General features: G+C 36.6%; 8 protein-coding genes across 20 annotated transcripts; 4 read left to right on the forward strand and 4 right to left on the reverse strand.

Annotated features, from left to right (window-relative positions):
- The first annotated feature begins 25,696 nt into the window (after positions 1 to 25,696).
- Positions 25,697 to 42,692, forward strand: LOC132645229 (2-alkenal reductase (NADP(+)-dependent)-like). 11 transcript variants are annotated; one of them, XM_060362107.1, is made up of 7 exons: positions 25,698 to 26,850; positions 27,431 to 28,745; positions 29,996 to 30,088; positions 30,526 to 32,252; positions 41,648 to 41,749; positions 42,016 to 42,102; positions 42,210 to 42,692. In XM_060362107.1, the coding sequence occupies exons 1-4, from the start codon at positions 26,278 to 26,280 to the stop codon at positions 30,588 to 30,590; spliced, it is 2,046 nt and encodes a 681-aa protein (XP_060218090.1). In that variant the 5' UTR covers positions 25,698 to 26,277; the 3' UTR covers positions 30,591 to 32,252; positions 41,648 to 41,749; positions 42,016 to 42,102; positions 42,210 to 42,692. The 11 variants fall into 11 exon arrangements, with proteins under 11 accessions (XP_060218107.1, XP_060218090.1, XP_060218081.1 ...); XM_060362098.1 differs by lacking the exon at positions 42,016 to 42,102; XM_060362124.1 differs by lacking the exons at positions 41,648 to 41,749; positions 42,016 to 42,102; positions 42,210 to 42,692 and adding an exon at positions 33,345 to 33,625 and having other exon boundaries at positions 25,697 to 26,850; positions 30,560 to 32,252.
- A 2,321-nt stretch (positions 42,693 to 45,013) lies between these two features.
- Positions 45,014 to 48,994, forward strand: LOC132645278 (zinc finger CCCH domain-containing protein 62-like). Its single transcript, XM_060362185.1, has 9 exons — positions 45,014 to 45,401; positions 45,667 to 45,788; positions 46,198 to 46,312; positions 46,397 to 46,458; positions 46,833 to 46,884; positions 47,035 to 47,146; positions 47,349 to 47,447; positions 47,534 to 47,661; positions 47,802 to 48,994. Exons 1-9 carry the CDS (start codon positions 45,244 to 45,246, stop codon positions 48,727 to 48,729), a joined length of 1,776 nt encoding a protein of 591 aa, XP_060218168.1. The 5' UTR covers positions 45,014 to 45,243; the 3' UTR covers positions 48,730 to 48,994.
- Positions 48,995 to 49,767: 773 nt separating this feature from the next.
- Positions 49,768 to 60,515, reverse strand: LOC132645285 (protein PHYTOCHROME-DEPENDENT LATE-FLOWERING). Its single transcript, XM_060362195.1, has 12 exons — positions 60,081 to 60,515; positions 58,509 to 58,551; positions 58,319 to 58,383; positions 58,152 to 58,232; positions 57,003 to 57,083; positions 56,114 to 56,275; positions 55,940 to 56,038; positions 54,506 to 55,863; positions 53,071 to 53,294; positions 52,838 to 52,986; positions 52,017 to 52,055; positions 49,768 to 51,926 (listed from the first exon to the last, which is right to left on the reverse strand). The coding sequence occupies exons 1-12, from the start codon at positions 60,237 to 60,239 to the stop codon at positions 50,379 to 50,381; spliced, it is 4,008 nt and encodes a 1,335-aa protein (XP_060218178.1). The 5' UTR covers positions 60,240 to 60,515; the 3' UTR covers positions 49,768 to 50,378.
- Positions 60,516 to 63,504: 2,989 nt separating this feature from the next.
- On the reverse strand, positions 63,505 to 69,351 carry LOC132645290 (oligouridylate-binding protein 1B-like). 2 transcript variants are annotated; one of them, XM_060362206.1, is made up of 12 exons: positions 69,125 to 69,351; positions 66,605 to 66,666; positions 66,283 to 66,385; positions 66,083 to 66,159; positions 65,948 to 66,009; positions 65,695 to 65,782; positions 65,416 to 65,491; positions 65,306 to 65,336; positions 64,999 to 65,118; positions 64,732 to 64,814; positions 64,376 to 64,552; positions 63,505 to 64,075 (listed from the first exon to the last, which is right to left on the reverse strand). In XM_060362206.1, exons 1-12 carry the CDS (start codon positions 69,230 to 69,232, stop codon positions 63,815 to 63,817), a joined length of 1,248 nt encoding a protein of 415 aa, XP_060218189.1. In that variant the 5' UTR covers positions 69,233 to 69,351; the 3' UTR covers positions 63,505 to 63,814. The 2 variants fall into 2 exon arrangements, with proteins under 2 accessions (XP_060218189.1, XP_060218184.1); XM_060362201.1 differs by having other exon boundaries at positions 64,732 to 64,817; positions 69,125 to 69,350.
- Positions 69,352 to 87,920: 18,569 nt separating this feature from the next.
- Positions 87,921 to 90,956, forward strand: LOC132645303 (exocyst complex component EXO70A1-like). 2 transcript variants are annotated; one of them, XR_009584090.1, is made up of 2 exons: positions 87,921 to 90,256; positions 90,398 to 90,956. XR_009584090.1 is itself a non-coding variant. In XM_060362218.1 (1 exon), the coding sequence occupies exon 1, from the start codon at positions 88,251 to 88,253 to the stop codon at positions 90,075 to 90,077; it is 1,827 nt and encodes a 608-aa protein (XP_060218201.1). In that variant the 5' UTR covers positions 87,921 to 88,250; the 3' UTR covers positions 90,078 to 90,391. The 2 variants fall into 2 exon arrangements, 1 of the variants encoding a protein (XP_060218201.1); XM_060362218.1 differs by lacking the exon at positions 90,398 to 90,956 and having other exon boundaries at positions 87,921 to 90,391.
- A 2,182-nt stretch (positions 90,957 to 93,138) lies between these two features.
- LOC132645314 (sm-like protein LSM1B) lies at positions 93,139 to 97,600 on the reverse strand. The gene is made up of 5 exons (XM_060362235.1): positions 97,215 to 97,600; positions 95,287 to 95,355; positions 95,094 to 95,209; positions 94,918 to 94,980; positions 93,139 to 93,655 (listed from the first exon to the last, which is right to left on the reverse strand). Exons 1-5 carry the CDS (start codon positions 97,273 to 97,275, stop codon positions 93,578 to 93,580), a joined length of 387 nt encoding a protein of 128 aa, XP_060218218.1. The 5' UTR covers positions 97,276 to 97,600; the 3' UTR covers positions 93,139 to 93,577.
- A 1,091-nt stretch (positions 97,601 to 98,691) lies between these two features.
- Positions 98,692 to 101,681, reverse strand: LOC132616647 (protein DEEPER ROOTING 1-like). The gene is made up of 4 exons (XM_060331196.1): positions 101,676 to 101,681; positions 101,494 to 101,566; positions 99,907 to 100,523; positions 98,692 to 99,298 (listed from the first exon to the last, which is right to left on the reverse strand). Exons 1-4 carry the CDS (start codon positions 101,679 to 101,681, stop codon positions 99,068 to 99,070), a joined length of 927 nt encoding a protein of 308 aa, XP_060187179.1. The 3' UTR covers positions 98,692 to 99,067.
- Positions 101,682 to 116,646: 14,965 nt separating this feature from the next.
- On the forward strand, positions 116,647 to 117,842 carry LOC132645321 (uncharacterized). Its single transcript, XM_060362247.1, has one exon. The coding sequence runs from the start codon at positions 117,088 to 117,090 to the stop codon at positions 117,577 to 117,579; it is 492 nt and encodes a 163-aa protein (XP_060218230.1). The 5' UTR covers positions 116,647 to 117,087; the 3' UTR covers positions 117,580 to 117,842.
- Positions 117,843 to 144,179: the final 26,337 nt, after the last annotated feature.

A 144,179-nucleotide genomic window follows, 5' to 3' on the forward strand; every position in this document is an offset into this window, starting at 1 on the left:
GGAAGATATCTCGGTCCCTGCTTTGGACGCCGAGGTTGTTGGTCAATTATTGGACCATTCTGACGATGATGATCAGGCATTGGGTGGGCATCATCTTGTTGACGAGCTCCTCGAGCATAATTTGACCGGTTCTGTTGTAATCACTCCATCTTTTGTGGAAAGCTCAAGTCGAATTCCGGCTGAGTCGAGTGGTATCTCGAGGTCGACAGACGCAGGGATCATCGGGGCCTCCGATCATACTTTAACTCGAGAAACTGAAAACTGCCAGCCGTAGCCGCTGGATCGAAGGCAACCTCATCGGTAGCAGGTTGTAACGTACCTACTATTCCGCCTTTGTACGGTATTGGTTCCGTCCTTCTGATACAAGCTGTGGCCTCATCTGAAATGATAATTTGCATACAGGATTCTCCGCCGCCATTGGTGGATATTCCTGTCGATGACGAAAAATCCAAAGGCAAGGTGGCCGAGCAGAGGATAGCCGGTCATGAGGGTTATGAAATACCTGCTCCGGGTATGTCAGGTTTTGAGCAGTTGGCCATCCCCATGGCCGATCGTTTCGGGGTTAATTTCGGCCCTAGGTTGGAGAAGCGATTTCCTGCCCCTAGTTCCGACCCAAATCGAAAGAGGCTGATAACCTTTAAGGTGCCGGCTGACATGAACATGCTGTCGGGGCCAGTCAGGGTGGACAACTATTTATACCCTCTGGTGTCCAAGAGGACCGTAAAAAAATGGACGAAGCCAGCGAATCATGCTTTTTTAACGAGGCCCAGCAGGCATTGAACCGGGTAAGTTTTGTTCCTGTGTTTCTTTTATCTAGTTTTAACTTCATGCCTTATTTTACAATCGTTCCTCTTTCTCTCTTAGGCCTCCGTGCTTAATTATTAATCATGCCTGCTTTCACCGGCTTAGGCATAAAGTGGGTCGGCTCAAGGAGGAGCTTAAAAGCAAAAATCAGGGGGTGGACGAGCTCATGGATCTGTACCAGCAGAAATTGCAATACATCTCGTCTCTTCCAGACATTTCTATCCTGAAGTCGGACTTAGCGGTGGCTCGAAACGAGTCTGCTGAGGCTAAGCGGGAACGCGATCAGCTGGCAGAGAAGGTAAGGGCTTTCGAAGTTTTCAATAAATCTTTAACGGCCGATGCTAACGCCCTTCCTTCTCAGGCCCGGGCTTATATTAGCCAGATCGATCAACTTCGGGCAGAGCTGGATGGGATCAAGCCCGAGTTTACTGTCCTCCACGAAATGACCATCGGTGCTGTGGCCGAACGTGATGTTCTCCGGGAGCAACTTCGGGCGTCGGTGGAACAAATGAATGGCCTTATCTCATCACTTGCTACGGCCGAAGCGGAACAGGATTGACTGAACCGGGTCATCACCGATCTGTAAACTGAGCATGGAAAGGCTTTTGATCAGATCTCAGGTCATGATGACATGTTAGAGCAGTACAAGGCCGATGTCATTGCTGCCGAAAAGGCTAGTAATCTTCGTGCTGAGTACGAGCGATGCTTATCCCGAAGGAAAACCTTTGAAGAAGTTCAAGCCACTGGTGTGGACTTTTCAGATCTGATCGAGGAAGCCAAGAAGCTTAAAGCGGAAGCAAAGGCTGCGTTCGATCCTGAGGATTCAGATATCGATCTCGAGTTAGCCGGTGAAGAGGCCGAGGGGTCGGATGAAGATTAGGTTCGGGGCCTTGTGTCCCTTCTTTGTTTATACACCTTTGTTTTGAGGCCACTATTCTGAGCCTTTATAAATCTACTTTATGTATGTATGAATCAAAATTTGTATTTGATATTTGCAAAGTACTCCTAGGTTCATTGTTTGTTCGGTTTATGCCTTCATTATAATTTTCCATATTGTTTCGGCCAGAATTTCAAATGGTAACGGCTCATGATTGGGTTTTAGTCCGTGTTGACGTTAGTCGTTGCTTTATTCATAATTTGCACGATAGACTCGATCATGACATTTTTGCATTCTTAGACCGTGGTCTTTAACTGTTTTAGGTCGCAGCTTTCGAGCTTGCATATGTTTTTAATCGTAGCTTTTAGACCGTGGTGTTTGACCGTTTTAGGTCGCAGCTTTCGAGCTTGCATATGTTTCTTAGACCGTAGTCTTTAACTATTTACGCCATAGTTTAGACCGTAGTCTTTAACTCTTACGCCATAGTTTTCGGTAGTTGGCAACATCAGATCCTTTTGATCGAAGTAAGCTTTTTATTGAAAAAACCGGCCAGAGATGCATTCGTAATTGTTGCCACGGCAAGAACAAACTAAGTGTCCTTACATCTGGTCCTATCGTTCAGGCCTTGCCTTTTACATAGTTATCACCTAACTCATGGTAACTCATGGTCTAATAGTACCCTAGTATTTGAGTCCGAAGTATGAGGTCTCGGGTACTATTAGCCCGGTATGTGCAGTCCCCGGTCTTTGATCGGTATGCTCTATATGCGTAGCACGCTGTTCGGCGCTGCCTCATTAAAAACCTTGCCGAAAACCCACTTCGGGACAAAACGGTCGAAGGAAAAAAGAGTGCAGCACGTGCTTTCAGTCCTAAGTCTATGACTTCCGAGCATCCGTTGTGCTGTTTCATTGTCCCTCGGGCTGTATCCCTGCATGGTTAGATCGAGAGAGAAGAAAGCAAAAGAAAAGTTATTCGTACCTTCAACAGTAATATCGTTTTAGGTGTGCTACATTCCGGTTGTTTTTCAGCTGTTGTCCGTCTTCATTCTCGAGCTGATAAGAACCTTTTCCGGTTATTCCAGTGACTCGGTACGGTCTTTCCCAATTCGGGGCTAGTTTCCCTTCGTGAGGGTTCTTCGTATGAAGTGTGACCTTTCTCAGTACCAAGTCCCCAATCTGAAAATGTCTGAGGTTGGTCCTCCGATTATAATACCTTTGCATCCTCAATTTTTTTGTGCGGCTATCCGGATATGAGCAGCTTCCCCTCTTTCATCCACGAGATTCCGATTGACGGAAATTGCTTCATGGTTCGAGTTCTCAGTGGCATAACGGAATCTTAAGCTTGGCTCACCAACCTCGACGGATATCAGGGCTTCGACTCCGTATATAAGGGAAAATAGAGTCTCCCCAGTGCTTGATCTTACCGTTGTGTGTAAGCCCATAAAACCTCGGGCAGAACCTCCTTCCATCGGTGCTTAGAACCGGCCTGTCTCTTCTTTAAATTCTGCAATATGGTTTTATTAGTAGACTCGGCCTGACTATTCGCGCTCGGATGATACAGGGTTGATAGGATTTTCTTGATTTTGTATTCTTCGAAAAACTTGCTAACCTTGCTACCTATGAACTGCTTCCCGTTATCTCACGTGATCTCTGTCGGTACCCCGAATCGACAGATTATATGATCGTAAATGAAATCAATGACCTCTTTTTCCCTAACTTTCTCGAGTGCTTGTGCTGCGACCCATTTAGAGAAATAATCGGTCATAAGTAAAATAAATTGCGTCTTATCTGGGGTCCATGGCAAAGGTCCTACTATATCCATGCCCCATTTCATGAATGGCCATGAGGAGAGGACCGGATGGAGCTCTTCCCCGGGTTGATGTATTGAATGGGCGTGCCTTTGGCATTCATTACATTTTCGAACGAACGTTTTGGCGTCCTCCTCCATCTCGTTCCAGAAGTATCGTGCTCTGATCGGCTTGTGGACCAATGAATCGGCTCCTGAATGGTTTCTACAAGTGCCCTCGTGAACTTCTCTCAGAACATAGTCGGTCTCCCCTGGTCCTAGGCATCTCGCTAAGGGGTCGTGGAATGACCTTCGGTACAACTGGCCATCGACCAAATAAAATCTAGCTGCCTTGGTTCGGAGGGCCTTTGATTCCTTGGTATCGGACGGTAGCTTTCATGTTTGGAGATAATCTATGTATTTGTTTCTCCAATCCCAAGTGAGGCTGGTCGAGTTCATCTCGGCGTGGCCGGTCTCTATGACTGATTTTGTCAACTGCACCACAGCTCCGGAGGGGAACCCTTCTGACGCAACCGAGGATCCCAGATTTGTCAAGGCATCTACCTCATTATTTTGATCTCGGGATACGTGTTCCAGCGTCCACTCCTTAAACCGACGAAGGACAATCGGTAATTTTTCTTGATATCTCCACATTCTATCATCTTTGATTTCGAAGGTTCCGTTCGTTTGGTTAACCACCAAGAGAGAATCGCACTTGGCCTCTATGATCTCGGCTCCCAAGCTTTTAGCCAGTTCTAAACCTGCAATCATAGCCTCATGTCACGACCCGTCTAGGGGCCGCGACGGAAGTGGTATCAGAGCAGTTCCGTCCTAGGAATTGTCTACGAGCCGTGTCTAGTAGAGTCTTGTTTATGATGTGTTGCGCGCCATACTAATAAACAGGAAGCTACCGGGCATTTAGGAAAAATGACCATCCTTCTTCTTATGAGATCGTGCGATTGAGCCATGTATAAGGTTTTACCCTCTCTAATAGTGTGTTGTGATTTCAGAAATGCCGCCAAAGGGGAGGGCTATAGTCGCCCAGAAGGGCAAGACTACGACAAAGAGGCGGATAGAAAGAGAGTCTCCAGTGAATATTGGCGAGGGCGAGTCGCAAAATGAGACTCCATCTAGCACTTCCTCCACCCCGCCTAATGTGGAAGAACAAGGGGGAGCTCCAGCTCCCATTCCTCCGCCAGCTGCTTCGGGTAAACAAATGACCGAGGCCATTCAGTTATTGACGCATTTGGTTGTCACCCAAGCACAACGACAGAATGCGGGCCCGAGTGATCGATTCGCCAGTACTAGAGCCGGTGATTTCATGACTTTAAACCCTCCGGAGTTCTTTGGGTCGAAGCCGGATGAGGACCCACAGAGCTTTATTGATGAGGTACTGAGGCCGTTGAGAATTATTCATGCTTCTAACACTGAGTCCGTGGAGTTGGCCTCTTATAGACTTCGAGACGTGGCAGTTTTATGGCATAATAACTGGGTGCTATCAAGAGGAGAGAATGCGCCTCCACCTGTATGGCAAGAATTTATGGATGCTTTTATCCGTCACTACTTACCACCCGAGGTCCGCCGAGCTAGGGAAGATAGATTTCTGAATTTGAAGCAAGGGAGTATGAGTGCTCGGGAGTATAGTATGCAGTTTAATTCCCTTGCCAGGTATGCCCCGACTATGGTGGCCGATATGGGAGATCGGGTGCACAGATTTGTGAGTGGTTTGGGACCGCATTTATTCAAGGACTGTTTGACGGCCTCGTTGCAAACAGGGATGGACATTTCCCGTATACAAGCCCATGCTCAGAATCTAGAAGGACAGCAACCTCCGCAGAGAGGTGATCGGGATGTTGACAAAAGGCAAAGTAAGAGGGCTAGATCGATGGGAGCAAGCAGTGAATATAAAGGGGGATCAAGGGAGAATTATTCTAGGGACTCAGGCCAGTCGGCGACAAGTGCGCCTCCCAGATTTTCAAATATGGGATTTGATCGTTCCTTTAATTAAGGACAGGGCCAGAGTTCGTGTCACGCCCCAAAACCCACCCTAGACGTGACCGGCATCCGACGTCATGAACAACATCGGAAGAACCTAAACAACACAATAATAATAATAATACTTGAACCCGCTAGGTTCAACATTCGCCTCCAGCAATTTATAAATTTAAATGTAATAAATCATGAATACATGATCTAATTCAGCGGAAGTCCTTATTATCATAAAAGTTAATCAAAACGTGACAACGCCCAAGAGTTAACAAAACTCCACAACTACCCACAAGAATATATACTACTGAGCTTCTAGGATAAAGAGGTAATAGTTTGACTCATCGGGACGCAGCCCGGAAATCTAGAATAATAAGCGAAACAGGAAGTGTCCCACCAACAAGGATGTGGGCTCACCAAATCAACAGCAGCTGCAAGTCCTCCTAAGCGTCGAGAGTATCACGAGCCTGCTCTTCTCCGTTACCTAACATAGCATCAAAAACAACAATGGTATGCCTGAGTACTTCGTACACAGTGAGTGCCTCGGGGACAACAAGTACTATGAAAATAGAATACGTAATGCATAAGGAAATTAGTCTTGCCTATCAGGTAAGAGCGATATAAGAACAATTATCCAGTTTATGTATCTCAATAATGAACATCAAAACCCATTTATAAAGCCTCTTGTCAAGATACAAATCTCAAATATGCCTTTTTAACCAATTAAGATAAAATATCTCACATGCCAATACAGACCAAAGAACCAATCACATCGAAGGGATAACCGTAGAGGTTCCCTAAACACTGTGCAATACACCGAAATATGGATTCACGGTGGCTACTCTTCCTCCCGAATAGCAAGGCCATTAATACACCCCAGGTAGCGAACCCGAAAGTGGCCATTCTTCCTCCCGAATGGCAAGGCAATTAATACACTAGGATCCATAGTGGCTACTCTTCCTCCCGAATAGCAAGGCAAACACAATAACAAAGTCCATGGCATAGAAGCCGATTCACAATTTGTCTCAAAGTAGTCACACCATCAATAACATTAAAGTTCATTATGCCATATCGAAAGAATAAGTCATTTCAATCAAAGTTTTGAAACGTATAACTTCTTTACAAAAGATTTCCATGTCTCAATTCATCAATGAGAATGTCATCACCAACTCTTTACCATCATTATCAAGCATCTCTCATAGAGAAAAACATTCATAATATCTTATACATATATAGGGTTTGTTACAATCTAGGTTTAATGTGGTTTTGTCCCCTCACACACATTAAACACCATTTAGACATGAATTAGAGTTCAAGAAACATAAAAAGATTGCTTTTCCTTTCATTCATTAAGGAAATCTTGAATAAAATTTATACTTCCAACAATAGTTTCAAATAGTGATTTTAAAAGGGAGACATACCTTAATTGCTCCAAAACTTGAATTAAAGACTTAAATTTTGGAGAAGATTTCCTAAATCTTGATTCTTGAATCTCGAGATGGGTTTTCTTGAAAACCCTAGATTAGGAATGATGATTTCTTGTTTAAATTACAAGGATATATGTTAGAATGAAGTTGGAATAATTAGAATGGACTTACCTTGGTGTTCTTGATGTTGGAGGAGAGTAGGAGGTTGTTCTAGGGTTTGAGCGAATGAAAAATAATGACTTGAACTGATATGGACGAATATATAATGTTCTGAAAAATACAGTTTACGTCCAGCACTGTGCTGGCCGTATTTTCAGTTTACGGGTCGTAAACTGACGTAAACTGACTTTACGGGTCGTATTTTGCACTCGGACTACACTGTGTTTCTTCAGTAAAATGGTCATAACTCTTTGCACAGATGTCTGTTTGACTCCCGTAAGATACCGTTGGAAAGGTATTTCAAATATCTACAACTTTCATCAAGGAAGTTTTCCCAAATTCCAAATACGGTTTGAAATACGGGCCGTAAAGTGAAATACGCTCCGTATTTAACCTTATGACCTCAAAAATGTCAAATTCCAGAATGTTCAGAAATTCTTGGTTTCAGTTCACGACTTGGTTTACGGCCAGTAAACTGAAATACGACCACTGTTCATGGGCGTAAACCACCATATCACAACTGAATGGAAAAATTTCAATTCCCACATTCTTTATCTGATTTTCTAAGTCTACGATCGTGGTCAAAACTTTCGTTAAAGGTACGGGGTGTTACAGTTCGAGGGCTTCAGGTTCTCAGTTCGGGGGTGATCATGGTCAGAGGAGACCACCAGTGCCACGATGTAGCCAGTGCGGTAAACTGCACTTAGGACCGTGTCGCCAGGGCACGGATGGTTGTTATGTTTGCGGACAGACGGGGCATTTGATGTGAGATTGTCCCTCGAGGTATGCTAAAGGTGGGATTCAGCCCACGGGATCAGCGGCTGGGTCTTCTTCAGTACGCCCGGCAGCACAGATTCCTCAGATTCCAGAAGGTAGAGGTAGAGACCGAGGGGGATCTTCTACTTCAGGTGCCACCCAACCCCGAGTGTATGCCTTAGCTGGACGACAGGATCTCGAGTCCTCCCCAGATGTGGTTACAGGTATATTGTCTGTATTTTCTCGTGATGTATATGCATTGATGGATCCGGGTTCTACATTCTCTTATATTACTACGCCATATGTTGCTGATTGCATCGGGGTGAAACCCGAACCAATTAAACCCTTTGAGGTACTCACCCCGGTCGGTGATCCCGTGATAGCAAGGCAGGTGTATAGAAATTGTGTGGTTGTGACATGTGATCGTCAGACTAAAGCTGATTTGATTGTTCGTTCTACATTTACTTTTCCGTTTCACACTAATCACGTCGTATTCTTTTCCTTGCTAGGCTTTACTCCTTTCTATAGCAATCCTTATAGTTTTCACATTACATCCTTTTCGTAATCTATCCTATAACGTAATACTTTTTAACTTTTTTAACGATTCTCGTTATGTCTTAATTACACTCTATGGACTAGGCGTACTTAACCCTTTACCCTTTCTAATCAATATTACCCTTAATATCTCACAAGCTGTATTATCAATATCGTCATCACTTGTCATAATTCTTCCTCCTCCGTACTCTTTTCTGCATCATACTACCACTCCTTCTTAACTGTAAATTCGTCGTAATTTATCCCTACTTATCGGTTCACTCAATATCCCAATAAAATATTTTTTTAAGGGTTGCCACCTTTTTCTAAACCATTCCTCAGTATCACAAGCCCTTCCGAATCATCCTTGCAATTCACCAACAACATATGAAATACATGACCCTAGACAGCCCACAAGTTTAAGTTTTCCTTCCACAGATTCCATCTCCAATTAGTTGATTGAGAACTAATAAAAGGTTACTATGGAGCATTCTCCATCCACCAGCAGAAGAAAACTAGAATTCTATAAGCACCACAGGACTTCTTAGTGCTTGATTCACATAGTTCACCTCCATATTTGTCCTTGGGTCGCGAGCGAACCATTTAGTTCACAAACTACTTGTTGTATGCTTTGTACTCTCCCAATAAAGTGAAACGTAATTGCTGGACGTTTTTGCCCTACAACATGAGCTTTTTCTAAGGCAAAATGTGGTTGGAACATATTCTGGTCCGTTCAAATGAATCGCGAATTCGCTGCTCATATTTGCTTCTTCAAAACAAGGTCTTCCAAATAAGAATGATGCCTCTTATGGATGACGTGGGGGTATTTCTTAAAGCTTTAATCCAACATAACAATTTACCCTATCAGTATCGATTTTCAAGACATATTATGAACTTATATCTTATTCTTTTTCTTTTTCCTATTTCTGGGAAAATTTGGGCAGAGTTCCTTCTGTATTTCTTACTATCCCAGAACCTGCACGCAGGAAATACCAACAGTGCCTCACAGGGCCAGCATATGTGTATATATATATATCATATCATATCACAGCCACACAGCGCTCCCAATACGACTACAATATGAAACTAATGAACTTACGTCGTATGTCCAACTCAAACTGCACCTGTTACACTTTCCTATTTACTTCCCTTTCAATCTTCAACTTTACCGTTCAATCGTGCTTCAAATACCTTGCCCAACATATATCTTTCGCATCGCTGCTTACCTGCGTACTTGTAACTTCCAATATCATCAGTCACTTCCCTCTGTCGATACCATTCTTCTGCTGAAATTAAGGGTTAGTATAAGGAATCTCATTTCCTATGGTTTGGCTCTATCGCACGATCTTAGATATGAAAGAAAGGTAACATCCTAAATGCCATGTAGCTTCCTGTTTATAGATGTGGTGCACAACGCACCGATAAACAAGATTCTACCAGGAACGGTCTGTAGACACTTCGAGGACGAACTACTCTGATATCACTTTTGTCACGACCCAACCCCGTAGGTCGTGACTAGTGCCCGAGCTGGACACACGTATACACCCCTGTTAGCTATATGATCGATCCACAACCAAACATAATATGGAACCCATAGGATCAACACATAGTCTCAGAACTGTCATATATATATCAAGCAACCTGTCTCCTGAGGAGTGACAACTATCATCAGATAACACAGTATATAAGCCGACAAGGCTGTCATAGCATGTGGGGACGTCCCAACTATATATATACGCAAGCCGGCAAGGCTGCCACTACACACAGCATCCCAAAACATATATATATATATATATATATATATATATATATATATATATATATATATATATATATATATATATATACATACGCAAGCCGACGAGGCTGCCACTATGAGTAGGAACATCCCAAAACATAAGTCTTACTAACACAGCTGGACAACATATATACATATAACCCACACACATGACTACAGACCTCTAAGAGTAACAACAGTAGCATATGACGGGACAAGGCCCCGCCGTACCCCTGTACCAAAAATCTGGGCTCCGGAACAACGGAGCTCTCCCAAAATAGCTGAGTAGGAGTCCTATGCTGAGGGGTCACCAACCGGCTATCTGTACCCGCGGGCATGAAACGCAGCCCCCCGAGGAAAAGGGGTCAGTACGGAATATGTACTGAGTATATAAAGCATGAAATACAGTAAAAAGGAACATAACTGAAATAGAGATTCCAGGAGACAAGTATGATAATCAAGAAATCACTATACCTGTGCCTTACGAAACCAAATCATACATATCATTAACATATACCGTACCCGGCCCATTATGGGACTCGGTGCCCTAATCATATCATCATATACATATGTATACCGTACCCGGCCCTCTAGTGAGGGACTCGGTGAATAAAGTCATCATATGCCATCATATCATCATATACATATACCGTACCCGGCCCTTTAGTAAGGGACTCGGTGAATAAAGTCGTGTACACGTATGTCGTACCCGGCCCATCATGGGACTTGGTGTCATAATCAATCATCATATACCGTACCCGGCCCTTTAGTAAGAGACTCGGTAAATAATGCAGTGACACTGTGCACGATAACATACCCGGTCCGGGACTCGGTGAAAGATGTAACAACAGTATGCACGAGTAGAGTAGTGGGTAACCATATGCATATAAATCATCTTTTGAGACTCAATAGATAAGTAGACTAATCAACGCTTGAGTTCAGGATGATAGTCATATTCAGTGCTCTTTGAATATCATTATGAACTATATCAAATAAAGTCTCAGGGATCATGGACGGGTATCAAATCAATATAAGACAGCTCATGAAAGTTAAGGACATTAGTCATTATAGAGCCTTTAGGAATAGAAACTTATACATACGATTATACCATCCAACATATAGAAAGCTCGAGGGCAGTAGCTTAACTACTTTAAAAGTTCTAACATCAAGAAGTGAATAAGAATCATGAATTATATTCGGAACTTATGAATGGAATTACCCCAAAGATCATGTCATTCATCACTTACGTCTAGGACATGCCAAAAGAAAGAAGGGACAGCTTTACATACCCGTCAGCGACTAATCGTGAATCCTTTCGCTTCGTCGCTCTTTTAGCCTATTTATATAAAAGTAACGTTATCGTTAGTAACTACATTTTCCAGTTCGCAAATCTATAGCCCATTCTTCTATAGGACCTATATTTCAGTTTATATATATTCTCGTTTACGGTTTTCTATTATCTAAAAATTTAGCGAAAATTCGGCAGCACTTCCCCTATATGTTCACCTATCCTAAATTTCCAATTGCTCTCCTGTTGACACAAAAATACCAACAACAACATATGGATACAATTATATTTCCAATTCCTTTAATTCAACAAGAATGACAACATGTCCATGAAACAACACAACTTTAAATTTAACCATTTAACTCCTCCATAATGCTACTAAAATCAATTCATCATCCTTGCTCAAAACACTCCCCTTACACGGCTCAATTATAGTTCAATATCAATATATATAACCCTTTAATATTCAACACACATCTACCAAGCAATAAAAATCTAACTACCTCCGAAACATGTAGGAAAGGATTGAATCTTACCTTAGAGACAAGTTCCAATTTTTACCACGTAACGTCTTCAAGGACAGCCATGGCCGTGAGTTGCCATGGCTGCCATGATCTCCACCTTTATCCTCCTCTTGATGTTAATATCCCGCTAATCAATGGCGTAGAATGAGCGGAGAAGGGACTGGCCGTGAGCCCCCTTGGTGGCTGCCATGGCCGAAACCACCCCTAAATTTCCAACCTTGGAAATGTTTTCCTCTCTTTGCCTTTCACGAAAATGGAATGCAAAATGTTGATCCTAGTCATATCCTTCTCTTTACATGGCATCCACAAAGTGCACACGTATCCCTTGCCATGACATGTGTCCATCTTTGTTGATGGCCAATCAATGCTTGCCACGTGTTGTGGGGCCCACTTTCAATAATTAAATTAATTAATCACTAATCCTACTTAATAATTTAATCATAATTAATTATTTTCTAATCTCCAATAATATTTTTACACTAAATAAAATTCATAAAGAATTTATGCTCTAATTTAAAATTGAAATTTAACTGTTTCTATCTCGTGTCCGAAAATGACTCCGCCTTTAACTTGAGTCGACTTGCTCGTGAATAATTTGACGTATAAATATACGGGGTATAACAAGTATGAAAAGAGACATAGCAGAGTTCGTAGCCCAATGCCCAAGTTGCCAACAAGTAAAGATTGACCACCAGAAGCCAGGAGGGCTGTTGCAAGCAATGGAAATCCCTACTTGGAAGTGGGAAATCATCAATATGGATTTCGTGGTGGGATTACCCCGTTCCCGAGGCAAATACGATTCTATATGGGTAATTGTGGACAGATTAACAAAAGCAGCTCATTTTCTTCCAGTCAAAACCACATACTCAGCGGAAGACTATGCAAGGTTGTATCTCAAAGAAATTGTGCGACTCCATGGTATTCCACTATCCATTATCACAGATAGAGGAGCGCAATTTACAGCCAAGTTTTGGAAGTCTTTTCAGAAAGGTCTAGGTACCCAAGTGAAGCTTAGCACGGCATTTCATCCGCAGACCGATGAACAAGCCGAGCGTACTATTCAAACTTTGGAAGATATGTTACGGGCATGTGTATTGGATATTAACGGTAGCTGGGATGATCACTTACCCCTCATTGAGTTTGCTTACAACAATAGCTACCATTCCAGTATCCAAATGGCTCCGTATGAAGCTCTATATGGAAGGAAATGTAGGTCCCCAATTGGATGGTTTGAAGTAGGAGAAGTACAGCTGATAGGCCCTGAATTGATTCAACAAGCGGTAGAAAAAGTCAAAGTTGTCCGAGATCAACTGTTAACAGCCCAAAGTCGCCAAAAGTCTTATGCGGATAACCGCCGGCGAGACTTAGAATTTCAGGTCAACGATTGGGTATTTCTGAAGGTATCGCCGATGAAAGGGGTGATGAGATTCGGCAAGAAAGGGAAACTGAGTCCCCGATACATTGGAACCTATAGAATTATCCGCAAGGTTGGTCACGTAGCCTATGAGTTGAATTTACCTTCAGAGCTGGAAACAGTTCATCCAGTCTTTCATATCTCAATGCTCCGCAAGTGCATTGGAGATCCTATGAGGATCGTGCCGGTTGGTGATGTCCAGGTGAAAGAAAGTTAGCATATGAAGAAGTACCTGTTGCCATTCTAGACAGGCAAGTACGAAGACTACGAAACAAAGAGGTGGCATCAGTTAAGGTTTTATGGCGAAACATCAACAGAGAAGAAATGACTTAGGAAGCGGAAGAAGGTATGAAGTCCAAGTATCCACACTTATTCCAACCCCCAGAAGAGGTTCAAGGTGAAAGGGCTGGCAGCGTAAGGTATGTATGCATTAAATGAAGTGTAATAATTATAGTATCTGAATACCCCCATTTCCATCATTACTCAGATATCATATCCCCTGTTTTCGGGAGCCGTGGTGGGTTTCCTTAAAGTTTAATTGTATTGTATCCCTGTGAGGCATATTATTATGGGCTGTTGTGACAGGATGGTAGCGCCATATTACAGGGGAAACTCTTGCGAAATTTTTATAGAATTCTGAGTACTCAACATTCGAGGACGAATGTTCCAAAAGGGGGGAAGAATGTTACACCTTGAAACTTTGGGGTTGTTGAGCGGTGAGGGGACCAACGTAAGTTAAGGTGAATATGAAGTCCCCACAAGTCATAAGGGACAATTAATAATCCTAATTAAGATTCCAAAGAAGTTAGCAGCAAGAAAGAACAGTTCGTCGAATGAACTCCGACACAGTTCAGTGAAAGGGGAGTTCGACGGCCGTCCCTTGTACCGTCGAACAAGTCGACGCTTCATCGATTGTGCCGTAAAGTTGATATGGGGTAAAGACCACTCGACGGACAGATCGACGTCCCGTCGTCCATATCGACGGACCGTTCTTCTCACCGTCAAAATGAAGAAAATAACAAATTGCTCACTGGAAATTTAACGTTATCGACGACCAGATCGACGCTCCGTCGATCGTTCCGTACATCTTGGCCGGGACTGATTTCATGAAATAATATAAGGCCCATCCCTCATTTTATTTCATTTCATTTTCATTCTCTCCACACTCAAGAACTCTCTAGAACTTTCTCCACCATTCATCCACTAGAAATCAAAGGAAAGTCATGATCAACTACGCCAAATCCATGGAATCAAGTGTATGAAACCCATCAAAAGCTCACCTAAGTCAAGAAATTCAAGAGAAGTGGGTTAGGGTTTTGGTGCAAGGGAAGGAGTGATGACACCCAATTTTGTCCCGCCTCTCCTCCTAAATACCTATTTACGCTTCTAACATTTCTGGAAAATAAAAAATATATATATATTATATTTTACTATAATTACTAGCCTCTTATCAATACCGGCGTTTCATTATTCTATTATAGTTACTAGCCATCATTATCATTATTATTATTATTATTATTATTATTATTATTATTATTATTATTATTATTTATTACTATTATTATAATTCACAATTTTTTATCATTTCGATATTTTACCAGCTTACGCACACGCATCGCATTTATCTTTGCATAATCAAATAATAGTATTTATTTTACTGTGGATTTTCGAAATATTATTACACTGCTATTACAACGCCATTTTTTATCTGAGCATTAATGATTGCATATTTGATATTGAGCAATATTTTAACACAAGTTATTTAAACAGGCCTTTTATTTAAATTTAGAAGCCAAACTATTTCATGCACTCAGTCCGTATTTTTGATTTATCGGATCCCAAATCAAAGCCCAATCAACTCATAAATATTTCTTGACCAGCCCATATTTTGATCCCAATTTTTTAGACCAGTCCGTGTTTTAATTCGCTAGCCATTCTTTTAATACCCGGTCCAAAAATCGACCCAGTCCACAAAAGGACCGTGTCCAGCCCATTTTCGTTCAAAATAAGGGAAACCCTAAAATGGTTTCCCTTCATTTCACTCTTCTCCTCCGCCGCGCACCCCCTCCCTTTCTCTTTCTTTCCCTTTCTCCCTCTTCTCCGCTCCCCCCCACTTGTTCCTGTTCCCCACCACCGCCGCCTACACCGGCTCCCACTTCCCTCTGTTCCCCACTTTCCCCTGTTCCCCGCTCCTCTCTCCTTTTTCTTCGACTCAAACGAGCCAAAACCCGAGATGGTCGTGGCTTGAAATCATTTAAAAGAGGTTCTGGAATCGCAGCAATCCGGGGAGAAATTAGGTTTCAGATTCGAAAAAATCGCAGAAAATCCCCCATAGATAATATTGATTCTTTTTCGCTGTATTGTTCGATATCAAGTCAAAAATCCATATCATTTTATTTGGTCTTACCTTTGGCACCTGTTTTGAATTCGAGTGTAGATCGAAGATTCGAAGCCTCACTTCGCTGCACTTGAAGAAGGTAAACAACCCTTCTCTAGTTAGTTTAATTATGATTTTTAGCAGCTTGATATATGTTTATGCGCTAATATGCTATTTGTTTCGTTATGTTCGACTGGTGATGTGATTCATTTAGATTATTAGAAGTTTAGTTACGTGATTTGCTTAGCGTGATGGGCTGTTAGGACTTACGTGCAAGTTTTGGTTTGCTTAGTATAGTAATGTCTCCGTCAGTGGCTCTCTTTGGTTCGCAAGTTTTTGTTTGATTAGCGTGGTGTTTGTTGCAAGATTTAAGTGTTGTTGGCTTTAAATTTATCGTTAGCATCTATTAGTCTGTTTCGATTTTTTACTTTGTGAGTATGAAAATTAAGTTCTTTGTGGTTGACCATCTTGTTGGCTCTTTATGCTTAATTTCCATTAATATGTGTGGGGTTGCTCAATCTGATTTGAAGATGCTAGGCAGTACATGAATCTGTACCTTTACTTAACCTTCTCTTTGGCTCAGTCTAATGTGTAAGTTGATATCGAAACTTGAGGCATGCATATACTTGCTTAAGTTAAGTTCAAGGTCACTTGTGACTTATGGTGTTTGACATACTAGAATGGTTTCTCCACAATGGGTCGTTTGAACCAATGTTTGTTTTTCTTTCAAAATACAGGGTTGATACTAGAATAGCATCCTTATGCCTACTGGATATGGAACTGAATTCGTTGAAATAATAAGATATGTTACTGGATTCAATAAGATGTATTGAACCCTTTGCATGCCTATTTGATCTTTATTGGTTCTTATCATTATAATTATCGGTTGTATTTTAAAGAGCTAAAGGCATTCTAAACTCAGTCTAGCATCAGCGAATTTGTATTAATGCTTTGTTGGGTCTTATAAGAATATTTGAAGTCCCCTGTTGATAGAACCTGTTGATCTCGTGCTGTTGACCCCGTATGTGACCCTGTATGCTTGCTTTCATTCATTGTATGTTTGCTGGCTTCTGTTTGTCGTCTGTAAAACTAGAAACTGATGATAAAGCATGGATTTAAGGTTAGTCCAAAGTTAGGTAAATGCTGGAAGACTGGTTTGAAAGGAAGATAACATGCTAAATCATTTATCTGATCCGGGAAACAAACCTGCTTTGGTTAAAATTCTAATCTCTTTCCTATATGTGAAGTTCTATTGTATGAGTTGAAACAAGAAGATGTCCCTATTAATGTGTGAACTCTGATTGTCTGTTTATTTCATCAAGATATGGCCAGGACATTTTCGTATCCCCCTTACTTTCTCTCCTCTGAATCCTTAGTTTATGAGTATTTGCTGGAATGATTTCAAACAGTCAGCTGCTATTTATGAAGATATTGTTGAAGTTCTATACATTTGCTTCTCTTGTTGATTGTTGGTTCATGCATGTGGGAATTTGTTCCATTTTGATCTAAAAAATAATAAGCATATCCCATAGTTGTTTTGATAGAACGACTAATTTGCTTAACTGATTTCGCAAATAACTAGTTCATCCCCGTAATTGGCATACCTGCCAATCTGTTTATCACCCCTGCCTTAATTTGGATTTCATCAGTTTGAACACGACCATACTCTCAATCCTGAGCATTTTTCGGTACAGATCAGTTTGAGATCTGGTTTGAATTAGAAAACCAGTTTGTCTGTAACTGCTGTCCCCCATTTATGACATAAAATGCTTTGTGTTCTGTTTGTTTACCCCTGTAAGTAATGAAATTGAAATGCAGATTTAAGTATTATCGTAGGCTATAAAACTGCAGTTATTTATATACGTTGAAGCTGTTTTAATTAAAACACACGATACGCGGCTGTCCGAGGTTCTATCCACGTCTGAGTATTGTCTCGCTTAGATCGTAATTTGTCGTGCCTGAATCATATATACGTGTGTATGTTGTTGGTATACTTTCGCTGAAATGCATTAGATATACACAGAATATATACAATCTACTGGTTTGTTTTGAATTTATATTTTCATGGCCGACCTGTTGAATTTGTATTTTTACATCTTCATCGATTAGATACTAATCCTTTTCTTTCGTTTTGTGCATGACCATCGCATACGAGTCCGAGGGACTCGTCTTCTTCCGCATTCAACGATGGGCTAAATCCCAGCGTAATTCTCTCGAGTCAGCTTGTCAGCCTTTATCCGCAGCAAAACAAAAAGGAACGGAAATTCTGGGCCAAGGCCCAATAGAATGAACAGTTCTCAGCAGTCCAAAATGGGCTGCGCCACTGTTCACAGCAGCCCCAAAATGGGCTAAGCCCATCTCGTTACCTTTCTTTTTCTTTTTACACATTTGTTTTATGTTGCTGCATTTAACTTGTATTATGTGACTAACTTTTATTTTTTGTTTTATTTAGGTGAACTTTAGCAAATTTAGTGGTTTAGCTTTAGTATAATAGGTATTAAATTTAAGAGAGAAACTCAATTAATACCATAAGTTTCATTTTCTTTTATGTTAAAATTATTCATAGTATTTATTATTTGGAATAATTGATTTGCAAAATGGCATGACTATGCATTTTAAGTAAAAGGGAATCATATCTTTTTATCCTAAATATTTCAAAACGTCACTAATATGCAAGTATAAACTCAAGTATATTTTATAAATAACTCTTCAAGTTTGAATCAATCATGCATATTTTAGCTAAGCATAATTAATAAGAAATAATAAAAAGAGGAAGAAAACTCGTTACCGTTTGCATTTTATTTAAAAGATAAGTCTAGATTTCTCTTAAAAAGCTTCTATCTATATACAAATCACTATATTTTGCAAATCTCATTTTTAAAATAAAATTATCATTTAAAGCTTAACAACATTTATAAGTTTTATTTTTGAGTGGACTACCATGTGTTTCTTCAAGTTAGTCTAAATAACATTATTATGTTTTCTTTTTAAAACCTTAATAACATTTGCAACCCGTTTTCTTAAAATTTAAGCATTATATTTAATCTAAATTAATTAACCTAAGTTTGTCCGGATAACCGTAGTTAACGGATTCTAAAGGATGCCTAACCCCTTCCCTTTAGGATAATATAGAGCCCTTACCTGGAATCACATTGGTTAAGCAGATTATTGATGGAGGTTTAGTTTTAACTTTACCTTAGTTAACATCTAGGTGTCCTAATTCACCGTTAAATTAATTAGGTGGTGACTCCTTAAATAAAACAAATACGAATCACCAATATGTCATACTCCTAAATTAACCCGAGTTAAAATGGGGGGTGACAAGGAGTTCCACTCAAAAGTTGTTCATCCATCATTAGGTAAGTTTTATGACTCTTCCTCAATGGTTTGAGAGGTTAAAAGATGAAATACTTGAATTGTAGAAAGGCATAGCAAATGGGTCATAAATGGGTGAATAGTGCAAGGGTTGAATGGTAGTTAGATTGAATCATGAATGTTGATGTGTTTGTGATTATGAATACGTTATAAATGACGTTTATATCATGAAATAAGTATTATATACGCAAAAACGCAATAATGAGTTATAAGAATAAATGTGGGGAAAATGAAGAAAAGTGGTGGATTGTGGTCAACGTATATAAATGATGATTGTTGATGCTATATTGTGGATGTTGTTATGAGCGTTTGGGAGTTGATATAGGACATGGGAAAAGTAGTAGAAACAAAGGAAATGCTGCCCAATTTTCCCTAGAAATAGTAGCGCGTCCTTATAGTTGATTAACTAACGCTAATACGAATTCTCTCTTGAAGGTAGAGACGTGACGTGAAAGGAGAACAAGTGAACCATAGCTTAGCTAAACGACAAAGGTATGTGAGGCTAGTCCTTTATTTCTATGGCATGAATCTTGTAGCATGATTTCCCTTCTCCTTCATGAATTTCCCAAATACCGGAAAGCCTATGACCCCAATTTGCTACACAAGGTAATGAGTTAGAGTATGAAAATGCTAGATGTTCATAATATGATGTTTCCAAAAATGTAAATGATGTTATCCATTGCCTACACTCACCTTATACATCATTCCCTTACGTCACCCCGATCCAGTTGTAGTTGTCCTCAAAGCTTAATGAATGCTCCAGCAATGAATGTCAACTATGATAAGATTATGATACGTTCTTGAGATGCTTATTAGTGATGCGTAATGATTGATTTTGTGATGAAAAGATTCCACCGCGCCTATTTGGCCGGGCATGTCACCGCTAAGGCGGGCTGCTATGTTTTACACCGAGCCTAATGGGCCGGGCATGATCACCACTAGTGGGCGGCTTGAGATGGTACGCGGGAGGCCTGGACGCGGGCTAATGTTATGGACTATTCCAGTGTACCTACATGGTCGGGAATGTTTATATTTATGTGTTATGTATACATGAGATGATAATGATTACGAGAGTAAGCCAGCATGTATTAATTTCTTTATGATTCAAAATCAGTACAGGTTGCTCTCCATTGACACCTCCTTATTTCATTGATGTATTGTTATGGTTTGTGCCTCTCATACTCAGTACAATATTCGTACTGACGGCCGTTTTCTTTGGGCGCTGTGTTCATGCCCACAGGTAGACAGGGAGGTGAGCTTGATCCAGACTCCTAGCAGCTGTCAGCTGATTGAGAGCACTCCATTGTTCGGAGGTGCCTATGATCATGTTTTGATATATATGTACATGTATGTTTTGGGGCACGACGGGGTCCTGTCCCGTCTATATGTCTAGTACTCTAGTAGAGGCTCGTAGATATGTATGTGTGGGTGGTATGGTCTCACGATGTTATGATTATACGCATATGTATGTTATTATTTCAATGACCAAAAGGCTTGTGCATGTGAAACCACTTAGGTTTTCAAATGAAAGACGTTTCTTATAAAATTAACATGATAGATAGTAAGACGAGCGATGCTCGGTGGTTAGCCCCGGGTATCCGTCGGGGCCCCTAGACGGGTCGTGACACCTCATACTCGGCTTCGTTGTTAGTTAAATCAGCCGATCTAATAGATTGTCTTATCATGTCACCTGAGGGGGGTTTGAGAACGATCCCTAACCCGGACCCTTTTACATTAGACTCACCATCCATGTAAAGGGTCCAGACTCACGTGCTAGTCCCCGAGGCGAGAAACATCTCCTTGTTGACCTCAGGGATCATGGCTGGTGCAAAATCGGCCACGAAATCCGCCAATATTTGGGATTTGATTGCAGTTCGGGGTTTGTATTCAATATCATACCCGCTAATCTCCACAGCCCACTTTCCTAGTCGGCCTGAGAGTTCGGGTTTATGCATGACGTTCCTTAGGCGATACGATGTTACGACGCATATGGGATGACACTGAAAGTAAGGTTTTAATTTTCTAAATGCACTTAATAAAGCTAAAACAAGTTTTTCCAGATGTGGGTATCTGGTTTCGGCGTCACCGAGGGTTCTAATTACATAGTAAATTGGATATTGCGTACCTTTCTCCTCTCGAACCAGGACACCGCTCACCGTTATCTCGGACGCCGCCAGGTATAGATAAAATTGCTCGTTCGCTCTTGGTGTGTGTAGTAGAGGTAGGCTTGATAAGTATCTTTTGAGTTCTGCCAAGGCCGTCTGACATTCGGAGGTCCATGCAAAGTCAGTTTTTTTCTTGAGCAATGAGAGCAGCTATCCGTCCCGTTAATCTTTGTACCCCTTTAATATCGTTTATCACGGTGATATCTTCGATTGCCTTTATCTTATCCGGATTGATTTCGATTCCCCGATTTGATACCACGAATCTGAAAAACTTGCCCGATCCGACTCCGAAGGCACATTTTTCCGGGTTCAGCTTCATATTGTACTTTCTTAATATGCTGAAAGTTTCCTGCAAAAACTTCAAATGGTCCTCTGCTCGCAGGGACTTAACGACCATGTCATCTATATAAACTTCCATGGATTTCCCTATTTGGAGTTCAAACATTCGATTGACAAAACGCTGATAGGTGGCTCCGGTATTTTTTAAGCCGAAAGGCTTTACATTAGAACAATATGTGCCAAACCTAGTTATAAAGGAGGTTTTTTATCGATCATCCGAGTCCATTTGTATTTAGTTGTATCCGGAATAGGCATCGAGGAAACTCAGCGTGTCATGACCCGCGGTAGCGTCGATCATGCGATCAATGCTGGGCAAATGAAATGAATCCTTTGGGTAGGCTTTGTTTAAATCTTTATAATCTACGCACATTCTAAACTTATTCCCTTTTTTAGGCATTACTACGACGTTAGCTAACCAATCTGGGTACTTTACCTCTCGAATGGATCCTATATTAAGGAGCTTGGTTACCTCGTTCTTGACAAATTCATGTTTCACCTCGGGTTATGGCCTTCGCTTTTGTTTGACCGAGGGAAAACTTGGATCCAAGCTCAACTTGTGTGTCGTCACGTCCGGTGGAATACCTGTCATGTCTAAATGGGACCAAGCAAAGCAATCTGAGTTAATTTTAAGAAACTCAAAAAATTATTTCCTGAGCTCGGGGGTTAACCCCATGCCCAGGTATACCTTCTTTTCCGGTAGATAGACGAACAGTGTGACTTGCTCGAGCTCTTCAATGGTAGACTTAGTGGCATCAAAATCATCGGGCACCACAAATGTTCTCGGTCTTCCAAATTTTAACTGTTCGTCTAATGTGTCTCCGTTTCGATCTTCCGAAAATTTCGGGATCCGGATCTGTGATTACTAGTTGGCATTCTTCCCTTCGCTTCGATCTGGCGCCTTTATAGTCTTAACAGATTCTTCGATCGCGAATATTTCTTTTGCGGCCTGCTGTTCACCACGGACGATTTTGATACCTTCTGGAGTCGGGAATTACAATACCTGATGCATTGTTAAGGGAACTGCTCTTATGAGGTGAATCCACGATCTGCCCAGCAATGCATTGTATCCCATATCTCCCTCTGTCACATAAAATTTTGTCTGCTGCGTAGTTCCTGCCATACTGATCGGTATAGTGATCTCACCCTTCGTCATTTCATATGCCATGTTGAATCCATTGAGGACCCGTATGGCCGGCACGATCTGATCTAGTGGTCCCAGCTGTTCGATGACTGTCCATCAGATGATATTAGCCGAGCTACCTGGATCAATTAGCGCACATTTAATTCTAAACTTATTGACAAGGACAGCTATTACCAGTGCGTCGTTATGCGGCTGGGCGATGCCTTCTATGTCTTCGTCATCGAACGTGTTGGGGCCATCGGGGTCATCGTTCCGGATACGTTTTTCCCTCGTTATGGAAATTTTTGTGAGTTCATAATCGGCCCAATGGGAACGTCAGTTCCTCACATGATCATGTGTATCACTTGCTGAGGCTCTTCCGGCCTATCCTGCTTGTTGGAATCCAGGTTTTTAAAATGAGTTTTTGCCCGTTCACTTAGGAATTCTCGAAGATGTCCTAGATTGATCAGACGGGCGACCTCCTCTCTCAGCTGTCGACAATCCTCAGTTCGATGGCCGTGAGTATGATGATACTTACAAATAAGACTTTTATCCCGTTTTTTCGGGTCAAATTGGATTGGCCTCAGATGTCTTGTTTCTTTGTTTCAGATAACGGTTGCCGTTATGGTTGCTACATCGACGCAAAAGTTATACTCAGATAACCTTGGAGTTTCTCTATTTCCCGAAGCTCTATCGACAACATTTCTATTTACCAAGATCATTCCTTCGATCGTTTCTCCTATCATTCTTGCCCGATTCACTGTTACGCCCGTTCCCCCTTCAATCGAGTGGGTAAGGCTGGTATCTGTCATATGACGGTCTGGAATCTCGATCTATCACTCTTCTTGAGCGATCGCCTCCTTTACCGGAATGCCACCATACAGAAGCGGCCCTCAGAATCTTATCGTCTTCGACCCTGATCTTCGACTGATACCTGTTGTGTACATCAGCCCAGCCGATTGCCGAGTATTCTATCAAGTTTTGTTTTAATTCCATGGATGTGATCGAGCTCCTCGAGTTGAGCCCTGGTGAAAGCCTGAATGGCCCAATCGTCAGTAACTGGAGGTAAGTCCATGCGCTCCATTTGAAATCGAGCCACAAACTCGCAAAGAGTCTCGTCATCTAGTTGCTTAATGTTGAATAAGTTCGATTTTCGAGTTTCGATCTTGATGGCCCCGGTATGGGCCTTAACGAATGCATCGGCGAGCATGGCAAATGAATCAATCGAGTGCTCGGGCAAGTTATGATACCAAATCATAGCCCCCTTTGACAGAGTTTCCCCGAATTTCTTAAGTAGCATTGATTCCCTTTCATCATCGGCAAGATCATTGCCCTTAATAGCGCACGTATATGCAGTCACATGCTCATTTGGGTCTGTTGTCCCATTGTACTTCGGGATATCGGGCATGCGAAATCTCTTGGGGATTTTCATCGGTGCCGTACTCGGCGGAAACGGCATTTGAACAAACTTTTTCGAATCCGGTCCCTTCAATACTGGTGGAGCCCTCGGAATCTGATCGACCCTCGAATTTTAGTTCTCCACCTTCTTGTCGTTTGCCTCAATCTTCTTTCACCAGACTCGACCCGTTTGGTCAATTCTTCGAGCATTCTTATCAATTCGGTACTTTTTCCGGGGTGGTTCTCATTACCCCGTGGAGTATGTCTTTCCTCCGTATCCTGGGTCTGTTCTGATGGGGCAATATCGGGTGCCTGACCTCGATTTTGCAATTGTGCTATGATCTCTTGCTGGGCCTGCAACTGAGCCATAGCCATGTCTAACTGGTTTTGGAGCTGTTGCAGCATGACCCCATTATTCTCGCTAGCCGGTACGTTTCCCACTGATGATCCGGCTTGAACAGGATTAACGGGGGGCGCGTTATTGTTTGGTACGTCCTCGTTGTCATGCTCATGATGGCTTGGTTCCACTTGGAAGTTGACAGAATGGGAATCCGACATTTTCGGTATACCTGAAATCAAACCTTAAAAAATAAGTGTAAAATATCGAGTGTGACCAGAATATTGTATTGAACCGCCATTACTATCTAAGGCCCCACGATGGGTGCCAAACTGTTTAACCTTGAAACGGAGAACAATTAAATTTATGCGTGATGCCAAAGATATGTGGCTAAATTCAATTCAAGATTAGATGGCGATATATATCAATAAGTGAACAGAGAAGCAGATCTGACCAACTTGTTAATTGCGTCTGGCCTCAGGTATAGAAACTGAGGTCGATACCCTTTGTTACGAACTTACACAAGGTATAATAAAAATGAACTAAAGAACAGATGGGAATGGATTTAATAGGATTCTTATGATTGTTAATGTAAACTATTTCTTTCCTTGCTATTGCCAACCCCTATCATGAATGATAACATCCTCTTTATATAGTAGAGGAGTTTCAACCCTAGTACAATTCTAAATAAAGCAAGTAAATCTGGTGACAGCTGTATTGCCGAGACCGACGCCGAAATATCCGGTTGAGGACGGATATTTCAGTCTCCCGCTGATGGTAGTCATTCGCCCTTCCTTCATCGCCTCATCCCGGTCCGAACTCGAGCCTCGTCCCCGGTGAGACGGTCGTACCGTGACTGAGCATAACCATAACAACGGAAAACCGAGCGTGTTTGTGCCCTCGATTTTACCAGTATACAGATTTATGTTTTGAATTTTATGAGTTCGTCTTCTGTATTTTACCACAATTTATATATTTTTAACACATATATAAGGTCTAAGTCAAAGTTACTAAATTTAGACAAACCCATAAATAATGTACTAGGTCCGCTCCTGCTTCCACCCGATGTCTGATACCTGCTTTAGGTCCCGACTATTCTCGATTGTGTTGCGTAAAACTCATTAAAAGGAAAAAGTCAAGCGCGAGACCCGGATGAAGGGTTCTTTCTGTCTCGTCTTAACCATTAGTGGTTCATTGTTCTCAATGTTATTCCACCATTGACAAATCCTATTTTCAGCGAAGACCTGCTGCAACAAATCAGTAATCCATTTTATATCCTCAAAACATGCAAGGTGGCGGAAATAGACGTTGAATGTTCATATATGGATGGGATATGTACATCAACGAGGTCAAGGCCCATTTATCTGGATCAAATCAACGACCAATTGGATCGACCCGGGCCCATTCTACCTTGCCCGAGAATCCCTCTCAACACAACAACAGCAACACCCCCTCTTACCTCGACCAATCCAAACCGTCCACGTGTCAACAACCATATTCCCTCTCCCAGCTTCCCTTTGGGACGTACCAGACAATTGAACGTTGAACTTGATCGAGACAAAAAGCAAGAGAAGGGTCACCGTTGTTGATAAGGAGGAGGAGATTAAACACTCCTCCTAATCCATCAACCTTAGTCCCGACCCATTTGCTCAATTATTATTAAATGTTACCTTTTAGGATCGTATCAAATTCAACGTGAATGTAATATATTAAGTATTTTCATACACATTTTCTCTCTCTCTTTTACATAATATATATGTATATATAATTCGAGCAAAGGGTCATTTTATCGTGTTCTAGCGGAGGCTGATGTCCGAAAGGCATATCGGATTTGAATGATGATGGCTAATAAGGAGGGACTTGACTCATTTTCTCAATTCCGAATTAGGGTACGGCAATCAAAAGGAAACCAAGAACTGAATGATGAGTTGGAAGTAAAAGCAAATGAACTCGAGAAGCTTTTCGCCGAGCATAAACTACGTACTCCTCCTGGAAATAAATCTAATTCTACCCCCAGAATTACTAGGCATAGTTACATGCAAAGCTGGCCATCCGTAGACAATGCTTTTGTCGATCAAATGTTTGACAATGATACATTTATGGGACCTAAAGCTACATCTACTAGTATTAATATAGACAAATCGGTTGCCTCTTCTCGGACAAAAGTGATTCATAGGAACTATTCTGATGAGCTAATTAGTTTTTCGGATGGTTCTCCAGGGAAATTTTATGATATGTATATGCAAAAAAGGGATGCAAAACTTAAGGAAGAATGGAATTCTAAAGGACCAGAGAAGGAAGCCAAGTTGAGGGCTATGGAGGATAGCCTTGAGAGGAGTACAGCTGAAATGAAGACTATTGAGAGACTCCGATCATTTAACTCCAGCTCGATTTTTAGCGGAGATCAGGTATAATTCCGAGTTCCTTTCTACCTATAGATGAAGCAATTTCAGAAACATTGAAACAATATGTACGCTTTTCTGTTTCTTGTTAAATCCTCTTATCCTGATTTTCTTATCATAATTGGGTTTTCCTTTTCCTGAAAAAGAAAACTGTATTATCCTTAGTTGGCTAATCCTTTTTTGGGAGGAAAACGTTTTGAACTTCTATAAATTGATGCTCCTTCCTTCTCACTTGGCAGCATCCACAGTGTAGTGTTAAGGGCTTCGAGTCCTGTTTAGGGGGTGAATTTGTGAGATACAAGCGTCACCCTTTCACTAGTGTGAACTTTATTTTTCTGAGTGAATTTTGTGCGGTTATTTCTCTCGATATTTTGTACTCTCTTTAATATAGAGGATTGCTCTTCTCTGCCTGTGGTTGTAGGTCGATTGACTAAACCACGTTAAATTATTGAATCCTTTGGTGTATATCTCTTTTGTTGTCTGATTTATCTTCTTTTGAGGTTTGCTTTGTTAGCTTCCGCATGACACCTATTTATGTCGGTCCTAACATATCCTAGTGTTGATTGGTTCTGTTTCCTTTTGACAGCAACATTCAGTACTATTTGGGCAAAGTGATGATAGAGAAGATACACCTGAATTTTTGAAGCAGAAAAGAAATGATGAACTCAGGTCTTCCAGTGAAACATCTTTGGAAGAAGTTTCTAAGCATACTACTCCGAGGAAGAAACAACATTTACCTATCAAAACTTCATCCAAACCTCGCACCATAGTAGGATCTGTTCCAAGGTCTCCTATGAAGGTTTCTAGTAGTCCTTCCTTTTGGCGAAGATCTCAACCTGAAAGTCCACTTGCACGCTCCGTTCCAAACCTGTCTTACATGAGAAAGGAAAGTGCAGAGCCTTCTTCTCCATCTGGTAAAACAACAACTCGGTCACAATCCAAAACGTACTCACGTAGCAAATTACTGCACTCACAGTCCTTAAGAAAAAACACTGCTTTGAAATCTGAGGGTGTTATTTTAGCACCTCTCAAATTTGACAAGGACAAGATGGAACAAAGTCCTAAAAGTGTAATTCCAACACCTCTCAAGTCTGGGAAGGACAAGATGGAGCAGAGTCTGAGTGATAAATTTCACAACATTTCAGATACTAAGACCTCCCTAAAGAAGGGAAAAGATGCTGACTTCAGTTCAAGCGGCGGTTTGATTGAGTCTAATGTTGCATCTAGTTTTGCAAATAATGATAATGATGATGATGATATGGAATTGGATTCTGATACCTCGGAGGATAGAGTTGAGGAAGACTTTGAGAACATGACATCTGCAGTTGATGAGAATTTCGATAATGGGACACCAAGACCTAGCCACGAGATGGAGAAGTTGGTAAATTCTGGTTCAGAAAATAGACATGTCCTCCAGAGATCATTTTCTCAAGTTTGCTATGCTTCGGAAGCTGGATTATCGCCTTGTTCTGTGCCTTCCAACTTTCTAAATAGTCCAGTCTCGCAGACTCATCAGAACCCTTTTTCTTATCCTCATGAGATGTCTGATGTTGATGCTTCAGACTTCTACTCTCCTGTGGGAAGTCCTTCATCCTGGAATTCACATTTTCTGAGTCCAACACAGACTGATGGTGCTGCTAAAACGAGGAAGAAATGGGGAACCTCGGCTCAGAATCCAATCCCTATCGTAAAATCTTCTCAAACTTTATCTCCCAAGGATAAGGCTAAAGGATTAAAACGGTTATTAAAATTTGGGAGCAAAAACCGTGGCACTGATAGTTTGGTCAAAGACTGGATTTCTGCTACTGCTTATAAAGAAGGTGATGGCAGAGGAAACGGACGGGATCCTCCTAACTGGTCTGATTGTAGCTCATATGAGGTTGAGGTTTTCAACAAACGAGGTGAGATATGATGTTTCATTTTATTAAAGAACACCATCTTGTTTTCCTTTTGATGGATATTTCACGGCTTCCCTAAAATTGATTTAAACTTTTACACTAGTTGTTAATTGTTTCTAATTTTGTCTTTAACCGTCTTATATGATTATTCCAGCAGCACCATATTGATGATTTGTTTTTTGTGATCTACTGCATGAAGCATCTTGATTTCTACCAAATGCTATGAGCTGAGAATACCAAATTTTCAGGTTTACTTATTGAAGAAATTGGACTTATCTGAATAAACAAAAACAACAGTTTCACAGGGGTGTAAGACGAAGAGTAAACGTGTTCAAAAATAACTTGAATATATTGTCACAATAGTTCTAGTAAAGGACAAGGAGCGTGACCAATCACGCATTGCACAATATAGATATATATTTGGTTCCCGCAGGAAAATGTATCAGAGGCTGCAGTTTTAGCTTATGGTGTTCAATTCCGTTTATACTGTCTGAGATAGTTCTTCTTCCTATTTGTTTTTCTACATTACAATATGAAAGAGTAACAGTTAGCACATGACAGTGCTAATACATACTCCCTCCATCCCAGTTTTTGTGGCACCGTTTCACTTGTCACAAAGCTTAAGAAAGAAAGAAAGACTTTTAAAATTTGTGATCTAAATCTAACCTTAGACATTTGTGTGGATAGAAACCATTTCATTTAGGGTAACGGGGGAATTTTAAAGTTAAATTGTTTCTAATTATAGAAAGGTGACATTATTTTTAGAACAAACTAAGAGGAATGTGTGCCACGTAAATTGGGACAGAGGGAGTATCTTTCTAGTGTTTCTAGTTTCTTTAGGGAAAATCCATGGAGGATATCAGAAGTTTATTGCATAGGAAAACATTGGAATCTAAGGAGACCCTAGTTGTTCCAACTTCATCTGTTTCTGCTTGTTGTTTCACAAAATCGGCTTAGTTTCATTTGCTTTAAGTTTAAAGTGTAGATCATAAAATTGAAGTATGCAAATTTAAATGAGAATCTTCGAAAAGCTTAAGTTAATACAACAACAACAACAACAACATACCTAGTGTAATCCCACAGGTGGGGTCTAGGGAGGATGGTGTGTACGCAGACCTTAGCCCTACCTTGAAAGCTTAAGTTAATGGTTTTCCAAATTTATTTTACTTATGTGTACATCCTTTTCATGTGATGTTAATTTTCCAGTGTTCCTTTTCAACTTTTGGTTTGAACCTCTGACTCAATGATCTTAGTTTTTGCAATTCAACCCTTGCATAGTTCTATTCCGGCACCTCCAGCTAACTTCAAACTGAGGGACGATCATTTACCAGGGAGCTCAATAAAGGGTGAACATTTAGTGTATCATTGATCTTTTCCATTTATTCCTCTGTGTTTTCTGTTTTGTCCAATAAATGCCACCATTAGAAGAAATATGTGCATTTTCTATAAAGTAATTAGAAAAGAAAGGGTAAGAGCCTCCATTGGCATAGTTTCCACTTAGCTTCATAATCCTAAAAACAGTTCACAGTTTTTTCTGCTACTATCTTCCTGAGTCAAAGAGTGCTCCCTATTAGCACAAGAGCGACAAATACATTTGTTTCATCTGATTCTTTTGTGTCTTGCGTATTAGCCAATGCCCAAAAGTTATATTACATTGATGAACGATAGAGCAGTGCATCATCAAATTTCTAACATATCTTCAACTTATCAATATTTTCTTGCAGAATTCTCTTTTGAAAAAGTATTTATGTGTTAACTTTCATTTATTCTTATTATTTCACAGCTCCAAGATCATTCTTTTCTTTGTCGTCATTCAGAAGCAAGGGAAAGGACTTGAAGCCAAGATAAGTCTCGCGAAGGACAAAAATTCCAATGATAAAAACATGGAATTGCCTTGATGACACACATTTCAAATCATATTTTTTTCAGCCAGAGCTTGAGGTATGTGCGTGCTATGTACAACCTACAATCATCTAAATACAATTTATTCTTGTACATGTTGTAGTACTATATCATTGGGCTCGCTAGGCCTTGCTTGTACTTTCATTCTTGTTGTTTAAGTATATAACGTTATTTATTGCCTTGAGAAGACAGTTCCCACAGGCTGAATGTTGATGTGATATTGGCAGTTAGAGAATTCTTCTTCTATTTTTATCTTCTGTATTCAAGCTTGATTTTTGTAAATATTAAAAGTTGGGTTTATGTTCAGAATTGAATATCAGCAGTTTGGAAGGAGTTGAGCTATTTTATTCGTGTGTAATATTAAATCTAACATTTCTTGTTATTGAACAGAACGGTGGCTGCAGAATACAGTAAATAATAGTTCCCATTAAGAATACTTAGTGGTACTGGTTAATCTTGTGATTCTGCTGGGAAATACACTGGGCCAGTGTAGTTTATTTTAATCAAATGCAGATAAGGCCAAAGAAAAATGGATTGTTTGCTATGGTGACTGTTGAAGTTGGCAGCCAAAAAGGAAATCCATAAAGCCGAGTTGAGAGTTGAGACGCCTACTATTTCAAGAATAATGAGATTTCTTTACCAAATGCAACTAAAAGAGTAGAAAGGCAGGCCACCCACCTCAGTGGTCTAAATAAGTTCTGGTACTGTAGATAAATACGCTTTAGATACCAAATAAAACATTAAATTAAAATTTGTTAGATAACTAAGCTTTTGATGGAAAAAATTAGTACTAGAAAACAAACCTTTTCTTTTATGGTTGAACACATGGAGCTTGATTTATCAGCAATCATTTTGGAGTGTGTTTGGTGTGGACGAAAATATTTTCGAAAAATGTTTTTCTAATTTTTTTCATGTTTGGGTGGTCAACTTTTTTCAAATACTCCTTTTTTCAACTTTAACCAAATACTAATTTTTTCAACTTTAATCAAATATTTGTTCAACTGGAGCTGAAGCATTATACACGATCTTGTATTGATAATCAAGAGTATAAAGAATATAGGCATAATACATAAACAGACACTCAAACTTGGCCTCAGTTGATAACTATGCACTCTAACTTTGAGGATGCACATCTAGATATCTTAACTCGTTTTCATTCTGTGGGTTGAACAATCTAACCTACAAAATGATTATCTAAATAGCTTTAAAATTTATGTGTCACGCTAGCATCGGATGTCCACGAGACATGGCAAGTTGAGGTGTCCATCGGCTATCAAGAAAATAAGTTGTGAACTCTTTTTTCTATGTTGTGAAATATCTTTAATGAAGTTATGTTGATACAGTACACCTCAGCTTTGGGTTTCACAACAAAAACGTTGTAAAATTAGTGGTCGAAATATCACTACTTAGATTATGTCAGACTGTTTACTTGTGGAAACGGGTATTTACCCGATTCCCTGAATCCCGTTTCATTCATTTACAACTATCACCCAACCTTCATTTTGCTGAAACCGATCGGAGTTTACGAGAGGATCAAACAAAATCAAAACTCGAAACTTGGAAGTACAATAGATCAACAAATAAAGGCTGCACCGACCCGCGTGATAGGTAATTTAATCTATGCTATGCAGATGATTTTTTTCAATTTATTAATGTAAATATGCTTGTTTGCCTATTGTGTTCTCATGCAATTCCCGCAGCCGCAGTACATTTAGTTTACCTTAATTTGTCTTATAAGGATGAATATTTGCGAACATTTACTAGGGAACTCTTTTAATTGGAATGTAACTCAGATTTGATATGTTCGATTAGATTGCATAGCTGTTTTGTTTAGTATGCAAAATTCTGAGTTTCCACCGAAGTCCCCCCCCCCCCCCCCCCCCCCTTTTTTTTTTTTTAAAGTCAAGAGCTACTAAAGTTTTAAAAAATTATCCTGAAATTGCCCTAATGAGCAAAGTAAAACTGTAGTAAGTATTAGTGAAAATGCACCTGAATAGAGCTGAATGGTTTGACATATTCTCAGTCGGGCTCAAGGTGATGTGCGATTCAGCCATTGTTGATTGATTGAGCATTTCTTAGAGAAAATTAGTTCAACGGGGAAGGCGTTGTGGGAAGAATCTTTTCTATGAAGACCTCTAAGAGCTTCAACATTGGACCAATGAGACCATCTAAACTATTTATTGAAATTGGCTACTTGGAACTTGTGAATAATGCATTGTTGTTGATGTTATTATATTAGTAGGTATGATAACAAATTTTTGCATTGACCAGGGCATAATTCATAAGTTAATATATACAGTCAAACCTCTCTATAAAGCCGTTGTTTGTCCGGATACTTTTTGATTGCTATAGCAAAATGTTGTTATAGGGAACACATAATATAGCATATCATGAAAAATCGGTTCAAATGTTTTTGGCTATTATAGCTAAATGTTGTTATAGAGGATGACTGTTATAGAGAGATCTGACAGTAGTCTAGTACTCATAATAAAAATGCATAAGTTAATATCATTTGTGGACCTGTGTTATATACATCAGGAATGAAATGATATATCTAGAAAATGGTTAGACTGCAGAGGCTGACTGCACCTAATTATGTAGTCCTAAATTGATTGAAAAATATTTTCTTCCTCCTGTGTTCTTCACGTTAGAGAAAAATATTTTTAGTGATGCAGTATTTTGCTCTCTTTTCCTTATCAGGATCTAGCTTTCTATTCATGACGTGAAGCTCTATAATTTGAGCATTTGGATTCATCTATCATGGAGTTACTACTTTGTTACGATTCTTTCTTGTGCTGAAGAACTTGTACATTTAATAGTGGTTTAAGGAAGTCCTACATTCTTTACAAATTTTGAATACCGCACTTGGTGCGAGTGTATGATTTTCTGGAACTTTATGCTTAAAGCCAAGGTTGGATCTCAGGACAATTATCACTTCTACCACAACCCTTCATTCACATTGAACACAGAAGAAGCGAATGGCAGAAGAAGTGAGCAACAAACAGGTCATTCTGAAACACTATGTCACTGGTTACCTTAAGGAATCGGACATGGAATTCAAGAATACCACCATCAAACTGAATGTTCCAGAAGGTTCTAATGCTGTGGTTTTGAAGAATCTTTACTTGTCCTGTGACCCTTACATGCGTTCGCGCATGAGAAAAATTGAGGGTAGCTATGTTGAGTCCTTCACTCCTGGCTCTCCTATCAAGGGATATGGAGTGGCTAAAGTTTTGGAGTCTGGTGATTCAAACTTCCAGAAAGGTGACTTGGTTTTGGGAAGGACTGGATGGGAGGAGTACAGTATTGTAACAGTTACTCAGACTCTGTTTAAAATTCATGACAAGGATCTCCCTCTTTCCTACTACACAGGAATCCTTGGGATGCCTGGGCTGACAGCTTATGCTGGTTTTCATGAGGTTTGCTCCCCCAAGAAGGGAGAAACTGTCTTTGTTTCAGCTGCTTCTGGAGCAGTTGGTCAGCTTGTTGGGCAATTTGCAAAGATGCTCGGTTGCTATGTTGTTGGTAGTGCTGGAAGCAAAGAAAAGGTTGATCTGTTGAGGAGCAAGTTTTGTTTTGATGAAGCTTTTAACTACAAAGAGGAGCAGGATTTAGATGCAGCTCTGAAGAGGTACTTCCCTGATGGAATTGACATCTACTTTGAGAATGTTGGAGGGAAGATGCTTGATGCAGTTCTTCTGAATATGAAACTCCATGGCCGTATTGCTGTGTGTGGGATGGTCTCGCAATACAACCTTGAACAGACTGAAGGAGTGCACAACTTGTTCTGTCTCATCACAAAACGAATCCGCATGGAAGGATTTCTTGTTTTTGATTACTATCATCTCTACCCTAAATATTTGGAAATGATCATTCCACAAATAAAGGCTGGTAAGGTTGTGTACGTGGAAGACGTAGCTGAAGGCCTCGAAAGTGCTCCCAGTGCTCTAGTTGGTCTCTTCTCTGGTCGCAATATTGGAAAGCAAGTAGTGATGGTTTCGCGTGAATGAATGTACACAAATGTTAGGATGGTGGTTGATGTGCCAGTTCTTGTTTTGATTAGGGAACGTACGTTTTGATTGCATGATTTTGCTTAATGCATACGTTGTCTGCTTCAAGCAAAAAAAAAAACAAAAAAACTAATTCTGATATGATTTATATAATATGTAGAGGACGAACTTTGAGATGAACATTAATAAAGATTTTCTCTCTCCTCTCACTCATATACACACCTAGGTATGGAGAAGCTGAGAATTCTTTGGGCATGCATGAAAAATAGGACTTACCTGCATTGCTGGTTTATATTTAGGAGACATGTATAACTGAGATTTGAATGTTGCAATTGGCGAGAGAATTAAGCTGGAGAGCGAGAGCACATGCAAAATTCTTGAAAGATCAAAGTTCCGAGTAATTTAGCATGTGCCCTGCTTCTCCAGCTTAAATAACTGTCCACCTATATATATTTATCAACCATTTGCCGATTCTTCTGACTCCCCTAAACTTGCTTCACAAAGGGTTCCCGTTCTCAAATTCTGAAAACGAAGAACATATAAAATAAATGCAGAGATTCAACAGCTGATTCCAACGTATTCGCTTTTAATAAGCTTTAGAGAAGCATAAATGTATATGCTGGTAATGACACATACATGCAACTAGCAAGTACTTGTATATATAGCAATAAGTTGCTTACTTCTCTGGTTAGATGGGTGGTTGATCTTGTACTGCTTTTGCTCTGGAAGTACACTGGGCCAGGGTACTGTATTTTAACAAATGCAGAAAAGGCCGAGGAAAATGAATATTTTGTTATGGTCTGTTGAAGTTGGCAGCCGAAAAAGGAAATTCATAAAGCCAATTGAGACGCTTGCTGTTTTTGAGAATGAGATATCTCTACCAAATGCAACCTAATTAAAGAGTGCAAAGGCTGGCCACCTACCCTATTGGTCTTAAAAAAAGGTTCTGGTACTGTTAGATAAATACGCTTTAGATGCAAAGAAAATATCAATATTTGTTACATTACTACGGTTTTGATGAAAAAAAAATTAATGCTAGAAAACAAGTTTTTTTTTTTTTTTTTTTAAATGGTTGAACTATGGAGCTTGATTTATCAGCAATCATTTAGAGCTAGCTAGTTCTGCAGACAAATGTTTTTATATCCAACTGTTTCGTGGAAAAGAACAAACTAGACACGCTAATAATGTTCACCCCTATCGTCTAAGTTGAGATCGGAAAAGGTCCCAAATTTTGAATTATACCACGTTCGAATATTTGTCCTAAAAGGTAATATGTGGTTACATTGCTTGGTACTCCCTCCGTTTCAAAAATAAGTGATGTTTTAGGATTTCAAAAAGAAATTGATGTTATTCTTCCAAAATTATCCTTATTTATATAATCGAGAATCATTAAGTAGCTTTTCTTTTCTAGACATTCAATTAGGGGTAAGTTAGTAAAAACATTCCTAATTTTTTAGAAATGAACACTTTTTTAAGGAGTGTGCATAAGTTAAAAATCTCATTTATTATGAAATGGAGAGGTAGTATTTAGTTTGCTTCGCTTGACAGTTTCATGGACATGAAGAGCGACAAACTTCATGTACAACATCTTACGAGTGAGTGATGCAGCTATTGACTCAACTATTAGTATGTACACTTGCTTAATTAGTACACTATATATATAGTACATCAGGTTGTTCATAAAAGCCAAATTGATCTCTCCCCAGAAAAGCTTAGATGAAGGAACCTTGGGATGTTCCAGATGCAGATTTCTACAAACAGCAAGTCAAGTCCTTATTCAAGAACCTCTCTATGGGCCATAATGAGGCATCAAGGATGTCCGTTGAAACTGGACCTTACATTTTCCAGTATCCTTTTATTGTTTCCATATAATTTTTATTCCTATTTTCACGGTACTATTTACATCTCTTTGGATGCTACATGGAAATTTCTGTAAATAATTAGCAATAGCTTCATTGTTCAACAAGACCGCAAGGTAAGTTCATGCACTTACTGGTCTTTTCTAAATAGCTTCTCTGTGTTACCTATGCTCAAACTATGATTCCTCTCAAGGAAAGAGAGAATTTAGATCTTTGTTACGAACTTGGTGAGTTTCTTCTTTTGGTTTCGGGGCGGGGGCAAGGGTTGTTAGAAATTTCATGAACATTCAGGTGGCCCTTTTTGCTCTTCTGCTAACTTATAAGAGTCATCATTGCGATTATATGTGGAAACCAGTCTACGGAGGTTTTCAATTTGAAGATTCCATTTAGGATGCCTATCAAAAAAGTAAAATCTATATTTTAGTTCATTTAGTTCACATGGTTTGGGCATGTGAAGAGGAGAGACACAGATGCCCCAGTGCGGAGGTGTGAGAGGTTAGCTATGCACAGTTTCAGGAGAGGCAAACGGAGGCCGAAGAAGTATTGGGGAGAGGTGATTAGACAGGATATGGCACAGTTTCAGCTCACCTAGGACATGACCTTAGATAGGAGGTTGTGGAGGACTCAGATTAGGATAGAAAGCTAGGTGGCTAATCCTTTCACCATAGTAGTTGTAGTTTTGCTCATTTGTTTATTGCCATTTGATTTCTGCATTTGATTGCTGCTTATATTTGTTGGGCCGTTGTACTTTGGTTATCTTAGTTATCTATAGTAGGTAATGCTCCTTTCTTTCCGGACTGTTCGACCATGACTTTCTCGCTTTTGTTATTCCTTGCTTTCATATTGTTTTCGGAAACAGCCGCCCTACCTTTCAAGGTGGGGGTTAGGTCTGCGTACACTCTACCCTCCCCATACCCCACATGGTGGGATTATACTGGGCTTGTTGTTGTTGTTGTTGTTGTTGTTGTTTGTGATTCAAAGAAAACTGTATGATGGATGCTGCAGTTCGTATTGTTGCGAATTAAGGGCAACTAGGATCAAGGTACACAGAACTAATGAGGTTTCCTCCAGCTTAATGGTTTTAATAAGTGAAATTCTATTTTGGATGTATAGATGGTGATAAATATGGATGATGCAGTTAAAAATAAAACCAACAAAAAGAACAAAAAGAAATTGGTCGGTATAGTTTATGCACATCCATTACTTTGGTCTGCTTTGTAGCTTTTCCACTTGCACTTCATTTCTCATCTTTTCCTAGATTTATGGATAGCACCAAGGACAAGGGAGGGATAGTCTAGTAGAAAAGGCCGCCAGCTTTAATCATGAGCTTGGAGGTTCAAGTCGCCAAGCGAGCACTGTCGAAACCACTGTTTGTCACCTGTACAGGAGGAATTTAGGGGTTGGGATTTACAATACCCAAAAGAAAATAACCAAGGGAATTATAAATAGCACCAAGTTTATCGTTAAAATTTATGACCATCAGAATGTGAAATCTTTGGGGATGATTTGGATTGTGACTTTCCAAGTTCCTCTATTGCTACTGCTATTTTATTTGCTTACTTTCTATATAACCACTAGCTGGCTACTATGCATCCCTTCAACCCACTTGAAAATGTACCTTATGGGAATCGTGAATCTACTATTCTTAACCCAAGTTCTCAGTTATATCATTGAAGGACGCGTTTGTTATCTGAGTATGTGTGATCGCTCTTATCCAAAGAAACTTTCAGTACCTGGAAGGCTTCAAAAATGAGTTTGAGCGTGTCAATGGGAATCAAATTGAAACTGCTGCTAGACCTTATGCCTTTATCAAATTTGGTAAGCACTTACCTTTACACTGTCCTTTTCCAATTTTCCAATTTCCTTGTGTAAAATACTAATTTTCTATTCTTCCAATATATAATTTTCCCTATTTTAAAAAGATACATTCATACAGAAGACGAAGAAACTGTACTAGGATACCAGAACTCAACGCAATGTTGCAAAGTTGAATGATGAACTTTATGAAGTTCATCAGATAATGACTCGAAATGTACAAGAAGTTCTTGGTGTTGGTGAAAAATTGGACCGGAAGTTTCTCATTCCAACATTTTCGTGAACTCTTTATCATTAAAAATTTTGCAAAGCTTCTAAAGCCCAGCTCATCATTCCTCATTCATCCTCTAGATATCCGCAAAGTTGTTAATTTCCAAAAGACTGCTATGCTGTCCATATCTAAGTCAGTTTATTTTCTCTCCTCAATTATTAGTTAGTGGTAGTTCTTTTTAATTTGCTTAATAGCTTGTCCAAATTCTAAAAGTTGGATATCTCTCAAAATTTCCTTCTGAGCTGGTGAAGATAATTAAAATGTCTAGTACTTCTTAAATGGTCCCCAGACTAGCTTGTGATTGAGGCATTATTGATTAATTGATTGATTGAAGTACTCCTTACTCCTTAGATGGTCACTGAAACTCTTATGCACAAAATCTTTTCTATGCCAAAGCAGATGAATGGGAAGACATGTCAGCATAACTATTTCCATATAAAGAGGAAAATTAAATGATTTAGTGATCATTGTTAGCTATGGTGTTTATAAACCCAAACCTGATATAATGTGAGAGAAGGGATTTAGGCCTTAGCTCTTTTATGTGCGAGAGCTAAGCAAACTAAATGAAGTGAGCATTTCATGCGATTAATTGTACGGTGCTTGAGGTGCTTGAGGCAAGTATAGATTGGTTCTGTGAGTTCTATCGACTTGCAGTAGAACTGTTGGATCAGTCAACATATTGTTGAAATTGATCAATTCGTTGTCCAAATCAATGAGAAGGACTAAAGGGCTAGACAAAAGCATACAGATTAGGGCATCTGTTCACATCATTGGTTGGGTGAGTTCTGTCTAATTTGTTGTACAACTGTTTGTTCAGGCCCTATTCATTATTGAAGTTGATCATTTGGTTCTTTGGGTTCAAATTACTGTGAAGGACAAAAGAAGTAGAAGAAAGCATACTGATTATGAAATATGTTCACATCATTATGCCCTTCTTCTTCTTACCTGGGCTTTGACAAGCTGCTCCTTTTTCTTCATTGTTATCTCTTCTACTTTTCTTTGATAAATTTAATCTTAATAGGCCAGTGTGGAAGTGAGGCTTGGTACCCAGGTTATTCAACATAAAAGGAGTTTCAAATATCTTGGGTCTATTATCCAAGATAATGGAGATATCGACGATGATGTCACACATCGTATTGGGGCAGGGTGATTGAAATTGAGACTCGCATCCGGTGTCTTGTGTGATAGGAAGGTGCCACTAAAACTTAAAGGCAAGTTCTACAGACTGGTGGCTAGACGAATTATGTTGTATGGGGCGTAGTGTTGGCCAGTCGAGAACTATCACGTTCAGAAGATGCAAGTTGTGGAAATGAGAATGCTGCGATGGATGTGTGGGCATACTAGGAGTGATAAGATTAGAAATGAAGATATCCGGGACAGAGTGGGAGTGGCTTCGGTGGAGGATAAGATGCGAGAATCGAGGCTGAGATGGTTCGGACATGTGCAGAGGAGATGCACAGATGCCTCTGTGCTAAGGTGTGAGAAGTTGGCTATGGACGGTTTCAGGAGAGGCAGAGGTAAGCCGAAGAAGTATTGGAGAGAGGTGATTCGACAGGACATGGCGCAGGACTTTAGATAGGAGGTTATGGAGGACACAAATTAGGGTAGAGGGCTAGTAAGTAGTTGGGTGTTGTCTTACTTATCCTGGCATACTAGTATTCGTAGTATTACTCTTGTAGGTCCTTGTTTTTCTATAGTATTTTGCCATGCCTTTTTATACTGTTTTGGATTGTTTGTTCTTATCTCTAGCACTATGTGATTGTTTCTTTTACTGCGTTGTCCTATTTCTCGCTGCTATCACTGCTTGTTATTACTGTTTATTATTACTGATGCTTTTTCATCTCTCCTTGAGTCGGGGATCTATCAGAAACAAACTTCTACCTGTCAAAAGGTAGGGGTAAGGTCTGCGTACACTCTACCCTCCCCAGACCCCACCTGGTTGGACATACTAGGTATGTTGTTGTTATTGTTGTTGATGTGCTAAGTTTTCAGGATTGAGGAATGGTTGATTGGTTTAACTCTGGGTTTTATTTTAAATTGATTGTAGACAATAAGGTTATATACGTTAGTCACTTGTTTTCATTTCTTCTCAAAATAATGTTTTATTAAATTCACATTTTGTGCTTTTTGCCTTTTGAAATCTGTATTTACCTGATCTAAGTTTATAGCTGCTGACTTTGGTATACTCTGATATGTATAACTGTTGATTTCTTTATATTCTCTTCTCATGAGCTCCTAGAAAGGGTTGAATTTGTGTTCTCATTCATTTCTTCTATAATAAAATTTCCATGTTGCGGGGTATGATTGGATAAAATATTTCTCCCTTTTTCCTCTAAGAAACCTTGAACGTTTTGGGTTATATTCCTGTATGCAGCATGTGGTGTGCTATGTGGAAGACGGAAAATAACCTTCCTTTTGTTTGAATGTAAATTACTTTAAAATGAAGTGAAAACAAAGAAATGGTTGGTTTCGTTCATGACTGCCTGTTGAATTCTAGAATAGGAGATGGAGTTCTCCAACTCTCTCTCTCTCTCTCTCTCTCTCACACACACACACACCCCACACAGATTAAGAAACAAGGCATAAATTTTAGTTAGGATTGCTTAGGTCAGAATTGAGCTTCCTAGTACCTAGAGAAACTTAGTGTCATCTAGTGCATGTAAGCATATAAAGATGATCTATTTACTAGAAGCTGGTGGCAACTATGCACTTGTAGGCCTCTTTTGTTGTATGAGTCGGAAGCGTAACATGTGGTACTTGTGAGATGAGATATTATCTCAAAAGTCTTTATGTCCGCACCAAGAAAAAGTAGATTTTGGCTCTAATGACGAGACAATCTATGCTGGCAGCTTCTACCTGTGCATAGATAAAACTAAATGCTGCATCAGTTTGTGACATTTTGTTGCATTATGAATATTCCAACCACTGCTGACTCATAGCTTTGATATAGATCTGCAGTTTATACTCTAATATGGTTGTCCTTCTAATTTCACCCTCCTTATGCATTGCCTTATATATGATATAACTTTGTTCTCGGTTAATGACTAGATTGTTTAAACATCAAATTCTGCGGAGGTCAGTCAGATGTCCAGCCGCTTGACATTGGAATCCCGCATATATGCTGATAAGGCGAAAGATTTAAATCGTCAGGTTAGATTCATTGGATTTTCAAGATGTACTTACATTCTTGTGTGGTGGTTGTAATTTCATGCTCATTGGCATTTTAGAACTTCCATGTATCATACTTTATTGAAGATTATAGTGCTTGACTGGTTCTGCTGATAGTGTGAAGAACGTTGTCTTTTGTTGAAGAGAAAACTTGGGTAGTATAGGCATGGAAAGGTGTGATACATAATCATTGAACACATTCAATTCTTGCCAGTTGCATTACTTTCACTAGGATTAGTTGTTGGCAGGACCACTTGTGGGCTAGGACAAATCAATATGATTGCAACGACTCACTCCTTGTTCTTAAACCCAGACACTGATGAAAATAAGCAACCGTGGGTATCCAATGGGCATTCTTTCTCTCTTTTTCTTGTTATGGACATGCATTTAGTCTTGGACTGGAAATTGCTAAAATGACTGATTCATTTCTTCATGACTCAAGGCTCTGATATGGAAATGGGCTCCTGTTGCTATTGTCATTGGAGTTGTTAGTCTCCTCTTCTGGGCCAAAAATAAGATTTGGTGATGGTGCCATCAAATGTACAGCTCAGCAAAGACGTTGGTCCAGTGGTGTTTGTTTTCCTCGGACGATTTGCGACTTGAGCCATGTCAGTTTGATAACACAAAACAGAGGACGTGAACCACGACGACCCAATGTCACTAGTTGAGAAATGATATTAATATGAATCGCTCAGCATGTGTTTTTTTATTAGTCAACCACAAAACTGCCTCCAATATGTATTTGTAGTTCTGAAATGACGATGAGCTACTTTATTATATGCTGTAAATTATAGTGGAGGCCTCATTGTTTAATATTTTGATTTGTTTTAGAATGCATGAACATGAGTTCTGAATATAAAGAGGTTCTTTCCATCTCAATAATTAATGTCTTGAAGAATGAAAGAGCTCAATGGATATGGATTCATTCTGGTGTTTCTGTTGGAAAGAGGAAGAGAGTTGTTGAAGCAAAGTCATAAACGATATTTGGAGTATCATATCCACTAATCGTTTGGTGGTTTAAGTTTGATCTTGTTTATCTTTATGATTGTGGTAATTGCATGTGGATTTGAGGAAGTCCTGTTGAAGACATATTGGGATGTCATGGCAAAAGGATGTGGAAGGTCACCTTATTGCTTTTTTCTGTGAGTCTAGAAATCTCCTGCCGTTCATTATACATCTATTGGCAAATGCGCCAACCGTCACAGCTTTTAAATCTATAGCTAATTTAGTTCAAGATTAGAAAACCTTGAGAATCAATAGCTTTTGATCATCTACCAATATTACTTGTCTGTTTACTGGGAAGGTCCTTGGACAATTTCGAAAACAAATATTTGTGCTAAAATTTATTTGCATTCAGACTATTCCTTCTACTCGGTGATAATCATACATAGCTATTCCATGAACTCAGGGATTATAGGACCTTTGTTTCATTAAGCTCATTATGCTATTCTTCCTCCAAGCTCATAATTGAAGGCTGAAGCCATGAACTCTGTGCTAATGAAATAATTCATGGCTTCATCGATGAGAGTGGAGGAAAATAGCATAAATGAGCTTGATGAACCATAGGGCCTAACATTAATAGCTTAATGAGAAAGGAATACTTTGAATGCAAATAAACATTTAGCCTGAATATTGTTTAGCCGAATAGCCCGATGTGATAAACTCAATTTGATTTTCAGTGTGGACATGAAGGTGCTCCTATTATATGAGATGAGAAGTTACTTTTACAGACTCCAACATACTGCGTAAAACGTCTGCGAATTCCTAAACATGCCAGTGCAAACTTGCCATTCTGAATATGTGTCGTTAGCTGGAATATACAAAATCTAACGAGTGAGCAAAATTGCGAGATAAACTTTGATTGAAATTGATGTAATCAAGTTGAGCCAAACGCATACTGGTAGTTTTGACACATGGAGTATTCAACATTGCTTTAGGGAAGGGAAAAAGGTTGCAGACATATTAGCCAACTGGGGCCTTATGTGTAGAGAAAAAACTGATAAATGATTGCAACATGCTTCCTAAATATGCTAAAGGTGAATTGAGAATGGACAAATTTCATTTTCCCTCATTTAGAAGGAAGCCACTTGGGAATTCCTTCTCTATGGTGAGATGCATGTCTAGAATTTATAATTTTGATGTACCTTGATTTGATTTTTTGAGAGCTGATTAGAAAGCCTACTTATCACATAGAATGGAGGTTGTTCCTTTCTAAGTAGGTACATGGAGAGAGTTTCTCCTCTGTTTTGTGAAGTAAAAAAAAAAAAAAAATATATATATATATATATATATATATATATATATATATATATATATATATATATATATATATATATATATATGCTTCCATCCTCTAGTGATAGAGATGGAGGAGATTGATTAAAAGTAAAAAATTTGAGCCAAAATAAAATAAGGCAACTGGCGCCTCTAATATGAACTCACATAAGATGGAAACTCATGCAAGCGGGCTCACCCCCACACTAAAAGAACACTATACTTCCTAGTCACATTTTATATGAACGGGTTTACGAGCACTAGGAGCCTAGAAAGGTATACGCATCCCGCATTAGTTCATTCAGTCAATAAAGTTGCAGTCGATTTTGATGATTCGGTCTTTTGAAGTGGGTGTTCAGTTGATTCAGCATGAAATACGAGAGTCAAAGCATTTAAATTTACATGAGTTTGAACATAGATATCTCAATTCAATTTAATTGTTGTGCAATTTACATCTTTACAAATTACATAAAAGATACTATAAACCGTAAGTTAGAAAAGATAGTCAAAGCAAAAAATTGCTCAACACTCCATATAGTAATGTGTGATATAAACAAGATAAACAAAATAACATATTAAAAGGAAAAAGTTGTAGCGCATCTAAAAGGGTTCTTGCAAATTATTGATTAATAATTCTCGGATCCAAAATAATTGAGGATTTAGCCTCTAAAAATTGGTCTAAAATAATTGAGGTTTCAATCTATCAAGAAGGTTTTTTTTTTTTTTCAAACTTACCTTTGACACATTGTTAATTCAATGAAAAAATTTAATGTTTGTTATAGTTTTACGGTCCCTTTTAATTAAGGATATTTTAGTCAATAGACCTCTTAACTTTTAAAAGTAATTAAATTTCTTAATTCATGTGCCCAAATTTAAAAACTTAATTATTTTGGACACGAGGGAGTAAGTGTCTTTTGGTTCCATTTTTTTCTTTTTCAAAAATGTTTACAGAAGAATTTAAAGAAAATACTATTGGGAGTGGAGCCTAAAATGGGGGAGCAACTAGTAGGCCCATACCTACTTTATCGTTGCTCGAAATCCCAAAAAACAGTCCAATCAACAAGTAAAAATGGTAGTACTAATTTTGGGAAAACAATCCACTCAACAACAACGGTAATATTTTTCAAATTAAAACCAATTTGAACGGTGATTTCGTGGGCAAAAAAAAACCTTGAAGCATAGCATCATCAAGAAATCAAAAGATGGAAGCCAAGCAACAGTACGATGTATCAGACAGTGAAAGTGATTATGATTCCGATGATTCACAAGATGACCCAACTTTTGACATTCTTGAGGAAACAAGATTCAGTCTTTCAAAAATGTCCATTAAAAAGAACGCTTCTAAGGATATGTCTGCCAGGTAAATCCCTTGATTCTTCAAACCCCATATTAGTTTTTTCGTTTTCAAGAAAAGGGATGGTCAGCCCGTTGCACAAAGCATCCTGCCTTAACAGGTTCCGGAAAAGGACGGCCGGCCTACGCTTGGCTGCTTCCACGGCTCGAACCCATGACCTATAACGTTGCTCCAAGGCAGCCCGGTGCACATTTTTTTGCAAAAAAAAAAAAAAAAAAAAATGACAATGAGAAGTGCAGATGTTGATTTTTCGTATTGTTTCGAAATGTAGGCGTAATGTTTCTAAGGCTTTGGAAGAGTGCGTTGAGGGAGAGAAAGAGCAGGAGAAGATAGTGCCAGAGCTTGATGAGAAAGATCAGAAGAGTTATGAAACTGTTCAGAAGATAATCAAAGGTTTCAATAATTCCTTTTTTTTACATGTTGATATGGTAACATAAATTTTTTTCAGGAGCTATTTAATTATACACTTATGAAGACCCTACCCCTTGCATTTCATGAAAGTTTGTCTTCATTGGTATATAAACAGTAGGACCAAATAACCTTTTCTATGATGCTGCGGGTTTTTCTTTCAGAAAGAAAGGAGTAAATTTGCAATCTTTAGGATGAGATAAGTAGAAAAATTCTTCAATATTGCTAGCTCTAGGACTTACAACGTTTTGCTGTGATTGTTACAGCCTAAACTTTGTCTCTATCGAGCATCTTCCAATTTTCCGCAACACTACAATGATTGCATCCTTGTTTAGGATTTTGTTTTCTCATTTGTATATGAGAGCTTATTGGTTTCTACTTACTTTGGTGGCAGCTGGTCAGATTGAGAAATTGAAAGTTGAGCAATGCAAGGTTTACCTAAGGAAGCACGGGCTGAGATTGACGGGTAGCAAAGATACACTTATTCAGCGCATTAAAGAGCACACTGAGTAATTTCCCAATTTCAGTTTATTCAGCTTTGCTTTTTAATCGTGAAAACTTCTGTACCTAAAGCAAGATTTATTGTACTTCAGTATAGTTGATGGTCGTGGAGAGGAGAAGTATCCCCCGTCAAGTTTTGTATTAAACTGCAAAGGTACAGTTTATTTTGCTATGTCCCTCTATGGATATAATTTTAAGTGGAGACACAGTTTTATTGTAGCAAAAATCTATGATCATTAGCCACTTAGCATAACAAAGGCAAAGTTAATGTATCTGCTGAAAAGGCACTGTGACCATAACCAACATAGTGTTTACTTCTTACCCCGGAATCCAACATTATAGTTTCAGTAACGAATTGGATTTTTGGACATTGTCATTTTCACCTCTACTTTTATGTCTGTATTATGCAGGGGACGCTTGCACTGGGGATGCGTCCCCAGTCTGTTTATGTCTGTATTATGTCTGTTTCAGTAACGAATTGGATTTTTGGACATTGTCATTTTCATCTCTACTTTTATTATTATGCAGGGGACGCTTGCACTGGGGATGTTGTAATGTTTGAACAAAATGTGTACGAAATGTAAGCTCTTCACTCTAATATGCGTGTAAAGGCTGAAAAGCTTGTGGCAGATGTCATGGCATAGTCCTCTTTAATTCCCATCTTAAACATTATTGGGGCAGTAGTATGTGTGCTTTTTTACTTAGTAAGGTTATGATTGTGGTTCATCAGGTTCAACATTGCATCCAGGAGTGCTACTGGTCCTCCCTGCGGAACAAGAATAGTTGCAGGGCGGATTGTGAAAGAGAGCTATGGTGCTAAAAAACAGCAACATACCTTTACAGTGAGCATTTATCGATTTAGATTGAATTCTTGGGAACAAGAAGAGGAATGAGAAGTTATTTTCAACTAAAGTTCTTTGTAGAAAACATCAATTATTTGACTGTAACCTTTTCTGTTTTCATTTCTTCTTTTTATTTGTATTTAAACTTCTTGCATTGTTTCATCTTGTTTGTTTCATATAACACTCTTTTACTGTTGGTCAGGTTGAGGTATTGTGGAGTAAAGGGGAGAAACCGCTGCCTCCACTGCATCCTCTCCTCATTAAGGGAAGAAACCTCTATAGATTAAAAACATTGCGACAGGTTTGCTGAACAGTACTAAGAATTTCTACTACTTGCACTCATTATTCATGCGGCATAGGCTAATTATGCTTAAACTGAATTTGAAGAAATGGGACAATGAAGCAGAAAGGCAGAAGATTTTATCAGAAAAGCATGCCAGAGGATTTGTTGCTCGGTCTAACAGGGAAACACGCGTCCGAGAGAAAGAAATGCGACAGATGCGAAAGGAAAATAGGTACCATGATGATTTTGGTTCATTCTAGAAAGTTAATTGGTAGAATATGATCTATACCAACTTCACATGATTTGAACATTGAATCATTTTAGTGAATACTTATAATGAACTTTCTCTAACTGTTTGTCTACCTATCCCAGGGTAAGCACAGACCACAAGGAGAAGAAAACAGAAGCTGAGAGTAAAGGCAGGATGCCACATCAACACCAAAAGAACACAGAGCACATTAAAGGGAAACTGCTGCATTCTCTCTCGATGAACTTGGTAAACAAGAAAGATCAGCCTCAAATAGAAGTGGTGGACAACGGCCAAAAAGATGAACAAAAGGAACGTAGAAAGTATACAACCGTCATACAGGAAAATGTCTTCTCTAGAGAAAATAGGCCAGAAGAAAGGTTTAATCAGAGGCAGCCTTTGACTAATGTGAACCACTATGATCCAAGTTCTTACAGGGAGCAACGAGGCTTCGGAGAAAGCTACACTTCTAATCCTTCAAAGAGTCCATTAAGAATGCATAATTCAAATACGCATATGCCAATGCGGAGGGGCTCTAGCAATGGAGGTAACATGAACAGCAATAATAATAGTCCATTAAGAATGCATAACTCTAATGCGCATAATATTCCACCGTGGATGCGCTATAATGAGGGAGGTTACGGAAATAGGGATACTAGTAGAAGTCCATTGCGAGGACATGGTCATACGTATACCACCTATGGTCATTCACAAAATATGAACTATAGATCTCCACAAAGAACTGAGAACTGGCAAGCAAGGAATGGTTGGTGTGATGAGGGAGGTTACGGAAATAGGGATACTAGTAGAAGTCCATTGCGAGGACATGGTCATACGTATACCACCTATGGTCATTCACAAAATATGAACTATAGATCTCCACAAAGAACTGAGAACTGGCAAGCAAGGAATGGTTGGTGTGATGCAGGAGCTGCAAAGCGTCCATTTCAAGAACAGCGAGAGGAACAAAAGAGGCCTTGCCGGTTTTATGCTCAAGGAAGATGCTACTATGGGCATAATTGCAAGTACTTGCATGATTCCGTGAATATTTAAGCATTCAAGTGAAAGAGCAAGCAGTGAGTAAGCTTTGGAAGATCTTCACAGATCCACTACTGTTGGTTCCTTTTTTTGGGTGACAAGTCTTTTGTCTCGGGGATAGCGTCATTGTTCACAAACAACTTGAAGAACAAACTGTTTTTGAGTTATCTCAACTGTTTTCTATTCCCTAACTGCAATGTGCAAAGCAAACGTATTGCATATATTTTAAAAGTCTTGAACTGATATGGATATGAATGTTGGTAAATTGATTTATAAATTAGTTGTTTTTTCTATGATAACTGTATGGAAATCGGCCAACATTAGCACCAGAACTTTGCCGGCCAGTTTGTGGGATCAATTAGATGCCTTGCAGTTTGTGCTATGATGATCAATAAAAAGGGAGGTCTGGTAAGTTAAAACGAACGAGTGTAAGAATTGGAGACGAATGTAAATTGGAGACGAATGTAAATTGAAATTGACCAACATTAGCACCAGACGTTTGCCGGCCAGATCTTGGGATCAATTTAGATGCCTTTAAGAATTGTTGCTCAGTTCTTAAGTCTTTTCTCAACTGAGGGAGGTCTGGTAAGTTAAAACGAACGAGTGTAAGAATTGGAGACGAATGTAAATTGAAATTGACCAACATTAGCACCAGACGTTTGCCGGCCAGATCTTGGGATCAATTTAGATGCCTTTAAGAATTGTTGCTCAGTTCTTAAGTCTTTTCTCAACTGAGGTCAGCAGCAAATCTAAGCTTTTGGGATTCTCAATGTCAATCAAGCAGAAGGTGAAAGCAGTACCAACAGGGGACGGATTCAACGGAAGAAATTGATGAGATTTTAGGTGCAAAAAGAATAGTTTCCGATTCCAAATACTACTAAATTTAGGTAATAAAGTGGAAGCAATATAAAGCAAACATGAACTTGTATCCAAGAGCACAAGCATTATTTTACCTATCCAAATACTCAATTACTCCATACTTTGGCATATTCGTATAGACAACAGACGAAAGAGTTTCCTAGTTTAATCCTAAAATAAAGTCAAACGTTTAGATTCTGGTCCAACTACTCTGATTCTTTTACCAGGAAAATAAGAATATATACACATAAACATTGTACTCATTTACACGTTTATCAACCAAGAGGATTACAACTATGTCACTGCCTTCATGCAAGGCTGAAGTAAATCCTTGTATCACCAGTTATGATTTCAACTATAATCTGCCACCAATTTCATATTGAACTGCAGTATGATTGATCACAACATATTCAGACAAATTGGATTAGACATCTCAGATAGTATACCCAAAACATATGAATAAACCTAGAATAATAGTTGCTCTACCAGCTTATCAAAGATCGACATTGGCGAATGAGTTTGTTCAGCCTGCTCAGGAGATTAAAAGCTGCCTCTTCACTCTCCCAAGCAAAAGAAAGAATAATTTGCAAATCATGTCCCAAGTTCTTTTTGGTTTCCTTTTTGGGATTCAATAAACCAGACAATCCATGTTCCACAACCTTCAAAGACATCTGTTCAACAAGCACTGGCCAGAAGCGCCTTTTTGTTTCATCTTCATGGCAACCTGACCAGATGTATACATAGACATGGGAGGGGTGATATACCAACACCTTACAGTTTCAAAGGAGCTGAAGCTTCCATCTCAATTAGGCATTATTGATGGAATTACTCTTGTTCACACCTTGTAGCTCCATTGGAGAATTGGTTATACTACCTACTGACCCCACGGTTTGTGAACTCAACTGAGGGCTTGCTGGGCATGCCTCTGGATTACCGGTACTCATAGGATGGATAGCCCCTGAACTCAGCTGTGGGCTGAGCGGAGTTCGTTGGCTCATCTGCTGTGAACTGGCCTGTTGATGTTGCTGTTGTTGCTGCTGCTGCGGCTGCTGGGAATTTTGATTCATTTGTTGTGGCATTGCCAGATTTGAAGGTGAGCCCACTGGAGGAGGTGAAACTACAGCCTGTAAAGGCGAAGCTGTCTCTTGCTGCTGTTGCTGCAATTGCTGCTGCTGTTGTATATGTTGCTGCTGCTGCTGCATTTGTTGCTGCGGTAACTGCATCTGTTGCTGCAGCTGCAGCTGCTGCTGCTGCTGCTGCTGCTGGTTCATGTAAAGATTCATACCAGCCATTAGCTTTGGGGGACCCATTGGACCCATTCCTGGTCTCTGCATTTGATTAATATTAGCTCGGTTCAGAGAGCCCAACATTGAAAGACCGGTAGAGCCTGGATGCATTTGTTGTCTCATTCCCGTAATACCACCTATACTTGACTGTGGGCTCCCCAACATATTTGTTCGGTTCTGTGCCACTCGCAGCTTGTGTTGCATGAGATGAGCTTGTTGTTGAGTGAGTGTACCATTACGAAGTTGCTGGCTGATTGCGTTACTTATATTGGATGCCTGGCTCAGATTTATTGGGTTTTGAGACATATTGCCCATGCCAGCGATGGCTCCCATTGGAGCTGAAATTCCAGGTCCACCAACTCCTCTTACACCTCCCATGCCCATACCAAGGCCACCAAGCGCAGCGATGTTATTGCTAATGTTCCCCATACCTACATTACCAAGGGCACCCATCATCATTTTCCTCTGCATCTGTGGATGCTGTGACTGCAACGGTTGTTGTTGCTGCTGCTGCTGCTGCTGTTGTAATAGCTGAAGTTGCAATGCCGATGGTTTATTTTGATTACCCAGCTGCATGGAATTCTGGCCAACTGTACTTAGTTGACCCATTGGGTTCGAAGCAAGCATTAGCTGGGATCTTTGTAACTGTGGATGTTGCTGTTGTATCAGAGGATGTTGATTCTGCTGCTGCTGCTGCTGCTGTTGTTGCTGTTGCTGTTGCTGTTGTTGCTGCTGCAGAGGAGATAACTGATCAGATTGTTGAGGTCTAGAAGGCATTGAAACCCCACTCAGGAGTCCTTGAGAGATCTGTAATGCTTGAGCATTCCCGGGAGGCAGTATTCTCTGTCCTTGCATGTTCTGGGGTGAATTTACTGATGAATTAATACCGCTAGACGGCCTTGCAAGCTCATTGGACAAACCAGAGACCCCTTCGGAGTATTGCTGCAGATCAGCTACAGCCCCATTTGGTAGCATTCCTAGCACGTTTGTTTGATTACTTGAAGCACGATTCATGCTGATTGGTCTTGGTTGGACATGATCTTCCACATGGTATCCTTCGTGTACCATCTGCAAATACATTGTTGCAAGGCAAAATGAGGACAAGTTGCTGAAGCAATATTAATCCTTAGCACTTCAGATTTTACGCAGTTAACTTACCAGTGAACAAAACTGTGCAGCAAGCAAGTCCGCAAAGTGCTGTCACAAGAAAATTTCAGACATAAGAAACAGAAATGCATAAGATTATTGTAAATTTCTTCCACTGGCATCCCAATTTAAAATGGTTGAAACAAATGAAAATATGATCTCTTATAAACTCTCCTCCAATTACCATATCCACGAATTGATGCCTCTTAAGTATCTCATAAATTACACCTAGCTATTTCTGTTACTCGCTTTACCAAGACTTTGCTTGGAGAAATCTGAATAAATGTTTGAAATTCAGAATTCACTTGAGGCAAACATCATCAAAGATATTGGTACATGCATACCAAAGGCAATAGTCATCAAATATTTGATCTACTGATCCTAAAATTTGATAATGTCAGGTTAAGTCACTTTATGAGATAAGCGAGAACTAATCAAGATCAATAGGAAGCTAGGAATCTATTGATAAATTTCATGACACAACGATCTATATAGAAGGGCAGTTTTGTTGATACATTAGCCTTCAATAGGTTCAAGCCAAATTAAAAAGTTCCAATGAGTATTGTACACACTTGCAAGTTTAAGATTGGCACATGCTAGCAGAAATGGATTTAAAAGCACCACGATATTGAAACCTAGATCCAGGAATTATGGACTGCTTATCATTCTTCCACTTTACTTTTAAGGGTTTCCACATGGCTTTTAAATAAGAGATTCCGCTCAGAATAGCTGGCTTCAGAATCTCGTCCTACTTGATTAAGTAGGATGAGTGGACATCAAAAACAGGGTATCCAGTCTGGGCCATACAAACAAATAGCGTGCTCAGCACTCACAGTATTCGGCAGCGTTGGGAGGTAATCCTCTGCAGTCGAGTAATCGACCTCATCTATTTCTCCAATACACATTGCCACAGTGCCGTCATTTGGCTTTTCTGACATGATCATTCTAGTCCGCACCTTAGGAACATATGAAAAACCATTTCCTAGTAGATAACATCAAGCAGTCAAAGGATCAGTTAGGAAATAGCAAATGATACAGATTAAGAGTGCATTACTTTAGGACAGACCTTGAATTATGCGTTCTGTCTGCAGAAAATTCAAGATTCTTCTTTTGCAAACATTTGTACTGCCACCTACTAGTGATTTTGACAACATTTTGCAGGATTCATCTTTAACATTCTCATTGTTTGAATCATTGGAAAGACAAATTAGCAGCTGTTGAGTACGAAAGGAATTCGGCTTCCTGCTAGAGTACTCCTCGACCTTAGGCTTTTTGGGATGAAGTTGAAACCTGAAATTCAGACGGTTGACGTGAGCTTTTGAGGATCTTAATATAAGAGTAATATCATGCTTTAGGAACAGTGGTTGAGGACAACACATAGTTAAAATAGCAAGCTGATAAATAAGAAGATATACATTACATCTGAAGTAAATATCACTTGATTTCACTTGAACAAGCATGGGGGATCAAAAGAATTAATATATATATAGAGAGAGAGAGAGAGGGGTAACATGTGAAATTGTAACTCATCATTCTAACCAGAACTCTGTTAGGCACAAAAATGGCACAAGTTCTTATTAATACCCATTAAGTAATACAGATATAAACTCAGACATCAGCATCTTTGGGCAACAAGAAAAAAGTGCAGATATTGTGTTTAGCCAAAACTTAGGGTGCAAGGCGAAAAAATTGAAGAAACCAAACGGACAACTTAAGTTGTAAGATGAAATAGCTTAAGAGCACGATCAATTTTATCACCAGAAGATAAAAACCATGATCATTAGTTCATTGCTGTAGGAATGACAGAGAAAGACAAAACAGAGACCAGGGAAAAAGATATACTTATCCCGCCATCCCATGTCAACATTGTCTGGTCCTCTTTGTTCTTTTTTGAGAAATAAAAAAAAAGGATAGTACCAGTTTCAAAAAAATAAAAAAATAAAAAGGATCATGTTTCTTTTTGAGCTCGTCATCTTTGTGTATTCACATGATGGTATTTTGCATAATTTGAAATAAACCTGGCAAAGAGTTTATTTAATTTAGTGTCAATTATTCTCCTCAAGCTGTCGTTCAAGAAATAGGCAACATGACATAGCAGCTGCTGACTCCACCCTTTTTCAACAAAAACCTCCAATTACACTTTTGGCATTCTCGAACAAGTATTTCATATGGGTTTAGCATAGATTTTATGAATATCAGAGCACCCACACGTGCGTCGCACATACCAGTAACATTGGTTACCACATAAGACAGCTTCTATTGTTATACGTCGCACTTCTAGGCACAGATACTGAAACAGTAAGCTCCTTTATAAGGATGGAGTACAGTCACAACAGACTATTTTAAGTGAGCCAATTATCAAAAGGTAACACGTGCATGGAAGGTGCATCCTTTGACCAAGATAACACAATTTAAGTTCTCTATTGGACATAATAAACTTGTGCTGATTCAAAAAAAAAATAGCTAATTTAAATGGTCAAAATAATGTCCCATAAACATACCTATTTGTCAGCATTTCAATTTTGGAGAACCTTTCAAGCACGATTTGGTCTGCTGAATGTGTAGATCCTACAGGAGGACTGCTTGCATTTATTGGAAGACTCATGGTACTGACACTGGCAGGAGAACCAACTCCACTCATCATGGGGGTCTTAGGGACAGAATTGGATCTCCGCTTTGCAGCAATTTGAGCCTGGTGTTGCCGCTGCATGGAATCATTGGCGCTAGAAGTCATAGATGTTGTTCCACCAGCTGCTTGCTTCTCCTTCATTGATTGTATTAGTCCACTAGTCACAGCTGCACCATATTGAGCTCCTACAGATCCATTTGAAAACTCTCCAGACTTAGACGATAAAGGAGATTGAGGCAAACCTCCTGCAGAAACACGAGGACTTTGCACTATTTTCCTGTTCTGATATGGGTCCTCTTTCCGGAGACTATTTTCAAGAGGCTGACCAAGGGCGTTCCAGGGAGTCTGAGAAAAGCCAGACCGCATAAACTGCTGAGGCGGTCTCTGCTTTAGTCGGGCCTGCTGGGATTCCATAAGGTTCATATCCGATTCCACCACCTGCATCTCATTTTTAGTCCTTCCTGGCTCTAGTTTGTCCAATCTTTCTATCTCAGCAGGCTCTTCCTTTAAGTTAAACTTTATTCCTTGCTGTCCTGCAGTGAATGGCATTGTTCCAGCTTCCTGGTTCAGACCCCCTTCAAAAATCTGTTGGGGATACTTTTGCAAGCTTGTATTAGCATATGCAATTCCCCTGGGAGTTGAATGCTGCTGTAATAAAGAACTCTTCCAGTGCAAATCTGGAGCATGAGAGCCATCTATTTGTCCGCCTATAAGTTGCTGTTGATTGGAATCAGCACTCATATGTGTAAACCTTGCCCTCTTATTCAAGTTGGAGAGAGGAGATGCTTGGCCATCATGATTCTCTCTCTTACCATGTAAAGAAGCAGCACCAGAGCCCATTGCATCCGCATATTGCATCATATCTGGCGCAGCAGGAGAAGCTACTGATGCATTTAAAACTCCTGACCTATGATCCTGCATGATTCTTGGACTCACAACCCCCATTTGATACTTTGGTTGCTGAGATACTGAAGGTGATGCTGGAATAGAGGTCTCAGACCCAAAACTGTTACTTCTTAGTGCCAACATATTGGTTGGTCCATTATTTTGTCGATTCAGATTCTCATGCGCAGGCTGCAGCAGAAGCTGTCCGGTGTCTCCTGACCTCGAACTTTCTGGCACTCTATCTATGCAAACATTTTTCCCATGGATCTTATCATTAGACGCGGAAATTATATCCGGAAGCTGCCTTAGTCTTCTCCTCCTTAGATTGCTTATACCCAATGTTAACTGTAAACAAAATACAGGACAGTTTAAGTACATGAGCTCCTTCTACCACATGAAGATGGATAAAAAAGCACACTACCTTTGAGGAAGCTCGGTTGTTGCAGAGCCTGTCTAACTTTGGGGCGGGGTCTAAGCAAAGTTGTGGTTGTAGGGCTCTTAATACCCGGGATTCGACTTCCTACAGTAGAAGAGAATATTGCTTTAAAATAAAATAACCATTTCAATGCCACTAAGAGGGGTCGATCTTACTAACCATCATATCACCATATGTCCAAGCACTATCTGAAATCAATGGAATGTCCTTCACCACATTTTCAAGTGACATTTTTAGACATACTCTGTTAATAATGGGACAACCAGGGTCTGAAGGCACATTTTGTCCAGCTTCAGAGAAGCACTTCCGATAATCTCGCACCTGCAATAGCAATCCCATCCCAAATTAAGAAATAAAAGACTATCCTAATTCTATGTTTATGTGAAGGAATGGTGACAGTCATTTCAGAAGAAGAAATAAAATGTAGAAGTTAGCAAATTTTAACTCTTCATTAGGAAAAAGCAGCAAGAAGAATAAAGTGAATGACAAAGCTGATTGACTGACATCCAGTTAAAAGTTGTTTTAATCTCTTCCATAAAGTAGAGACGCAGAATTGGAAATTCTGAACCCGTAATCTAATTCCCTCTCTCTCTCCTGTTTATATGACACTATTGGCATTGGGGAATTAAACATTTTTTCTTTTACAAGGATCCATTCAAATGTGCCTAAATATTTTAGATATAAAACACTGTGATTTATTGTTTTTTGGTGTTTTATAACTAAATACTTAGGCACATTTGAATGGATCCTTTACGTACTTACCAAATATGTAACCTTATTTCAAAAAATTTGATAATTGATGTCCTAATCCAAAGTCCAAACCAAATATTAGATGCTTTAACTCTTGCACTCTCCGTCATTCATTTTGTGACGGAGGGAGCATGTATTTCTTAAGAAGAAGCTGGTCTATAAGCATCTCTTAGCATAAGACAAAATATTAACAACTCTCAACTCACAAGATGGTGAATACAAATTGAAGAAAGTACTACCCATGATATTCTAAATCTTATAGGAGTTATTATTGCTCCTCTAGAACCAGAAACTTTACCTCGCAGACTAGGGTCCCATCAACATATTTGCAAGGTATATCCTCAAATATATCACCGGGCAGATGTCCAGACTCAATTGCCTGCAGGTGCATAAATAGACAAACAGAATTTATTTTGATAAAGGCAACAGTATAAATATACAACAACAACAACAACAACATACCCAGGGTGATCAAACGGTAACAGTATAAATATAAAATGAAAAAAATTATATAATAAAAGTAGATAATCGAACAAACTTTGTATAAACCGGTTGTCATATATAAGTAACAGCAAACTTGGTTTCTTCAGGAAGAGTGAAGCGAAGTACATCCTGGAAAGGAAAGAGGGACATGCAGAACGGCTTCGGCATCGTAAGCATTCCCACAATCAAGTGGCTTTCACTCCTCCAGTTTAATTAATATTGACTCGAGTTATTATTATAGAAGCTAATTATTATCCAAATGAAAACTGCCAGACCACAAAGTGTTTACAGATCAAAAGTATATAGACAGATAAATCCTTATAAAAAACACAGACAGATAAGTTCAATTCAAAAGTGACCATTAAGGTTCTGTCTCTCAATCATACTAGACTTTCACGAAAATATACTACAGTTTGCTAGCAGCTGCTGAATATATTTGGATACCACCACAGAGAGCAGCTTTTTTCACTTGGTAGGTGCGGTGCGGGATGTGACCTTAATGGCAGATAATCTAAGGAAGATGAAGCAAATTATCATGAGCTGGAATTGCTTGTAAAGACAATGGCGAGGATACCACCTACTGGTGCACGGGAGCCTTACATCACGGATATGGACCCCGGGCTTTCTTTAGGTGCTACCAAAGACAGAGATGTCAAGTTGGGTACCAATGTATGCAGTTTGGACATTTTTGGAATGAATAGAAAGTTCTCTAATGAGAGTAAAAATATCATAGTTTCATTTATATATGTTGTAAAGAGAGAATTCTTTTGATATAGATAGTATGAAACACTTGATAGATGATTGTGGTTGATCCCCATGTACAGATATTTTACAGTATCTTCTTTTGATATTAATGCAATTAATTTGTTAAAAAGAGTTCAAGAACAAAGCTAAAGATGATCCACAGACCCAGAGATAGGGATAGATAAGGAAAGAGGGAAAAGAAAGCTGACAGTACACTTACTGAAAAGAGAGTTTCAGATGCTCTATCATATGGATGCAATAATTTCGGAACATTTTCAGGGGCTTGATGCCCATATTGGTTCTGCAATTGAAAAGGAAAGCATAAAACTCTCAGCCCAAAAACCTGACAACCATTATATTGTGCATATGAGATGAGTAATAACAAACCTCAGAGGGCTTCCCAATAGAATATCCATCCAGGAAAAGGCACAATGTGAAGGAAACTTCATTATCTGCTCAATATAACACAATAAGCACAGCTGAAATAAAGAAATAAAAATTGTAAAATAAGTGGAGAAAGAAGAGTCTTATTTGTCCTCCCCATATACATGAAGTCCTTCACAAGATCCTCACTCACCAGGGACTCTAGTAACATCCTTGCTCCCAAGCACAACCGCACCCTATAGCAGACGAGAATGTTATCAGTTAAAATAAAAATTTGGGAGATTCTTCAAAAGAAACACAATTTATGAGGGATCCTTTTTCATGATCTGCCAGTGAGATTAATAGTAGCACATGAGTCAAGTAACTCTCTATGATGGACTAACTATTTATGGCAGAAACTATTAGCTGACAGCTTGGGCCTCACTTCACCAAATTTTAGAACTTAACTTGATCTTGCTAAAAGTTTGGTTTCATTTATTTCCTCTCTTTATTAAATTTCATGAGTCAGGAGTTCCACTTACCTTTATGGCATGTGCATTCATACTGTTCGGGAATTTTTCAGTCTGGCATATAAACCAAATGTGTGGAGGCATGGAAGTTCCCACCAAATTCAACCTCATTTACACAAGATAAAGTTTAGGAAATTCTAACTGTACTCTTTGAGATCGTCTAATTTGCTTATAAGAAAACTAATCCAGACATAAAATTGTGCATTATCAATACAACGCCTGCATCACCGATGCAATTCTATAATATCAATTAACAGTTGGATTTCCAAGATAAAACGTATATAACCAATACCTGCATAACTTTTGTGATAGTCTGTATTATTTTATACGCGATAGAATGTGAAATAAAATTACATGTATAAGCAATATCAGCTAATCTTGACTTTGGTATTGCAATATGTGCATTACGAACTTTGTATTAGTGTTCATCATATAACAATCCCCATATTATTATTATTATTATTATTCACCTTATAATTATCCATGTATTACAATCTCCTGCATAACTAGTCCAAGAACCAAACTCCCCTTTTATATTTTACTCCTCAAAAACAGTCACACAAGCTTCACATAAAAGTAAACTCATTCGCTTAGGGGTAGATCATAAAGAAAAGGATAGAAATCGCAAATGGGAACTCAAGTGCAACTCAAAGAACTTATCTTTTTGCCAAAAGAAACAAAAATTAAGAGATTAAAGGGTAAATTCTATAATTAAAAAAAAAAAAAAAAAAAAAAGTAACAGAATAGGGTGCTAAAGCAACAGTAAAAATAGCAAATTTAGGAAGTGCAATATGCAAAAAACTCAATCAAATTAAACTCATCTTACAAACCCAAAAAGGGGGTAAATTTTCGAATAGCATACTAATAAAAATGAAGACATTAAAAATCCAATTACAATTTACAGAAATGTGAATGATAAATTACAATTGCAACTCAAAGAAGTTGTCTTTTTGCCAAAAGAAGCAAAAACTAAGAAATTAAACGGTAAATTCTAAAAGGGTGCTAAAGCAACAGTAAAAATAGCAAATTTAGGGATTGCAATATGCAAAGAACTCAATCAAATTAAACTCATCTTACAGACCCAAAAAGGGTAAATTTTAGAATAGCATAGAAAATTAAGAGATTAAAGGGTAAATTCTAAAAAAAAATTAACATATTAGTGTGCTAAAGCAACTGAAATCAAATTACACTCATCTTACAGGACCCAAATGAGCAAATCTTAATAGTATAGACATTGAAAAACCCAACAAAATTACCGTGAGCTTTCCAGCAGCAGATGTGGAATTGGATTCATTTACTGAATTCCTTTCTCTATTAGCTTCAAAAGCGACGTCGTTTTCTTCTTCGTTTTGGGGATGTATTGGTTTGGGCTTAAACCTGGTACCGGTTTTGGAGACCTTAAATGAAATCCCCATTGCCGGAACAACGTTGATCCGATACGATGTTGGGAGACTTAATAAAGAAGAATTATATTTGATTCAATGAAAAAAGTGTAATTTTTAAGTGAGTTGGGTGAAGTAGTGGTGTTTGTGTGTATTGGGCATAATTATGCAGAGACCTTTGTGAAGAAACTGACTTTTGGTAGTTCTTTGTTTTTTCATTTTTTTTTTTTTTTTTGTCAAAGAAAGAAGAGAATATGAGAATCCAATTCTCTTTTGGGCCCAAAAGCCTGACAGGCAAATAGGGTCATTTTCGATAACAAATGGTATCTCCGATTATAGCCCCTCTGGCATGTAAAATATATCTCGGTGAACAATGTTCCACTGATTAGGCAGGGATAGGATTACACTCAATGACCTTGAAAATTGGCGTTCTTGAATTTTTGACTCCCGATTGCTCCATGGAAAAATGTTAAAGGTCAAAAATCAAAGATTGATGTCAATATGGCAAAAGTTGTTAAACTTGAAATTTTGCTCAGGGGCAAGCCGGGTAAATATTCAAGACCAACCACCTCCGAGACTTTGTACCGCTATTTAATTTGCGATATGTTGAAGAAAATTATGCGAAAATAGTCGCTAACCCTGAAGTTGGAGTTCAACGTCTGGCAAATCACTAGAAGATTTGACTTGCAACAATTTATGGAGGATCGCCGGGATTTAGTAAGAAAATATTCTGTTGGGTTATCGAAAGTTATGATGAATGGATTTGTCAAAACTCTTCACGAATCACCAAGAATATTTTAGTACAACTTTCTCATAAATTCTGGAGAATCACTAGGAGTTTCTGATGTACGATTTGCCGCAACAAATTACAAGGATTCTGGTACAAATAGTGTTTTAACTTTAGAACAAATTGTTCACAAATTCTTGCGGATCACTAAGAGCTTCTGATGAATGGGCTTTCGACAAGTCCCTATGAATCATCGATTCTAGCACAAATTGTGTCATAATTTTGGAACAAATTGTTCACAACTCTATCCAGATCACCAGAAGTTCCTGAGAAATTCCACCAATACGATTTTACTTCAAGATGTATAGGTCACGGGTTCGAGCCATGAAAGCAAACACTAATGCATGCATTAAGGTAGGCTATCTGCATCACACCCTTTAGGGTGCGGCACTCCCCCGACCCTACGTGAGTACGCTGCACCGGAGTGCCCCTTTTGCCATAATTGGTCCAAATCAACTCCAAATTTTATAGGGGAACTTACACAAATACTGGTAAATATACAACTATTTTTTAATTTACAGAATCTACAAAATATATACCCTATAAATGATAAAAGAAAAAAATCTTTAGATATGGTCAATCTAGTATAAATATGGTAACAAATTTATACAGGTTATATGTTTTCCTTAATTTGTCCCGACAAATTCTCCTTCCTATCATTAATAATAGAACTAATAATATGATGAAAGCAATAATATTAAGTATACTTGACATAAACACTATACACATGCCATATATACTAAATTACTAATCATGTAACTTTTAAGTCGTCTTTTAAATGCTTTTCCACTTTCCCTTCAAATTTAGCCCTCAAACATAGATAGTGTTAATATAACATACATTAAAAGTAATATACCATATAAGTTAAGTTTATCATATAAGTGCATCGATATACTATATATGTTATGAAATACATTAATATAAATACCTTTATATTGATATTTTAGGAATATAAAAAGTTATATTTATAAGTTGATAATCTAATAAGTTGCATCTGTATAATTATTTTAAAGTAGTTGTAATATATTTTTAATTACTATTTTAAAAAGTTGTTCTTTATGTGATTTTCCCAATTTTATACCCAACATTATAATACCAATCCAACAATTTTTAATGGGTAGATTCAACTCAATCCTTTAAAAATTAATAGATCTACTTTGTCTTCTTCAACAATCCTGCGCAACAAAACCTGACAATAGTAATATTCATGTTTTTCAACCAAATCAATCCAACCAACCACAAATGAGAATTGTGTCTTCAATTTTCCACATCACATATAGAGAAGATGAATTGTCAGACAAAAAAAAAATATAGAGAAGGTGAGAAGGAGGAAAAAGCCAAAAGGAGGGGAAGGAGGAGGAGAATGAGCACAATTCTTTGACGAATGTCTATATTTGCTAAAAGAAATTACATGATAAAAAATAAACACCAGCCTTTAAGAAGGAAACCTGATTAAAATTCTTGCTCAATAGCCTCTTTTTTTTTTTTTTTTTGGATGTTAGGCGGATGATTTTGTTGGTTATTATTATTTTGTGTATTCTAGGATAGTGTAGCATTGGGTATTCTAGGATAGAGTAGCATCATACTTGCTACACAAAAAAAAAAAAAAAAAAAAAAAAAAAACATCATGCTGTCATTGTGACACTTTCGGTATTTTTTCATTGTGACGATAACTACACATTCCAATCGCAGCTTGCGGGAAAAAAAAAGAAGTCGCAGCTCGTCATTGCACTGATTTGGACCCAGAAAATGGGAAAAATCCAATATTTAAAAATTGTATCGAGAAAGAAATAAAGTTGGCAACTCCTTATCTACACTACTATTTGTTGTGTATCCATGCGGCATGTACTTTACATTATTTGTAATTGTAGTTAAGTGTACATTACTTTAATCTCAGAATTGATTGTTATCAACGAGTGCATTTTCAACAGACCTTATACCCATATCACCAACTTGAAGGTTTAGTGCTCCAACTGAATGCACTCCTGCAGGTTCACATACTTGCAATACGAGAGTGCAAGGCAAACAATAGCACATATACTGAAAAGCAGTTGAGCTTATATCTAGACTATGTCTTCAACATTTGTCTCCACGACAATATAATCCATTCTATGCTGGTAAAAACAGCATCCTTGACCAGGAGGACGAGGAAAAAGAGAAGAATGACTGGCGAAGAAAAAGATCTGGTGAAACTCAGTGAGTGAATAGAGTGACAATAGAGATAAGTAGGATGCATAATCTAAACTTGTCAAACAATGGAAACCCTCACGTAATACTTACTGCTTTTTTTTTAAGGAAAAGAAAAAAAAAACATATTTTTCTGGTCGGATATCAATTGGCTCACTCAATGGCTGGCCTGGATTTCACTAGGTTTTTGGATCTTAATCTTTATATAAAAAAAATAATGCCTGGTGGTGTGAGGTGTTGCATTGATTGCTAGTGCTGTTGCTTGACATGTAACCGGTCTTTCTTCGGAGAATAGAGAGGACAACCCAAAGGGAGAACAGTGGATTTACCAAAAGCGCCTACTAGCAATGTTGGTCAAAATAAGACCAAAAACGAAAAGTTCTAAATAATATGTCACTACATCAAAGCATGTATGAACAAGAATAATGGAGCAAACCTCCTAGTATTCCCTCATTCCTACTAAACTGGAAGACAATGCATACATTATACGTATTGATACACGTGGCACTCACATCTAACTAGGCATGATGCCTAAATATTACTAAGAACAGAATGAGAACATGAGAAAAACCCGTGTTATTGAAGATAACTAGGTAGAAAGGCAACGGCAACTGCTGATATCTGACTCGGCACATCACTGATAATACATGAGCTGTTGTGCAGCCATATTCTGGAAACCACCATCATATATAGCTTGGCTTGCTCCAGAGGCCATCCCCATTGATGCTTGCTTCAAAGGATGTTGACCCATGAGACCGGGGATACCACCCATCTTGCTCATAGCCAGCTGCCTCTCATAAGCCAAAAGGTCAGTGGCCGAAACACCTATGGGAGCTGGTGGAGGAAGTGGGTTCGAGGTTGTTCCAGGCGGAGTTGGCTTGTTACCCCACGAACACTGGAAGTACATATATTAGAGATGTTAACTATAAGGATTAACACATATTGATTAGTCTAAGAACAAGGCTACACAAATGTCCATTCTCTTGACATAAGTTTCATCCTATACCAGCGGAAAAAGAAAAAGAAACAAGCTCCAAACCATCTCGCATAATAAGCATTCAGGAAAATAGCAAATAATTCTTTTTTTTTTTTAAATCAAGTAAAAGTATTTCAAATAGCAAATAATTCAAATACAGCAAACACAAGAAAGCAAGTATTTCAATAGAAAAAATGGCTATCAAGCACAAAGATAAACCTTAATCTGCCTTCCACCTAGAACTGAGTGGGTATTTCCCATTTGAATTGCTAAAGCTGCCTCAGCATGAGTATTGTATCTTACAAAACCAAATCCTTTATCACGCTGAATTCGAACTTCCTCAATCACTCCAGCACCAAGGGCATGAAAGTAGCGATGGAGATCGAGCTGTGATACCTGAAATAATAAAGGCTGTAAGGGAGAAGTCCTTGCCAAAGGCAGGAAGCAAATACAAGGAGGAAATCAGAGGAGAATATGCCAAGGCAGCGCGGATTTTCCAACCTAAAAATTACAGTGTTGACATTTTCTTAATGGAGGAGAAGTGGACACTAAACCATGGTAAGAGATGTGCTCACCTCAGGAGCAATATTGCCCACATAAACGGTAGTGTATTGTGGGTTATTTTCAGGAGCATCACTGTTCGCTGCGTCTTTACCATCTTCTACAATACCAGAAAGGCAAATAAACAGGGAATTTAGTTCAGGTAATACACAACAAAGAGAAGTGCATGAACCGAATCCACTGAATTCAACTAGCCTCGATACACAGTACTTAAGCTTGTCTTGCATAAACTTCTTTACCAATTAAAGCACTGGCCAAGGGTCCATAAAAGATTTTCATACCTGATGAACCATTTGTTAATTCCACAACACTTTTGGCATCAGAACTCTGCTTGTCGTCATTCGAGCTAGCACCTTTGGTAGCCCAGTTACAACGTATCTGCCTACTACCAAGCCATTTGCCTTCAAAAACAAAGGAGAAAGAAAATGCACACAATCAGCCACTCAGACTAGAAGCAAGTTTATATATTTAAACTTAAGGTTAATGTAAATGAAATCTTATAGCTCCCCACTTCTTGGGGATGATCTACAGCATACACATATTGAACGAAGTGAAATGTGTACAAAAAACTGCTCAAATGCTCCCTACCTGTTAAATCGTTAATGGCACTTTGAGCATCCTGCAAAAATAAGTAAGTTTATTGCAATATCAAAGAGGGGTCAAAAAGAAAACATGAAGCTATATATCAAAAAAGTTACCTGTTGGTTACGGAAAGAAACAAAACCAAAGCCCCTAGAACGCCCAGTCTTTTGATCCCACATTACCCTTGCATCACTGTCATAAAAATAAAAAAAGGGACAATTAGCCGCTGGATATTACGCATTACCAACCCTGTCATTGTTTCCCCTGTGGATGCATTCTACACCTTCTGGAGTAAATACGCTAAAGGCATGATACAATCATTAGGTGAGATTCAAGAAGAGAATGAACCTTCCGACATTTTTTAGGGTGGATTCAGATAGGAGAATGACACTTACGAGCAACTAGGGTAAACAGAGAAGCAAGCAAACAGCATTGCATCAGTAACTTCGGGGCTCAGATCACCAACAAATATATTAAAGTGACCTGCAAAAAGCAGAATAACACTATTCACACGGGTTCACGAACTAGCACCCCAAAAAAAGGGCCGAAACGCAAAGTTAATTGAGGATCAAACATTTTTTGAAACTGGTAACTATTAAATTGAGGATTTTGAGGATTAAACATTGATAGATCGAAACTGAAACTTACTTGACGTGTCCTCCCTCTGTCCACTGGCAAATGCCCAATTAACTTTAATAGGCTGCCCAAACCTGTAACGACAGAGTAAGGGTCACAGCAAAACCAAGGCCAAGTTCGAAACAGAGAGCTCATAAATTTACTTACAGATGCCTTCCATTAAGGGTGACTATAGCAAGTGCAGCTGATCTACGATCATAGTAATGCATGAAACCATAAGATGACTGCAAGAGAGAACAGACTCGTCAATTACAGAGGTCAGAGAGAGAGAAAAAGGTCTACAATACTTAAGGAGAAGAGAAAGGTGGAAGCCCTAGTCGCAGGGAATTCAGAGAGAAGAATATAACCTTTTCCTTCCTTATCAGCTTGCATCCTTCCACGAGACCAGTACTGGAGAAAACTTCCTGAAGAAGAGGTTCAGTCACTTGCGGGTGAATATTCCCAACAAACCTGCATTTTCTCAGAAATAAAGAAACTAAAAGATTTAAAAAAAAGAAAAAACAAAAGGGAAAAAAAAAATACATGAAGCTATAAGAACCATCTCCAATAATCAAATCATAACAAATGAAAATTAAGTTAAATGCATAAAATTCAAAAACACCAAAGAAAATCTCAAAGAAAACAGGCAGGAAGAGAGAAACAATAGACTGGCCCCAAAAGAACACTCACACACTGCGACAAGTGCTTGGATCGAACCCAGGAGGCAGATTTCCACTAGGTATTGGCTCAATCTGCATCAACCCGAATGTATATGAGTATCTAAGGTGGTAAGAATAAATAAAAGTAGAAAATACAGGCCTCATTCACAGAGTATATGTGGAAAATAGGAACAAATTCAGAATTGTAAAGGAAAAGATAACGGGTACGCTCCCTCTCCCCACCCACCACCCCAACACACAAAAGCTAGAAAATAACAAAGATGTAGAAGTGAAAAGAATATACCATAATAGCAGCATTCTGTCAGAGCTCAAATACAATTTTACGGGTTCCAACAAGTATCTAGAAATAATCTTTTTCCACTTCCTTCTTTCCCTCTCCCTCCTATGTTTTGTTGATCCCATTGTGTAAAGGGGAAAAAGATATAAAGCAGAGTAAAGAAACTACAAAGGACCAATTTACAACAAACTCGTGACAACATTGAAGATAATTGATTCCCACAGAAGGATTTCATTGAATAATCAGATTTTCTTTCACAAGGCTGTTTACCTAATACCATACATCACAAGCAAGCCAAAAGAGAAAAAGTAAACATTGGTAATGCAGCCATTTTGATACTGAGGGAATAATCATACAAATAGGAATTTCTAAATTAAAATTTGTTTCTCTATGACATCTCATTTTAAGATATCATGGATAACGGGTCGACTCCAATAACAAAGACAGACTCCATAAAAACATAAAATCCAACACCATGATAAGGTACTACCTAATGACTAGATCATTTCTCCAAGATTTCAAGTTCCTAAAGTTAATATATGGCCTTTTTCTCTGCCACAACCATAACATACAAACTACATAGGGCTTCCACAGCTCTCCCAGATTCGAGTACAATTCTTTTCACTTTCTCACACCACGCTCACCGCCCCCTGGGAATACGTCTAGTTCTCCCTCAGTCACCTATTGTATCTCAGTAGGTTTTAAGGCGGAGCTGAGACGGTCCTTTTCTCTGAGTCAAAGCCAAATCTTTCGACTTTCATCTCACCTTGCCTTGTTTGAGATTTTTTAAATAACCCAGTCATAATCATTTGGTCGAACATAACCAGCAAGCATTACAAAGGAATAACCTTTCACTATCTGACTCCCTTGAAGGAGGGTCCACTTAATTCTTCCTCAAAGAACAAGTCTCTTATATTAAGGATATCGCATTTTGGACCATTTATCACATGAAACTCACCAAATCTAGCTTTAACGTGAAAACTAATGATGTAAATGTCGATTTTTTTTGGGTAAAATAATTTTCCACTAGTATTTAGTTAACTTTCCTGTTGCATATACTTATCTCATACTCCATGTCACTTCAACCAACAATTAAAATATCATTTATCAATATTTAATTCTTAAGAATATAACCAAATTCTACCCTCAATACCAATCCTCCACCTTGTATGATTACCATATGTCTCCTATTTTTATACTCCATGAAACATAGGAAAATGATTCATAAAATAATCTCTCAATGTGAAGTGTCTCTCAATGTGAAGTGTCTTCATAAAAATATTTTCCTTCATGCCATACACACAATAAAAATAAATCTAAGAAGATTACAGAAATTGTCGTGCAGCAGCAAAGACTGCATAATTGATGCTCCCTCCCAAAAAGCCAAGTTCAAAATTTATGACATGCCATGTTTCGAACTTTGAAAGAATATTAGCACCCAACCAAAATTTAAAGATACAGATGGATTAACCAGACCAACATAAACGGCTTTGGAATAACCCCCTTTTATTATTATTATTAAGTTATGCTCTTGAGATAATCAAAGTGGGTTGACAAGTTTAAACCTAAAGCATAGAGAGTATGACCCACATGTTTAGAAGCCTCTCCCAACCGAGAAATGAACTACATAAACACGACCCTTAAACATGGCGGAGCTATAGCCAAAAAATTGCACGGTATACACAAGCTCAAATTTTATTATTTGTCTTATACTCCCTCCGTCCTAATTTATGTGGCACCATTTGACTAAGCAAGGAGTTTAAGAAAGAAAGACATTTGAAATTTGTGGTCCAAAACAAGCTTTAGACATTTGAAATTTGTGGTCCAAAACAAGCTTTAGATATCTGTGTGGCTTTAAATCATCTCATAAAGCTAAATTGTTTCTGAATATAGAAAAGTGACATTCTTTTTTGGAACAGACTAAAAAGGAAAATGTGCCACATAAATTAGGACAAAAGGAGTATACATCGAATCGCCTCGACTTGTTCTTATGTTTACTTGTTTATACTTTGATCACCTTAGTAAAAATTTCGACTCCACTGCTCCTAGATGCATATCCAAACACTACATTTCTAACCAACAACACAATAAGTCTACGAGAAAGATTAAAAAAAAAAAAAAAAAAAAGATAATATCTTGGGTTTTATATGTTTCCGTACAAAGCAAAACCTAAAAATCGAGAATAGACAAAGCGATCAACAAATATAAACTCTAAATTACAGAGAGAAAAAAAAAGGGGGGGAAAAGAGAAACCTGAGGAGGAGCTAAGAGGCCAGGATGATAAAGAGACTGTTGTTGAAGAAGAGCTTGTTGCATCAAAGCTTGTTGTTGTTGTTGTTGCTTTAGCCTTTGATTCTGCATTTTCTCTTCTAAAGATCGATTCGATTGAGCGAAGCAGAGAAGAGATAGTCACGGTGGTGGTAGGGTTCTCAAGGAAACAGAAAAAAAGAAGGTCCTAGAACAAGGAGAAAAAAAAAAGAAAAAAAAAAGAAAGGAAAAAAAAAAAGAAAATGAAAAGAGGATTTTACCGGATGATGATGGTGACATTTATACAAGAGAGTAAACTGTTTAGTACCCGACCCGTTTAGTGCACTTAGAGCCCGTTTGGATTGGCTTTTAAGTTGCTTATAAGCTGTTTTCAGCTTTTTTTAGTGTTTGGCTGACTAGCTTAAAGTCATTTTGTGCTTAAAATAAGCTCAAAAAAATAATTGAGCCCATTTGACTTAGCTTATCTAAAGCAGCTTATAAGCTGAAAACAGCTTATAAGCCAAAAAAAATAAGTTAGACTACCCCAACTTATTTTTTTAAGCTTATAAGCTGCAAACAGCTTATAGGCATAAGCCCATCCAAACAGGCTCTTATACCCATTTTGGGATCCTATTTAAGGTAAAGCCAAAATTTATAGTAAATTTTATAACAATAACAACAGCATACCCAGTGTAATCTGGGTCTGAGAAGGATAGAGTGTACTCAGAACTTACTCCTATCTTAAGAGGTATAGAGGTTGTTTCTGAAAGAACCTCGGCTCAAGAGAATTTATAAATTTTATAAGTTTAACCATTTTAAACTAACTTCAGATATACACAATTGAAGTTGCAAAAATAACGTATGAGATTAAATTTTTTTTGCCAAAAGTTCCAAACTTTAGATTAGTATATCTGAAGTCTGAACTACCAACCTTAATAGCGGACCTTAATTCATCCCATAATATCTTTCTCTCACTATATATATACACATGTGTATAAATTGGTACAACGAAAACTTTATTTAAAAGTAGTCTATGAAAGTTAAAAATTTGTAACTTAAACCATCATTGGCTTGAATATAATTCATACTAGTATTTTGATAATACGCAAATGTTGAGTTCGATACTTCAAATATTAATAGCCAAACTACTAAAAATGCTAAAATTGAATATTTTCAAATACTAAATACAAATTATGTCCAAACATAGTTGATAATACATTGTTTGAAAGTTACTTATTCATTACTACATCCCAAGTTGCGTCAATGGAGATAGCTCAGAATAATCACAAGGATGATGATTACAAAAACGAAGAATATTATTCTATCAGGCTTCATTCGAATAGAATGAAGGTGTGATTATTTACTCGTCAAAATTTTATTTGTTTAATACTTAATATTAAACATGGATATATAGTTCGAAGACATAGAACAAAAATTCATTTCGTTGCATTAAGCTTTCGAGGTACTCGTTCAAAGATTAATTGAACTATTATTCAATAAAAAATAAGAGTTTTAAAATCAAACGTATCGAGATCTAATTAGAAAAAAAAATAGATTTTCTTCATTTGTACATCATATGCCTTGTATCTTGAAGAATCTATTTGACTATATGCACATTTCAAGTTCTTGTAGTAGTTGAAAAGTAAATATTCATGACCTTTCTATTGAGCTGGTATATGAATTAAAAAATTGCATTTAAAGTTAAATTGACTATCAGGTGCAATTTCTACTATATTTTGTCGATCAACTTTTATTTTCTTATTTTGTTGGACCAACTTCCATCTTTCTTCAGTACAACATGTATTTGAATGTATATGAGTTGAAATTAAAAAAAAAACAATTAAATTTGTAAAAATAGTTAGGGCAAGAACTTTATTTAGAAGTAAGAACTTATGAATATTCAAAATATATGAGTAAAATCATCATTTCGCATGCAGTATAATTCATTCCATATTTTAATATTAGACATATATTGAATTTAATATTTTCAAATATTAGTGTCCAAACTAGAAAAAATATAAAAATTGAATATTTTCAAATATTAAAATACAAATTACGTCCAAACATAATTGATATATCATTTGAAATAACGCATTGATCACATCTCAAACTGCAAAGATAGCCCACAATAATTAGGATGATGATGATTTTGATAACGATAAATACTTTTCTACAGTTCATCCAAATTGAATCAATGAGTCGATTAGTTATTCGTCCAAATTTCATAATTAGAATTAAATAAAAATGTATAGCTCCAAGACTTAGAACAATATAAGTTAATTATTTGCCTAGTTTTTGAGGTACTCATTCAAAACTTACTTGATAGAAAATAAAAGCTTTAGTTTAGACTTATCGTCATGGAAATAAAAAGAAAACAAGAAGTAATTCTTTGTTTGTGGATCAAAAGCCTTGTTGCTTGCAATGTCTCTGCGCTATGTGCCGTACACATTTTAAGTTCTTGTGATAGGTGAAAATTAAATCACTATGACATATACCGAATCTTGTGTTTGATGTACTTGACATTAATTTCTTTCGAATTTTCTCACATACCAATATGAAGTTCATCAAGAATTTTAATTTTTCGAGAAAAGACATCATTTGACCCTTGAACTTGTCACGAAAACTCAGTTTGACAACTAAACTTAACTTGTATTTATTTACTCCCCTTAACAACTTTCATCTTAATTAAATACAACCCCAAATGCTGACGTGGCAAAAAAAAAGTAAAAAACAAATTAAGAGACTGAAACATATAAAAAGGTGGGCCCGCTGATATATATATATATATATATATATATATATATATATATATATATATATATGATATATAATTAAAAAATAAAATAAAAATAATATCTAATTAAAGAATAAAATCAAAATGCAGCCCCACCCCCACTCGCTCCTCTCCACCCCACCCCACAGCCCCGGCCCTCTTCACCAAACAACCCTGCCCCCACCACCATCTTTTTCTTCACAACCCCCACCCCATCCCACAGCCCCGCCCCCACCACCTTCTTCTTCTTCACAGCCCCCACCCCACGCCATAGCCACTCCCCCACCACCTTCGTCTTCTTCACAACCCCCACCCCACGCCACAACCCCGCCCCCACCACCTTCCTCCTCCTTCTTCTTCTTCACAAATTCCTCTTTCTCTCTATATTCTCATCATTCTTTTCTTACCATTTTCACCATTTTTTGGTTTCTTAATTTTGATTTTTGTTTTCTTTCAAAAATAAAGTTATGGAATAATGATTATGGAAGAAATGGGGTTGCTAATAATAATAATAATAGCCAACAATAACAACCAAAATAACCAATTTGGACGAATTTGAGAAGGAATGAGATGAAATTTGGTGGGGTGATGGTAGTAGTGGTGGGTGTGGGTTAAAGATATGGGTGTTGTTCTTATGGGTGGTTATGGTAGGATGAGGAGAAAGAAGAAGAAAGAGAAAAATAAAAAATGAAGGGTTAGTAATTTTTGACATGGCAATGACGTGGTGAGGATGAGCGTCAGCGGCGGTGGGAGGGTTGAGGAGAAAGAAGAAGAAAGAGAAAAAATAATAAAAGAAAAACAAAAAATGAAGGGTTAGTAATTTTTGACATGGCAATGACGTGGCAACGACGTGACAATGACGTGGCACGAGTGTAATACACCTCCCATTGTGAGAGTAGTATTATTTTTTCAGGGTGGTAAATAATTGAAATGAAAGTTGTTAAGGGGAGTAAATAAATACAAGTTAAGTTTAGTTGTCAAACTGAGTTTTTATGCCAAATTCAAGCGTCAAATGATGTCTTTTCTCTAATTTTTCTATACCACTACTTTTCATTAAACAACATCAATCTGGTTCTATATATACTATTTTCGAATCACACAATTCATTATGAAAACAAATTTTTGAGAGTAGTCCATAAGAAAATACTATATTGGATTACTATATTTTATAGACAATATCCCGTGCTCCAATCGATAACCGATTAATTTTCACTATGTGTTGTTATTCCCGACCATCACCAATCTCTCTCTCTCTCTCCACCATCATACGCATTTACTTCTAATCCAATCAAATGGCAAAGGAAATATTTTTCTATAGATTCTTATTGATCAACAAATCTAGAAATAGCCTAAAACAAAGTGCAAAATCCTATTTGTTATAAAATGAAAACTATAAAGCAAATACACTGAAGAAATATGTAGAGAGAATATGTAGAGAGATATCAGATTATATTACTTCTACTCTTTCAACATTGCATCTGTGCATCCTATTTATAGGAGCAACAGGACATGGGATATTTTGAGATATTTTGGGATATTTTGGGATATTTATAACTTAATGGATATCCACTACTTGGGATATTTATAACACTCCCCCTTGGATGTCCATTAATAGATGATGTACCTCGTTAAAACCTTATTAAAAAAAAAAAACCTGTGGGAAAAAGTCCTAATGAAGGAAAAAGAGTGCACATATCTAGAAATACTCTTTGAGAGCTGCCTCATTAAAAACCTTACCAAGAAAACCCAATGGGACAAAACTTGGTTAAGGAAAAAAGAGTACAACGCGTATTTCACTCTCCCTGACGAAGATCAAGATTCAGATGTCAGAGTCTTCGCATTCCAATCTTAAATATCATCTTCTCAAGAGTTGAAGTTGGCAAAGATTTAGTGAACAAATCTGCAGGATTGTCACTTGAACGGATTTGTTGCACATCAATATCACCATTCTTCTGGAGATCATGTGTGAAAAATAAATTTGGTGAAATGTGTTTTGTTCTATCTCCTTTTATGAAACCTCCTTTTAATTGAGCTATGCATGCAGCATTATCTTCATATAATACTGTGGGTATTTTTGTATCACACTTCAAGCCACATCTTTCTCTGATGAAATGTATCACTGATCTCAACCACACACATTCTCTACTTGCTTCATGAATAGCGATTATCTCAGCATGATTTGAAGAAGTAGCAACAATGGACTGCTTGGTCGATCGCCATGATATAGCAGTACCTCCGCATGTAAACAGATAGCCCGTTTGAGATCGAGTTTTATGTGGATCAGATAAATAACCTGCATCTGCATAACCAACAAGATCTGTACTACCTTTGTTAGTATAAAACAGACTCATATCGCTAGTTCCCTTCAGATATCGCAATATATGCTTAATCCCGTTCCAATGCCTCCGTGTAGGAGAAGAGCTATATCTTGCTAGCAAATTAACAGAAAATGCTATGTCAGGTCTTGTAGCATTAGCAAGATACATAAGTGCACCTATTGCACTGAGATATGGTACTTCAGGACCAAGTAGCTCTTCGTTTTCTTCCTGAGGTCGGAACGAATCTTTTCTCACTTCAAGTGAGCGAACAACCATAGGAGTACTTAAAGGATGCGCATTGTCCATGTAAAACCGATTTAAAACTTTCTCAGTATAGGCAGATTGATGTATAAAGATCCCTTTTGCGAAATGTTCAATTTGCAGACCAAGACAGAGTTTTGTCTTTCCGAGATCTTTCATATCAAATTCTTTCTTCAAATATTCAATCGCCTTTTGGAGCTCTTCTGGAGTTCCAATTAGGTTTATGTCATCAACATAAACAGCAAGTATAATGAACCCTGATTTTGTTTTCTTAATAAAAACACATGGGTAAATGGCATCATTTATATATCCTTCATTTATCAAGTACTCACTTAGGCGATTATACCACATGCGCCCTGATTGTTTTAAACCATATAATGATCTTTGTAATCTAATTGAATACATTTCCCGAGACTTTAAACCAAATGCTTCAGGCATTTTATATCCTTCAGGAATTTTCATATAAATTTCATCAAGTAAGCCACATAGGCCGTGACAGCATCCATCAGTATAAATAATGTGACATCTTCTGTTGTTTGGACTGCTGGCCCAATAAACATTACGTTTACCAAGATGGATCATTTTACTTGGTAATTATTCTACGTCAACATGCTTTAAGAGACGTAGAAATCAAATCCTCACAACCTTATACAATATTGCGCGCTATATTGTATATTGTCGACAAGATATCATGTTGTATCGGTTCGCAATTCGACATAACTTACTGAGATCTCATCACTTCATTATTTTCAGGTACCTGAACCTCCTATAAGGTTTATGAAGTGTTATGTCGTAGCTCTTCAAGAGCACACTGCCTCCTTATTATGATCATTTGCTCCTCCCTTTTTCAAGGATTATTATATTTGGAACCGATTGGTCTACCATGCTCCATGCACGCTGTAGACTTTGTCCTTCAGGGACATTATGAGCATTTTGCAAATAAAATATGAAATAGTTGGGTCAGCAAATGCTTCCAGTATTTGACTTGAATTATCTGAGGATCATACTGATGATAATTCACAACATATTTCTTAGCTGCTTATTCTCCCCCCCCCCCCCCCCCCCCCCCCTTATTTTAGTGACATATGTCCCCATTTTCTTTGGGAAAATCCATCTGTGTGCATCATGGTATATCCATTAATCATGTACCGCACATCAAATGCTAAAAGATGGAAATATCTAGTTCCTGACCCTGAACCAAATATGAGGGGAGAATTTATCAAAATTTATTGATCTGAAGCATACAAGTGTTGTTGTATGCAATATATCATATCTCAGACCAACATCTGAAACTCTGTTCTCATAAGCAATGGTTTAGCTGTATTATGGAGGCATCCAATGCCAAACCAACTTAGATATAAATCAGCATTATCAAGATGATTGTCTTGATTACATATTCTGAAAATTGTGCTTCCAACTCAATTATTTTGAGCAAACAACTTTGTAAATATCAAACTGCCAGTTGACAATAAACATACATGTGACTGTCTTAAATAGATGCATCTATTTAAGACATCACATTGCAGGTGAAGGGGCCCACATTCACCTTTTATATTTTTCAGAATTTTGGGGATTCAGTCCCAACATTAGCTGGTATAATCAACTTATCATGAGAACAAGCAACACAAACAAATTCTTGAAGAATCTTCTAGTTCTTCAATATGTTTTTTTTAATACTCAATTAGCACATCAGATTTAAATCAGGACGATCAAAATGGTCTTGTCAACTGATAAAATTATCTGTACCCGTAAACTTCAAGTTTACTATGACGAGTGATATTTCTTTTAATAAACTTTTGGTTTACTATTGCATGAAATTTTATGTCAAAACTTCTGGTTTATTGTGACATGCGATCTCATCATGCTCAGGTAACGTTTTACACACGTGACCCTACCCGTAATAAGTTGGAGATATTCAATCTTCCAATCATCTGTAGTCTCAATATGATGACCATTTTTCTCGCTAGTAAACTTCAGGTTTACTATAATTTATTTTCCAATCGAAATAATTATGATCTGAGATGAATGGTACTATCATATATAAGCTCTTCGAGAGACATCAATTTGTTCACCATAATCATATATTATTTGGACACTGCTAGTGTCATGATACTTGTAAATAAATAATTAGCTCTTCTGGAGCCTTTGATAATTAATTTCTAGTACCAAATATTTCTTAAATACTTCTGGTATCATTAAAGCAAATTTCGACACTACTGGTGTCACGAAATAAACATTGAATTCTAAACTTCAATATTTCAAACATCTCCTTCAGGGAGATTCATCATTAACTGAGTATTTTGTATCTAAGCTCAAACACATAATAATCAAATCCTTCATAAAGAAATACATTAATTGTTATTTCCTTCAAGGAAATCAATAACAACTAACCATAATGTATTAATGTGGTTATAGGAGAAAGCATTCTACTTTACTTCCTTTTGCCTTAGAAATATGTTTCGACGTACGACAGGTACATGTAGCAATGTCTGAATTTCATACCACCAGAATATAACATCTACATTCCTTGTATTTTATCCCTCCAGGAGATAAGTTGTGGTATTTGTTCATTCACTTCGGGGAATGAAACCTGATTATTTAAATGTGCTTGAAATACGACGCTCATCAATAGCTTGTTATTTTGCTCAAACACAAGAAAATATTGCTTCAAAGTATTTCTCAGATATTTTGGTAATTCTTTATGCTTCAGGAGTAAAGTTTCAGAGTTTTACTGCTTCGGGAGTAAAGTTTCAAGTTTTACCACTTCGGGAGTAAAGTTTATAATATTCAGAATATTTCTTCTCAATTATTCTACCTCTTCTGGAGATGGATCATGATATTTTCACAATCAAATGCACGTTTATATTTATAGGCTTTACTACATATTATCACATTCACTTCAGGGAATGGATCTATATTTATAGCTTATATCAAAAGTTCTCATTCTTAAAAAATGGAACACAATCATCTGAACGTGCAGGCCTTAAGCATATCAAATTGTGATAGCTTAGAATTTCTTTTAAGATATTGCTACTTCAGGAGCAAATTGAGGCATACATATGATGTAGAGAAATTTTTCTCTAACACATATTCAGTTGTAATCACAACAAACTTATGAAAATATTACCACTTCCGGTGATTATAGACATAAATAAATTTGGTCATAATGAGACTTAAGAAAAAAAAAATATTATCACTGGCATTGGACTTCGTAACACAACAATAGCAATATATTGGATGCCCTTTTTCACTGTCAATTTTCCAAAACTGGAATACTAAGTAAAAGAACTTCAGCAGTAGCCATGGCAATAAGAAACGTACTTGCTAAGACAAATATAAGGAAATGATTTCACTTACCTCAGCCAATCACGAAACCATACCAAGTTCATATATACTTTGCCAACATTTATAAAAGAAACGGTAAGGCCAAAGGTATACCAATCCTTCAACCCACCATATAAAAGGTAACTTTTCCATAATTTAATGGTTGATGTTACTTATCGTGGTCCGTGGATGTCGATTTATAGCTAATGGTTTTTCATTTGCTGAGTTTAAGCTTTCAAAGCTAGATACGATCATCCACAATACTTTAATAACCAAGAAATTAATACGGCAAATCATACCTTTGGACCGACTAATTAGTGGACGGGACATATTTGGCGTCCAATTCCTCAATTGGTTAGAGTCTCGTGCTGATAACGTGTTATAAAATGAAAACTATAAAGCAAATACACTGAAGAAATATGTAGAGAGAATATGTAGAGAGATATCAGATTATATTACTTCTACTCTTTCAACATTGCATCTGTGCATCCTATTTATAGGAGCAACAGGACATGAGATATTTTGAGATATTTTAGGATATTTTGGGATATTTATAACTTAATGGATATCCATTACTTGGGATATTTATAACACTATTTGACTTTTGGACGGCTTTGTGGTGTACTTTTAAATTCGAATTAAGAAATTTGTGCGAGGCTACAAACTTATACGTCGCATATTTTCTGAATTAAGTTTATTATAATACTTCTAATAATGTTCTAAACAAAATAAGAAATTGATAAAACATGATATTATATCTAGATTCTTCCATTTAAACTAGTGACGAGGAAGTGAATATATATACATTTACGTTTAAAGTTTTAAACGAATAATCGAAGTTATAAGCTTTATGATGCTAGCAGGGGCGGAGCTAGGTACAGCCAAGGGAGTTCATTCGAACCCCTTCGACGGAAAGTTACGCTATTTATATATGAGTAAAATTATATTTTGTGCATATATAGTAGATGTTGAACCTCCTTCGGCTTCTTCGCGTGTTTACTTTTTCATATTTTGAATCCCCTTAGTGAAAATTTTGTCTTCGCCACTGGATGATAATATAATACAAAAAATAGTTTAAAATATCATACTTTCCGCATAAAGGGACTAAAAAGACGTAAGTATTTCAATAAATTGAAGGTTAAGTGCTTAACCACATATTACAACGATCAAAAGTATAATCTATATATACATAAAAGAGAGACATAGGCCTGGTGACATGACACTCTCTAAGACCAGAATACATATTTATCTTGTTCCTTAAATTTTAACCCTTTTTCTCTATTCAAAAATTGAAACAAAAACTTAAAAATATGAAAACTCTTCGGAAAGGTTGTGTCCTAATTAGTGACAAATCTCTCCACTAACCGTTGGCTTCTTCTTATTAAAAGAACGTCAAACTCCAAGCACCAAATACACATGGAAATCATTCAACTCTCCTCAATATACTATCACCAAAAAAATAGTGATAATTTCAAACTTTTGCCATGCAAACGTACCAAAAAAACAGATAACATTTGAAAATTAAAATTCTTTTACTACTCTTACACTCTGCCAAATCGCAATGGAGTTGAGACTCGGACTATCGAGCATAACTGATCAATTGTCGTAATATTCTCAATTCTCTAATTTTTCATCATTCCTTTGGAGGCGCTGCATCTTCTTTAACAAGGTAAATATTTATTTTCCCCCAACTTTTATATCTAAATAGTGCGTTTAACTAAATAATTAAGTAGTTGTACGAAGCGGGACAAAAGGCAAAGAAAAGGCAATAAATTATTGAGATGGATGATTGAGAGGGAGGTTGAAAAATAGAAAAAGACGAGCATTAAAAGGAAAAAATGAAAAAGAGATTTTTTTTTAGGAAAATAAATACATAACAGAAGTCAATGGACAACCTATGCAAGTGTTGGTATTGCCACTTATTTCATTTTCTTTTTTGTTTTTTGAATTATTTACTTTTGGTTCCATGCTTTTGTTATTTGAATAGAAAAAGATTTTTAAAAAACATCTACTTTACAAACTCATGAAAGAATAAAAATAAATCTAAAAGAAAAATTACTTATTTATATAATTAAATTAATATGAAAAATTACTTATTTATATAATTAAATTAATATGATTATGTGTTAAACCCCATCAGACACATATATAAAAGTGAAAATTTTCTTCAAAATTATTTCTTATACAAATTTTGACAGTGAAAAATGTAGTTGAATGTATGCTCTAATACTAACGAAGATGCTTTATTTGTGATTTAATTAATATATTGCAAAATTTTGTACTCATATGTTTGAAAATTTCATCTAGACCAAAAGAGTATAAAAATGTTAATTTTAAGTTTATTGATATTTTTCACACCGCGGAAAGCGCGGGTAATATTACTAGTTTACCAATAATTGTAGGACCATTATCTTACTAAGTATAATAGTAACACCTAGGAAAATTAATAACAGTAAGAAAGACAATTAATAATGTAAAGATGACGAGATTTAGTCGTTTACTACTTTTTTATGTAGTATTTCATTGCAAAACCCCTCGATTGTGCTCACTGTTCTGAAAGGCTAGCTGGAACGACACAATTAGAAGGGGAAAAACTATTAATCTAACTAAGTTGAACTAATGACGGGACACGTCTTTGAGATGATGCATTTATTATTACTAATCGGAGTTGTTAATTAAAGCTAGAGCTAGCACTCGTGCAATCCCAGATTTGTCTCTTAATATATTCATTTGGTGTCAGTAAATTGTTGCTTGCCAAGTGCCAGCTACTAGGGGGATGAGATGCAGTTAGATTTTTAGTAGTAGTAACTAGTAACAGATGCATGCACACACATTTACTGTTTAGGTTCGAAAAATATGTACCTAGGAAAAATAAAATAAAAAATTATGTACGTATATTAAGTTGCATTATTATTTTGTAAAGACAAAGATAAGCTGTTCAAACTCGAACGTCCAAAACTTGCACAAAATTATTGAGTACTAGAAATACCATTTTAAAAAAAGTAAAATTTAGAGAAAGAAAACCATTTAAATGGACCAATTCCAACTAAATTCCCATTCCATGAATTGTTTGGTATCTGGAAATTACTACCTTTTTTTTTTGTTAGAAAAATTACCACAAATCTACCATATCATGCACCCCGTGAATACTGTCGACTAATTATCAGTACGTTCAAGTTGACTTCATTAAAGTCTTCATTACTTATCTTCTTTTGCGCAAATTAAATTTGGTTTGCACCTAACCTCTTACTCGTATACATATGTAAGGTAATTTGCCGAATTGCAGGCCCTTTCATTCTTTATATTGGTAAAATAAGGTCGGTCTTTGGACGATTTTAAATACGGAAGTTGGTCCCTAAATCGAGATTAACTTTGTGCCTTGATAGTGTAAACACCGTTATCATGTATTTATTAAGCAAAACTTGGATTGATTACAAAAGAAACGATACCACTTAATGTAGAAGGTTGTCTAGTTAAGTAAACTTAACTGATTAAGCGTCTCATTTAACTCAATCCCAAAAGTTAGCTCATGAGAGGAGAATTATCCAAGTTTGATCAATATTGCTCATGAAAAATCCTCCATACGTCAAACATATGATTCTTCTTATGCCATTCTCCATCATGCATCTAACAAAGGAATAATATTTCACATCAAAACCAGAATTGCACTCGCTTTTGTCTCGTCCTACCATTAGAGGATTTACCACATATAGCAATTGGTCAACGAAAGTGCAATATGACAGCTCAGTTTTATCTACGCATGCTGCATGTTACGTCTAATTGAGGTAATTTCACGCTAATATAAGGAAGTTTTATCAAGTTAGCAGTAGCTTGGCACTCTCACAATATAGAAAAGATTGGATAAATTTGGGGTTATTTTAGATTTTGAGACTTCTGTGAACAAAAAAGTAAATTTCAATGAAAAGATGTCTCATCCTCATTCTTCAATAAAAGAAGATTTGAAGAACTTTTTGAGAACCTCGAACGGAGACAACCTTTTAGAAAATTGATACGAATAAGTTCAAAGATAGAAAACTAAAGAACTTTTTTGGATTCAAGTTATACATACTACAGTTGTAACATTTTTTTTATATGATTAGTGACTTTTAACATGTCACAGTAGGTTAGTCACCATCTTTAATGATTAGATTACTAATTAAAAATTATCAAGACATTTATCCATAAATACCTTGTAAATGACCTATCTTTTTTTATACAATTAATGCATAAAACTTAAACTCAAGTATTTTTAACTGACTTCGAAGTGACCTGCAAGAAACTGTTGGAACTGAAAATTTAGAAGGTTTATGGCCCTTTTTGCCAACGTGAATATTTGAAAAGTTATCAAATTGTATCATGTAAACTTAAAATTCTGTACTTCTTATTCCTGTTCTACATTCTTCTGTATGTCATTCGACTTCAATTATAAAAGAAATCATTTTCTGTCGTAATTAAATATTTGAATTTAACTTCTATTTCCTTTAAATAGCCTCCTAATTAGGTTTCGATTATAGAGAATCCTTTTCTGTGGTAGCTTAAAACTTTTAAATTTAACTTATATTTCCTTTAATTTTGTTGTTTTTATTTCAATTCTTTTTCACATATTTCTTACGAAAAATTATTAATTGATAATTATTTCAAATAAGTAAAAAAGAATAATAAGTATTAATTAGTGTAAACAAATAATGTTAAATAATATAAATGATATCACAATAATTATGCTTCAACCTCAAATCTCAATCTAATCAAAATCGACTATATTAATCTCTAGTATTCATATCATTCCATCCGAGCTCGATACAGATGGCGTAACTCGATACAAATAATGTAAATGAACATATGTATTTAAAATAAGCTTAATGCATATGCGGTCCTATAAATTTATCTTTTTTTTTAATTTAAATTTTGGCACCTCAATTGAGTGTTGTTACTATTGAACATCTAAACTCGTCTTCAAGTGTGTCTATCAAACACAATTTGACTTACATAGTATTCCATCTGTCACACCCCATTTTAACCGGGTTAATTTAAGGGTATGACGTATTGGTGATTCCTGTTTTATTTTATTTAAGGAGTCGCCACCTAATTAATTAACGGTGAATTAGGACACCTAGATGTTAACTAAGGCAGAATTAAAACTAAACCTCAATTAATAGTCTGCTTAACCAATGTGATTCTAAGTAAGAGCTCTATATTATCCTAAAGGGAAGGGGTTAGGCATCCTCTAGAATCCGTTAACTTACGGTTATCCGACCAACTTAGGTTAATTAATTAGATTGAATATAGTGTTTGAATTTTAAGAAAAAATGGTTTGCTTATATTACTAAGGTTCCAGAAAAATATAATAATGCCGCTTGAACTAATTTGTAGAGAAATATAATAATTTCATAAAGGAAATGTTGAGACTTATAAATGTTGTTAAAACTTTGCATGAGAATAGTGATGTTATTTTTTTAAAAGAAAAATAAGACTTGTAGAAAATATAATAATTTATGTAGAAGAATATTTAAAATGTTGTTTATAATAAGACTTATAAAAGACTTCTAATAATAAAGCTATTAAAAATAAGGTCAATGCTTTGTATAAAGGGAAACCTTAGAATAAAATTTATAATAATTGCTCATAGTTTTAAAGGAAGTAGCATAATAAGAATGGAGTTTACAAAACATGATAACTTACATATAAGTAGAAGAAGATGCGAATTTATGCAATGTTTTAATAAATATTTGAACTAAGTAATGAGGTATTAATTGATTTTCAGTTTATGAATAAAAATACAAAATAGTTAATAGATTTCCTTTATCTATTTTTTAGTATCTTTATCAACTATGCTTAATTAAGAATATGCGTGATTGATTCAAAACTTGAAGAGTTACTTAAAAATATACTTATAATTGCGTATTAGTGACGTTTTGAAACATTTATGATAAAATGTGATTCCCTTTATTTAAAATATATAGTCATGCCATTTTGCAAATCAATTATTCCAAATAAAATAAAAGCATGAAAGGAAGAGAATAACTTATGGAATTAATTATTAGTTTCTCTTAAATTAGCTACCCATAACTAAGACTAAACCCCACTAAATTTATTAGAATTCATCTAAGTTAAGAAAACAAAACAAAATAAAGAGTTAATCATGCCATACAAATCAAATGCACAGAAATAAAAATAGAAGAGCCAATATAGTTTAATGGGCTCAGCCCATTTTCGGACTGCTGTTGTACGGGCTTTGGCCCAAAAGATTTCATTTGCTGCGGATGAATTGAATGACGGACGACTCGGAAGAAAATCATGTTGGGTTTTAGCCCAACATCGAACGTGGCAGGGAAACGAGTCCCTCGGACCCGTACACAGGTTCATGCAAAGCAACGAAAGAAAAAAAAATTAGTGTACAATCGATAAGGTTAAATATATAAAAATGTGAAACTAAAGGCAATCCAGTAGAATATATATATATATATATCATGATGGCCTCTCTTTGTTTAACCAATAATTATTTCGTAATACATAACCAGCAACCCATGGATTCATGCTAATTTCCTAGAAACTACTGGATCATGGTACATGAAAATATGCCCTTTTGCTTCAACAACAACGTCAACAACCACTCTGTTTTTTTTTTTATTTCTGTTTCCCTGTGTATGTTGGTCTGGTCTTTGTTCTATAATGACAGTAGAGGCAGTGGAGATATTCGTTCTTTATGAATCGTATAGACGGACTTTGTTGCAAATTGGTATGGCATAAGAATCTTGATAGCATATTTATTGTCGTGGTTTTGTGATATTGCAACAACAGACCAGACAGCAACATATTTTAAGAACAACATATTTGATGTTGAGACTATTGACACTATGGCAAGAAACCAAACAACATTTCAACATAGGCCACAGCTGAATAATATCAGATACAAAACACTAACACACGAATCTTCTCTTAATTAAATGCATATTGGAGATAGTCAACGTAGCCAAGAAACCATTTCACTTTGAATCAACAAGCTGAAACCCAACATGAATCAAACACAGATTTATTAAAGCATGTGACTGATCAAGCTAGGCATGGATCATATTCGAATAGGTTGTGGACTAAACGACTTCTTAGGACAGTTTGCACCTTAAATAGAATCCATAGGAATGCCAGCGATTATGTAAATTCATCTTAGCTCAGGTTAGGTTGAAGCAATAACTAAACTAGGATAAACCAACTAATGCGTACAAACTAGATAACAGCATACAAATATGATTTCTAAAACAACAAAAAAAAACTAGTGTTAATCGAATTTTGTCTTGAGATTCATAAACTGACTAAATTACAAGTCAAACAGAGAAGCATATGAACAAACAGAGAAATGGAGAAAAACATATCCAGCAAAATGTATAAAGGGTCCATTAACAGACTAATCTGCCAGAAATCAATAAAGTTGCATTAGGCATCATATTAAGCTAAACAAACAGTCCCCATATATAGTTATCAAACCAAATGGCAGCTTAAGATGATGAATGTCACATAGATATCAAATTTTAGGAGTTGAGTAAACATAAGTTTGGATTGAAGAATATGCTGACTTTAAAATGCCAAAATCACCTTCAGCAGATGAATAAGCTATTCTAAACAGGCCCAAACAAACCTGATTGTGCCAGATTAGAGACCAAATCGAATCAGCGACCATCATTGACATATCATATAATCATTCCATCGTATTTAAACCAGACAGATTTCGTTCATGTCAGAGTATATTATTCGAATAAACAGAGTGAAAGAGGGGCAGTACCGAAATGTTTTATTCACATGCCAATATACCTAAGTTATATACATGGTGCTATGTATATTAGATGTATATCGAGCGCATACTTCCCCTTTCGCCTTGATACCCACTGTATACCCTGTGTATATTCATCTTTGAACAGGTTCTAACTCTCGAGAGTTCAATCTAAACACCCCAAAACTACGATGTTCATCTTTCACAACTCATCTTAGTAATCAAACACCCTATCCTAACAGCATCTAAATATCAACAAACAAACGACGATAGGGAAAACTACACATTTAGCTAACTAAAGCAAACACTAAATACCGAAAACAAGAGACGCATTAAGGTTTACCTTTTTGTCGTGCAGCGAACGGGATTCTAAATCTTCAATCTACCTCCGAACACTATCAAATTTAGCTCGCATATGTGCGGATTCGAACTGATACCAAGGGTAAACGAAACAAAATTGATTTAATATATTTTGACTTGGTAGAAATGACCCCTAAATGACTGATATTTAGGGAATTCGAGGCGACTTATGTTTTCTTAGGACGATTTTTTTTTGCGACTCGAGAAACTCGATTCTTAGGGAGTTTTCGGAATCCAAAAACCTTCCCTTTTTTGCTTTCCCCCGCCCCCTTTAAATGGATCCAAAAGTCGGTACTTATCCCCCCCAAATTTTAGGGTTTTCATTCGTACCCCTAAAAAAAATAACGAGGGGAGCGTGGACAGAGATGAAGGACAGGCGTGGGGGGCAATGGAGAGTGGTGATGACAGGGATGGGGGACAGTGCGTGGTGTGGTGACAGTGGTAAGGGGTGTGTCAGACGCGTGGGGTGGGAGTGACAGTAGCGAGTGGAGATGATGATGGTGGAGACAGGTATGGTGCGGCGTGGGGTGTGTCAGAGGTGTCGGTGATGAAGTGGAGAGTAACGTGGGGAGCAGAGATGTGAGGCGACGATGATGATGAAGGAGCAGAGTGGGGGACAAGGCTGAGTGGTGGAGGAGGTGGAGGCGTGAAGGAGGTGGAGCAGAGGAGGCGGAGGAGGTGAAGCGGCGGTGAGGACGGGTGGCGACGAGGAGGAGAGGATGGTGGAGAAGGGGCGGAGATGGAGAGGAGAAGAGAGGAGGAGGGTGGAGAAGGTGACGAGCGGCGGAAATGAGGGGAAACCCTAAAAGGGTTTCCCTTATTTGGTGCGAAACGGGTCAGACCCGGTCCATTTATGGACTGGGTCAATTTTTAGACCGGGTATTAGAAGAATAGGCTAATAAATTAAAACACAGGTTATTCTAAAAATCGAGATAAGAGATATGGACTAGTCCAAAAAAATATTAGGGGTTAATCGGACTTTGATTTGGAGCCCGGTAAGTCAAAACACGGACTGAGTGCAAGAAACAGTTTGACTTCTAAATTTGAATAAGAGACCCATTTTAATTAATGAACATACCGAGGGTGACAAAATATTACTTAATACCAAAAAATATGTGATTACTAGACTCGGGTAATAAAATCATATGGTGTTATAATAGCCGTGTAATAATATATGTTACTTTTCTTTGAAAATCCGCACTAAATAAATACTATTATTTATTTATGCAAAGATAAATGCGTAAGCTGGTAAAATGCCGAAATGATAAGAATTGTGAATTATAATAATATTAATAAATAATAATAATAATAATAATAATAATAATAATGATAATAATGATAATAATAATAATTATTATTATTATTATTATAATAGAATAATAAAATGTCGGTATTGATAAGAGGCTAATAATTATAGTAACCAGAATGTATTTTTTTTTATTTTTTTCAAAATATTAGAAGCTTAAAAATAGGTATTTTGGCAGAGAGACGGGACAAAATTGGGTGTCAACACCATCTTCAATGTAACAACATGTTAATATATATTCTAATTTGATTATGTCATTTTTTAGCTAAGATTAGCAGCAATTGAGAGGAGAAAAAAGAGAAGCTCTTGATTAAGCTGACAGTGGAAGAGTAGAACCAGAAATCGACACATCCATGACCTAAAGAATAACTTATCACACGTCTAAAATATTATTCCACCTTCATTTTCCCAATTTAATTTCTGTTTCTAATAAAAATTAAATTTAGGGGGTTTGATCGACACATTTGAGGACGAGTTCAGGAGTTCAATAGTAACAACATTTAATTAAGGTGTCAAAATAAAATTTAAAAAAAAAAAAAGAACAAGTTTAGGAGGTGCATATGCATTAAGCGTTTAAAATATTTCAAAATTTCGATTTATCTCCCATTCAAAATGGCGAAATCGAAAGGATAACGGTGCAAAGTGAAATTTAGTATACCTATATTCTCCCCTTGTTGTCCAGTAAAGACAGTGTGCGCATATATAGGACAACACTTGTACACACCCTATCCACGCATTTCTTTTCCTTTATCCTTTAAATAAACTAAATTCTAAAACCCACTTTAATCGACCATCGGAATATTCAAATGATTCCCTTCGCCGGTGAAAATCGTTAATTTTAGTCCATTTTCATACAGTAGAATAAATATATATTTTAAATTTCACAATAGTACTCATTATTAATACCACCATTACAAATACAAAATGTATCACTTAGCCTCTCAAATTCACCCTCATCTTCATTTCCTCTCTAAGCTCACACACTAAATTATTTTCAGACATTTCAGATTTGAAAGGTGAAATTAATAATGGAACCACCAGGAAACGACGTCGTTGCATTTGCGTTTGAGTCAGCTGAGAAAATAATACTCCGTTGGGATTCAACAGCATCAGAAGATTCTCGTGAGAAGATGATCTTCGCTGGCGATCGCAACGAGATCGATCGTTACCTCTCCGCCGTTGATGAAATCCAACGGTCAATGGAATCCGCTACACTTTCAGATGATCAAAACAAAGTCAATAGTGCGATCCAGATCGCTATGGCTCGTCTTGAAGACGAGTTTCGTAATATTCTAATAGCACATACAACTCCAATGGAAGCTGAATCACTAACTGACACGTGTCCTTTACCTGAAGAAGAAGAAGAAGAAGAAGAATACGAGGAGGAGGATAATGTTGACTCACCGTTGACTACTAAGGAGTTTGAGCATCAAGAGAGTCATAGTAGCTGTAGTTATCGATCTACGAATAGTATTCGTGAGATCGATCTAATGCCTTGTCAAGCGATTGATGATCTTCGATGTATAGCTGAGAGAATGATTTCAGCTGGATATCTTAGGGAGTGTATTCAGGTGTATGGCAGTGTACGCAAGTCTGCTGTGGACTCAAGTTTCCGACGTCTAGGTATAGAGAAACTGAGTATTGGAGATATTCAGAGATTAGAATGGGAAACACTGGAAATGAAAATCAGGCGGTGGATAAGAGCTGCAAAAGTATGCGTTCGCATACTTTTCGCTAGTGAGAAGAAATTATGTGAGCAGATTTTTGGAGATTTGAGAACTGCAACTGATGATGCTTGTTTTATGGAGACAATTAAAGGTCCAGCTATTCAGTTATTTAATTTCGCTGAAGCTATTAGTATTAGTAGAAGATCACCTGAGAAGTTGTTTAAGATATTGGATCTACATGATGCTTTATCGGATTTGTTGGTGGATATTGAGATTGTTTTTGATTCGAAATCATCGGAGTCGATTAGGGTTCAAGCTGTAGAGATATTATCTAGGTTAGCTGAGGCTGCTAGAGGGATATTATCGGAATTTGAAAATGCAGTGCTTAGAGAACCTTCTAAAGTTCCTGTCCCTGGAGGGACAATACATCCTTTGACTAGGTATGTTATGAACTACATAAGTTTAATCTCGGATTACAAACAGACTATGTCTGAATTGATTGTGTCAAAGCCGACAACGGGGTCTAGGTATTCTAGTGATCCTAACACCCCTGATATGGAGTTCGGGGAACTAGAAGGGCAGACCCCGTTGGCGCTTCATTTGATTTGGATTTCTGTGATTTTGCAGTTCAATTTGGAAGGAAAGTCTAAGTGCTATAGAGATACTTCATTGGCGCATTTATTTATGATGAACAATGTACATTATATTGTTCAGAAGATTAAAGGGTCGCCTGAGTTAAGGGAGATGGTTGGGGATGATTGTTTAAGGAGATTAACAGGGAAATTCAGACAAGCAGCTACAAACTACCAGAGATCAACCTGGATATATGTTTTGCATTGTTTGCGAGATGAGGGTTTACATGTTAAAGGCAATTTTTCATCTGGGGTGTCTAAGAGTGCGTTGAGAGAGCGGTTTAAGACGTTTAATGCTATGTTTGAAGAGGTGCATAGGACTCAATCCACCTGGTTGATTCCGGATACTCAGCTCCGAGAGGAGCTGCGTATTTCTGTATCCGAGAAGTTGATCCCAGCTTATAGATCATTTCTCGGAAGGTTCAGGAATCATATTGAGAGTGGAAGGCATCCGGAAAACTATATCAAGTATTCCGGTGAGGACATTGAGAATGCTGTCTTGGATTTCTTTGAGGGGTACCAAGTTCAACAACACATAAGAAGAAGATCTCAGTGAAAGGATATATGTTTCAGTAATTAGAATTTTAGGACATTCGTTGAATTTTTTTGTGGAGTCATTTAGGAGCTGAGGTTTTGGCATTCTGGAGTTCATGTATTGTCGCGCAAAGCAGAAAATTTTGGGAAGATCAGCTGTATCTATGATAGTCTGCGCCTCTGCCTGAATGCTCCTGCCCTGTAAGCGCAGTGTTGTTGTATTTCTTTCATATGTTAGATTTTTATCTTATTTTGTTCATATCTGGATTTGTGCGTTTGCTTTTACTCTGAAATGTTCAAGCCATTAAAATCATGAGAACAGAGTTTCATTGATCATTGTAGGTCACCCTCGGAAGCCTATGCCTCTTATCAGGTGCTTAATATAGTCTGAACATTGAAGGCAACATTCCCAAGGACAATATCCCTAACAACTGAATTCTTTGAAGCAAACTAGATTTTCAAACTCCATTAACAATATCATAATTTATTGTATTTCACTTGCTGTCTTCTTACTGCTTATAAGTTAAAAAACATCAGTGAAATGAAAACAGTTACATCATGATTCTCCAACTGTAACACTGGAAGTCCTTGTGGCATGACAGTTTGCCTGTGTATTTGGTAAAGCATAAACAGAACCTACCGACCACTTTGATTGTTTAATACTCTCAAAACATGAATGCTTACCTTATCTCAAAATGAAAGAACATAGAGTGATATTCTCTTGTAAGCTAGAAATTGAACACTTAACACACGTATTTGAAAAAGAGAAGAAGCAGAATTGGAACTCTGAAAAATTTGCTATATTCAGAACATAATAGAAGTGGATACTTCCTGCTTGCTTACAAGGAGCATTTGTGTTAATGAGCTCGCTGAAGTGGTTCAGATTGTTAGTTTCCAAATGTATCATCTCTTGCAGTCCTGTTCGAACTTTCAAGTGTCCTAAACGTGAAAGTCAGACATAAGTATATCATCTGCAGTTCCTGATAACCACATGTAGTTTTTATTGACAAATAGTTCGTGGATTTAACTATGTTTTCAAGAGAGATAAAGTTAGACTCAGGGAAACCAGTTTGGTGCTGATTTCAATTTTTTTTTTCCTTCGCATCACGTTCCTTATCTAGTGATTGTTCCAACCTTTCCACATCTCTTCATTAACGTTGTATTCCCTGAAATTTCCTTTGCATTCCATGATGTTACCTTTTAGACTAAGAAGTTAGCTGCCATATTCCTTTTCGCTGGTCTTTCCTACATGGGACTTGAGTCTATTCATACATACTGCATAAAAAACATGCGCTATAGGTAGATATGTTCTCTTTTTTTTTCAAGCACATTAGTCTAGCACTTTTGGAAAAAAAAACTCCTCGTTCCGGTTCAGAACTCTTCCTACATTACCATGTTCAGGAAAACATGATTATTTTGTGCTCTGCTTCTGTACATTTTGAAGGGTCAAATAAGGTTGACGCTTGGTCAGCCATTGGTTCTAGTTTGATTCATCAATGTTCAATTTTCTACGGTCTAAGTTTGTTTTCAGCCGCCAATTCCAAAAGCTGTGGTCCACAAAGATTCGAATGTATACTGGGGAATTTTGATGGAACAAGTCAGAATGATATGACAGAGGAATCTTCCCTAGCTTCTTGTAGGTTTTGGTGAATGAACAAACACTTCACAAGATAAAGGTATAAAGAACTTGGTTTGTCGACCCCAATATGGAAAATTCATTGTTAAATTGATTATCTTCTCTCTTTTGTGGATGTTACTTTGCCACATCACCATAAGGGGCCATTTGGTTACGAGGATTGGGGGTTAGTTATCCTAGTATAAAATTTGTCTAATGTTTGATTGTGGCTATCAACTAAAATGGGGATAAAATTTATTCCAAAATCATAGGATTATCTATTCCATATAGAAGGTGACATTATCTATCGAGGTTGTAATCCCAGGATTATTATTCTCGGATAACCTTATTTTGAATCAAAAGTGTTTGTGTACAATTTTTGCATTTAAAAGACAATTGCAGGTAATTCTCTATACAAACGTTAATCGGTTATTTACATATTCAAGAGCTAGTCCTCTTTAGTTTCTAAATTCTGAATTAACGAAAGATACGGAAGAATGAGGATGAAACATCAAACAAGAACAGGGAATTAAGACCCATGAATTTAAATACGTTCCTTCTAAGTAAATGGGTCAGAAAGCATGGACCAGTCAATTATGTACTACTTGACTTTGTTCTGGTAAATCAACTTTGCTGTTTCCATTAAATATTTTAAGTGAGTTAAGGTGAATTTTAACATCAATAAAGATGTCTGACGTAAACATGGAAGACTTGGAAATTCTAGAATTGAATTGGAAACCGATCACGTCTTTGAATGCTCTATTTATTTCCTAGCCTAAATCACTGACCAGCAAGACCTCGACTAGTACAACGAAAAGGTCTATGTCAACATGGAAGACTTGAAACTCTAGAATATTCTTGACACATTTAATCAATTAACTATGATAAATAAGATTTAGTGTAAATATTGAATGTGGATAAATATTTGGAAATAAACCAAAGAGAAGAGTACTTTATTATCCCTTTCGTTGAGTTCTTTCTTTTTCTTATAATAAAAAAAAATTAAACTACAATTCCAATTTTATCATTCTGGCCTACCAGGTGGGGAATATAGGGATTTTAAAGAAGCCTCTTATTTGGGAATCGAACCACTATCAACAAGATAAAAGTTCAGGTAATCAATCAACGAGAGAAAAAACAAAATCTTTTGACTAAACATTAATATTGCACATAAAGGTCAACCTACACGTACTTTTCCTTTGTTTCTTTTGCTCTACTACCCAAAATAAAAATCTTCTCGTCCCCACCCTTCCAAAACACATTCATTAGTATTAAATAACTTTCAACAAGGGCTAAATTATTGTCTGAATTTGGACGGTCAACTGCTGAAATTCAAGCTCATGTCACATTACATGTGATGCCCATCGGAGACTAGTGAAGCATTCAAAAAAGAAAAAATCACATGACCAATTACCTGAAAATTAAAAAAATTCTGATGCAATGCAATAAAATAACACATACAGAAACATAAATAAAATTAACTGTTATTTCAACAGGATAAAATGCTGAATCCAGATTTCAGTCTATACAATCAACCACAGAAGTTTACGTTCTTCAAGACTAAAATAAGAGAACAATGGATCACTTTTTTACCATCTTCATAGTCTAGCATTGTCCAAACCATCAACAGGTAAAATACCTGTACTACCAGGAAGATGAGAGAACCAACCATACTCGAACATCTAACAGAGGAAACATAAAAAGATAATAGCAATAGCAACTCTGTTCCCACCCCAGCAGCAATGATGTACTGTAGATGTTATGACGAACACTTACAGATGCAAAGTACAGCCAGTGAGAAGAGAAATTGATCCGTAGTTACTTTTTGCAACCACCAAGCAACCACGTTAATATTTGCGGAAGGCTTGGCATGATTTCCAAGCAAAACCTGGTATGAGCAAGAAACTTCAATCCATATCAAGGAATTCCATCCTCTTTCGCATTGTACCTTTAAGATCTGTAGCCTCCCTTTCTGCTTTTTGGGCCTGATATCCAGAATTAGACAGAATAAAAAAGAGTTAAAACTCAGAAGATATCTCGATAATACACATGAAAGCAGATATAACATAAAAGACTTAGCAAACATTAATATACATCACTATTGTATGATATTCAATTAATAAGGGATTTAGTTAATTCATGAGTTTCAAGAATAAAATTTCAGAGTATGGAATTCAAGCTTTTACTATATCTCGTTCAAATAATGGGGAAGGGCCACTATTGAATTACTGGATCGGGGCTGCGGAGTTTTATGATATCAAATATGTGTGTGTTTTATCATTTAATAGATTCCATCATCCAATCACTACAGCAGTGTTTTTATTAAAAAGAAAAAAGGATCCAGCAGGCAGATAGGAAGTGCAAATGTGCAAAAGAAGGGGACTAGTTAAAAAAAAGGGGCAGCCAGGTGCAGCACTAAGCTCCTGCTATGTGCGTGGGGAAAAAAAAAAAAAAAGAGGGCAATCGACTTTTAACAGCCAGTGTCTAGTAGGAACAAGCTGAAAGCCTCCTCTCAAAAGATTCATGGGTGCATAATTTCTCTACCAGAGGATCACTCAAGCCCATTTTCAGAAGAAACGAAAGCAGAGTTAAGGTCTTGGAGATCATTATAGAGTACTAAGTACAAAGATCATCCATCTTTTATAACCCTACAATGTTTCTAAGAGGGACACCGTAAAAGCCAAAATAACAGAATAACTCCGCCTTATCCTGTCTTGTATTTGTTCATTTATTTATTCTTTGGGGGTGGCAGGGGGCTTTTCCAACTTCTGATGTAACAAACTTTACCACTACGACACTAACTTCTTGTAGATATTTTTCAGAAAAACTGACAAAGGTAATGCTATTTCTTTTTTTGAGAATGATTTTTTTTTTTTTTTTTTGAGAATGGTAATGCTATTCCTTTTTGTTGAGGCACCAGTTGACACAAACTCTTCTAGTTTTGATCTTTGCAAGCAAACAATTATTTGAGAGATTTTACCAGAAACGGATCACGTACAAAATGAAAAAAGGCAAATGCTCTTCAGCAGATCAACACAAACTTAAAGCCCACTACAATTACATGACTATTTCACAGTAGGGCATATTCAAATATTCTAACAGTGAAAACTCAGATTAGGAGTTAAACAATGCTAACAAAAATTTAGACCTAGTTGCAAATAAATGGTGGACCCATGGCATTCTCATGTTCCAACATGAACTTCATTACACATTTACATTAGTCAGATAAAGAGCAATGGGGTCATACCCTTCTTATCTCAGCTTCTGGGACACGAGTCATGTGGGGTGGAAGTTCCTCCTTATCTACATCCTTATCAATCAGAACAAAATATGAGCAAAGAGTTACAGGATACCAAGTAGAAAAGAAACTCTCATTTAAAATGAAGGGGGGAGGGGGGTTGAGAGAGACAGAGCAATGCATACCAACTCGCCAATTAACACAACATTTTCCCCTCGGATAATATAAAGACCTAACGGAATATCACAGTAGATTTCACCAACAATAACACGCTCACATGCACCTTCTAAAACAGCATTAGCTACAAAAAGCAGAGAAGATTCCCTTCAGCTGGTTAATTATAGCTGCGAAACTGAAGTTATGACAAGAGAAACCTACCAAATTGGTCAAAAGAACGAAGTGTCCCCAAAAGCTTTCGCCCATCTCGCAGCAATACGAGAAGTTTCTCTGTGAAGGATATCAAGTCAAAGTAAGAAAAGAAAGAAATAGTGCCTATGGAGCTAAAAACAGGATAACTTACGCTACAAAACTATGACAACTTGTATACTAGCTTGCTTCACACGAATAGTAATATGAATTTCCCTACACTTAAAAACATTTATAAGCAGCTTTCCCCGTGATACATTCTGCCCCGAAAAGTCCTAAATTAGATGTTAGGCCCTTTTATTAACAACCCCATCAAGGGTGCAAAACAGCAAATTGTTCAGTTTATAGCCTATGCAGGATTAGTAGTCGAACAAAATACAAGAAATCAGTTAGAAAAAACTACTTCTATTGATGTGGATTTGAATGAGTTACTTCTCCATATCATTGTATCTGGAACACAGTTCTAGTCAAAAGGCGTGTAAGTTTCTTGAAGCAAGTGTTGAACATTTTACTAGGAAAAATTGATAATATCAGAGGGGGGAAAGATAAAGAACAAAGCTCACCAAGCTAGATCATTATGATATAGCGCTTAAGACAACAACGCTTATACCAATATCCTTATTTCGTGGATTTCCAACAGTCAGTTCTCTACCCTTATCAAATGCTGGCCACCCTCAAAATTAAGAGCCTGTTTGAAGGACACCTTTTGTGCAATCAAATATAAACAGAGGAATTACCCAGAGTACCTGCTACCTTCCACCAACAGCGGTACCGGGTAACTTTGTCCACCAAGGCTTGGACAGATAGGAAGAAATTACTTAGTGTTTTCCCCTGGGATTTGAACCCAAGACCTCATGGTTCTCAACCCACTTCATTGACCACTAGGCCACATCCTCATGAATTACATTGTAGTTACGTTATGACAAACAAAGGTGTATGTAATTACTATATTGTATAATTATTACCCTAGTAATTATACTAAATCTGATTGCAATGAGTTCTTCCAAACAGGCTCTAACAGGATTGTCGTTCCTCCATCATTCAAGATCAGACAAGTGCTAAAAGAATGAAATCATTCTGAAGCAGTATCTTTATACCGTTCATGTCAAAACAAGACCTCACCCTCTCCGACAAAGAATCTGATACTGAAACCGTAGAAACAATACATTCTACCTTCAAGAGGAGATTCCAAGGTATCTCATGATTCTCATCTCCCCGTTTGATTTTCTTAGGCTGAGAAAAGAATTTACTCTTTCAACATCTTCCAAGATATTTTCTACCTTCAAGAGGAGGAATTTCACCCCCTCGTTTGATTTTCATAAGTAGAGGAAAATATTAATCTTTTAACATCTTCATAGTATTCTGTCCTTCCATTAAGGAAGGTGGTTTGATAAAAAAATACTAACATTAATTTATGAGCTAAGAAAATAGAAAGAGATCATAAATGTGTTATTTGAATTCAAGTAGATCAAACTAATCCAGCAAGGCTATTCCTTTTCAATAGACAACAACTAAACAGGCACTTAAACCAGCAATTTTGATTAAAACTTAAGCCTTTATGCGCTCATGTAGCCACATCAGATAATCTAAACGGAATTCGAAGTCAAAAAAACATAGCTTGCATCAACAAAATTTATATCAGAGTAAAGATCCATTAACAGAACCTCTAAACATGCAATGAAACCACAACCAAAGATCCAAGAACCAGTTGGCACAATTAAGTAAGAACACACCCATTCTGAACATTACATCAAGATCAAGAATTTATTAACAAAAAAAAGACTTAAACAACTGACAGGAACGTATTAATTATTTGTATGAAACAACTAAGCATCAATACCAAATTAGTTACATGAATCCTCTATATCCATTCTGTTCTATTTTACTAGACGAAAAGAAGCCAAAAACACAATGAAGCATTAGAATAGAAAGGAACTCACTATCAAGATAGCTAGCAAGAGAAGTAGAAAGATAGATATCTTCTGGACCTGCCCACGACATTGATTTGATGTTATGCTCACAATTTAGCTTTTTCGGTGTCCCAAAAATAACCGAAAAAAATTTCCTAATTGCAATTCAAATTGCATTGACAGCTCAAAATTACCACACCCCTAACAAGGCACTTCACTCCAAACACAAAATAAACCCTAATTCTAAAACCCTAATATATGGAGAAATTTGAAAGGAATAGACTTGTTGACTTTTGGTTGTTTTTCAGATCTGAAAATCCATAACCCTAATTTTGGCCTATCCCCAATTATGGGGTGGAGCTATACAGAACGTGAGAAAGTCACTGCTTTTCTATTTTTACTTATTTTTTATTTTCATTGACCCCTTGAAATATTTTATTTTCTACTATGATTAATTGATTATGGCCTCCTACTTTTTTTTTTTTTTTTTTTATCTTTACGTTTTGTTGTTTAAAAAATGGACTTCTTGTCACTTTATCTCCGGTGTTGGTGAACTTCGTATGAATAAATGATTCCAATTCCGAACAAATATGCTATATTCACAACTAACCATGAAATTGAGGTGTAATTGATAAACGTTTGAATTTCTCACAAAATCTAATTATCTTTCGTGATTGTTATTTAATATTATATGTATTAAGTATGTGTATATGTATGTACATGCATATTTAAGTTTCACTTATGTGCTATTCTCTATTGTCTATATAAAGAAACAAGTGTTGATTGTCATTAATGGAATAATTCTTATATTGAAATATATTTATAAAGTTAGTATAGCCTGTTATTCTCACTTGTATAATTAGATGCTGGAGTTTGATTATTATTAATATTATTTTGATTCTGCTAATTTACTTCATTATAGAACATCATTAACTTATATACTCAATTATCATTTATCACTTCTTTTTCGCCCAAAAGATAGTGTTTATTATTTAAAGGAAATTTGTTACATAGATTAAAAAAAATGAAAAATATCATGATTTTAAAGAAGTAAAAAAAAAGAAGATAAAAGTTGATAATGTAAGGGTAAAATAGGCATTTAAAAAAGTCAATTAGGATAGGGGGATGTCTATTGTTCAAAATTGAAGGGAAAATTTGATTTTTAAAGTAAAGTTGAGGGGTGTAAATGATTTTCACCCCTTCAAATATGAAAGATGGGCGCGATTGGAAAAATCGGCCATTATGTTGAGGGCTTTATGTCATGTAATTAATAGGCAAAAAGAGGTATTCTAATAAGTAATACCCAATCTCATTATATAATTTTATATGTTACTTTTATTATTTAATTACTATTATCGTGATTGGAGGAACAATCTTTTAGCTCCATTTTTCCCGTACTTTATTCAACATGAAAAACAATTGTTAATGTGGATAGAGCGAGGAGGGGAAATTAAGTAAAAGTGGAAAAAGCTCTCACCTCCTTTTACTAGCATACAATGGACTTAATCTCTCATATATAATTATACTTAGGAAGTATGGGATAGTTAGTACTAATCACTTGAAACAATGGGTAAAACCAAAAATAAAAAGACTAGAAAAAGATTATTCTTTTTAACTAGACATCTGAAAAAGATAAAAGCAAAAAAAAAGAGTACAATATGGAAGATTCTTCTGTGACATTACACAACATGTGTTGAATCTATCGGTGGATAAATACAACCATGAAAAAAATAAGAAAAAGAAGAAGTATCCTGTCAAAAATAAAAATAAAACTAAAAAAAAGAGAGATTATTCTTTGAACATCCCATTTGCGCAGGGAGGTTTGTCAAATTTCCAGAACAATAACTGCAAAATAAGAATAAGCACTTGTTAAGTACTAGTGATTAAGCTAACAAAATTAAAATGCTTGTTTTAATTAAAAACTTACTACTACAAATTAAATTATACTCACAATCAGAATCAGTCTTGACCCACTTAGATCCATGACAGGTTTTCTCCCGTTTCTTTTCCTCTTCCTCTTCCTTTGGTGCACATCGGTCCTCTAAATATCTCTTTGTTGATACTCGACCGGCATTTTGTGGGTTTATTTTCTTTGAAAGTATAGTCCTTAAAAGCTGCAAAATAAATACCGTTAAAACATGAGTTGTTAAAGAAAAAAAGAATACAAAATTGCAAATATTAACACAAATAACCAGATATATACATGCTCATGTGCATATTGAAGGTGGAAATTAATTGAGTTTATAGTCTGTGTACTGACAATTACAATGTTAACAATTTTTACACTATGGCTCATAGGTCGTTTGATCAAGTTTATGGGAAGTTAAAAAGTATTTTTTTAAAAGTGTCTGACTAAGCCTTTAGAACAAATAAGTGTTTTGAGTAGTATTTTACTTCCCTAGAGAAATACTTTTGGAACAATGACCAAACACATATTATTGCTCTAATATTGACAAATATGTCTTTCAAATTGATTACTCAAACAAAAATTGTTACTTTCCATAAGTACTCTTTCGAAAAATAATGTACTCTTCAGAATAAACTGATTCTAAAAGTTTGGCCAAACAAAATATTAGTCAACCTACAATAACATGTGTAACTATCCATATCAAATTTGCTATAGTATAATATTAAAACTAGAGTAATAAACCATTATAACCCGTTTAATTGCACAAATTAATAGCATTAAAAAAATATTGTGCATAACTTAAAATCTATTTACCTTCTCCATTCTTGATTCGGGAAATGTGTCTCGTAAACTAGGAGTAGGAGCAAAACCACTTGAGCAAACAAACATTTTCTTGAGAAGAAACGAAACTGATTTCATGCCATTTACTTTCTTTTTATTTGTCTTGCAAACATGGTCCTTGCATCTCCCAATAATTGCTCTAATAGTCCTATCAATTTCTTCCTCATCCAGATTTTCATAAATCTCCGAATTGGTACAACTAAATCTGCTGGAAGTCCTACGATCAACTTCCAAACTTGAAGGACAATTAAGGAATCTGTCCAATGGGAGATCACCATCCTTTCTGTCTTCAGCAACTAATTTATTAGCTGCAGGCTTTTTTGATAATAGCTTTGTTAATTCTTTTTGTAATTTGCCAACTTCTTCAGGGGTGAATTCTGCTAAATCTGGAGAGGAACTTTGCTCATTGTAATTTTCCTCTGAGATTTCATTTTCATGATCATGATTTTGTACGTGTTGGGTGGTCTCTGATTTTGCATTTAGAGAAGTGCTGGTGGTACCAAAAGTTCCAATGGCTAATAATGAATCAGGCCAACCGTTGAATTCTTCGTTGCGAGGTTCTTGATTTGTCCGATCTACAATAGTTAAACAAGAGAGTTAGCAACCTAATCAATTTTCTAATTAAGGCAACTTAGATCTGCAGAATAACTAAGGTTTAATCGAAAATTAAAAAGGGCCTACCAGACAAAGAGGTTAATTACTCCATCTTTCATTTTATTTTACGTCTTAACTTGACTAAACAAGAAATTTAAAAAATAAGAATGACTTTTGTAATGTTGTGATTTATAATTAAAGACATGTATAATGACCTTTGAATTTTGTGGTTTAAACATGTCATGCACGATGTTGGAATAAAAGATTTAATAGTACGAAATATGAAAAATGACATTCCATCGCCTCTGGACTTGAAGGAACCTTCTTATGTCCCATGGAGACATTCCAGCATGTTCTCCAATTTCGAAATCTATTGTCTTCTTGGTCGGAAGATATATGATGAAATCAGCTAGGAGAGAATATAATGAACAAACCCCTCCATGTATGCCGTTGTCTATGCAAGCTTGCTATATGCATTTTAGGACTAGTTAGGATTTACTGGGAATCACTAAACTCCATTTCTAGCATTAATTTTGTAGCCAAACAATACTTTTCTCGTATCAGAAAACAAGCTGGTTGGGTCATACATAGTTTGATATAAGTATGCATGTTGGATTGAACCGTATTTATGTATAGTTAGGAATGCTCAATTGAACTCACAATTTTTTATTTAAATCATGAATATATACATGACAAACTCTGAAATTAGTACAAAGATTATATTTTGAACAAATAAAAGACACAAAATCTTGAGTCTATTAATACTGAAACCTGGATCTATATCAACATTTGGCCATGCACTTTTGTATGTAAGGGTTTAGAATCTTACCTCCTAAACTTAATTCTAGCTCATGTGATTTATGACAAGTAACACGGTAAGCTAAGATCACATGCATGTTAGTTTTAGTCCTTTGGAAAAACAGCTATACTTTACGTTTTTGCTAAAGAAGTGGAAAGAAGGCTTACTTTTGGTTTGAACTCCATTAGGTATTTTGTTCCCTTGTCCACCATTGAACTTATTTTGCATCCAGCTTAAGAACTGCAACCCCAAAAGAACAGTAAATTATACAAACCTCTAAAAGCTAACTAGTAGTACTATTTACTTTAGACAAAATTACCATACATATTATTCATGCATGCTTACTGACCTTCATATTTGAAGAAACCTCTCTGTTGATCACCTGTGAAATTGGTGATTTGTGCTAAAGTTGGAATAAAGAGAGAGAGTGTAAGTAGAGGTGGCAGATCCTAGAAGCCAATGAGAAGTGAGCTTTGCTAGTTGCTAGTAATAAATAAAGATGAGACTGTTAGGAAAATAAACACATTCTATATGGCTAAATAGAGCAATTAATTATATTGGTTCAAGTTCCTAAATACGGCACCACCCCTCTTATTTTCCCCCAACTTGATAGCACGTAGTATGTGTCTATATTCATCAATTTAAAGCTGTCAAAGCCATAGAGGGTACCATGCAATTGTAAGTCTCAAATACCAAGAGATCTATGTACACAGTACCAACTAGGCTACTTCTAAAAGACATTCTGCTATCTTCTTATATGGACGAAAATTAAACCACGCATTTTTTCACTTTATAGTATAAAAACAAACATAGACACATGGGAGAGTGTGTGGCCAAAATGTTGAATAAGAAAGGTGTGGAAGTGCTTCAATCCATGGGATTCAACATGAATCCTAATCTTGAGGCATCCTTTTAGGTGATTTTTAAGTATGCAAAAATCTCAAAGTAACCATTTGCTATATCCAACGGTTATGGCCAGGACACGAGTTTATTTCTAGCCCCTGTAATTTTAGTTATGACCAGTTAAATCACACAATAATAGCTACGTAATTTAGTAGTATCAAATCCCAGTCTAGAATTCTCTTTTCTTGATTGTGTTGAGAGGGTCAAACTTAAGTGCTAAAGATTGACAAATCAATAGACAAGATCTTATTTAATCGAAGTGTTAAAATGTGTCGAGGGAATGCAATGTTATAATGTACTTTTATATATTTATGTATAATTCTCACCTCATTAACATAAACTAATTACCTTTGGGTTTGAATTAAGTACTCCATGTCCATTTTTCTTACATAAGATTTCTCATTTTTTTTTTTTTTAATTTAAATACTTAATAGTGGTATAGCACATAACGTCAAAACAATAATGAGTTAACTGAGAGATTGTTAATTGTTTACCTTATTTTCAATTGATTTTTTTTTTTCAAAAATCACTCAAGTTTCCATCTGGAATCTTCAGTGTCATATCACATCAAAACAGACAATTACAAAGAGGAGGACCAAACCTAGCCTCTCTAGTGTAGATACAGGTTAACAAGTTTAGCACTTGTTGATCACAGGAAGTTGGAGAGAAACTCCTATACAATTTGAGCTTACAAAAATTGCTATTCACCTAGCAACTATAATTACAATTAAATGAAATAATCCTTGACAGAAAAATGACCCTTCTTTGATCGGATCCTAAATTTGCAAATTCCCATACGATCATTCTTCAATGTAGATTTGACCTCACTTAGTAAGAGACTGCTCTAGCGAAGATTAATCTCCTCTTTGTACTTTTCTCAAGATCCCACCATGCCTGTACTTCCCATATTGCCCTTGTTACATACATCCACAATTAATTCAAGCAAGCATGCCATACCTTGGACAGTTGATTACTTGATTAACTTAGCTAGTAACACGACCTATCATAATGAAAAATAGAGTGACCTGGACAGAGAATGAAGAATCAGTGATGTTTATTGTCTTTTATTTTTCCATGTCATATAACTAGTAAAACAAATAGTACTCATTAAGAAAGATAATCCTTTACATTTTTTTTAATCATATTTCTTGGTGAATTAGTTGGTTAATTTTCTTTTCATGTATTGCTTGACGAGTACAGCAGTTACTACTGGAGTTTCTACAAGGAAATCATGATTACAAAAGATTGTCGTGAGAGCATAGGTCTACTCTTCCAACTAGCTACGATGACTAACGTGCAATTTGTTAATATTAAATCAATATCATATCGTGGTATAGACCTTTGTAGTACACTAATTGCTTTTATTCATGGAGATTTGGAGCTAGCTATTGCATGAAGTATTTCCTAAAATATATGGACTATATGTACCAGGGACAAGTAGACAACAAGATATATTATAGTGCCCAGCCATTCATATCCAACGCCCAGAAGCAGCGCCTCTCAGTTTGGTCTGGTGCTCCAAACTCCACGTACTCAAGGAGCTTAAATTCGAAATATGTATACGAACCTTATTCTGAGTATAGAAGTGCCACCAAATAGCCATCAATTGTGCCTTTCTTTTTCTTTTCCTTTTTCTTGTGTTTGTAGGGTAAACATGCACAAATAACAGGGAAGACGTAACTTTACAACAAAATAAAAAGAAAACAAATTAAAAGAACACCAGGTGTCGGGACATCAAAAGCCCATCAAATGATTTCGGACCAACACGTGCACCAAAGAGGTCGGGTTGACTTGGAAGTCAATAGCACCACAACAAATAATAAATCTCTTTGGAGTGATTAATTTGAGATATTGCTAATGCATTAGGACCCACACTTAATTCTTCCAATATATTTCCTCTTTGCACGGTGGGAGGCTTAGCTCTATGAGAATGAATGATTGGATTTCACCGTTAAACTCTCTTTAAACCATTGTAGATGTGATTATTAATTAAAATAAACAGTGGCTTTGTCATAAAGTATAGCATTGTGTCATAAGAAGAAGTGGTTAATGCAGCTTTATATGAGACAAATAAGCATGTGATGTGATCATATGCCATATCCCCGTGAACGAGGGAAAATTTTGAAAACAGACGCAACCTCCTTGAATTTTCCTAGGCATGACGGTGGGACAGGGCAAGTTCGGCGGGTTGAGCCTTAACCAGTAACATTCTCAACCCGCCCCACCACGCATAAGGGTAAGCCGCCCTGCCCCACATGAGGACAAAACCTTTCGCCTAGCCCGCCCTGTCCCACCCCCAGCTTGCCGTCTCTAAATTTTTCTATATACAAAGTAAAATTACAGTTTTGGCACCTCGCTTTGTAGGAATTTTGTGTGTTTCATCATAATTTCTCAAAGGGAAAAAATGCCGAATTGTTTTTGTACTTTGTGAAAAGGTTTAAATTTTTCTTGCGATGTTAAAAGTTTCCCTTATCTATACCCTAGCTGTTACTATAATTTTAGCTCAAATTGCCCTTAACCACTTTTCACTAATGCGTCCGCTAAGTCAATAATGCTCTCAAATTCAATTCGTTAGAAGTAAAAATGAAAGAACAAAACGGTTAAAAAATGGACCACAAAATGGTTAAGAAATAGTAATTGCAGAAACTTAAGGATTAGACAAATAAGGGAATTAAGACTAATCGTCACTTATCCCGTCACGTACTTGCTTAGAAGCTTTGTTAATTTAAGATCCCTATAACATCGAGATTAGCACAGTGAAAAAAAGAGAGAAGACTACAGAGAAATTATCACTGTCACCAAGAAGGTTAAAAAGCATATAAAGGCCATGTGGGTGAATTTCTAGATTTCTAGTGACTTGCAAATCTAACCTTATTTCTTGCAATGGGTATATGTGACTTTCCAAATTTGGAAAGTTTTTCCGCCTCGCTTCCATTAAACAAAGGCCCTACGTGATGTGGACCTCTCAACTCCATAAAGTGCCCCAGTTTATTTATTTACTTTAGTATTTTTTTATTTTTTTTTACAGTGCCCCAGTTGCAATATCAATTTGACTAGCTAGCTCGCATTTCATTGGATCTTCTCCTACTTTTCTATTCTAATTTATTATTCTGTTGAACAAACAATTGACTACTGTGTAAGATAATTATAGCACATTTTTCAGGCTAATCTAGTTAAAAAGAAATTTGACTTAACATAGTAATTAATTCTTGTTTGGGCTGAGAACAAAAAAATGACTTTTGTTAATTCTTGTATGGGATAAGATGCATTGAGCAAAGAAGCACGATTTCAGCCCACTACATCATAGCCCAAACCCAGACAAGACCAAACGGTCAGCAACTGGATCATTTGCACGACTGTCGTTCAAAGGCACTGGTATTTAATTTTAGTCCCTCAAATTATTGGTATTTAATTTTTATCCTTCACCTAATACCCCGAGGTTGTGGGTTTGAATATCGGCTCAGTTAAAAAATAAAAAAAATAAAAAATCGCAAGGCAAAGGTTTGTAGCAAAATTAGGCCTATCCGGATAAAAGTTAGGCCTTAAGGTAAACTTTTGCCTCCAAAATAGACAAAGACTCAACTGCAATACAAGCACATTTATTTATTGTTGCTTGTAACTAAAAGTTATAATTTTTACCTGATTATGAGGCTGCCATTTTTAAAAAGGACATTTTTTCGTCTTTGTATTGTAATTACTACTAGATTATGGTCTGTTTGCTGTGAGTTTTTGTTGAAGATATTTTACCTTGATTATCATGTTTTAAATCATTTTGTACTAGGGAAAGGATATGGTTGGAGGATAAGAGTTCTATTTCTGAGTATTAAAGGATCAGAACAGTGTTTAAGTGGTAGTAAAGCAGATGATGTAGAGTAAGAGTAGGTACATTTGTGATGAAATCATTTTATAAGGTAACAAACTCTACCTTCTTTGCCTGATATGATAGAGTTTGCAGTCAAACTCTGCCCTAAGGCACAGTTTGAAACTCTACCTGAAGGTAGCAAAACTCTGTCTTGCGAATCCAAACTCTAGCTTGCGATTTTTTTAAAAAAATTTAACTGAGAGGGGGTTTGAATCCGGAACCACGAGATTTTTAGTGAAGGACAAATTTTAAAGACCACCAATATGAGGGTCAAAAATTAAAGACCAGTGCCTTTGAAGGAATTCCGCGCAAAAAAATGTTAGGAACTTCTCAAAGCCCGAACCCGCATAAGACCAAATTATGAACAAGAGTTCGAAGTTAGATGGAACTTGTCAGTATAGTTAGCAACTCTTCATAATAAAAAAGTTGGAAAAATTAATTTAAATAGCTACCCGCCAAATCCCAATAGCTTAAATTTAAAATAGCACACGGATGTATAATGTATGAATAAATAACCGTCTATAATCAATATATAATCTACGTATAATAGTTAGGGAAAGTACCAACTGGCTATTTTTATAAAAATCCCGAAAAATTAGCCCGGATGGTAAGTTATTCAACCATTTATTAATATTTAACCACCGTTTGAAAATGTAATTATTAAGCAATCACTTTTAACGCGGAAATAATATCTGAATAAAAATATCCCTAACTAAAACACGGAACAACTCTAGCACACAATACTGAAGTTTGAAAATTTGATAAATTGAACTCCAGCATAATATGCATGAAGGGTCAAATCTTATCTTACTAATTCTAGCGAAGGAAGTGATCACTAATTAGAACATAAATGCCATGCATATATTTGTTTAGTGCAACCCCTAATATGAGCAAGTATTTTTCATGTCCCTATATCTGATCTAGGGATACTAGATTTAAATAAGAAATCAAAATTTTCTCTCTTGATCATTTGGGTTTGCTAAGAGTAGCTAAGTGTGCCTATGAAGTATTATCTATCGACTTAAAACCGTTGCTAAGACTTTATTATTGGAAGTAGTTGTAGTTAATAAGGGTGACTTAGTGCAAGTCACTTAGTTCTCTCATTCTAAAGAATATTTTCATTTATTTATTTCCTGATTACTATTGCGTTAACCACCTTTTGCCACGAAAGAACTAATGTTAGTTGGACTCCTAAGCAAATTGAAAAGTAATTATCAATCGTTCAATCATCTCTAAGCAACTCGCAATAATTATTGGATTATAATATTATCGAAGAGTGATCCACCTGATATGACTTATGAGTAACACACACTCATCGTTACCAATTATTGCTATGAATTATACGTTAAACCAATTATTGCTATGTATTATACGTTAAATTATCAAAAAATATGTTTTTAACTATAACATGTTGGCCACCAGTTCATAAATTATGATTGACATTACAATCTCTAATTAAGTCACGCTTCTTTCTTAATTTCCTTGTTCTTGGGGAGAGGTACAATGCTTATTTGATTCGGTCAAAAATCTACTACTACGATGACTAGAGTGATAACTCCAATTAGAAGAGGCTTGAAGATTTTTTTTTAGTGGTGGGCCTAAAATTTTAAATTAATAAATTTGGAGTACCATAAAACAATTATTATCTTGTGGTAGTGCATATGAATCTATAATATGAAATGTCTCGTATCTTCTCTCTTCGTTCTTTAAATCCTCTATATTTTATTTCACAATGTTTGATGATAAGTATCAAATCCTCCGTGTTTTATTTCATAATTTTGGGTGTTAAATATCTTCATTATAGAATATCCTATTGCAAAATTTCAGATACGAAAGTGACTTTTAACTGATAATATAAAAATATATTACATAAATAGAGGATTGAAAAAAGCAAGGGCGAGAAATGTATTACATAAATGGAGGATTGAAAAAATCAAAGGCGAAATAGTCATTGCATAGAATAAGGTGAGGGGGGGGGGGGGTTGATTTTTAAAGTAAAATTAATGGAAATACTGCAAAATTATTATTATTTTCACTTGCATAATTACTCCTATATGCTATTTGGTGGTAGAATCTCGAAACATAAAACAAAAAATAGAACTCTTTGGAAAGATATGAAAGTGGGATCTCAATTGCAAAGACAGCTACTAATTTAGCAGATGACTTGATATGTCTTACTATAATATGTATGCTAATATCATTAATTCACTTCTCATATAACATTATCAACGACAAATTAAATAAAGCATAACATACATTTGCCACGAATTTCTGATCTTTTCAGCTCGATATATAGACTACTTGAAAGAGGTACAGGTCCTACTCCCTAATGTAGTTTCATTTATGCTTTTTTTTTTTTAATCATTTGCCATGTAAAATTTACTGGCTCAACTAATTTTGATTTGCGTTGGATAAATCCATTGAGGAGCGGTAAAAAGCTTCTTACTAAGAAGATTTTCATTTTTCGAGGTCTAACTCGAATTTTTTTTATTAAGAATAAAGGAATTTGAATCATACCATCAAACGTTTTGACGGGTATGCGTTGATTGTTTGAGTGTGTCAAAAGAGGACTAGAATATGATAGATCTCACCGTTTTAAATGACTGACTTATAAATATCCTTTGGGTATTCTAATGATAGAATTCTTTATACTGATGATATATATATAACTAATTAAACTGTATATATGATTATCAAAGCGAGGTAACAAGAAGCTTGATTAAGGTCACATGCACTTGAAACCTGACCACCTCTTTATTTTTCTTTCTTTATTCGAGGATAAGTATGGATTCTTAAAACGCAAGAATATTGACCTGAAAATTGATGGAACTTGTTGGGCAATGATTAATTGGTTAATGGAAACTATTGGATAGAATGGGCAATGATTAATTAGCGAGAAGACCTTTTGTCAATGTTCCAAAAATTTCTTCTACATGATGCTACTTATGTAAAAGATTCATGTCAGACACATATCTTTCGCAAGAGTTATCTATAGAATTGACAAAACAAGCATCAACCATGAGAAACGTGCTAATGTGTCGATATTTAACGCACAGTACCATGTGAATTGATGATCCTTTGATGCTTCCGATGACAACAGCTACTTCCATTTTTCTTTTTAATGGTTGATTTCCATAGATTTTTCCTGATTTTTTTCTTCTTTAAGGCATCCGAAATTTATTACATGTTAGTCCAAATAATTCACTAAGAAGAGCTACAATTTAAGATGGTAAAGATGTCAGCGGTTCTTCATTTTCACAGCTCAAAATTATAACCGCTGGGTGAAGAATCTTTACCATATCTCCACACTTTTTCATGGTAGAGTTGTCTTGGGAAATGAAGCCCTTACCCAAAGATAATGCATGAAAGATGAGATCTGTTTTTGATCTCTTACGATTTTCGTATTACTATTATTAAGTGGACGTCCTTTTCACCATCATGCTAATTCCCCCTTTTATTTTTATTGAAAAAAGTTCCTTTCTTCACTTAGTCCATACACTATTGGTATAATCAAAGGAAAGAATCAAAGATAAGAAGGTGATCTCTGGGCTCTAACGTTTTGTTTCTTTAAAATCTAAAGCCTAATATAACAACAAATAATATAATGGGTAATTAATTAAGTGGCCAACTTGGGTAGCGTAGACTTCACTCTTTGAATCCAATAATTTAGTCACCAGTCCACCACCAATGTTGGACAGGAAAAAATTACGTAGGCGTTTGGCCATAGAAACCAATTTTTATTTAGAATTTTGGAGTTGGAGTTAGAGTTGTGTTTGGTCATAATTTTTGCAAATAATATTTTTTTATTGAAATGTACTTGTTTTGGTTGTGAAAAACTTGAAAAACAAGTTTTTCTTGTTTTTCAAATCCCTTGAAAATTTCATGGCCAAACATTAATTTTTGAAAAAAGCGAAAAAGAAATCTGAAAAAAAGTGAATAATTCTTATGGCCAAACGGGTTCTGCAAATAACCATTTTAATTATTATAATAAAATAATAATCAGTATCCTGGAGTTCTAAAATTCATATAAAAAAAAAATCTAAGATGATAACTTTAAATTTTATTATAATAATTATTTTACAAAGATAAGCCGAGAAATGGACGGAAGGCAATATTTCTACTTGCTGGACGATTGGAAATGACATTTCGATTACTTTTCTACAAAGTCAGCCGCAAAGGTTCGTTTCCGACGACTGGCACTTGACAGAAAATTTGGCGGCTGCCTTTACAAAGTGACTTTATATGCCACAGTATGAATATAGCAGAATATCTTACCACTTTCAATATATTAATTTAATGGTTTATATATAAATCTAGCAGAATATCTTACCACTTTTTGTCTAGAAAACACCTAATACTTGCAGTAATAGTGCTGGCTAGTAATCTTCGAACCATGTTATCTTCATATTTCAGATACGTGTTTATACCACATCAATATAAAAATGATACTCCTCTATCTTAATTTACGTTGCACTTTCGTTTTTCGATATTCAAACTGTACGAATTTTGACTAACATTTTAAGATGTATTTTTCACCAAATTGATATGAAAAAAGTTATAAATTATAGTATTTTTCATGTAGTTTTCAAATATAAAATTTTAATATTAAAATATTAAATTAATCTAATCCAATTTAGCTTCAAAATTTAATCAAATTAACTTTCGAAAAGCGAAAAATACCACATAAATTGGGACGAATGGAGTATTATATTACTTTACTTACTATTAATAATAAAAGAGAATTGGGGAGCTTCCGTTCACATGAAGTTACGGAAATACCCTCTGAGCTTCTGTTTATTTTTCTTTACTGCCTGTTATTGTACTTGTAGGTCCCATAGCACATTTGACTATTTGAGGCCTCTCTGCTTCTGTCTGTCCGCTGCATTTCACTTGCATACTATTAAAACGTGGACCCATTCAATTTTTCATTGTACACGTAATACTTATCTTTGGACCTCCTCCACATGCATTTTAAATTGAATTAATAATCTATGAATTCAATTGATCTATTTGGCTAATATTTTAAGGTATTACATATGACCATACTTTGTAATTTGTATATACAGTCAAACCATGATAGCATTTATCTAAAAATTTCATGACTTCTATAGTGAGGTGTTGCTATATATGTAAACTGACATTTGATGTTTATATCTCATTTAGCCGTTATAAACAAAAGTACGCAAACAATGATTTTCTGTAATTTTTATGTTGCATATAAATGAAAACAATATACCTGTTGATTTCGAAATATCGATTGATTTTCATATCTCATTAATTAAAAAATGAAAAGAGTAATAAATTACTAATAAATGTATAACTAGTTGATACCAATAAAATGATTAAAATCTAAGGAAAATATGCATTTAAAATTAATTGAGAATTGAAATATCTCAAGTTTGACGTAAGAATTCTACAATTATACGTTGTTTCATAAATTTCAATCTCTTAGTGATAATATAACCCTTGAATTGACTAAGAATTTTGTCTAAACTTTCACTGGAAGGGAATTCAATATTTTTCTATCTAAGAGCTTAACATGCGACTCTTCTATCTCACCTCAAGTAACAGTTGACTCTTATCAATAGCTTTTGATTTTTATACATAATATATTTCTTACAAAATATTTGAGTATGCTATTGTAGAGAGGTAATTTTACAAAGAGTGTACCACTATAATGCATGTCATTACTGTTATAATGAAGTACTCCCCCCATTTCATAATAAGTGGTTCTTTTAGCTCATGCACACCCCTTAAGAAATTGCTCACTCTTAGAAAATTAGGTGTGTCTTTACTAACTTACCTCTAATCAAATTGTGCTTACATAATTAAATGCCTAGAAAAATAAAGGGTAGTTATTGAATCTTGTTTATTTAAATAAGGACAATTTTGGAAGAATCTGCCCAAAGTATTCTTGAAATCCTTAAGCACCACTTATTTTTTTAAAAATTGAAAAGCCTAAAAATCCACTTATTATGAAACGGGGGGAGTAAAATATAATATGAAAAATCTGTTCTGGAGAAAATCAGTCTGTTATAATAAAATATTATTATAACGAATGACAATTATAGAGAGATTTGAATGTATTTATATAATCGTGCACGGAACGTAACTGAAATTTGTGTTGACTATTTTTACATGTTGATTTGTTGAAAAGGAAATTAATTTCAACGAGCAATAATTCTTCGAGGTTGCATTTGTATTTTGAACACATAATTAATACATATTGCTTTGTGCTTGATATATGCACGTTAAAATCTAAAAATTGGGGTTGTAATATTGGAAATAGTGGTGCAGTTAAAATTGCGGTGTTGAATATTAGCTAATTTATGTGATACATTTTTTTTTTCAGTCTGTCTAAAAAAAAAAATGATATGTTTTTATATTTAAGAAATAATTTAACTTAAAACTTCTCCATTTACCTTAATCACATGCCCGCTGCCCAGGGAGTAAAAAGCAGTACTCCCTTCATGTACTATTATTTTCTACAAAAATTGTTCTAAAAGTTAAAATTCTACATTTAAATATGACATAAACCTTAAATTTGAATCTATACAATTTTAATACTAAATTATATGATAAACTCTTAATCTTAAACTATACAACAACAACATACCCAGTGAAATCCCACAATGTGGAGTCTGAAGAGGATAAAGTATACGTAGACTTTACCCCTATCTCGGAAGATAGGGAGGTTGTTTCCGAAATTATAACACCCGAAATTACTAACATAAACTTTTAGCCTGAGGATATACATATAAGTTCTTATTTTTCTTTAAGAAATAGATGTTGAAGTTAGATACATGAGAGAAATCTAAACATATTAGCACAAATATCACATTAAACAAGAAATTATCCACGGTGATGGTGCATGTAATTACTTGCATGTTTTCATACTCTATACATCAAATTACATTATAATAAAATTGAAGAAAAGGGATTAGAATAGTAGTAATTTGAAAAATTATTATTTTGGTGCAAGCTTTCATTCATCTAAAGTTAGATATAGAGAAATCAAAATGATCACTTAGTGAAAACAAGAAAAAACTATTTAGAGCCCGTTTGGATGAGCTTGTAGCTTTTGACTTATAAGCCGAAAGCCATAAGTTAGGAATTCTATATCTAGCTTATGATTTTTGATTTATTTTTATCGTTTTGACTTAAAACAAGTGCTGAAAAACACATTTTTATTTTATCCAAACACTACAAAAATGCTTAAAAGCTACCTAAAATAAATCAATTAAAAAAGGCTCTTAAGCTTTTTTGAATGGAATTTATTTATGTTAGGGGAAAATTGACAAAGAAATGTATCGTTAGGAGCGTTCAAGAAAGTTTTAGAAATCAAAACAGAGTGAAAAATTAAATCAAAATAATTTAAAGTTCAACTTCGAATAAAAAAATTTCAAAGGCTTTAAAGTATCACTAGAAAACTTACATGCACTATGTTGGGCCCGTGCGCAACACGGGTTCACTTTACCTAGTGTGTGTACACACGCACAAAAAAAAGTCGCGGAGCCGCCTTATGCCATGGGGCCGGGTGTCAATTGACATCCTTTCACCGGAAAATTATACTTGTTTAGCTGTTTACTCCTATTATTTTCTATGTTGTATCTACTTTTTGATATTTTGACACCGCTTATATATATAGACTTCTATTACTTTTTATATAATGACTAATATATATTTTAAATTTGTTAAATCACTTTAACTATAAATATGTAATACTTATGATTTAATTTAAAAATCAGATACGAATAAGTATTTACCGTTAGATACCTTATGTGATTTTACTTCCTTTTCTCACGGGAGCTTTGGCACCTTTAATCAAGAGGTTATGGTAGAAAGCATATATTCTCCAACTTGACATTTAATGTTTTCTAGGTAATCAAGGTTAGAATCCTAAATAAACATAGAACTTGAGTTCAAGTTAACCAAAGAAAATTTCCCTTTCTGTAGAAAAGAAAGAAATGCTTATCTACAAATAGAAAAATGTGGGTGGATTGTGAAGTGTAGTGAACTCCGTAATTAGATCTAACTAAATCTCACACTACAAATTAGGACCTAATTTTCACATGTGGTGCTCCATTATTCAAATTCTTTCTTTCGTGTAATGAGGAGTAATATTAAAAAAAATAAATTAAATCTCATATTAAAAAAGCAAACAATGTTATTTTTGAGCCCCATATTAAACAGGCTCATAAAAAAAACAAAATTGTAAAAAAGAAATTGTGGGCCCCATATATATTAAACAACAACTAATATTAAAAAAAATGTAGGCCTATATTAACATCATCCAGTATTTTAAAAAAAAGGTGGAACCCACCACGTCCAAACTCACGGGAAAAAAAAAGTGAATCCCATATTAACAAAATCAAGTAATATTAAAAAAAAAGTGAATCTCATATTAAAAAACAAACAATGTTAAAAAAATTATGAACCCCATATTAAATACCGTGCGTATTCGTAGCAAACACTAATATAATAAAGTTTTAAATACGGAGCACAAACTACAATGTTATATTAATCGTGTTTTGAACATAGTATCCCATATTGACAAAATCAAGCAATATATAAAAAAATGAATCCCATATTAAAAAAATAACAATGTCAAAAAAAAAAATGCAGACTTTGTATTCTTAGCAAACACTAATATAATAAAGTTTTAGATTCGGAGCACAAATTACAATGTTATATCAATCGTGTTTTGAACATAGTATATATAAAAATAAAATAAAATTGGGCCCCATATTAAACAGACCCATTATTAAAAAAAAATTAGAACCCACCACATTCAAACTCACGGGAAAAAAAAGTGAACCCTATATTAACAAAATCAAGCAATATTGGAAAAAAAAAGTGAATCCCATATTTAAAAAACAAACAACGTTAAAAAAAATGTGAGCCCCATATTAAACACCATGCGTATTCGTAGCAAACACTAATATAATAAAGTTTTAAATACGGAGCACAAACTATAATGTTATATTAATCGTGTTTTAAACATAGTATCACATATCGACAAAATCAAGTTGTTATGTTCACTAAATATACTTAAAATATTTATATTTTAAAATTAGATAGAATTTAATACAAAAGACAACATGACAAGTAAAATGAGCTAAACCGAAAATATTTACTAAAAAAATTAAAAAATAGTATTTCTTCGTTTAGATAGAAAATCAATTTCTACAACAAGTCTTCTCTTTTAAAAAATATTAATAAATTTGCCGATTTTGTATTCGTAGCAAACATTAATATAATAAAATTTTAGATATGGAGCACAAACTACAATGTTATATTAATTATATTTTAAACATAACATATACTCTATATTTATATATATATAAATATATAATCACTATTCAAAGACAACTACATACACATAGATGCACTATAATCTAAAGTGTTGGGCCCGTGCACAGCACGGGCATAAGCCGTCTAGTATTGGATATAAATGTCGGTGATCCATCATCACACGTGCTTCTTTGTCATCAGCTATCTCCTATATTAAAAAAGTCATTAGCTATCTCCTATATTAAAAAAATTAAGGGAAAGAGAATTTCCAAATGAAAAAGAGAAAATATTGTAATTTACAAATGTACTTGTTCCTTTATTAGTTTTAGTTCTCATGGTACGTGTCAAAACACATTTGACGTTTACCTAGTAGAACTCTACTTTTGATCGCTCACCTTAAATCTATTCAAATTCAACAAACCTTTAACCTAAAAAGTAATTAAAGTTAATGATTAGTCACATAAATTTTTCAAATAATTTGAGATGGATGATAAAACTAACAGTGAAGACTTGATAATTTAACCATAGTAATCAGATTTTATATTCATTTACTCGATTAGGGACTAAAATTTAAAGGTATAGTAAATTTGTAAAAAGTATTATTAGTGGAGGAATTAAAGTGTAATAATTGAACCTGAAATGTACTTAAGTAAGGTACTAATATTAAATTCTTTTTACTAAAATGCGAGATTAGTATCTAAACTTTTTCTCTAATAAATGGAAAAATATTGACAGAACAGCTGGCAATGTACAAGAATACAGCCGGCAATTTTTAATTTGACAGTAATAGGTGACGTGGATTCTTCAAACCACCAATCAATCATTGAGGCTTCTCTTTTTGCCTTCATAATATTATGCTTCAAATTCTCTAAAAAGCCTCAATAAGAAGAATTCTTTTTTTTTTTTTTTTTGTGGAGCACAAAAAAAAGCTCTCACTTTGTCTCTTTCTTATACTTTGATCTCATCTATGCATTAAATTCGTTGATTCTCTCTCTGTTCATTTAGTCCATAAACAGATTGTAGAATTTTCTGTGAACTTTTTTTAAGTTTTTTGTTTTTTTTACTTTATGGATACGTATTCTGTTCATAAGGAAAAAAAGCAAAGAAGAAGGCGAGTGGGAGAAAGAAAGATAGAAAAGTATTCCTTTTAAGTTCTGTAAACATTATTCCAATATAAGCAGAAGAAAAAGGAATAATTATAATTTCTAAAGTTCTCTGCATATATTTATCTCTGTATCTGCATCTGCTTCTACTGGTAAGTTTATTTACCATGCATATAGATTAGTAGTAGGTCATAGATGAACTGTTTTAGCTCAGATTTGTATACATATATGAAATAGAGATAATGGTTAAAAATACACCTGAACAATCACTTTCTGGCGGGTTTCACATCAGTTTGTTCCTTTTCCTTACATGAACTAATGTATTAAAACAACCTAGGTGATAGTGGAGGTAGGAAAAGGAATAACCGATAGTTTGCCTAGTCAGTTTCGAAGTGTGTTTTAATACAGATGGTGATAGTTCAGGTAGGAAAAAGGAACAACAGGTAGTTTAAGTGCGAAACTCGTGAAAAATTGATAGTTCAGGTGTGATATTATCATCAACTCTATAAAACATAATGAAGATTCGGACTAATTTCTTGTTTATTAGAACAATTTTTTTGATTTCACGTTGAAATTCGTTTTCAGATTGAGGAATAAGGATGTCGATAATCAGCGATGCAATGGTGATGAAATCAGCAGATTCACAAACAGTTAAAGCAAAACTTACAGCACCAATAGATGTTGATTTCGCTAAATGCGATTGCTGCGGTTTGACAGAGGAATGCACTCTATCATATATAGAAACAATTCGCCAGCGGTATCAAGGGAAGTGGATTTGCGGATTGTGTGCTGAGGCAATCAAAGACGAGATCATACGATGCGACATGCTTATCAGTACTGAAGAGGCCTTGAATCGTCACCTCAACTTCTGTAAGAACTTCAGTTCGTCTAGCCCGCCTTTAAATCCGACTGTTCATTTAATCGCTGCGATGAGGCAGATTTTGAGGAGGAGTTTGGAATCTCCCAAGTTGCTTAGGTCGATGTCTAGTACTCCAGCAGAAAATAGTGGAGAGATGAAACACGCGGTGATTATTCGATCGGAGAGTTGTATCCCAGCAATTTCGTTGGGATTGGATGGAGGTTGTGAATGAAACATTGAATCCGTTTTCAACTCAGGCATGTTGGGGAAATTACTCAAGTAACGTGTTAATTTATGTTAAGACAACAGGGCAATTGGCAGTTTTATTATGGAATGGAATAGTACTACTTGCTCTAAATTTACTGTTGGTCAGTGTGTTTGAATTGTAGTACTAACATTTACTTTGCCCAACAGATTTTGCAGTTTTGATTAGCTCTTTATGTGTCCTGTAAATATTCATTTATATGAGAAAGCCTTCTTTTAGCTTACAAGCTACTCACTCCGTCCATTTTAATTTATCTATTTTTGGAGAACTTAGCACTAGTAAAAAGAACAACTCCGACTTCTTTAATTGAGTATAACTGGAAATGATTGTTGACTTTAATCTTGAATTCCTAAAGTGACAATTATTTTGTGAGCTAAAGTGAGTGTTAATCTTGGAGGGAGGAAGTATAATCTTGCCTCTCTTGTAATATGTGTATCAAACCATTTCTGTAGGATCTTGGTTCTATTAGAACACGTATTTTGAACCATTCCTACTGGTTAGGTTCTCAGATTGGTCCAGTTTCCTTGCTTGCGTGTTAAGTGTTTATGTGTTTGATATTGTCCCTCAGGCAATATCATTTTGTTGTTCATAATCAAGCAACGAATATGGCCAGATTAATTTTTTCCATTGGTAGTTACCACTCCCAAGTAGATCTTTGATTTTTTTATTTTTTTTGGGTTTATTGTGCAGAGATTGTTAACCAACCCCCAACTGAAAAATATCTTTTAGCTTATTTTATAGGCAGGGATTGTGAATTGTGGTATATCCAGAAACTCTGAGAATAGGCAGATTCATAGTTTGTAGTTTGTACATTTTGGCTAGCCGGAAGACAAAAGATAAAACCATAGACACACTAAGGATTAAGAAGAAGTGAAATTATGCTCATCTTACTTTGCCATGGTTCGGTCCCTCCGTCCGTCCCAATTTATATATCACACTTTCCTTTTTAGTTCGTCTAAAAAAAATGTCATACTTTTCTATTTAAAAACAATTTATTTAACTTGGGGTAAGGGGTAAGAATAAGCTTTTTTGGGTCTTGCTCAACTAAAGTAGTCGTCCTAACCTTTGGTTCCCGTAACCAAGTTTTCCTTTAAACTTCTTATTTTACATAATGAAATGATTTATAACTATACATATATTTATGATTTATTTTAAACCATAGAAGTTTTTAGTTATTTTTTAAATTTAATAGTCAATCAAACACCATCATAGATGACTAGTTTATTTAGTTTAGTTACTTCCAAGTACCATAGAGAATCATAGTCGGAGTTTGAAACTCCACGGAAAGTGGAGTGCTAAAGTAGGCCTGGGACACTGTTTGTTTGTCATGCTTACATTCTCTGGGACCAAATAGGACCAATTTTGTTTTTTTCAGCTACTGCCTCAACAGAAGGACATTCTGCCCCTATTTCTGGGAAACAAGCATTGGTCAGTGAGAATATAGTGCAAGTGTACGGCTAATAACCTACACATCACCTATATGTCTGGTTTTAGGTCCATCCCTTTTTCTTCTGTCCTGATGGTTCACCAAACTTCAATAATTTTCTTCTGCTTTTTGTCACCACACATGATCAACCACGACCAACTCAATCATGTTTTATTTGCAGTCCCATGTTGGTAGGATAAGGACTATTTGGTCTAGCAATCATCCCCTCGTGTGCTAGCCTTTGGGTTTTAGTAGGCCAAAATTTATTTCTTTATCATGCTATCAGAGTCAGACCCATCCTAATTCATTGTTTTCGATGTTTGGCACCCTTTTCAGGATTGAGTTAGGCCCAAAATCTATCTCTTTATCATGTTCTAAATACAGGAAAAAATTGGAACAAAGAATCCTCATTCTTTCCGATTATCAATGTCGTCATCCTAGTTTCTTAATGACAAAACAGTTTTCGGCTTCATTGGTTGATTATGTCACAGTCTCACAGATTATATCTGTTCTGGTCCTGGCTTCTTAACTTCAAACTCCATTACCATAAGACCAGGATAACAATATAAGTGATATAACAAACACTACCTCCATCATTAATAAGTTAAAATCAACTATATGAATTCCCATTATCCATTTCGCTTTATTTGGACTTATTGCATTCCAATATAGTATACTTTATACGAAAATTAAAAATAATGCAATTTTTGTTTTGCTTCATTTGGATAGACTATTCCATTCCAATAAAGTATACTTACCCACACAAAAATAAAGGACAAATGGTGATGAAGTATGTCCTGTTTCGACCCGTGAAATTATCCTCAAACAGCCTTGTACTAAATTGATAGTATGATTTTGCTTCATATTTGAGGAAGTATGCATAAATTTGCAAGTTGAAAGGTAATCTTTCATCAAACTTAAATAAGCTTGCTGTATAACATCATAAACTAGAAGACTGCAGAAAGAAAGTGAATGAACAGTCTTGTTTCTCTAACTGTGCCTGTTTGTTTCTCTCCACCATACCTGTTATCCCCGTGTCCTTTTGAGATACGTCTACCTGTTGTTTTTTCGAGGGTGATTGGTTGAAATAAGATTAGAATATTTAAGTTGCCGGATGAAGGCCAGCAGTAAGGCCGAGTTTTTCCATTTAATGATAAGGTTAGTAACAAGCTCTTTAGATATACTAGAGTAGCCAAAGTTTGGTCAGCAGAACAAGCTATGAGATACTTCAGCATGTAAGAGGGCAATAGACTTCACTAATTCTGGCCAAAATTGATGCCTTGCGCCAATGAGAAGTTCATACTCATAGTTGATTGTGCTGCAATGATAAGAAAAGTAGCCAAGTTAGGTCAGCAGAGCTTGGCATCATGGAAATTAAATTCAGTAGGTATTGATATCTGGGATAATTAAGACATGCTACTAATTTGAATTGGTGAGAGCAACTGAAGCGTTAAAATGTCATGCTTCCCAAAATATAACACGCAAATGGAGTTCAAGGAAAACGCCCATGTAATTACCAAGTTGAGCGCCTCATATATTGCTTCCAAGAATCACTTCCTGCCTCGCAGCCACCACCTGCAGATTTTTCAGCACCAAAGGCACCACCAATCTCTGCTCCATTTGTTGGTATATTCACATTCAATAAGAGGGAAACTGATCTAGAGCACATTGTCTGGAATATTAAAAGACAGATTGCTTTACCAATCCATTTAAATATAACATCAGGATTTCAGTTAATGGAACTATTTAATCTTGACGTACTGAGTTGTTTATTTCAATTGCTTCTTTGAAAGTTTGCAAAGAGAGTGTTCAAATAAGAAACTCCTCCCCAGAGTACTGTTACACCTCGTGGTTTTGTACTTTGAGATTCGTCGTGTGTCAGTGGTTCTAGTCTTGGATACGGGGATTATCAAGGTTAAATGAGATTAGACAAGTTCATCTTATAGTTATAAAGGGTTAAGTTCATGTTTAACAGGTATTGGAAGGATTAAAGGTTGAACAAATCGACGAGAATGTGTTTCGGGGAAAAGTGGGTTTTACCGTTGGATATACGGACCGTATATCTGGCTGACTTCCACCGTAAATTGATTCCAGAAGGGGGTGAACCACTGGTCAGAATTTACGATCCAATTATACGGACCGTATAATTTTTACGGTTCGTAAAAGTGGACCTTAAATCCGGGTCGGTACTAGATTTTTTTTTTTTTTAGTTATATACCCTACCCTTGTTCGGTTTATTTCATTTCAACATTTCCCAAGTCCATAAAAGCTCTAGAACCTTCTCCTAAGCATACCCAACCAAATCCAAGTGAAATCACAGATCAAAAGGCAAGAATCAAAGGATTCAAGTGTTGAAAGCTCACTAGGATTTGTAGAGTCCTAGAATTCCTTCGGTGTTGAAGTTGGAGGTTTAACTCAAGTGGATAACTTGATCCAGAGCTTATCCTTATGTGATAAAAGGTTAGTTTTCACATCTATTACATGTTATTAAGAATGCATGGTTGTTGAACAACTCGAATGAGGGAAGAAAGTGGAAGAGGAAGTTCAAATATAGATTTGATGATATTTTGGGTAGTAAATTAACTTGGGTTATAATTGTTAGAATGTTTTGAGTATAATCTTGTTATGAGGGGCAATAGTGATGACGAGAGAGTGTTGTATACAAGTGTACAAAGGGTTGCGTTGAAGTTGTTGATATAAATTGATTATGAGAATGAGTTTTGAGATTTAATTGAATATAAATACTTAATTATGATATTGTGGATGTTGTTATTGTTGTTTGGGAGTTGTTTTGTAATATGGTGGAAGTCAATGAAATAGAGGAAGTGCTGCCCAAATTTCGTTAGCTCGTCAATCATTCTAGTTTGAACTTAAGAGTGTCTTTGAGACCTAACCTTGGCATGAATCCTCTTGAATGTAGATTTTTCGGACTTTGGAGGATAACGTTAAATAGTTAAGAAGACGTAAAGGTATGTAAGGCTAACCCTTCTTTCTTAAGTCATGATTCCATTGTTGTGAACCTGTACATGAAATTCATAATGTCTTCTATGATGACTCCATTCCTAGAAGTGCTAAAGCTCATAGTTCTTGATACTCTTAATGTTACACCTTGGAAACTTCGTGACGTTTGCCTTATGAGTGAACCAACGCAAGCCTAAAGTAGACATGAAGCCCTCATAAGGTTAGGAAGGGTACTTGACAATGTTAAGTGTACACCTTAAGGTTTCAGAGTTATAAGAAGCGGTGGAAGTAAGTTTGTTGGAGAAATTGGAGTTGGAGTTATGTTTGGGAAGATTATGTAGCATTTGAGTTATGAATTGCTTAGAATTACCTTGAGGGGAAGATATAGGGTCCCTTAGAAGGTAAATGAAGTTTTATACAAGTGCCAAGAAGGTTCCATAAGGATTGGAGTTCAAACGAATTGGAAAGAACGCGATTTCGCGAAATCAGAGAAATTGGGGTAGTGTGCGGTCGTACATTGAGTGTGCTGAGCAGCATACTGACCGCCAACTCCCCATTTTAGGTGTAATCACTGGCCAACACCACCCCCAAGTGGTGGAGATAGTGTGCGGCCGCACACTTAGTGTGCTAGGTCGCATGCTCACCGCCAATTAAGCCGGGGAGCGATTTTTGCCACCTTTTTAAATCCCCAAGGACCTCATTTTCATTCCAACTTTCCATATTTATTTCTCTACACTTATAGAGACTTCTTGAGAGCTCTTGAAGGTTCCCTAACCCTCCACACCTTTCCATATCATCAAGAGAGAAGATCAACATCAAAGCTCAAAGGTAATCCATGGAAGGTGATAGTTCTTGCTTCCTTTCAAAGTTGTGGTGAACTTGATCTTAGAGGGAGTTGAGTGAGGTGAAGTTCCTTGATTATAAGGTATGTTCTTCATCCTATTCATATGGTTGAGTTGATGTAGAAGTTTAGTACCCCTTAGAAAGGAAAAGAATTAAAGTGGAGAAGCCATAAGTATTGTAGTGAAGAAGATGACTATGAGGTGAACTTGAAAAAGGGATTTTGGATAAATTTGAGATTGAATTGAATGTAACTTCTTGAATATGGTATTTTAAATGTTATTATTGTTGTTTGGAAGTTTTTTTTCCATATGGTGGAAGTTGATGAAATAGGGGAAGTGCTGCCCAAATTCCGTTAGCCTTTTAGTTGCTCTAATTTGAACTTAAGCATGTTTTCAATGACTTGACCTTAGTATAAATTCTCTTGAATGTAGAGTTTGCGGGCTTTGGGGGAAGAACGTTAAGTAGTTAAGAAGACGTAAAGGTATGTAAGGCTAACCCTTCTTTCTAAAGACATGTTTTCCCCATTTTGAATCTATACGAGATATCCATGATATTCCTATAAATGCTATAAGCTCATAATCCTCGAGATTCTCTTGATATTGTTGACTATGTTCTTTGTGATGATAATGATAACGTTTATGATGATGAGTTAATTCTAGAGATGCCATCTAAGTTATTCACAATGTCCTAATCCTAGAGATGCTCGAAGTTCATAACTTACAATATTCTTGAGATACTTTGGCAAAAGCTCCTCTTAGTGATGATGATAATGATAATAGTGATGATGATAATGATGATGATGATAATAGTTATGATGATAATGATGATGGTGATTCAATAATAGAAATCGGGGGTTTACCGACTTTGTGTCACCCTGATAGTGTTATAATGTTTCTCTCGGATACTTATGTATGTCATAGACGTATGAAGCTATGTTGTGACACCGAGCATATATAGCCGGATATGATATCTATTGCGCACACACCACTGTAGTTGGGTACGAACAACACCGAGCCTTGATATGGCCAGGTATGATATCTATTGCGCACACACCACTGCAGTTGGGTACGGACAACACCGAGCCTTGTTATGACCCGGTATAGATGACACCGAACCTATACGGTCCGGTATGGTATCATTATATGCTGATGTATGAAATGTTTTCTTCAAAGGAAGGTTAAGTAAGTATAACAAACGTCTTAAGAGGTATAAATGATTCATTTATCTCATGTTATTATTCATGCCCTACATACTCAGTACATTATTCGTACTGACGTCCTTTTGTTTGTGGACGCTGTGTTCATGCCCGCAGGTAGACAGGGACACATACCAGATCAGTATGTTGCTTTTTCAATGATTGCATAAAGGTGCTCCATTTGATCTGGAGTTGCAATAGTTGGTATTATTTTTTTAGCGTATATATATATGAGCATGGCGGGGTCCTGTCCCGTCTTTATGATATTATGTACTCTTCTTAGAGGCTCGTAAACAGTCGTGTATAGTTAGGTATCTCTCAGCCTTGTCGGCTCATATTTTGATATATCATTTTGGTAGCCTTGTCAGCTTGTGTATATATTGGCATAGTTGATGATGTTTATATAAAATGGTGCCTTAGCCCGATGGAAATTGTGTTAGTGATGCATGGTGATTATGAGGTAGCCATTTGGCTCACCTAGATATGACTATGAGAGTATGATGATAGGTGTTCGACAGGTTAGCTCCGGGTGCCCGTCATGGCCCTCCGGTTGGGCTGTGACAAAAGTGGTATCAGAGCTGTTCGTCCTACGGTGTGTCTACGAGCCGTGTCCAGTAGAGTCTTGTTTATGGGTGTGTTGCGCGCCACACTTATAAACAGGAGGCTGCGGGCATTTTGGAATAAATGACCTTCTTCTTCATCATAGATCATGCGATAGAGCCATGATATAAGAGTTTCTCTTTCCTTAACGGTGTGTTATATTTTCAGTGATGCCTGTAAAGAGAAAAGCTACAGCAGCCCAAAAGGGCATGACAGTGGCAGGAAGGCAGACTGAGAGAGTACCGCCAACAGATATAGAGGAGGGTGAGTCCCATAATGAGGTTCTATCTCGGTCCTCCCATACTCCACCTGCTTCAGAGGAGCATGAGGGAGCCTCAGCTCCAGCTCCAGCTGTTATACCCCATTTTAACCGGAGTCAAAATAGTTTACAATATCCCGATAATTCCGGGGTTAATTAAAGTTACGGAGTCGCCACCTAATTATTTATGGTGAATTAGGACACCTAAAGTTCATTAAAGTTATTTTCTAAAGTTAACTCCGTTTTAAGGTCTACTAACTTAAGATTCTAGGTAAGGGTTCAATTAATCTAAAGGGAAGGTATTAGGCATCCTTTAAGACCCATTAATATGGTTAACCGACCGGACTTATGTTAGTTAATTAAGGCTAAAGAATGCAAATATAGCAATTAAATTTTAAGAAGATGGTTTGTAAATGTTGCTAAGGAAAATGTAATAATGCTATTTAAAATAAGATTTATAGAAAATATAATAATTTGCATAAAAGAAGACTTTAAATGCTATTTAAAATAAGACTTATAAATGCTATTTAAAATAAGACTTATAAATGTTGCAAGACCTTAAATGAAAATATAATAATGCTATTCAAAATAAGACTTACATAAATATAATAATTTGTATATAAGTAATAACTTTTAAGAGAAGACTTAGCAAATTTAAACTTGGGATAAAATTATATGAACACGGCGATGTAGAAAACAAATTCTAGATTTATTCTATAATACGGTGCAAAGGGGGGCGTGAGTTTCTTTCTCTTTTTATTACCCTTTATTAACTATATTCGACTAAAAATATGCATAGTTGGATAAATCTTAAAAACAATGTTTATAAATATACCTGAGTTCATATTTGCGTATTAGTGACGTTTTTTTAATTTTCTAAGATAGTAAGAATAAATCATGATTCCTTTAGCTCAAAATATGTTGTTATGCTATTTTGAAAATCAATTATTCTAATGAAAATAAATATTGTAGATACTATGAATAATTTAACAAAAAGAAAGAGAGAATGAAATCTTATGGAATTAACTGTTGGTTTTCCTTAAATTAACTATGCATTACTAAAACTAAACCCCACTAATTTCTCTAAGGTTCATCTAAATTAACAAACAAAGTGTTAGTCATACAATACAAATCAAATGCACAAAAAATAAAATAGAGGAGTTAATATGATTTAAATGGGCTCAGCCCATTTTAGGATTGCTGCTATCTGCTGCTGTTGGGCTTTGGCCCAGTAATTTTTTAGAGAAAACTACTGAGCGTAGCTAACATATATACATATTTATTTCCCATAACTATAGTTTTACAAAACTAAAGAGCGTAGCAAACACATATATATAAACTACATAGCGTAGCTTATTCCTATGTATACATACTTAACGCACTGAACCCCAACGCCCAGTAAACTATATACTCCGACACCGCCTCAACACCGACGAAGCTCCGACGACTGCGCTGGTTCTAGCCGACGAAGCTCCGACGAACCAAACAAATTTTTTTATAGCTGGTTCCGCTAGTCAACGAAGCTTCGACAAAGTCCCTCCAATCTCCACCGTCGCCACCACGAAGAATTCAAAATGCCGACGAGGGCACGCCGGAAAAGAAAAAAAACTCAGATCTACGCCGGAAAAGCAGAAAAAAACTCAGATCTATGTCGGAAAAAAATGTCATCGTTGTATTCGCCGGAATTTTTTTCCGGTCAGATCTGGAAAAAGTCCAGATTTTCGCTGTATTTGTTGTATATTTACCGTGTATACAATGTTTTTCGCTTGTATTTCTTGTATACATACCGAAAAATATGGCGCATTTGTTAATTTTTTGGTGTATCTATGTTGTATATAATATTTTTCGCTTGTATTTGTTGTATGCGTACCGGAAAATATGACATATTTGTTAATTTTTTGGTGTATGAACGTTTTATACTGTATTTTTCGCCTGTATCTGTTGTATACATACTGGAAAATATGATGTATTTGTGTAATTATTGGTGTACATGTATTCAGTTTTTACTCGTTGTATTCATGAATACAACAAGCCAATTTATGAATACAGATAGTCATTTCGTGAATACAGTGGAAAAAAAATTATTGTATTCATGAATACAGCTAAAAAAATAAAATTGAATACACATGTGGGAGCTGGGCTGATTTGCTACAGAACGTAAATATTGAAACATTAGCTATGCAGCTTGATTAAGCCCCAAATGTTTGCTATTTATGTAAAATGCCCAATTTTTTATATAGATTGCTGCAGATGGGCTGGACAGAGAGAAGTCATGTTTCGTTGGGCTTTAGCCCAACACCGAATGCGGAAGAAAACGAGTCCCTCGGACTCGTACGTGATGGTCATGCATAAAATGAAAGGAAAAGGATTAGTGTGTGATCAATAAATAAGGCTAAACATATAATATAAATTCAAAACAGATTAGTAGATTATGTATATTGTGTATATCCTATGTATATTACATAGCAGTAGCATAATAGCAAAGAGGAAGAAGGAGAGTAGAAGGGTTTCACATCAGTTCAATGTCAATATACCGGATATACACACATATATACACTTAGAATTAGGCAGAAATGAAGCACATTTGCACACAGAGGCATAAAGAACTCTTACACATAAAACTTGCAATATTTAGGCATGCTCAGGATCCCATAAGAGAGGCTAGCACATTTAGAGATATACAATCTTTTATACTAAGTATACTATAGTGTCTATGCATAGGCCGAATCAAATGGAAATCACTTGTAGTGCAAAAACTTATGCCCAGCTTAGACATAATACATTAACATTCTATAGTAGCATACAGAAATCAACAAAGTATCCAAGTTTCATTCAAACAATACAAGTTTTGGACTATGCATGGTAATATGGACAAACAAGCAGAGTAATCTTATGGCTAAGCATGATGGATTAACTAATAGGCCTATAAGCCACCCATACAACCAACATGGTGAGTGAACTACACAAAAACCAAGGAACTAATCAAAGTGATATGCATGCTGAAGCAGACCAAATGAGTCCAACAGTTTTAGAAAAAACATCTAATATGCAATGTTAGGTTAATGAAGTAGCTGGGTCCAGTATTGAAGTTTAATCAGGATGGGGCTGGATAATCAACTAGAAAGGAAGCATTAGACATGATAATGGCCAAACCAAAAAATAGGTAGGAAGGTAGTATCACTACACACAGAAACAGCATGAGTTAAACAGAGGGAAAGGATATACACTTCACATGTCATATGATGATACCAAACTAAGCACACAAACAGGATATGCACACTGTAATGATAACAAACAGGCTGAGTATAGAAGATAGGAGGGGGGGCTGACCCTACATTTAAACATATAATAAATAAACAGGATAGAGAGACAAAAAATCAACATTGCTTTCAAACAGAATGACAACCAAGGCTTAACACAGAAGCAGGAGATTGGCCTCTCACTAACATGTCCACTAGACTAAATAAGAAATTAACATTGTACTTAAAACAGGATAAACAAACTGAAACTTAACTGAACATGATAACTGTGCTAGTCAGGGCATAAATGCTAAGCTAAACAAGTAATGAGATTAAACTATACTAAGCATGATCACTAAACTAAACAAAAGCCTAAATACTACGCACATAACTGAACTAATCTACTAATAAAATGGACATGATAAAATAAAATTAAGCAAACAAAGCCCAAAAGCACATAGAGGAAAGTAAAAAAATGCAAAAAATATAAAAGGGAATAGAATATTAGACAACACAAAGCATATGAAAACTGACAAACATTTGTCGAACACTCATACTTTAGACGATATACAGCTCGAAAAGATGACCTTAAGTTTAAATAGATAAATATGATTGTAGCAACATCCGAAATACAAATCACATAAGCACGGCTTCCTCATAACATTTCGACAACATGATTCAAACACAACAAGGAACAGGATTCCAAATTAACCAAACTAAAAACAGTAGCCATGTTTCACTATCATTTTTTTTTATATATTTCATTTTTTTGCCATAATCTCAAACGAAATAAAGCACGAATAAAGGGATTGGGTTTACCTCTTGCGGGTGCAGCGAACAGGGATGTGAGGTTCAGATCTACGCTCCAACACGACGAACCCCAAACTCGAAAATTGTCCGAATTAAAAATCCCGATAGAACAGAATACTCTTTTTAAAAAGAAGTTTGGTTTGATTTTCAAATAATCTCAAAACGCAAGTAATGGCTAAGCTCTCCCTCGGCTGAGGACATAAGATAGTATTTACAGGTAAAAGTCTAGGTTTTCGTTTGAATTCGAGATTCTTGGCTCCAAACAAAAGTTCAAGGAGCCGTTTGAATTCAAAAATCGAATCTCTAAAGTTGATTTTTTTCTAGAAAATTCAGAAAGTATTTTGGCCATTTGTGTTGACCCTGATCGTTGAAGATAGGAGAGAGAGAGAGAAGTTTGTGAAAATAGCATGGCAAAGTTCTGCCATGGCTGAGAAAAATTTGGCCCTTTCCTTGAAATGGAAGGAGAAAGAAGAAGACAAGAGGTGCGTCTGGAAGGCTGTTCGAAAATGGAAAAACAAAGACTCCTTTCGGGTCAAGGTTTTGGCAAATTTCTGAGAAAGGAAATGGGGGAAGGGAGATGAAGAGTTGTGCGGCGTTAGGGAGAACTGAATGTAACCTAAGGGTTTCATTTCTTTCTTGTTGAATGGATCGGGTCGTAGGTGGGTAGTGGGCCGGGTACCGAGTTTAAACAAGTGGGCTGGGTTGAGTCATTAAAGAATCGTGGGCTGATCTGTTTAAATGAATGGTGGGCGGGTTTCACGAGTTAGGCCTTAGCCCAAATGATTTTTGGGGTTAATTACAGACTAAATTAATATTTTGGGCTTCTAAATTAGATCAAATATATTATGTAGTAATAATAATAATAATAATAATACTAATAATAATAATAATAACAACAATAATAAATTTCATAATTAGCGTTAATAAAATAATCTTATCATTAGTATATAAAATATAAGCAAAGTAATAATAGAGTAAAAATATTACCTAAGTTATGTCTTATGACCAATATATAATAAGTAAGTAGCGATGTACGATGTATTAATACTTAACAATATTAATATAGTAGTAGAAATTATAATAAAGTAAGGGTGAAAAATAAGATATTTGATTTATCAATAACTTAGAAGCTCAAGAAAATGAAATGGAATAAAGGAAGGACAAAATTGGGTGTCAACACCAGCATCCCCAGTTCTTCCACCAGATGCCTCAGGCTAAGAAATGAAAGAGGCTATTTATTTGCTGACTTAGTTAGTCGCCGCTCATGCCCAGCAGCAAGGTACCGGTCATGGTGATAGAGCAGTCAGTGCCAGAGCCCGTGATTTTATTAGTTTGAACCCTCCGGAATTCTTTGGGTCAAAACCGGATGAGGACCCACTGGGATTTATAGATGGAATGTTGAGAACGTTGCAGGTGATATATGTTTCAGATGTTGAATCGGTAGCATTGGCCTCCTATAGATTACGGGATGTTACGGTCCATTGGTATACTGTTTGGATGTCTTTTGGAGGAGTCAACGCACCCTCGCCGGTATGGCAAGAGTTTGTAGATACTTTCCTCCGACACTATTTACCGCCAGAAATGCGATAGGTTAGAGCTGACAGGTTCTTGAATCTTCGACAGGGGAGTACTCATACTCTAGAGTATAGCCTCCGTTTTAATGCTTTGGCTAGGTATGCTCTAGCCAAAGTAGCTGATATGGGAGATCATGTGCACCGACTTGTGAGTGGCTTAGGGCCACATTTGATGGATAATTGCTTGACAGCCTCACTTCAGGACGGTATGGACATTTTTCTCGCATTCAGGCCCATGCCCAGAATCTAGAAGAACGACAAGAATAGTAAAGGAGTGAGTGTGAGCATGATAGGGGCTATAGTAAGAGGGCCAGATCCTTGGGTTCGGCTAGTGAGTTTAGAGAAGGGCAGAGGCAGCAGTATTCTAGGCTCTCAAACCATTCAGCGACTAGTGCACCTACGCGATATGCAAGCCAGAGATTTGATAGACCTATTCACTCTAGACCGGGTCAGAGCTTCAGGCTCTCAGTATAGGGGTGATTCAGAACAGACGAGACCACCCTTATCGCGATGTGCTCAGTGTGGTAAGCTACATTGGGGACAGTGTCAATTAGGTTCAGATGTTTGTTATGCCTGCGGTCAGCCAGGCCATATCATGCGTGAATATCCATCAATAGGTGGTAGGGGTAGGGTCCTGGCCACAGGGTCAGTAGCTGGGTCATCATATTTATACGCTCTCCGGGGTAAGGCTCACAGACACCAGCTGGCCGTGGCAGAGGCAGAGGAGGAGCGCCCAGTTCTAGTGGTCCTCAACACTGTATTTATGCTCTGGCGGGGCGACAAGATCTTGAGTCCTCCCCCGATGTCGTCACAGGTATATTATCGGTATTTTCTCATGATGTATATGCATTGATTGATTCGGGTTCTACATTGTCATATATTACTTCTTATATTGCTGATCGTATTGGGGTGAAACCTGAGCAATTAAACATTTCGAAGTATCTACACCCGTTGGTGATCTGGTGATAGCTAGCTGGGTATATAGAAATTGTGTGGTGGTGATTTGTGACCATCAAACTATGGCTGATCTACATGAGTTGAAAATGGTAGATTTTGATGTCATTATGTGTATGGATTGGTTGGCTTCTTGCTATGCCAATGTTGATTGTAGAACTAAAATAGTTCGTTTTCAGTTTCCGGGAGAACCAATTTTAGAATGGAAGGGAAATACAGCGTCTCCGAGAGGTAGGTTTATTTCATATCTCAAGGCAAGGAAAATAATTGCCAAAGGTTACATTTATCATTTAGTTCGGGTTCAGGATATAGAGGCAAAGTCGCCAACTCTTAAATCTGTCCCCGTGGTGAATGAGTTTCCAGATGTGTTTCCGGATGAGCTTCCAGGCCTTTCACCGGAGCGAGAGATTGATTTCGCTATTGATGTGTTACCGGATACTAAGCTCATATCTATTCCTCCTTACAGAATAGCTCGTGCAGAGTTGAAAGAGTTGAAGGAGCAATTGAAGGATTTTCTTGAGAAAGGCTTTATTAGGCCTAGTTCGTCGCTGTGGGGAGCACCCGTGTTATTTGTAAGAAAGAAAGATGGCTCCTTGCGAATGTGCATTGATTACAGACAGTTGAATAAGGTGACGATCAAGAATAAATATCTGCTTTCAAGGATTAATGATTTATTTGATCAGTTGCAGGGTGACAAATGGTTCTCAAAAATAGATCTGAGATTCGGGTATCACCAGGTAAGAGTTAGAGAGAAAGATATTCTAAAGACAGCCTTCAGAACTAGATATGGTCATTTCGAGTTTCGGGTAATGTCATTTGGACCGACTAATGCACCGGCAGTATTCATGGATTTGATGAACAATGTGTTTAGGACTTTCTTTTACTTGTTTGTGATTGTGTTTATCGACGATATCTTGGTATACTCACGATCCGAGGCGGAACATGCAGATCATTTACGCACCGTCCTTAGAATTCTTCAGGCTCGGGAGCTATTTGCAAAATTTTCAAAATGTGAGTTTTGGTTGAATTCTATGACCTTTCTGGGGCATATTATTTTAGCTAATGGTATTCGAGTGGATACCCAGAAGATTGAGGCTGTAAAGACTTGACCGAGACCGATAACACCTACAGAGGTTTGTAGTTTTCTGGCTTTAGCAGGTTATTACAGAAGATTTGTAGAAGGCTTTTCTTCAATTTCTGCACCATTGACGAAGCTGACTCAGAAATCGGCTAAATTTCAATGGACGGATACTTGTGAGCGCAGTTTTCAGGAGCTGAAGGATAGGCTAACTTCGGCCTCGATTCTGACACTTCCTGAAGGGTTAGAGGGCTATGTTGTCTATTGTGATGCTTCAGGAGTAGGATTGGGTTGTGTGTTAATGTAGCACGGTAAAGTTATTGCTTATGCTTCAATGCAGTTGCGAAAACACAAGAAAAACTATCCAACCCATGATCTTGAGCTAGTCGCGGTGATTCATGCATTAAAGATGTGGAGACATTATTTGTATGGTGTTCACGTTGATATTTATACAGATCACAAGAGTCTCCAGTAGAATTTCAAACAGAAAGAGTTGAATTTACGGCAAAGGCGATGGTTGGAGTTGTTGAAAGATTATGATGGTAGCATTCTATATCATCTCGGGAAGACGAACGTCGTAGCCAATGCTCTTAGTGGTAGATCTATGGGAAGTTTAGGTGATGTTCAGCCAAAGAAGAGAGAGTTAGCTCGTGAGCTTCAGCAGTTAGCTAGCCTAGGGGTTCGGGTAATGGAGTCGGGAAATATGGGAGTTACCATTCAGAATTCAACTATTTCGTCGCTAGTAGTTGAGGTGAAAGAGCGCCAGTGTGAGGATCCCATACTAGTTCATTACAGAAATACACTTCTTCAGAAGAAGAAGTCACCTTTTGAGATTTCTGCAGATGGAGTTCTTATATATCGAAGCATGTTGTGTGTTCTGAATTTTGCAGGGTTACGTAATCAGACTTTGGAGGAAACCCATTGTTCCCGTTATTCTGTTCATCTGGGAGTGACGAAAATGTATCATGATCTCAAATCTATATATTGGTGGAACAGAATGAAGAAAGATATAGCGGAATTTGTAGCTTAGTGTCCTAACTGTCAGCAGGTAAAGGTTGAGCATCAAAAGCCCGGTGGATTGTTGCAAGCTATGGAAATTCCGACTTGGAAATAGGAAGTGATTAATATGGATTTTATTGCAGGCTTACCTCGATCTCAGTGTAAGTATGATTCTATATGGGCAATTGTGGATAGACTTACGAAGTCAGCTCATTTACTACCAGTCAGAACTATATACACAGCTGAAGATTATGCAAAGCTTTATGTCAAGGAGATAGTCCGGCTTCATGGTGTTCCAGTATCTATCATTTCTGATAGAAGGACACAGTTTACAGCTAACTTCTAGAAGTCCTTCCAAGAAGGTTTAGGAACTCAAGTGAGTCTTAGTACAACATTTCATCCACAGACTGATGGACAAGCTGAGCATACCATCCAGACTCTCGAGGATATGCTACGGGCGTGTGTGTTGGATTTTGGAGTATTTGGGATGATCACTTACCGCTTATTGAGTTTGATTATAACAATAGTTATCACTCCAGCATCCAGCTGGCCCGGTATGAGGGTTTATATGGGCGCAAGTGCAGATCACCAATTGGGTGGTTCGAAGTGGGGAGAAACTAAACTAATAGGGCCAGACTTAATCCAGGAGGCCATAGAAAAGGTCAAGCTTATTCAGGACCGATTATTAACATCTCAGAGTCGTCAGAAATCTTGTGCAGATAATCGTCGACGGGACTTAAAGTTCCAAGTGAATGACTGGGTATTTGATGTGCTGCAGATTTGTGGCACATTCGACGCCTTTTTACTATGAATTTTGGTTGTTTTCAAGTAAGTCTGGGTCATTTTAATGTGTTTTTGTTGTGTTTTAGGAAGACGCTGGCCCAAAAGAAAAAACAAAGAAAAAAGGAAAATTTTTCCCCGTAATGCAGATTCGACAGTCCGTTGATCAATCGATGGGCCGTCCTTTGAAGCGTCGATAAGTTCAATTTTCTAGTAATGGCCTAAGTTGAAAAGGACAAAGGACGGAGCCATCGACGAAGCGTCGATATGATCTACGTTTCGTCATTTGTATCGTCAAACAGATTTGTCTACTAAAAGAGAGAAAGATGGAAGAATCAACGGAGGGTCGAACTGGTCGACGACACCATCGAATGGACCATAGAACTGAAGAAACAAAATACGAAGGCATCGACGGACCGTCGAACTAATTAATGGTTTGTCGATCATGCTACCAAGGGCAGTTTTGCCAATTGCTGATGTACGATTTTGGAGCCTATTTAAAGAACATTTTAGGTTTTTGTACAGATCAGATTTTTTCCCAACATTTAACACTTTTTCCGTTGGTGGGTAAGCATTGAATACTCCACTTTTGGAGCTTAGTGAAGACAAAAAAATTCCATTCCTACCATCTTTATTACACTTTGTAAGCTTTATGTCTCTATTATTGCTTACTACTTTTGTGACCAATATGTGTGAGTAGTTTCTTTAATCAAAGTTATGGACCCAAATGATGGGTGTTATGTAATGGGTGTCTAAAATTATATATATATATAATGAGTTGTGACGTGTTTTATTATTTCTCATATTCATTGTTAGTTAGTAGTTGCAAACACTTAGTTATGCACAAACCCTAGTTTTGTTTGGAAAGATGAACTAGGGTTTGAGTTGAAATAATATAACAAGGACTCGGGGCGCTAACCCTCGTTTAATGAACTCACTTAGGGATAAGATGTGTTCTACTTGACATATTTAATCGGTTTTACTTGCAACTTTTTTATATTTGGGAAAATCATGAAAATAAATACTTTCTAACTATTGGAAAATATTAGGAAGTGCATTAGAGGTTAAGTGCATACGAAACCTTGACCCATTAGAAATATATTATATTAATACCCATAGCATAATATCTAATCACAACGGGGACACAACTTTGGTTCTTTTAATCCAAACAGATTCCAAATACTTCAAAATAGCGATACAAACCAAAACCCTTTTTCTACACTAGTCGGAATAGAACTAAAGTCTTTAGAGATTAGTAAAATATATGATTAGTATTTATTTCACACCTTACTATATTTGACACTGACCGTCTTACGCCATAATTTAGGTGTAATTTGAGCGTATCAGTATTCTTGAAGGTATTGCCGATGAAGGGCGTCATGAGGTTAGGATAAAGGGAAAGCTTATCCTTCAGTGTATTAGGCCTTACGAGATTGTACGCAAGGTAGGCCAGGTGGCTTATGAGTTAGATCTACCTTTGGATTTGGAGGCAGTCTATCCAGTTTTCCATGTATAGATGCCTTGTAAATGCATTGGAGATCTAGAATTGTACCTGTAGATGATGTGCAGGTCACCGAGCAACTGTCCTACGAAGAAGCTCCTATTGCCATTCTAGATAGACAAGTTCGGAGACTCAGAACCAAAGACATAGCTTCAATTAAAGTTTTATGGAGAAATAATAATAAGGAAGAAATGACTTGGGAAGTTGAGGAAGATATGAAGTTCAGGTATCCATATTTATTTCCACCCCCAGAAGAGATTCAGACAGAGGCACCACTGTTCTCAGGCATGTAATGCTTCCTTTTAATGATTTCTTGGTCGTGTGTGGCCATTATTGTTGTTGTTGTTGTTGTTGTTGTTGTTGTAGCCCTGTGAAGTGTTGTATGTTTTGGGTTGCTATGACAGGATGGTAGTGACATATTATAGGAGAAACTTTGGCGAAATTTTCGTAGAATCCTTAAGAGCCTAACATTCGGGATGAATGTTCCTAAGGGGGGAGAAATGTTACACCTTGGAAACTTCGTGACGTTTGCCTTATGAGTGGACCAACGCAAGCTTGAAGTAGACATAAAGCCCTCATAAGGTTAGGAAGGGTATTTGACAATGTTTAAGTGTACACCTTAAGGTTTCAGAGTTATAAGAAGCGGTGGAAGTAAGTTTGTTAGAGAAATTGGAGTTGGAGTCATGTTTGGGAAGATTATGTAGCATTTGAGTTATGCATTGCTTAGAATTACCTTTAGGGGAAGCTATAGGGTCCCTTATAAGGTAATTGAAGTTTTATACAAGTGCCAAGAAGGTTCCATAAGGATTGGAGGTCAAACGAATTGGAAAGAACGCGATTTCGCGAAATCAGAGAAATTGGGGTAGTGTGCGGTCGTACATTGAGTGTGCTGAGAAGCATATTGACCTCCAACTCCCAATTTTGGGTGTAATCACTGGCCAACACCACCCCCAAGTGGTGTATATAGTGTGCGGCCGCACACTTAGTGTGTTAGGTCGCATACTCACCGCCAATTGAGTCGGGGAGCGATTTTTGCCACCTTTTTAAATCTCCAAGGACCTCATTTTCATTCCAACTTTCCACACTTATTTCCCTACATTTCTAGAGACTTATTGAGAGCTCTTGAAGGTTCCCTAACCCTCCACACCTTTCCATATCATCAAGAGAGAAGATCAACATCAAAGCTCAAAGGTAATCCATGGAAGGTGATAGTTCTTGCTTCCTTTCAAAGCTGTGGTGAACTTGATCTTGGAGTGAGTTGAGTGAGGTGAAGTTGCTTGATTATAAAGTATGTTCTTTATCCTATTCATATGGTTGAGTTGATGTAGAAGTTTAGTACCCCTTAGAAAGGAAAAGAATTAAAGTGGAGAAGCCATAATGTTGTAGTGAAGAAGATGACTATGAGGTTAACTTGAAAAAGGGATTTTGGATAAATTTGAGATTGAATTGAATGTAACTTCTTAAATATGGTATTGTAAACATTATTATTTTTGTTTGAGAGTTGTTTTGCCATATGGTGGAAGTTGATGAAATAGGGGAAGTGCTACCCAAATTCCGTCAGCCTTTTAGTTGCTCTAATTTGAACTTAAGCATGTTTTCAAGTTATGGGTTTTTTAAAACAGACTGCTCAGGCAGAACATTTTGACAGATCAGTTTGACGGACTGCAGAAATTTCTGCTGCCCGTCAAATGGTATTTTCCTAGCATAAAACAGTCACAGTGAGCCATGTTTGGCTGGGCAGTTTGACGGAGCATTTTGACGGACCGTAGGAATTTTGACGGTCCGTCAAAGTAAGCGTAGAATTACCCGACGGGATTTCAAACCACGCTTTATATATTTTATTTCACCTAATTTGAGCTCATTATTTCCCCAAAACAAATCTTAGGGATCTCTAAAACCCTCTTTCCAAGTCCATAAACTAATCTAAGCCAAATCTAAGAGAATCAAGAGATTCAAGTGCTAAGAAGCTTGATAGGGTCTGTGGAACTCAAGATTTCCTATGGTGTTGATGTTAGAGACTTTACTTTAGTGGAGTAAGTTGATCCAAGACTTGTTCTTAAGTGATTAAGGTAAGATTTCACATCGTTTACATATGGTTAAGGTTGTTTGATTGTTATGCCATGTGGGTAAAGGAAGAAAAGTGGAAATAGAGTTCAAGTGTGAACTTGAGGATATTATGAGCTATAGGTTAACTTGAATTGTAACCCTTGGCATGTTATGAGTATAATCTTAATGTGGGTGATACTAATGATGTTAGGGAAGTGTTGTATATAAGTATATATATATATATATATATATATATATATATATATATATATATATATATATATATATATATGTGTGTTTTGTTGTAGCTATTATTATGCATGATCATGAAAAAGAGTTTTGGGGATTGAGTGACGCTTAACTTGAATGAAGCCTCTTGATTATGGTATTGTTGATAATGTCGTTGTTGTTGGGAGCTATTTTGGAAATTGGTAAAAGTAGATGAAATAGGAGAAATGCTGCCCAATTTTCGCTAGCTCATGAATTGTTCTAGTTTGAACTTAAGAGTGTCGTTAAGACTTAACCTTGGTATGAATCCTTTTAAATGTAGATTTCTCAAGCTTTGGAGGCGAACGTGAAGTAGTTAAGAAAACGTAAAGGTATGTAAGGCTAACCCTTCATTCTTAAGGCATGATTCCATTATTGTGCACCTATTCATGAAATTCACCATATCTTCCATGACGCCCCCATTTCTAGAAGTGTTAAAGCTCCTAAGTCTTGGTACTCTTATGATATTGTTGATCTCATCCTGCGATAGTTGGCCCTCTAAGGAAAGATATAGTGATGATGATGTTGATGATACTTATGTACTCTTATGTATATATATATATATATATATATATATATATGTATGGCTATTTGGTAATACCGAGCTTACATGGTCGGGTGTGATATCTATTGCGCGCACAACACTACAGTTAGGTACGTATAAAATCTAGCCTTGTCATGGCCGGGATGTGTGACACCGAACCTACATGGTCGGGTATAGTACTACCATATATATATGTGTGTATGTAATGAAAGGTTTCCACTAGAAAAGGGTAAGTGAATATGATGAACGTCGCTAGAGGTATATATGGCTCTACTACTTTATGACTCTTTTATCTTATGTTATCCTTCATGCTTCTATTATGTTATTGATTATGCCTTACATACTCAGTACATTGTTCGTACTGACGTCCTTTTGTTTGTGGACGCTGCGTCATGCCCGCAGGTGGACAGGGAGATAGACTTGATCCTTAGGCTGCCTATCCAGAGACTACTTAGAGGAGCTCCATTTGATTCGGAGCTGCAGCTGTTGGTACTATTCTTTTGTGTATATGCATATGGGCATGGCGGGTCTCTATCTCATCTTTATGATGTTACATACTCTTTCTAGAGGCTCGTAGAAAGTTGTGTATAGCTAGATGTCTCTTAGCCTTGTTGGCTCATATTTTTTATATCATTTTGTTAGCCTTGTCGGTTTGTGCATATGTATATGGGCGTAGTTGGTGAAGTTGATATAAAAGTGCTCTTGCCTGATAAGATTTGCATTATTGATGCACATGAATTGCAAGTTAGCCTTGTGGCTCACCTAGTTATGTTTGTGAAAGTATGATGAGAGGTGCCCGGGTTGGTTAACTCCAGGTGCTCGTCATGACCCTCCGGTTGGGTCGTGACATGACCTTAGTATAAATTCTCTTGAATGTAGAGTTTGCGGGCTTTGAGGGAAGAACGTTAAGTAGTTAAGAAGACGTAAAGGTATGTAAGGCTAACCCTTCCTTCTAAAGGCATGATTTCCTCATTTTGAATCTATTCGAGATATCCATGATATTCCTATTCCTATAAATGCTATAAGCTCATAATCCTCGAGATTCTCTTGATATTGTTGACAATGTTCTTTGTGATGATAATGATAATGTTTATGATGATGAGTTAATTCTAGAGATGCCATCTAAGATATTCAGAATGTCCTAATCCTAGATGATGCAAGCAGAGTTTCCTCAAGGACACTTCAAGGACCATCCCGTGGAGCTAAAGTTTGGATGATAGCATGAAGAGGACGGATGGGAGATGGAAGAGCATTAAAGTGGTCAAACGAGCAAGGAAGGCTATGTTTGCAAGAGGCCACATTCGTTAAGTCAAGATTTCCATCTCCACAAGACTAGCCAAACAAGGCCCTTGCCTCATTAATGGCATTTATGTAATAATAGGGTCTTCTTTTATTTAGTTATTATAAATAGGTAGTCTTTTATTTCAAGACTTTAGCTTTGGATGAATTGATGAAAATGTTAGTATGTTTGTGTTGTCTCTAGAGAGAGAGACAATTGAGAGTCTCATGGATTTAAACTCTTGTTGATTTGAGATTTGTTGAGAGGTTGGTTGCAAGGGAATCTAATTCCCTTGAGGTCTCCCTAAGAGTTTGGTGCTTGTTAATGTTAATTAATTGAGGTCTTTAGGTTTAATATACCTTTAGGTTGCTTTTAATTCCATTTTCTTGTGTCAATCTATCTATCTTTTCTTTGCCTTGTCATTTTATTGTTTTCGTGTATCCGTTATTGTACCAATTGGTATCAGAGCTTGGATTAGATTTGTTCTATCAAATCTAGCCTAGGGTTTGTTGCTATAAAAAAATAAAAAAAAATAAAAAAATCTGGAAATTTTCCACCAAAAACCCTAATAATTTTGTGTTTGTTTTGTTGTTTTGTTATTAGATTCTTGTTCCTTAGTATTTAGGGTTTTAACTCTTTAAATTTCGTGTCATTCGGGTCAATATTTAAGAATCTACCATTGTTGAGTTGAAGCTTTTGAACAAGTTGAAGAACAACTTGGTGGGTTTTGATTTGTCACGAAATTGGGAGTTGATAACCATTGGGCCTTGTTCTACTAGGTTAAGGGAGCCTAAATCCGAAATTTGGGGGTAAAATGAGTTGATTTGAAGGTTGCTAGAAATTTGAATGTTCATGTGTTCTTGAGCTATCTTCATAGATTCAAGTGGAGAAGAAGACTAAAAAGGATCCAAAATTTCTAGTGCAAAAAAGTTGAAAAGTGTTTTTCTAGCCCAAAAAGGAAAATACTAGGTTTAGTGGAATAATCAGAAAAACAAGCATCCAAACAAATCCTAAGAGAAAAATTGAAGTCACAAAAGTTGGCCCAAATGCGACACATACTAGTAGCATGTTGCGTCGCAGGTGGTGTAGCATCCTTTGAGAGAGAGTTGAAATTTTTTGGTCTGCATCTTCTGCTAGACGTAGATCACCGTAGCAGGTTGAACATGCGAGTAGCATGTTGCACCTGCGAGTAGCATGTTGCGCGTCTCAGGTTTTTCAACTCTAATTCTCTTTTGATTCCATTCCTAATCATTTTATTTGATTCTTACAACTATTTAACAACTAGTAATCGATCTTATTAGTTGCTAATTAGTTCTTGAGTCCTATTTCATTCGTGCTATTTTTTTTCGTTATTTTCTTTTTTCACAACTTTGTCGTTAATTCTTGATTCAAGTCGGCTTGATTTAATTGAGTCGTCCGTCCTTCTTGAGTCTACAAGAATCCATTCGGATCTCGAGTCGTAATTGTGCACCTTGCAAGCAACCGAATCCAATTGAGAATCAACATCGGCCAATCCATTTGAGTGGTAAAAGGAAAGAGTGTGTGAGTTCATTTGAGTGGTGCTACCCAAGCACAAATGAGTGTAAACACGAGTGTGGTGAGGTTTCTTTACTACTAACGTGTTTGCTAAGTGTTCTTTGCACCTACTTCTCCATGGATTCTGATTTATGTGGTGGCGATTATGATTGTTATGACGATGATAGTTGTAGTTACGAAAGGAAGGACTATGGGAGCTATCATGGGTGTGACAATGGTGGATATGAGGGCTATATAGAAAATCATGATCAAGAACAATTTGAGGGCGAGAGTTCCTATTTTGAGGGCGAACATGAAGAGGGTGGTACTCATTTAACTCATGAGGAAGATGGGGATGAAGAAGAACCTTGTTATGCTTCGTATGATGAAGATAATGAAGGTGAAGGTTCTTGTGCTATACATCATGATAATCACACGTGTCTTATGGGTCTTATGGGGAAAATCCTTATACAAATAGGACTTGTGGAGGGTATGTCTATGGAGGTAGCGGAAGTGCTAATCTTGATTATGGAAAGACTTCTAGTGGGCATGCATATGCTTCTTCTTGTAGTACTTCCTATCTGAAGGAATGTGAGTACGAGTTGGGGTCATCCTATACAAAAGAAGGTGGTCCCAAATAGGCGATTCATGGAGGCCAAGGTGAACATTGGTAGTAGTGAGGGATTTCTTATGCTTGATGACGATTGTTACACAAATTTCATCACCCCTCGTGCGGTTGAAGAGTTAAGGTTAGCTTGTGTGATCTGGCGAAATCCTTATTATGATGAGGGAGGATATTGGGTTGATAGGAGGGTGATGGTATGCATTTCACTTGGCGAGTACCAAGAGGAGGTTTGGTGTAATGTGCTTCCAATGGATAATTGTCACGTATGTTTAGGAGTCCCTTGGTTCCAAAAGCATAGAATCCCACTTGAACAAGATTGGCATCGATATGTAGTGGACAAGAAAGGAAAATTTCTCTTTCCATGAATACTTCCTAGGAGGAGTCCAAGTGTAAAAGTGCGAGATACCCATGTGAAGTGGCCTACCTTGGCTAGGGAAGCTAGTGGAGAAGAATATGAGAAATGGGAGTTCATAATAGATGAAATCTTCGCTAGCTACAACTATTCACAAGAAATGAAGATGGACTTAGGCGTTCGAACTTTAGACTCAAGGCTTGTCAAATATTGGGAGTACGTGAAATATTGTGGGAAACAAGTGAGGAGTCCAATCAAGACTTGGGAGGACATGAAAAGGATATTGAGAGGCCATTATCCCAAGCCACATGTGAGAAGAAATGAATCTTTGAGGGGTACCTCTTTTGAGAGAACCACATGCTTGAAGGCAAGGACGGCGGCCACAACCCTTCCTTCCTTTGGTCAAAAGAGCTTACATGAATACCAAGGTAATATCACTTATCCTTATACTCCTACATCTTTGTGTGTTTTTAATGTCAATTCGAGTGTGAAAGTTAGTTTACCTTGCGTTAAGCCTAATGCTTCTTTGCCATGTATTGGTAATGTCATTGTTGAAAGTGTCTCCACACTAGTTGATCCTATTGATGACTGAATTGATCCTTTTTGTAAGGTCAATTTGTGTCCACCTAGTGTTGACACTTGTGTTTTGAATGATAGTGCATTATCGAATACAGGTGTCAAACACTAGTTGATCCTTTAGATGACCAAATTGATCTTCTTGTAAGATCGATTTGTGTCCACCTAGTGTTGACACTTATGAATTTAATGGTAGTACAATGTCATGTGGTCATCATGTTAATAATTCTTGCGAGTTTGTCAGACTACCACCTAGTGTTGAAACTTGTGTTGATCAACTTGCTTGTAATGATAATTCACTACTTGAGGATCCTTGTGATGTGTTTCATGTACCTCTAGTTAGTGATGATGTTGATATAGTTGGTCAATTGAAAGAATGTGACGTCTTACCCTTGTTTGTTTCATGTCAAAATGAGTCTTTTGATCGTACTTTAGTGTCATGTGATAAGACTCCAATTTGTGGTGGTGATATGTGTCATGTAGATAGTCATGTGAGCGAAAATGCATTGAAAGATGACATTGGTTCTTTTGAGAGTGAAATGACATGCTTTGACTCCTCATTGTTCATGGATTACTCTCTTGTAAAGGATAATGTTTTATTTGAGGATGACATAACTATTGAGAGTGAAGTAACTAGTGGGATGTTTTGTAATGTTGAAAGTGTGGCCACTTTTGGTGACTACATGATATTTGAAAATCCACTAAGGGATGATAACACTCTTCCCTATGATGGAGATCCTCCCTTGAGGAATTGTGATCCACTTATGGGGAGGGAAAGTGTTCAAAAGGAAGGTGAAACTTGTCAGCAAATTGCTAATTCTTCCTTGGGTGTTCCGAATAGTAATAGTATGATTGACCATGCTCTCGAGTTTAATAGTGAAACTACATTTGAGGACACCCTAGATGAAGTTGTTTTGCGTGACACCTTTCTTTACTATCTTTTTGCATATGATGACTTTTGACACCTAATTTTGGCTCAACGTACTTAAAATTAACGTTTTGGGTGGTCCTGATTCGGTAAAGAGCACAAAATAGCTTTTTATACATTTTTACATTTTTCGACAATTTATTGATGATTATCCTTATTTTAGGAATTTTATCAATTTATTATCATTTTTAAGAATCATTATTTTTGCACATGTAC

The sequence above is a fragment of the Lycium barbarum genome, chromosome 1 (assembly GCF_019175385.1).
Source record: "Lycium barbarum isolate Lr01 chromosome 1, ASM1917538v2, whole genome shotgun sequence".
Taxonomy (NCBI): Eukaryota; Viridiplantae; Streptophyta; class Magnoliopsida; order Solanales; family Solanaceae; genus Lycium; species Lycium barbarum.

Coding starts and splice junctions, on each gene's coding strand:
- LOC132645229 (XM_060362107.1), top strand. CDS start 26,278: ATGATGATGGCTAATAAGGAGGGACTTGACTCATTTTCTCAATTCCGA. Junction 26,851..27,430: donor CGATTTTTAGCGGAGATCAG/GTATAATTCCGA, acceptor TCCTTTTGACAG/CAACATTCAGTACTATTTGG. Junction 28,746..29,995: donor TGAGGTTTTCAACAAACGAG/GTGAGATATGAT, acceptor CAATGATCTTAG/TTTTTGCAATTCAACCCTTG.
- LOC132645278 (XM_060362185.1), top strand. CDS start 45,244: ATGGAAGCCAAGCAACAGTACGATGTATCAGACAGTGAAAGTGATTAT. Junction 46,313..46,396: donor CGCATTAAAGAGCACACTGA/GTAATTTCCCAA, acceptor ATTGTACTTCAG/TATAGTTGATGGTCGTGGAG. Junction 46,885..47,034: donor GAACAAAATGTGTACGAAAT/GTAAGCTCTTCA, acceptor GTGGTTCATCAG/GTTCAACATTGCATCCAGGA.
- LOC132645285 (XM_060362195.1), bottom strand. CDS start 60,239: ATGGGGATTTCATTTAAGGTCTCCAAAACCGGTACCAGGTTTAAGCCC. Junction 52,056..52,837: donor TCCCAACGCTGCCGAATACT/GTGAGTGCTGAG, acceptor TTCTTGTGACAG/CACTTTGCGGACTTGCTTGC. Junction 51,927..52,016: donor CTGCACAGTTTTGTTCACTG/GTAAGTTAACTG, acceptor ATGTATTTGCAG/ATGGTACACGAAGGATACCA.
- LOC132645290 (XM_060362201.1), bottom strand. CDS start 69,232: ATGCAGAATCAAAGGCTAAAGCAACAACAACAACAACAAGCTTTGATG. Junction 66,667..69,124: donor GCCTCTTAGCTCCTCCTCAG/GTTTCTCTTTTC, acceptor GGGTTGATGCAG/ATTGAGCCAATACCTAGTGG. Junction 64,553..64,731: donor TGGGCAATATTGCTCCTGAG/GTGAGCACATCT, acceptor TTATTATTTCAG/GTATCACAGCTCGATCTCCA.
- LOC132645303 (XM_060362218.1), top strand. CDS start 88,251: ATGGAACCACCAGGAAACGACGTCGTTGCATTTGCGTTTGAGTCAGCT.
- LOC132645314 (XM_060362235.1), bottom strand. CDS start 97,275: ATGTCGTGGGCAGGTCCAGAAGATATCTATCTTTCTACTTCTCTTGCT. Junction 95,356..97,214: donor TCTTGCTAGCTATCTTGATA/GTGAGTTCCTTT, acceptor TATCCTTCACAG/AGAAACTTCTCGTATTGCTG. Junction 95,210..95,286: donor TCGTTCTTTTGACCAATTTG/GTAGGTTTCTCT, acceptor TGCTTTTTGTAG/CTAATGCTGTTTTAGAAGGT.
- LOC132616647 (XM_060331196.1), bottom strand. Junction 100,524..101,493: donor TAATGGAGTTCAAACCAAAA/GTAAGCCTTCTT, acceptor GCTAACTCTCTT/GTTTAACTATTGTAGATCGG. Junction 99,299..99,906: donor CCGAATCAAGAATGGAGAAG/GTAAATAGATTT, acceptor TTTATTTTGCAG/CTTTTAAGGACTATACTTTC.
- LOC132645321 (XM_060362247.1), top strand. CDS start 117,088: ATGTCGATAATCAGCGATGCAATGGTGATGAAATCAGCAGATTCACAA.